This window comes from Pseudorca crassidens, chromosome 5 (genome assembly GCF_039906515.1).
Source record: "Pseudorca crassidens isolate mPseCra1 chromosome 5, mPseCra1.hap1, whole genome shotgun sequence".
Classification (NCBI taxonomy): Eukaryota; Metazoa; Chordata; class Mammalia; order Artiodactyla; family Delphinidae; genus Pseudorca; species Pseudorca crassidens.
The window spans coordinates 52,221,978-52,366,156 of NC_090300.1; the positions used below are offsets into that span (position 1 = coordinate 52,221,978).

A 144,179-nucleotide genomic window follows, 5' to 3' on the forward strand; every position below is an offset into this window, starting at 1 on the left:
CAAGCTTAACTATTAACGATCTGTAAATGGGTCATCGCATTCCTAACCTTAAGCATGACAAAAGAGTATGTATAATCCGTGAGTGTGCTTACAAGAAATGTTAGGAGAAATATCATATCTGCCAGGCTGGAGAGATTTGACTTTCAGTGGAAAGTTCATTAAGGTAAATCTTACTTTGTCCATTACCTTGCCTGCTATGTGATATAAATTCTTTGCCTACTAATCACAAATCTCAAGATCTGGGAAGTGGCGTTCCCTAGAACAGGCTATATATTTTTTATTGCCATCTTGAATCAAACTGATGTCGTTTATCATGAGAGGACTAATAAAAGTCACATTCTGTATTGAACCATCCCTGTATTTTATGGAACCGTCTGATAGAACCTTAATAAAGTTTTAAAACAATCCATGATAGATTTTGCAAGAAGCTCAGATCTGCCAGCACTCTCATGAACAGCCCAATTTGAAGCACTAATTTAGGCATGATTATCTGCAAAATGTTACTGGGGTTGTTGAATATTAAAAGACTAGCTGAAGGGACAGGAAGCTCAATTATTAAAAAATCCAGTTAAATTGCTATTTAGAGTAATTTAACAAACAAAATTGAATTTTGTTCTTATTTTCAAAGTACAGAAGTGTATTCATTTCCTCAAATATGTAGTTCATTGAAAATGCCAACTAGGTGATTCTGCATGAGGAGAAATAGTTGATTAAAAGAAAAAGCCCCCCAGGGGCTTCCCTGGTGGCACAGTGGTTAAGAATCTGCCTGCCAGTGCAGGGGACACAGGTTCAATCCCTGGTCCGGGAAGATCCCACATGCTGCGGAGCAACAAAGCCCGTGCTCTAGAGCCCGCAAGTCACAACTACTGAGCCTACGTGCCACAAATACTGAAGCCCGCATGCCTAGAGCCCGTGCTCCGCAACAAGAGAAGCCACCCTGATGAGAAGCCTGTGCACTGCAACGAAGAGTAGCCCTTGCTCGCCATAACTAGAGAAAGCCCGCGCGTGCGGCAACAAAGACCCAGTGCAGCCAAAAATAAATAAAATAAAAATAGGGCTTCCCTGATGGCGCAGTGGTTGAGAGTCCGCCTGCCGATGTAGGGGACATGGGTTCGTGCCCCGGTCAGGGAAGATCCCACATGCCGCGGAGTGGCTTGGCCCGTGAGCCATGGCCGCTGAGCCTGCACGTCCAGAGCCTGTACTCCGCAATGGGAGAGGCCACAACAGTGAGAGGCCCGCGTACCGCAAAAAAAAAAAAAAAAAAAAAAAATTTACAAAAAGTAAATAAATAAAATAAATAATTTTTTTTAAAAAAGAAAAAGACCCCTTAGCTTGTTAAAACTAACATGACACCATGCTCACACAATATTTGCCCAGTTAACTATACAAAACAAAAAGGCCAGCGTCTTTGCCCCACCTACTGTTCACAGAAAGGACCAACAATGAGCAAATTCAACACATGCATTGTCTTTTACATATAATTATCTTTTTATTGACTCCTCTATCTGGGGAGGATATCCTTTGGGCCTCAGACCTGTTTACAAAAGTATTCACTTACCTAGACTTGCCTGCCTTAATGAAAGATGTTAGCAGATTAAAACATAACATAATCATCAAAAAGAATGAGACAGTTACCTTTGTTGCAATGAAAAGTTCTCTACCTTGTATTTATCCTCGTGTGTATGTGTGCAAGTGTGTGTGTGTTAGACCTGGTATTGAAAATATCTGGATGAATTTATAACAAATTATTGAGAATATGGCTTCAGGGTCTGGGAGGATAAGAGAGGGTAGTCAAAAAGGGAGAAGTTTTATTTTCAATTGTTTCTCCTTTTACCGTTGGGGTTTTTTTGTTTTTTACCTTGAGCATGTAGTATTTTTTTAATGAAAACAAAACATTTTCAAAATTACACTATTCAGTTTCCTTAAACTTTACTGTATTTTATATCCAGTAAAAATATTCAAACAAAAATTGACAAAATATACACTAAATTCAAAACATGCAAACAATTTTTTTATTGCTATTAACTACAATGAAAGGAAATCCAAGCCATAGTTATTAGATGGCTAGGACTCAGTGGATTTAACAACAACACAAATACAGAAAGCAACAATATGCTTGCTATCAGTTATCCTTCTCTGCTGCACATGTTAGTGGAGCTTTAGCCAGCATTCATTCTTTATTGTACAACTTAGACATTAGACACCATTTTTGTATACTTTTGGCATTACGTTCAGCAGCATGTTCAGTTCTTAGTATGTCAGTTGAGCCATTAAAGTCATTTTGAATCAGTTATTAAGATTTGGAATTACAGAATTAGAATGAACAATAATAATATACTCTTGTTCATATTTCTTAGTTTTTAAATCACAAATGTCTAACTTTTGAATCTATTTATTTTAGAGTTCTACTCGTTTATCCAAAATTATTTTAAATTCCCAAAGATTATTAGACCAGATATAGGGCAAAGTTACAAACATATAATGTTTGAAATCATTTCTCCTCCGGCTTTCGTTGGCTGTCCTCATTGTTTCATCCCTAATGATTACCTAATCCTGGATGAGACAAGGAGGACAAAACGAGATAAATTAACATCCTGGGCTCCTGGGTACAGTTCAGTCAAAGGCAGTTTTACCTGCCCTGCAGAGACAATCTAGTTTCCTTGGAAGAATTACTTCTTTTACTCATAGAAAGCCGTGTGCTCCCCTGAAAGGTAATAATTACAAAAGCTGTTTTTCACTTTGATGTGTCTGTTTGCTTTTTTGGAAATAGTGCTTCTGCTATTATTGTAACTTGCATTTCAAACACTTGCTTATATAATATCTCTATATGCCAAGCAGCACCTGGACTTTCCAAATTATACAACACTTTGTGTATGACTCACTCCCACTTATGTCCATGGTATTCTCTAGGACCAAATCTGCAATATCTTTTTTTAAATTTTGTTGCTCGATTAATGCTAATTTTAGTTCACTATTTTCAATGTTAAGAGAGTCAGAAACACTCTCTTTCAGGTTAATGACACCCTTTCAGGATGATTTGGGGATTTATTTTCATATCTAGGTTGTTATTCTTTTTCTAAAGCTAGAGAAAAATAATTTAGGATCATTTTGGAAGATCCGTCAAATGATTTATCATTTGGAACTACTTACTCCAGGCATGATTTTTGTTTACATAAGTGAAAACATTACCCAAATTTTCTATGTATATCCTGATTTAATGACTGTATTCTTTTTAATGAAGGCAATTTATTAAGGACATTACTAAATACATATTTATTTTATAACATTTATTATTTAAATAAATTTATACATAAAAAATATTTTTGATTAACGTGTACCAAAACTTGGTTCAGGAAATATAATCTGTATTTTCTTCCTCTCTGGCAGGTAGGCCATATCAAATATGATTATAATAAAATAATTTTGGAGATTAATGGCATAAAAGACTCCCTTTTTACAGTGAGTTTAGTGAGATGGTGGGTTAAGCCACCCCAGGTAGCCACTGGGAGTTTCTTGGCCTGGTTGAGGGTCAAAATCTGTCCTTGTCCTGGCTGAGGTCTGGTGCACTGGTTGGCAATTGTGTACTCTACTTGAATATCAATGGAAAAAATTCTGGGTTCCATGGCTGGGTGGTACTTCAAGGGTAGTTGCAGTGATTCCAGGACTGCCCCTGTAGGTGGCTGCCAGGGACACTGGGCCAGGTGACTGTTGGGATTACAGTAAGATAATCATTACATTTAATGCCCAAACTAGGACACTTTGGAGAATAAAGGGTGGAGGCCTATTTAAATAATTAAAATGTTATAAGTATTGAAACATAAAAAAGCATCACATGCCATAAAATAAATATGTGTGATTTATAACATATAATAAATGAAAACACCAGAGTAGCAAGGACATTCATACTACTCTCTCTAAGCCCTGCGGCAGGACTTTTCAGCCTCCCACGAACGAGCCTATAATTTCTCAGGTTTTCCACTGACCCTGTCAACTGAGGGCCTGCTGTAGCAAAAGGACTATTGGAGCCAATCTTCTGTAGAATTTTAGAGAACAAGGTGACCATAGCTGATATGTGGGTTCCACCTCTATCTCTTGAAATTGTTGAAAGAATTAAATTGATTGGGATAATGTGTGGAAAATGCCTATGGTCCTGCCGATCTGAGTGCCCCAAAAATGTCAGCTTCCTTTTCCTTCTTTTCTCACCACTCGCCGCAAGCTCACACAAGATTCACACAGACTCACTTCACCTTATCTTTATTATAGTTAGTGGTTCACACATTTGTCTTTCTAGACTCAAAGCTCCTTGAGTACAGGTCCTTTTTCATACATCTTTTTATCTACCCAGGACTCAGCACACTGTGGGACCACAGAAAAGAAATGTTGGCTAATTGATGTTTCTGATGCTCCCCAAGGAAGGGCCTGCTTTTCTACCCATCCTGCTTAAAACAGGAGAAATAATGTATAGTAGAGGATGGCAATCCGCTGGGGTTTTGAGCTTGAGGGCACTAAGTGTTAAAGGCATGTGACTTTCTTTGATCAGATGGACACTGCCAGCTTCTCATCTATAATTTGGTTTCCTGAGTAGATCTACTCCCCAGGCACCCAGTTCACTGTGAAGAACAGTCTAGGTTTTTTAGCTACTAATAGATCCATAAATAGGAATTCATTTGAACCTATATGTCCTTGCTCTCCCAGGCCCTCGATGTGAACCAACACATTCAAACCTCTGAGTGAGCCATGCTGAGAGTCAGAACATGAAGCAGAAAGATCAGGGCCAGGCTCTCTGAGCCCAATCTGCTCATCCAAGTCTCCGGGATATTCTGACTCGGCACTCTTATACCCTTTCACAGGTTGAAATAACAGTGCCACCACGTGCTTTCACTCTTCAAGGGCATCATTAGTCCGTGCCAAATTTCATTTTTGTCTCTGGGTTTTCAGTTATTTGTGGGGTTTTTTTTTTGCCTAAATTTCTATAATAGTGTAAATAAACACATTGTTGAATAGCACTTTGTAATTCATATAATCTACTATCTAGGTAGAAGGTATTATTATTGCTATTTCCAGTTGTGAGGAAAATGGGGCTTAGAAAGATTAAAAGATTTGCTTGTGATCAGTAAATGGTAGAACCAGCCTTTTTATTTTTTTTCTCCAAATCAAATACTCTTTCCACGATGCCACCTGCCTCCATATACATATTGTGCAAAGATATTTCTAATCCCTCTAATGAAAACTTGAAGTTGAAAATGTGTTAGTTAATATCCTAGAAATGCTTCCTTTAATAAATATAATAAAAATTAGATAAGAATTTAGTGAAAGGATATTCCATTGCTTTACTTTATGTAATTATTGTCTATTTTTTATGCGTATGACTTAGATCCTAGGTTTATTGGACATTTTTAAATGCACATTCCAAAGTTCAAGTCTATTTAAAATTTTCTAGGCTGCTTTGATTTGTTTCTGGGTCATGATTGCTGTTTGCAGACATTCTGAATCTGGAATCATTGAAAGGTTTTATTAATGAATCCTTCTCAAGCTGTTCATCAGTGAAAATAGCACAAATGCATATGGATGTTAGTCTCTGGGTAGCAAAGTATGTCATCATGCCCAGAGTCCCAGAAGACCTGAGAAGTTTAGCAACACCTATACCCCTTTCTTAGGAGACCTGATTTAATGTTGTGTATTTTTTTTCTCCAAGCAGACATATGGGTGAAAGCTTGCCAGTGAAAGGAAGTAAGGGAACCATTGGACCTAGAACAGTGGATTAGAAACATTTTCATATTAGTCAAAGGCAAACAGAAATAACAATAGATTTTGATTACTGATTTTTTTTTTACCTTACCTGCTCCTTTGACTCTGTGTAGAGAGGAATCTTGACTTATGCTCTGGAGAGGAATAGTACCTTCTTTTCTTTATTTTTTCAATTTCCCTCTCTTTGCTTTCCTTCCTAATTTTTTCTTTTCCTTTGTAAAATATTCTTAAAACCATGGATCAAGATATATTTTGGGGCTTCCCTGGTGGCGCAGTGGTTGAGAGTCCGCCTGCGGATGCAGGGGACGCGGGTTCGTGCCCTGGTCCGGGAGGATCCCACATGCCGCGGAGCGGCTGGGCCCGTGAGCTATGGCTGCTGAGCCTGCGTGGCCTCTCCTGTTGCGAAAGGAGAGGCCACAACAGTGAGGGGCCCGCGTACCAGAAAAAAAAAAAAAAAAAAAAAGATATATTTTGCTATATCTCTTTTTTCTTAAATTATTCTTCCCTATTATAAAAAGGATATATGTTTCTTACAGAATATTTAGAAAATAGAGATTTTCAGAAAAGATTGTATGGTGAGTTTTCATATTACCCTCCTCATCCTCTCCAGAGATTTTGTAGTGGTAAATAGACTATACTTTTTAAATTAAGTAAGAATAGCCAAACTTAAAAAAAAAAAGGCAAACTTTTCCATATTAAAGAAAAAAAGACACAAAATCACAGGGTTGTTAATGGCTGTGGATGGAGTTGGCTAAAGTCAGACATTGGGGGCTCCAAGTCTGGGAACCGGCAAGACACCAAGAATTGGACTTAGAGACTGAAATAAGCAAATGGTGAGTGTATTAGTTTGTTAGGGCTGCCATAACAAATGACCACCAACTGGGAGGTTTAAACAACAGAAATTTATTGTGTCACCATTCTGATGGCTAGCAGTCTGAGATTTAAAGTGTCAGCAGGGCCATGCTGAAGGCATTAGGGAAGGATCTGTCCCAGGCCTCTCTCCTAATTGTCATACTTTGTTGGCAATATATGGTGTTCGTTGGCCTGTAGAAGCATCATGCTAATCTCTGCGTTCACCATCACAGGACACTCTGTGTACATGTCTGTCTTTTCACAAGGCATTCTTTTTGTGAAGACTGTAAATACTGGATTAGAGGCCAACCCTACTCCAGTATGATCTCACCTTAACTAATTACATCTGCAACAACCCTATTTCCAAATAAGATCACATTCTGGGGTACTGGGCGTTAGGGAGAAGCACAATTCAACCTATAACAGGAGAGTACCAAGGTCAGTCTCCTGGCAGGAAACCAGAAGCCAGGAAGGTATTTCCCTACCTCTGAAAGGAGGCTGACTAGAGCTGCTTGTTCAGAAACTGTGTCTGTGGTAGCCCCATTCCAGGAATGTACGTGCCCTAATGCAACACCAGCTCTGGAGGGTCCAGGTGTAGGTGACCCCAAAACTGATAGATGGAGAGGAATGAGCTCAGAGAGACAGCAAAGGAAGTAAAATGCTTTCATAAGAATTGAAGTTGCCAACCAAAATTCTAAAGCCCATGGGAAAAAAAATCAATGTTAAGGAAGAGAGCTAAAAAACTCAACAGTTAGTAGATGAATTTAGTTTCATCAACAAAAAATAATGTACCAGCCATAAATGGCTTTTAAATAAGTATGTTCAAGATCATCAGAAAGAAAAAGAAAGGAATACTTAAGCAGTGAAACAAAAGTTGGCAGATGTGAATCTGAAAAAGGGGTCATGAAATAAAACTCATAGAAACTGTGCATGTGTGTGTGTATCTTAAGAATTAAAAGTTAGTTCTGAAAGTTTCACTTAGCACATAGTCAAATGGTATGAAGAGATGAAAAATTTGAAAACAGAGTTAAGGTATATAGATGTTATATTGAGGTTTCAATATCTGTATATTAGGAGTCCTAGAAATAAGGGAGAAAGGGCAGAGAAGTAATATTTGAAGAGATAATGGCTGAAAAGTGTTTTTCCAGAATTAGAGAAATGTACGTATTTTCAGATTGGAAATGAACACTAACTATTGTAGAAGTAATTTAAATTCATACCTCTCTACATTATAGTGAAACTTCAGAACATCATGAATAAAGAGAAATTTCTAAAAGCAACAAGATAGAAAAGACAAATAGCTTAAAATGAGAGATGATTTGTCATAGTAGAATCTAAAAAAAAAAATGGAGCAAGATCTTCAAAATGGTGAAGAAAAAATATGCAGTAAATCTTCATTATTTGTGAATCCACCAACTCACTAAACTTTCCTTGTAACCCCCAAATCAATACTCCCAGTGCTTTCCCAATCATTTGAGGACATGCACAGAACAACTAAAAATTTGAGTCACCCAATGCATATGTTCCCACCTGAGGTCAAACAAAACAACACTGCCTTCTTGTTTAGCTTGCAACTGTAAACTTGTAAAAAAGTGTTCTTTTTGCAGTCTATTTAATGCCACATTTTTCATAAATTCGTGCTTTTAGTTGCTGATTTTGCTGTTCAAAATGGTCCCAAAATAGATATCGAATATGGTGTCTTTAGGCAGAAACACACATAAAACAATGTTATGTATTGATTGGTTGGTGAAAATGTTGTAAACAGAGGCTTGCAGAAAGCTAACCTAATATTCCCCCTTGGAACAATGATTAAATCTCCCCTAGGAATTAAAATCCAAAGAATCAAGTATATTCTTCTTATACTTGAACAAGGCATCACATTCTTAGCAAGAAACCAAAACAGAGTAACTTACCACATGGACACTCTATTAGCTTGACTGTATCACCTAATGTTTAAATAATTTTGGATTTATATTTATTTCCCACATTGTCATATATGTAACGAAGAGCCCATCTGTAAGAAACGTCTCATTTTTTCATTGACCTAGGGCGGGCATCACCTTTCTTGGGCATTAACTGTTGTTTAGAGATTTTCTTATACTTCAAATTTAAAAGAAATTACCTTAATAAAAAGCACTGGCTGTATTCCTTTTGGACTGTGTATGCCTTCGTTGGCATTTTTCTACTTCCAAACAGTATTAAGACTTCTGCAAAACCCAGAGAGAGGGCACTTGTTTAGCTGCTAACAAGAAGCAGCTGTTTTCCATGGGAGATCAATCATTATTTTCTGTATTTCTTATTTAATAACCTGGTTTTCAACATGTGTCATGTCCTGCTGAGGGGAGGTTCAGGGGGCCTGTCATGTAACAGAACTGGACACAGCTTGAGTTTTGAAACTGCAGACCTTCAACTGAAAAAAGGAGTCCAACATTTTCTTCTTTAATGATTTTGCTATTATAATAATAAAGGGTTTTACAGAGACAAATAGAATGTAGATGGAAGTCTATTGGGTAGAAATTTTGTATATGTGGGGATAGGGCAGACCTCAGGGAAATTCCTAAGTTCTCTGTGTTACTTCAAGCTTATTTGTTGTTGTTACTTCTATGTTCTCCTCAGGATAATACTTTCACCTTTATCAACACGTGCCGGAGCCCCAGTGGTCTCCACCTTATCAAAAGCAGAATAGGGAAGGATATGCTATCACTGATTTAATTCCTAGTATTACTAGAGGTAAACTCTCCCAGAGAATTCTATTTAATTTTTATCAGCTTGTCTTTGGTTAAAGGGATTTCAGCCATTCTGAAGTAGGAGAGAATTTGGATGAATCCTCCTGAAACCCCCTTAATAATAAGGAAAATAATAAAAATAATAGAAGCGAACATTTGTTGACTTTTCACTAGGTACCAGGCGGTATGCTATTGACTACTTTTATCCTTAAGACGTACCCATGGGTTAGGCCCTATTACAAAGCTGCATCTTTACAGATGATACAATCTCAGTGGCCTTAAGTTACCAGTAGCCTCAGCATCACCTGGGAAGTTGTTAGAAATGCATATTCTCAGCCCCCCACCCCCAGACCTAAAGAACCAGAAACTGAGGAGTTAAAACAGCAATCTGCTTTAGCAAATTCTCCGGGTAAGCTGGACGTCCTAAAGCTTGAGAACCACTGGCCTAAACATGTGCCTTTCCAATGGAACTTCTCACAGGGGTCTTTTTTTGCTTTGTGCTGAATAGCAGGGGCCTGTGCCACGTTCCGATCTGTGTCCTAGTGCCAACAAATGCGCCTGCATCATGAGAGGTATTCAGTCAATACACACTTTAGAGTTGTGGGTCAATCTGTAATGATTCATCCTAGGTAGCTCTGAGGGTGACAAGATGATTTGATAATTCACAAGCCTACTTTATCTAGATGTGTTTTCTCTTCTTACAGGTAGAAAGATCTGTAATTCCTTTCAAGCAAACATCAGGCTACTGAGACACCAGGGTCAGTGTGTAATGATGGGGTTTTCACTTGTAAATTGGAGTATTCTTCTTAAGACCTCGAGGCCTGAGCAGTGCACTTGATTCACTGTGTTTGTATTTTGACAGAGTGGGTGTCAGGAGTAGGGGAGAGGGCTTCTACTATATTCTATGTATTCAGGGAGTCACAAACAAGCAGAAAAGTTGTGAATACACAAAGCAGATAAGCATTAAAGCTTAAAATATGAATTTAAAGCAATAAGAGAATCCAAATTATAAAGCAAATCATAATTAATAAAAAAATTTATGCAGGTAGTCATGAAAGTTGTAGACTCTGGTGTTGTGCCCAGAGCACTAGAATAAGGAGCCTCATTTTGTCTGTAAAATGCCCTGCCTACCTCATCATTTTATTAAGAGAATCAAAAAGCATAACACACAGACCATTCTGCTGTAACATTCTGCTGTAACATGTAACATGCTGTTCCTAAAAACATTCACAGCCCTAAAAATAATGCAACTTTAAAAATAAGAAGGGCACAGCACTAAAAACAAATGCAACTTTATAACCTGAGCTCTATCTAAAACAACCAAAATTTTAAAAATACTACTGTGGTTTAAAAGACCACTTAAATTCCTAAAAAGGCAATCCTGCAATAAATATAGGATGTTACCTTAGAGAGAGAGAGAGAGAGAGTAGATAGATAAAAGGGGAGTACAAAACTGCCAAAGCTTTTAATTTATGAGGACAGATCAAAAAACACCATGTGCATGGGTAAGTGCTTTCAAGAGCAAGCAGGTGGCTAACCAAAGTTAAGAGGAAGAATATAGAATGAATGGGTATTGCTTATAGCACCATAGTCCACCACCACCCTTTCTGTGTTTCAGTTATGTAGTGTATATTTCACTCCTGGTACTTACTGGGACAAAACAGTAACATGCTGTAAAAAATTCAAATCTGAACCAATGCATTAAATTGATCTAATTCCATTATATACCTATATCTTATCAGCTAATTCTCCTTCTGAGAACACTTGTAACTAAACAGGCTGTATTTGAAAGTATTGCAAAGCACAGTATACAAGTAGCTAGTTTCACTGGCATTATTTTGTTTATAAAGAAAGGCCCAACATAACCAAAATCATCTGGGCAATCAAGGCATCTATGAATTTTTCATTAAATCTTTTACAACATGCAAATGGTAGGGTGCTGAATGACTTAAGGAATATTAGCCAAATGAACTACTTGTAGTCTTAGGATTCTATTCTGAGTGATTGGGATGTATCTGTGGATAAAGCAATCAGTTAATATACCACTGCTTATAAAAATTCTATCGTGATACCAAGATAATCTTGATATATCTAGGAATTAGGCATTTTGAATAACCAAGCTTTCTAGAGGTATGTTTATTCACAAAATCTTTTTAATTGGATGGAAAATTTTCTAAATTAAAATTAGAGGACGTGAAAATAATACATTGCAACAGTGATGACAGGAATGCCTTTTCTTGTTGCCATGGCCTCAGAAGTCAAGAAAGTAAGAAGGGGCTTCTCCGGGTTTCCCTGGTGGCGCAGTGGTTGAGAGTCCGCCTGCTGATGCAGGGGACGCGGGTTCGTGCCCCGGTCCGGGAGGATCCCACATGCCGCGGAGCGGTTGGGCCCGTTAGCCATGGCCGCTGGGCCTGCGCGTCCGGAGCCTGTGCTCCGCAACGGGAGAGGCCACAGCAGTGAGAGACCCGCGTACCGCAAAAAAAAGAAAAAAAGAAAGGGCTTCTCCATCCATTCCTTCATCTTGTCTGCTTTCCCCCACATTCAGGTCTTACTTTTAGACAACAAAGCTCATTAAAAATATAAATAGTACATTGGAATATTAAGGAGTAATTTTGAAAATATACTTACAACATGAGAAAATGATTCTGATACACTATTCAGTGAAAAAAAATCAGAGTACACATTTGTACAGCATGATTGAAATCTATATTGGAAAGAAAATATAGCAGATATAACTAGAGCCTCAAAAAGCTAGTGATGGGGTTTTGCCAGGTTAAAGACCAGATGATTGGCATGAGATGGGAGAACTTTGCCTAGCAGAAAAAAAAAGGGGAGGGGGTGGCAGAAAGAGCGTTTCCTGCAAGGATGCCTTGAAGAAAGATCCAAGGAAATGGAAGGATAACTTGGAGTTCACCCTAAGGGCCACTACCTGATAGATAGATGTATGTTCACAGAGATTGAAAAATAAATAAAGCAGAAATTAGACATGGATATAGCTAGAGATATAGGAGCTGAGAAAGAAATTCATAAAGATAGAAATACAGATCAGATATGTGAGACTAGAAATAAACACACTAAAATGTTAACATACTCTCTCCCAATAGTGGTTTTATGAGATATTTAATTTCCTTTTTAAAAATTCTTTTTTGTAATACCTACCTTTTGATGATGGTAATATGTTACTTTTAGAATCATAAAAATATTTTTTAAAGTTTATGCATGAGATAAGTGTGGGGGAGGAAAAAAATCTTTCTCTACCCTTTTAGGTTCTTTTGGCTGGTCTAAAACTTAAACTGCCATGAGAAAAATTAACAGGAAAAAATCAAATTTAATTGCATATGTACAGGGGGCTTCCTTGAGAATATGAGGCCCAAGGACAAGTTAGGCAATTGAGGCTTGTATGCCATCTGAGAGAAGGAGAAGGAGGTAGGGATTGGAGACTTCAAAGGGGAGGAAGGCAATTGACATGGAGATAGGAAAGCAAATGTTTGCTAAAAATATGTTTGCTGGGCTGTGCAGAGACATGGGACACAGAATGGACTTTGGTCTCCAGGCCCTGCAGACTTCCCCCTACCACACCTAGCCCATATTTTTTTGTAGATATCTCTGGTAACAGTGCTTTTTCTGTACCAGGCACTTTACCTAAGTTATTTTAGGCAGTTAAGAAGGAGGTAAAAATAAAGACTTCCTGAGCCTTTTGTTACTTAAAAAAGATCATCCGCAAATAATTCTCAAGCCAAAGAGACACGTTTTAGGGTGGCAAGTTTTGTTCCCCTACATAAGCTTGAGTAAGCATAGAGTAAGGCCCCATTTCCTTAGATGAAGAAGACAGTGTAAGCTCTAGGTTTTAAAATTCTAATTGCTACTTTTCTTGATGAAGAGAAGGTTCTACTATGTCACACTCTACAGGAATATTAGTGCTGGCTGATACACAATGACATGTATTAAACGAATTTTAGGCTATAAAACTTTTAGGTGTACCAGGCTGTTTATATTTTGCCTTTTATTATTAAAAATGCACATATGTATAGAGGCTGCTTAAGGGTAAAAGGTAGTAAATAACCTCTGGACAATAATTTCTCATGAGTCATTTCTTTAGATTTTATCCTGGAATCCAACCATTAATCTTGGTCTCCTTCACTTCTTTATTGTCTCATTGAGCTCATTGACATAGTTCAAAAGAGTAAGTAAATTTCAGAATGAGTAGTACCAACAACATCAGAAAGAGAATCTTAGTAAGCTAGAAACCATCCAAGAATTTATCAACTGGAGTTGTCTGTGTCTTTCATTTTATGGGAGAGATAGGAATAGAGGAGAAGGAAACTGAATTAACCCTTTCTGCTGTTCCTTAACATTTCAGAAAATGAGTATATAAAAAGACTCAATATTTCCATCCCTTAGGGGTGTTGTCAGGGTTTTTAGTAAAGTATTCTAAGAGGATAGGTAAGATCATCTTCTCTTATCTTGGATGAGATGCTGATGAGCATGCTAAACTGTATTCACTGTATTGCAAACTAATTTGCTTCTCTCTTTCTGTGTTTAGAAATGTTTTTAAGACCAGTTTCTACCTTACTCCTTTTATTCCCCGTATTAATTAAAAATAATTATGTTAAGGTCTTGAACATTGTGAGTTGGTATGAAGGAGTAAACAGTAGCTTTTTTTTTTTTTTTTTTTTTTTTGCGGTACGCGGCCCTCTCACTGTTGTGGCCTCTCCCGCTGCGGAGCACAGGCTCCGGACGCGCAGGCTCAGCGGCCATGGCTCACGGGCCCAGCCACTCCGCATCATGTGGGATCCTCCCGGACCGGGGCACGAACCCGCGTCCCCTGCATCGGCAGGTGGACTCCCAACCACTGCGCCACCAGGGAAGCCCAACAGTAGCTTTTTAATATTCAAGTTGCTCCTAATAGAAAGAAAAAGCTTTCAAAAATTGATAATAGAAAGATTCAGCATATTCCTTTTGAGCTGACATTTTGATAATGTATGATTTAAGTTGGAAAGATGTGCATTAAATTTCTGTGAAAATATTCATGAGAATATTAGACATACATTGTGATGTAAGAATATTTAAAAGTAATCTAAACTATTTTTCTGGGCTCAAAATGTGTTTCTGAATAATTAAATTTGTCAAGCCCTGTTATTAGATTTTTAATAAGGGAAAGAAAATGAAACCAAATATTAAAATTAACTTTCATATAATATATTTAAAATAAATCTTTAATATTCTAACTATATAATTTTTGTACTTGTACCAAATGTTATTACTTTTATTTTAAGAATTTTTTGAGAGAACCTTGAATGTATTGTGTTCAGAGTTGATTACAATTATAGTTCAACTTTTATAATTGGAGATTTATATAAAACACTTATCAGACATTTGCAGTAAGTCAAAATACTGTAATGGCAATTCCAATAAGGAAAAAATTATAGTCCTTTTCTCCTTGGAACATAAATTAATAACTAGAAATTGAGAAAACGTATCTTTCCCTTATATGGCTTTCCAATCAGTTTAAACAATTACATCTTTAGTTAAAAGTGCATTCACAGGGCTTCCCTGGTGGCGCAGTGGTTGAGAGTCCGCCTGCCGATGCAGGAGACACGGGTTTGTGCCCCGGTCTGGGAAGATCCCACATGCCGCGGAAAGACTAGGCCCGTGAGCCATGGCCGCTGAGCCTGCGCGTCCCGCAACGGGAGAGGCCACAACAGTGAGAGGCCCGTGTACCACAAAAAAAAAAAAAAAAAGTGCATTCACAACTCATAATTATTTTGGATTTCCTCTTCAAGAAAAGCCTTTTCTTAGGGAAGTTTTGACAACTTACACTTTAAGTTTCTTGATGTTGAGGGCTGAGTATTAATATTTTGTGTCTTCCACATAACCTCACACAGTGTGATTACTAGTAATTATCTCTTTCTTGATTCATTTAACCAGAAATTTATCTGCCATTATTATTTCCAAAAATGAATTTTAAAATAAAGTCTACAGTTTAGAATGTTTCTTAACTATGTCTATTAAAAATAATTTTTTTCTAGATGTTGTTTTATGTATCTCTTGGTTAAGAATTTATCCCTCTTTTGCTGTGTTTTATTTTCTTCAGTTATAACACCTATGGTTATCTAGGTTTCTAAACGCAGGCTTCCACCACTGATGACCTCGGCACTTACTTTCAAGTATCAGTAATTTTACTTACATTTAATAGTGATAAACATCTAGTCCTTATTACACTTTTATCTCTCTTTATTATAAACATACTTTGCTTTCACCCCATGACAGCAAATTCAGCAAATTCAATAATTTCCCCCCAAAGATTCCTTCTCAAAAATTAATAATAAAATGTCGTTTCACAGAAATATGTTAAATATTCACAAAAATATGAAGATAAAAATTATTTCCAACATTCACATTTCACCACATTTTTGAAATGTTTTTTCTGGTGAATTACTTTGTTTCAAATTTGATTTCTTGCCTGATTTTTAAGTAAACTGTCACAAGGTAGGTTCCCAGGAATCAGACTCTGAGGTGGAGATTAACGTGCATGAATTTTATTAGAAGGTACCCTAAGGATCAAAAAGTGTGGAAAGCAAGGAAGGGAAACAGGATTTGGCAGAAAGAAGAAAGTGGTGTGTGATGCAGTCACACAAAATATTCAGCGGAACTCATGGGAAGTTCTGACACTAGGATGGCCCTTCAGAATTGTGCTGACTGGGGGCCAAGGCCTGGGTTTTATACTCTGCAAATTCAATAATTTCCCCAGTCTTTGGATTTGGACTGCCCCCAAAAGGGGACATATCCTTGGATAAAGAGGCTGTCTTCAGCAGAGGTAGTTCCTGAAGAGGGATGGCAGCTGAAGGCTGTGTTCTGGTAGCACTCCTGGCACCTAGTGTGTAAATCCTTCATTCCTAAAGGGGGCTCTGGGTGGCATATCATAGCATCCAATACAGTAGTCTACCACGAGCAGAGCTGGACATGTTCACTGCATCTACATCAAGCTGTTTTGAGCTGAGCCGCTCTCACAGCCCTGGCACACGAACTCATTGAGCAGATGCTGCTTTCTTTTCCTGCCTCTTCACTTCCCTGACATTTTACCTTTCTTTGCATATTTAGAAGACCAGCTAGTGATGTGCTTTGTTTTCTCAGCTTTTGTGTATTAAAAATCAACACGAAGACTGCAGATAGATTTAACTGACAAGGAGTCTGTTATATTGTTCTCTATGTGCAGTTCTTCTAAAAGTGTTCAGTAGATCTTAATATAGTGTCTCTTTTGACCTTGTTTAATTTGAATGGACACTTTTAATTAGAGCCTGCAAAATTTCTAAATGTGCCATATGGTTTGCATGAAAGATTAAGAATAGAAAGAAGGGTAATTATTGTCTGTGGAATAGCTAAAAGAATATTCAACTAGCCAACTATCAAATGTGATTCAGATGTAAAAGAAACTGAAGGAACAGTGATCGGTTTTGAACTACATATGATAATTCTTTTCTGGCCTTTATATTTTCTATAGAATTTGTGGGTAAGACCTTAATACAAGTAGTGAATAGACACCCCCTAAAAACTTATATGTTTTATAATGATCAGATGTAACTTCTATTATGCGTTTGTAGCAGTTACTTACGAACATTAAACCTTGAAAGGAGCATTTGCTCTCAGATTATATCAAAATTCTGAAAAATGTGGATTAAATATTGATATTCTTTCCTTAAGTTCAGATTTTGAAATATGGGAAATAGGCTTTGCCTGTCAACCATCTTAAGTTACTGAGGAAGTTTAAAGAAACCCTAGACAAGGCTTAGTTATAGCTATGATATTAGATATAGAATATGTAATATATTCACTTTCTGATAAATAGAAATTGGCAGCCAGGTGCCACTGGTGATTTCAGTTACCAGTTTTGGAGACATAATGCATGTAATTTTTAAAATATAGAAGTGATTCATTCTGATTATAATATGTATAAATAGAAAAGAGAAAGTGCAATTCTCTCTTTAATAACCCTTTCTACCCTTTGTGCTTTCCCTTCTCTTTAGGTAGACTTAATCCCTGGTATCAGTTCTGCGTGCATCCTTAGTGGTCTTCTTCTAAGCATTATATGGCTCTGCATGAATATATCTGTGTATATATTCATAAATCCTAAGTATTTGCATAAATGCATATGCATATATATATATACATGTACACATATATATGTATACAGTCATATAATGCCATATATATTGTTGAGGAACTTTCTCTCTCTCCCACTCCTCTCTCTTATTTAGCATTATGACATCGACGTATTTTCACGCCAGCCCATTTAAATAGAACTTTTTATTTTAAAATTGTTGCATAGTATTCTATAGGGTTGATTTACCAGTTTTACTTAACCAGTTTAAAGCATGTAGATAAGTGTTCTTTGAAGCTATCTTCATTTGATTTATTACAGCTAATTTATTTTATTAAATAGATGGATAATTTTTCTTTCCTTCTAAGATCAAAGTAATATATTTTTCTCCATTTTTGATGCTTAAATTTTTCAAAACGTAAAATATTACATTGTTATTTATATATTTCTTAAGACTAGGATATTCATTATAAAATAAACTTACTATGTTTTAAAAAATACTTTTAAATCCTTCTTTTTCATATGTTTCGTTTCTCTGAAGCAGCCTCTTCTGTTCTTTTCCTTTTTTCTGAGAGTGTAGTAAGTTCCTCTATGACATTGTATAATATGTAATAACAAATGCCAGGTTCTTCAAAACTAGGCACAATCCTATAAATTAAAGTCTACCTCCAAATAAAGTTTGTATTTGGGGTTAAACTTCCCATTTTTGAGACATGCATTATAAAAACCTGACCTACTGGAGCCCATTCTTCCAATTTCTAATCAATGTCCATTCAACCAGAGCAATAACTGCTTCATAAGCTAAATTAGAGTGCCTTCTTACAGCTGATAATTCTTGGTACAGCCTCTTGAGCATCAAGTGCGAATTTCAAGGGAATCTGTCCCTAGACAAATTCAGCCTTATCAGCCTGAATCCAGACAGCTTTTGCTTCCCTTTGAATGCAACTCGCCTGTACTTTTCCATCTCTTTCATTTGTGCTGCCTTTGTGAATCCACAAAATCATGTTCAGAACACTAGTGGAAGAAAGAGCATAGGGGCCAGGACACATGCTTTCTTTACTAAAGCACTTCAGCCCCAACATGTTTGTCTTCCTTGTTCAATTCTCAGTGAGAACCTCATCTATGTCCTGTTTGCCTGCAGTCAGAAACTCTTAAATGATAAACCTGGAAATGTATTTTCCTTACACTGTCACATCAGGTGCTAATAGAGTTCTCCCTTTTAAAATCATATCCACGCTCTAAAATGAATGACTTAAATCTAAGTCCATACTGTGACATTTGTTGGAATATTTCTAACATTGTCAACTGTATCCTTGGCATCTGTGACTCTTTTGGATTGAAGATATGTCGCTTGATAAATAAGTTGTCCTATTAGATCTCTTTTATGTTAAGCAAGGTATCTTTTTTCAGTATGAGTACTTTTGTTTATATTCATGTATAGTATCATTAATTTATTAATAAATCTCTCTTAGACTATCTACTACGCCCAAGATACTACACTAAGTACTAGGGGTCATTTATTTATTTTTTTTTTTTTGCGGTACGCGGGCTTCTCACTGTTGTGGCCTCTCCCGTTGCGGAGCACAGGCTCCGGACGTGCAGGCTCAGCGGCCATGGCTTACGGTCTTAGTTGCTCTGCGGCATGTGGGATCTTCCCGGACCGGGGTACAAACCCATGTCCCCTGCATTGGCAGGCAGACTCTCAACCACTGCGCCACCAGGGAAGCCCTAGGAGTCATTTATTTTAGACCATATAAAAATAGTTATAGGCAGCATGGTATGAAGGAGAAAGAGCACTGGATGCAGCATCAGAGACTATGGGTTTGCATCCTCACTTTGACATTTAAATGCTGTCAGATTTGGGCCAAAGTACTCAACCTGTAATTTTTGGATGTGATAGCAGAAGTACAGTTCTGCCAATGCATCTAATTTACATGACTAAACTGAACATTTCACGTCTCAGTCAAAAGTATCTGCATTTGAATTACTTCATTGATTTTGAGATTCCTGAAGGACTTCTTAAATAAAAGAAGACAGGCACTGAAGAAATCTCTTGTAGGAAAAAGACAACATTAATCCCAATGGAGAATTCCAGTCTCTACTCTGAAAAACATGCATTACTTGTAGGCCCAGAAAATGAAATAATCCAACTTCTGGTATGTTCAGATCTTTACTGGGCATTCTGTTAAACTGCCGTTTGGTGAATGATAGGATGGAGAGGAGAAAATACCCAGGACTGGGAAGAGGTAGTCAAGAAAGGGAGAGAGAATCACTGAAGTGCCAGGACAGCAAATCTAAGGTAGGAGAGAGAACCGAGCAGGGAGCTGGTCAGTGCTATCCACATCTACAGAAAGGTCCAAAGTACTAGGTCCACGACTACTAGGCAATCTCAGGTAACCTTTGATCAGGCGGTTTTAGCAGTATGATGAGTGAGATGGCCTAACTGCCACAGGAGGTCAACGAAGCAGGGACAGTAACAGTTGGGCCTCTGGCTTTTGGAGTTGGAGGAGTAGCCAAATGGTAAAGACAGGGGTTGGAAAATGGAAGACACAGGGAAAAATAACCGATGACAAGGGAGAGAGGAAGAGTTAAGCTCAAGGCTATAACTGATGTTATGAAGCCTGAAGGATGGCAATGGAATCAGATTGAGGGCATCATGTAGAAAAACTGACTTTAGAACCCGTAAACAGAAGAGGAAGAGAAGTGGAAATAGGAGGCAGTTTGTCATAGAAAGAGGGAAGTCAAAGGGGTTCTCATCAACTAGCTCAGGGTTCACAATAGGATCAAAGGGGAGCAGCTCTTGGAAGCTGAGCAATGTGTGCAGGATGACCTACGTAGGTCCCAGGGTCCACTGCAAAAATGAAAGTGTGTAGTTATTGTTCAAAAAGGAAGGAAAAAGTGTTATTGTAGGTACTAAAATATAAGGCTTTTCTTTTTTTAAATAATCTCTCATCCTATCAGGGTGTTTATTGCTACCATGCTCCTCGGCGTGGGGATACTTGGTGAAGTGCAGATACTCACACAGGCCCCATTGTCCTGCCTTGCAACTAAGCATGTGTGTGCCTGAGAACCCACACAGTGCCCTGGTTGGGGGCCAGAAAGCCAATCTCTCCTGCCTACCTGCTTACAACCTTACCCAATGTGGATGGGCAAAGCCCAAGGGTTCTCTGTGCTTGGACATGCTCAGTACTGGATCAGGGCTGAGTGGGAGACTCAACCCTGCAAAGTCATCCTCCAGGTGTGCTCTGTGGCTGCCAGCCTGGAGTGTGGCCAGCTGCTGCTAAGTCTTGCCAAGATGTCATGGAGAATGTTCACCAAACACTAACCCTCTCCCAACCCATGGTCAGGCCCTCACTGAGGGGTGTGAGCAACAGAGAGTAGCAATGGTCACTGGGTACAGGTGGGGAAGGGCAGCCTGGAGGAACCATTCCAGAGAGAAGGGGAGTTGGTAGGAGATGAAAAGATGTGTGAGTTGAGGTTCCAAGTCCTTGGATCATGCCCTATTGTCCCACCCAACTTCACCTACAAAACACAAAGGCCAAGTTAAAGTATTAGATATTTCAAAATGGTGGACGTAGAACGTTAAACTCTAAACACTGGGCCCTTCTGAGCCCAATGCCCTTTGCCACTGTAAGTGTCACACGCCCTTGAAGCTGCCTCTGAGTATGTGTGTGTGCATGGGTGTGTGTGTGTGTGTCATATAAAAAGCTTAGAATATCCACTGTAGAATTCAATAGGGCAACAGCATGAGCAGAATTGTTTGTGAGAGTTCCTCAGTAATGCTAACTTTGGTTGCTGTCTTTGGTGGAAAAGTAGAGTAAGTAGATGGTAGAGCCATATCAGGATTTTCATGGACCCCAAGGCATTTTTGCCTTCATGGACGCTTTCAGTCACACAAAAAATTTTAATGTATACTTTATGATTGCAATGATATAAAAATTCTATCTTAAAATATTTTCTTCAACCTAAAAGGTTATAGTATTAAAACATTTATGTGGGCCTCTAAAAGTATTATGGGTCCCAGGCACTGTGCCTAACAGATAAGTTGACCCCTGGTAGATGGTGATTGTCATTCAGAACTGGCACACTCATATGGGATGGGATCAGGCAAAGGATTCCGGAGAGCCAGTGAGGACAGCCTGAGATCCTGGCTGGGTGGAGAGACATACAAGAAGTCCCTAGGGAATGAGGAATTTTTAGATGAGGGATTGGAGCCACAGCAAAAGGAGAGGGAAGTAGCCAAGAGGAATGGATTAATAAACAAATGAAAGTCTGGAGTCAGAGTGGGAAATAGTCTAGGTTCTATGGTGTTGAAACTTTCAAAAAATGAAAAGGTTCAGAGCTTTGGTCTAGATAAAGGCCAATCATGGGCCACGTAAGTGTTCATTTTTATGTTTAATTTTACTCCTTGTATACACACAAAATGAGTTTTCTCAGGGGAAGAAATCTTTGTAGATGACTCTTAAATTTTAAAAAGGAATATACCTAAATTTTATTCTCCTGGTTCCAGTTTATTTGGCTGTGATTAAAGTCAGAAATGAGAAAAGGCAATATTGTTTTGTTCCAGTTGGGGCTTTTAGATATAATCAGTGCACCAGTTATTGTGAACAGGAACTTCAGGGTTTAAATTCAGCACATTTCTACTTAATTTACAAGTGCTAATGTTTCTGAGATAATTTTAAGAAATATAATATCAGATTAGAGATGAGCTATTTTATAATAATGGAAGTCTCATTTAACTACAGGTTAAGTGACTACATTAAAAGGGAATACAATTATTTTAATGGATTTCTAATTAAATGCTTAAATCCTGGATTAACTAGAGGTGCCCTTTAATTTAAATTGATCTTTCTTGGAAATTTGGTTGAAAGCTGTTGGCAAAGAGAAAAAAAACTAAAAATAAAAAAAGATTTCATCTTTAGTGTGTAATACTTTATGATAAATTGTACGTGTTTTGGTAAACACCAGACAAGGAAAGCTGCAAAGAAAGTACAGGAGAATGTAACTTAATAATGGGTGAAAAACATAAACATATTTTTCCAAAAAGGAAGTATAACTTATAAACAAATGTAAGATGTTTATTCTCAAGAGCAAATTAAAGAAAGGTACCAATGTTACTAAATAAGTAAAGTAGCAAAATGTTGCATTGTTTTATTTGTACGATTGTGTTTATAATATTTTTTAATGTTTTAAAATAACTTTCTGTGATGGAAAAAATACATAATTCATTTTTTTCCTTCCAAATGTTTTATATGTGGTAATGTTACATAAATACAAAAGGACAAGGGGGAGGAGAAGAAATAGGAGGAGAAAGAAGTCATAAAAAAGATAAAACAGTGAGCTCTCTGCAGATGTACAATCAGAGTATGAATAGCCATTTGTTAAAAATGTTGAAGGGACTCCTACCGTGTGTAGGAGTTGGGAATAGTTTATCTTTTAAAGCCCTTTCGAATCCTACAATTGGATAAATAAGTTATTCCTAACATTTTAATTAAAAAGGTTACTAGAAAAGAAATAAAGGTGACCCTAGAAGTGGCACACACAGCTTAACTACCTGCACAAAAGTATAAAGCAAACTCAAGCTTTTGTAATGTAAAGAGCAGCTCAAGCGTCATATAGAAAAAGCAGTGCTTCTTTCCTAATATGAACAAAAGTCCATGGTGAGATTCTGTTTCGTCTGGATCACATGCCCTTCCTTGATCTAACCATGTGGTTAGGGAGACGGAATTCTCAGGGTGTCCCAGCTGGGGTCCTGGGCCCACCCTATAGTTTGATAGTGGTCATGGGACAGACAGGTGCCAACAGCCCTCACTCTGCCCCAGCCCCCAAGAAAGGAGCTCTGTAATCACGGAAAAGAGAAGAGAAAAAAGTTTTGTTCAGACAAAATCCTTACTAGAACCCCCCAAAGTCATAATATCAGTTTGCCACATACATTTTTTATCAGACTCCCATTCATGGTATGACTTGTGAGGTTTCTGGATGTATAAAATGGCCAGTTCCCTTTAGCTAGTTTGATAGTTGAGGCTGAGGTGTAGAGAGGAAGTCAACTAAAAGGGGTAGGGTTAATCAGAGGTAATAGAAAAGAGAGAGGCCAGTCTCTGAGCTCTGTTTCTGAGTCTTAATTCCTAGCTTCTGAATCCTCTTCTCACTCCATCAGCTGTCCCATGACCTAGAGCTGTCCAAGGCCCCGAAGCAGCCACTCTCCTAGTTTCTCTGCTGGCTGTCCCAGCTTGTGTGTCTCTCCTTCTCACTACCATTAAGGGATATTACTCTTTCCTTGAATCTCATATGTGGGGACAAAGCTAATCAAAATCCACCCTGAGAGGAGAATGCCACCCTCATATTCACTTTCCCAAGAAAGTTTTCCCATTTACTCGTACAATCACTGGGCAAGAAAAGGCTCCCCATCTATCATCTATCTATCATCTATCTATCTATCTATCTATCTATCTATCTATCTATCTATCTATCTACCTACCTATCTATCTACCTATCTATCTATCTACCTATCTATCATCTATCAACAGGACCCCAGTGTGTATTCTGTCCTGTGTCCCAACACCTGGGAAAACATGCACCTTTCAAGCAGTGACCTCTACAGTATCCAGAGCTCCAGGTGCCCCTCCCCACTATTCAAGACCCTTAGAGTTAGGTATTCAAAGGTCTTTGAATAATTTCTAGATCAACCCAGTTATCTCAATCAAGCAGGCAGTCAGCTAACCATTATTCATTACCTGCCTCTGATTTCCAAGCCCTGCTTTTGTCCTCCCCTTTCCCATGGCCCCTCTTCTCCCTCTCTAGATGTGTCTCCACTCACCATTCATTTAGGAAACACTTACTAAGCACCATCTAAATGCTAGCATTATGTTAGACCCCAAGGAAAAGAGGAGAAGCAGAACCAGTCACTGTCCAAAAGATGAAAATCTCTCAGAGGATCATACCTTTCATTCTCCTAGGGGGTGAACCTTGAGTTTGGCTAAACATTTCTTTTTCTCTAACCGAATGCCTAGGGTGAATGCCTTATCCATTCCTGGAAATAATATCCTTAGCTCTCAGCTTACAGAGAGTTTGGCTCTTTCTTGAAAACTGGAAGAGAATGAATGTATTTGGACTGTGAGTTGAACTGGATGTAGAGAAAAGTAGCTAAGCAAAATAAACTAGATGAATTTTAGTTCAGCTCAGTTTTACTGGCTTACTCACCTTCCTTTGCCATTTGTGTGTGATATGATGAAGTACAAAGATGATGTTGCATATCATTAAGTGTATGTCAAGTTGATGTTTGCAGTAGGCTCTGTGTACAAGCTTTGTTTTCATTGCTTGCAGCTCCCTCACATTAAGAGACTGTGATGACAATATTGTATCACAATATACCAGAGCCTCATCACAGTGTGATCCTCAGGGATGATATTGGGTCATGTTATAGATAAGCAGCAATATAATAGATCCAAGAAGGCATGACCTTGGAAGCTCTGTTTTCAATAAGAAGAAAGAATAGGTTATTCTGGGCTTGGAAAAAATTTTAAAAATAGTCATCCCCAAAGGCTAACTTGCCTTCCACATTCTGCACTGTAGCAGAAAGACTTTATAATTTCCAAATAGACCAGATTGTTTTTAGTCCTCATTTTTTTTGATTTTCAACAAAATTGATTTTGTTGTTCATTCCCTTTTAAAAAGTCTCTCCTCCTTGGGTACAAGGATTCCACACTGTCTGCTTCTTTCCACCTTCTCCCACTCCTCTTTCTCAGTCTTTTTTACTGAGCCTTCTTCCTCTAAATTAATCTATCCATTACTCATCTATTCATTTTTTTCACTTTTTTTTGGTCACGCCAGGTGGCATGTGGGAATCTTAGTTCCCTGACCAGGGATCAAACCTGCGCCCACCACAGTGGTAGCATGGAGTCTTAACCACCGGACCTCCAGGGAAGTTCCTTTTATTTTTCACTTTTTCAATAAATATTTGTTGTGCATACTATGGGTCAGGCACTGACTTAAGTACTGGAAATACAGTGATAAGCAAAATACACACCATCTCTGCCCTCAAGGAGCTAACATATAGTAAAATTGTTGGTTCCCTGGATTGGGTATTTTCGATGCTTTTTAAAATCTCATTGCAGGCACAGAAGTATGACATCTTTTCCTTCCTCCTTCCTGAGCTAACACAAAGGATCACCTTGTCAAATCAGGCCCAGGAAGATAAGAGATCTATCCAGTATTATGCTTTGCTAATAATTTCAAGGCTACAAGCAATCAACAGGCATAAGTGGAACAAGGAGAAAATAGGAACATCTTTGCGGCTGCTCGGGTCTTTCCACTCTGCAATGGACATGATTCTCTAACCCAGAGTAACAGATGCTCATGTGTGTGATTTATCTTCTGTATATAACAAGGACTGTGCAGGGTCTCAGATTCTACCCTACTTGTACATTAACCAGTTAGCCTGTAACTGTTTCATAGATGCTGACAGAAGACGTGAGACTCCTGGGTTAGAAACAAAGGACTTTATTACTCCTGGCAAAAGTAGTAGCCAGAGCTTCATTTGTTTGTGTCAATTCCCCATGTCCCCCCCAAATCCCATAGCAGTGACACAGTGGGCTCATTATAGATGCCTACACATCAATTGGTTGCATTAAAAAAGGAGACCACTGAGCTTGGGGAATCCACCACCTTTAGTTAGCGGAAACAAGCCTGTTTGTTTTCTCAGTGGAGATGTTAGCTCATCTCTCTGTGCAAACCCAGTCCTGAAAAATGACTTGGGTAAAGAGTGATCAGACATAAAATATGTAAGGATGCTCAGGGTCCAGTGTGGATTGCTACTCCCAGCATATACTTTCTCTTGGAATGCACTAATATGGTTTGAGACTCTCAATAATTTGAGAATTCCCTCTCTTATGTCTTTAAGTCAACCTTCTCTGTTGGTCCCTTCCCATCAATATTTAAACTAATGCAAATCTGGTCCACCTTGAAAACTCTCTCCCTCTACCACACTCTCCTGTCCAATTACAACCTCCTTTTCTTAATAGTCAAACTTATTACAATATGTGTCCTAACTTTCTGTCTCCCCTTCTTTGTCTCCAGCTTCTTCTTCAACCCCCCACACTGCATCTGGGATCAATTTGCTACTCTACTGAAACAGTCTTCTAAGTCTCAGCTTCCTCCTCTGTAGGCAGAAGTAATAGAAATATTCACTAAATAGGTCTGTTTTGAGTATGAAATGTGTTAATAAATGTGACGAGTTGAGAGCAGTGACTGGCACATTGTTCGTGCTCAGCAACTGTTAGGTAGATTGTTGTTATTAGCAACCTTTTATTTTTTTTTTTTGCGGCACGCAGGCCTCTCACTGTTGTCGCCTCTCCCGTTGCGGAGCACAGGCTCCGGACGCGCAGGCTCAGCGGCCATGGCTCACGGGCCCAGCCGCTCCGTGGCATGTGGGATCTTCCCGGACCGGGGCACGAACCCGCCTCCCCTGCATCGGCAGGCGGACTCTCAACCACTGCGCCACAGGGAAGCCCCAGTGGGCACTCTTTAGTTCCTATTTGACATCCCTGTGTTGACCACTTTTTCCTTCTTGAAACTCCCCCTCCTTCAGCTTCCATGATGCCAGACTCTCTTAATTTTCCTCTTACTTCTCTGGACAGCCTTCTTGGTCAGATTTGTGTGTTCTGTCTCAGGCTGTCTTAAATGGTGATATCCCTCAGAGTCCTCTGTTAATCTCCTTTCTCTTTTTTATCTACATGCTTTCACTTAATGATATTATCCACTCCTGTGCCTGAATTACTTTCTATATGGAGATCCCAACACGCTGTACCTTTTCATTTACTTTTTTAACAGATATTTTTAGGACATCTTCTATGTGCCAAACACTGGGATAGCTATTGTGAGTAAAACCGACAGGATTCCTGCTCTCATGCGACTTAGTCTTTAATAGGGAAAGCAGATATAAAACAAATAATCACACATACGATTCTACACCTATAGATGAGTTAATGGCTCCAAAGTAAAGGAAGACAGTCCTAAGAAAGTATAATACATCAATCTGACCTAGGGTAAAGGAGACATGCAGGGCTCCTTAAGGCAGTGGTGCTTGGGTGGACATCAACAGGATGCAAATGTACTCACTAGGTAAAGGAGGAGAGGAGGAAATAAAAGAGAGTACAAAGTATTCAAAGAACTTCAAGAAGATCAGTTTTGCTAAAACATCATAAGGGGAAAGGAAGAGCAAGATAGAATTAGACTCTCGCGCTATGACGGCCAGTGCAGAGCCACAGGGGCAGCACCCAGGAGTCAGGGTAGGAGTCGTGGTGACCAGCTGCAGGCATCTTCACTGCATCCTCCTGGGGAGGAAGACAGAAAGGGTCATTTGGAGCCGGCAATCTCCAACTTCCCAGGGGCCAACTGGAGTTTGGTGAAAGCTGGAAAGAATGTGCTCAAAGGGAAACCCGGGAAGAAGCAGCTCTTCACCTGAAAAATGTTCGCTTGGCCTCGGTTGTGAATTCTTTCGTTGAGGAAGAGAATTACCATTATGTCACTATTTTAATGAAAGGAGAGGTGGATGTGACTCATGGTTCAGAACCAAAGAATGTAGAGCCTGAGAAAAATGAAAGTTGGGAGTGGATTCCTTGGGAAGAATTTCCTCCCCTGGACCAGCTTTTCTGGGCACTACGTTGTTTAAAGGAACAAGGCTATGATCCATTTAAAGAAGATTTGGATCATCTGGTAGGATATAAAGGAAATCACCTACAGGTGAACAAGGAGACGCCATGATTTGTTTTTTTTTAATGGGTTAGCCATAAAGTTCATTCGGTTTTCCTGTGAGATGGCTCTAGTAGCGCTCAGTTGTCTTTAACTTCATTCGAAGCAATTTTGTTAGATTGTATTGTGACAGCTGTCATTATGAGTGTGCATTTAAAGAAACACTTATCAAAATTGGTGAATTTTTGTGTAGCCATTTTAATATTGAAGATGGAAGAAAAAAGCACCATTTTTGGCATATTATGCTTATTTCAAGAAAGGTAAAAATGCAACTGAAACGCAAAAAAAGATTTGTGCAGTGCATGGAGAAGGTGCTGTGACTGAGCAAACGTGTCAAAAGTGGTTTGCGAAGTTTCGTGCTGGAGATTTCTTGCTGGATGATGCTCCACGGTCAGGTAGACCAGTTGAAGTTGATAGCGATCAAATCGAGACATTGATTGAGAGCAATGGACATTATACCACTCGGGAGATAGCCAACATACTCCAAATACCCAAATCAACTGTTGAAAAGCATTTGCACCAGCTTGGTTATATGAATCGCTTTGATGTTTGGGTTCCACATAAGTGCAAAAAACCTTCTTGACCATATTTCTGCATGCGATTCTCTACTGAAACGTAATGAAAACGTTCCGTTTTTAAAACAAATTGTGAAGGGCAATGAAAAGTGGATACTGTACAATAATGTGGAATGGAAGAGATCGCGGGGCAAGTGAAATGAGCCACCACCGAGCACACCAAAGGCCGGTCTTCATCCAAAGAAGGTGATGCTGTGTGTATGGTGGGATTGGAAGGAGTCCTCTAAGTATACCCAACACGCTTTCAGCCAGTACTTGTGAAAAATTTTCAGGGATTGTGTTATGAATTGTATTTCAGACTCAGAAAATGTGATAAATGGTGATGTTGTGGTAATTCTGCTTTCCCTATTTCTCTGTGGTATTGACTGTGCTGTTTGTCGTTACCAGTGTGCATGGAGGAGAGTGCAGAATTTGTCTTAGTGTTTCAGTTCTAATAGAGAACCTAATTCAGGGGCGGGACATTCTGCAACAGTATTCCCATTGCAGAATTTAACACATTTGTTGATTTTCCTCTTTTATTTAAATCAAAAAAAATTTTGGTAATATATTGTGACAGTCCCTGCAACTAGAGCAAACAAGACAGGTCTTTAGGGTGTATTTCCCAGATTTCCAATTGAGAACCTAAAGCAAGGGAAGTGAGACAAACCATCCAGGATCTGTACCCCATCATTAACAGGCCCTGTCATTTTGGATCTCTCAGTTGATCTGAGATTCAGCTTCCTTATGTATAAAATGCTATTAGACTAGGGCAGTGGATCTCAAAGTGTGACCCAGGGAAGTCCTCAAGACCCTTTCAAGGATCCTCAGGGTTAAAGCTGTTTTTGTCGTATGAAGACTTCATTTGCTTTTTTCATTCTCATTCTTTCCTGAGTGTACGGAGGAGTTTGCATGTTGTGTGATACTGTAGCAGACTGAACACAAAGCAGATATGAGAGTCTAGCTCTCTTCTATTAAGCTAGACGTGAAAGAAATTGACAAAAATGTAAAACAATGCCACTCTTTTCACTGGTTCTTTTGTTTTTTCTTTAAAGAAAAATACCTATATTTTTTATAAAAATTATGTTAACATATAACGGTTTTTGTTATTTGTAAATAAATTAATAAAACAATTCTTTAAAAAAGAGAGCGAGAGAGAGAGAGAGAATTAGAGAAGGAAGAAGAGAACAGACCACACAAGGGCCTCCAGACCACGTTGGTGTTCAGTTTAATCCTAAGAGCAATGGGAAGGAATTGAAGGGTATAAAACAGAGACAGGAGTGAGGGAACGGGTGACATGATCAAATTTTTGTTTTTGAAACATCACTGTGGTGCAGCAGATATTAGAGGACCCAATGGTGGATGGCGGGAGGGAGGGGGGCTCTAGTTTGGATTTGAGTGGTGTCAGTGGACATGAGAAATGGACAAATTTGAGATGTTTTAGGAGATAATTTTGATATAGTAAAATTTGGTATTAGATCAAATGTGGGTGAAGGAAGGGAAAATATCAAGGATGACTCCTAAGTTTAGACTTGTGCAGGGAGATAGATGGTAGTTGAAAACTCCCCCCATATTTTTCTCCTGATTTTAGTCCACATACTCAGTTGCCTACTGTATATATCCCTAACTTCCAATATCACTTGCCCATCAAATCATGATGTCCAAGACTGAACTATTCTTCTAGTATCAAATGTTCCTCCTTCTGTGCTGTTGCAGTGAATGCGGTGAATGCCACAGCCAGCCAGCCAATCGTTCAGGTCAGTTGACCTTGACTCTTTCTTCTCCATCACATCCAGCTAATAACCAAATCATTTTGATTTTCTCTTCTTAAGCTCTTTTATATCTGCCCACATTTCTCTATTTCCACTGCTACTAGCTTAGGTCAAGTCCTCAACATCTTTTATCTGGATTTTGGCTGTAACTTGGCTTCCCTGCCTTCAGTCTCCCACTTCTCTAATCTCTCCTTTGCCCTGCTGGTGCCCATGGTCTATAAAGTAAAGCCATGTCTCCTTAGTATGGCAGAAAAGACTCTCCATAATCAGGCCCTAGCCACATCTTTAGCATAATAATTTTTTGCTTTAATCCTTACTCTACACAGACCAAATAAAGGAACCCTCACAGAGCAATTATGAGGAAACCATTCAAGAAGCCATCTTCAACCCCTCTAGCACTGTCAGATATGCTACAACTTAGCACAGGCAGTTTGATAAACCCATATATTTGTCATAAAAATGAACCAAAATTGTGACAAATCCTCAAATTCATTAGACTCTTGACAGAATATAATTGCTCCAATAATGTTACAAGCCTTGGTGAATATAGATTAAAACATTTTAGTGATTGGAAGACAATAAATCTTTTTGGAAAGTGTGTACTGAGTTTGAGCTGCACTGGGTAACTTCCTCCTGCACATCCACTTTACAGTATTCATGCCTCAGTTACGATGATTTCTTTTACAGTCAATAGAATCACATAAAATGCTTAAACCACAAAAGGGAGGGTATTGAATCACTTAACTGAGGAGGTCAGAGGTAGGAGGGCTTCAGGCATAGTCCATTCAGGGCTCCAATTCCTGTTTTCTGTTAGTCCTTCGGCTCTGTCCTCTTTGTTGGCTTTATCTTTAGTGCAGCTTCATTCATGGGGAAAAAAACGGCTACTGCATGATGGCTCATACACACATTACAATTTCCAGAGCAACAGGGCCTCTATGTCCCAGGGTTCCCAACCTATATGTTGAGCTTCCTGCTGATTGGATCACATCTGAACTAATTCATTCATTCCTGAAACGGTCATATGCTAATAAAGACATTACCTGGTCCAGTCACTGTGGCAGATGGAGGTAGGTTTATGCCAAGAAAAGTCCACCTCAGATTTGAGAGAGGAGTGGTGTTCATCAGTCCCATATAATCTACATGGTTTCTCTAAAATGACAGGGTTAAAATTCCCCAAAGGAAAACCTGATAGTTGTTGAGTATTAGTGAACAAGAAAAATGGCCAACCTATGAATATTCACTATAGACACAATTTAAATTTGTTCATGAGCAAACAAAAATTACTCTGTGCCCTGGAGTTTTTAAAGCAACTTGTGAAGGGTCAAAAACAAATATCCATAGTCTATTGCAAGGGTGAAGAGAGGGCAAGTGGAACAGAGCCCATTTCTAAGAAATCCCATTGATGAATATGGGTGGATAGAAGACTGAATTATGTGGATGGCTCTCAGACCCCACATTCATTCATTCATTCACAGAACATTTATGGAGTATCAACTCTATTCCAGAAAATGCTTAATATAACAGGATCCTTGACCTTAAGGAGTTCATCCGATCAGGAACTACAGAATTAAGATACAAGTGAAAAGTCAGCAGTATTGCATATCAGAGTGAAAGTATAATAGAACAGAGTGAAAGTAAAGCCACATCTAGAAAATCTAGTGGAGTCTTCAACACACCCTCTAATATTTCATTCAAATCTAACACTTCTATATTGTGGTCTTTAACGTAAAGCAATGCTTATTTCCAATCAACAGGTTTCCGAGAACAGAAACCTATATCGCCTATATGAAAAGGCAAATGGAAGAATAATTTATCTTACCCTGGCTGCACACTCTAAAAAAATAATATAAAACAACCTTGATTGTTTGGAAACAAAAGTGGATCTTTGTTGTCTCAGGGAGCTTTTATGTGCAAAATACACTTGATAATAGTGTGAATTCTTTTAAGCTATTATATTCTGTGATCATCTGGGAAAATAGTTTGGGGAATAAATACAGCAGAAATATTTAGAGAAAGGACATTAAAAAGGAAGAATAGCAGACATAGTTGATTCTTTTTTGACATTCTTGTACAGTATAAAAATCATCAAATCCTTGGTCCATATCACAGGGATAATGCTGAAAAAATTCTAATCACTTTATCATTATTCCCAGCAGTGTCCTGGAGCTCCAATTCTGAGGGCAGGGCTTTCTGTAAGCATCTAACATTAAGATATAACTGAGAGAAAAATTGGAGAAATGGTTTCTTCACATGAAGTATACTTCATAATAACATTTTAATGTAATATTGACATTTCTGGTTTTTAACTCTGTTGGGCAGAATCTTGATGGAAAAGAAAATCACTTGTGACGGCTTCAGCATGAGTGTCTAATATCATGGCAATTTAACCCGGTTTTATCCTATATCAGAGGTATTTCATCAGAAAAGAACTAAAATGTCCTTCACATTTTACAGAAGAAAGTCATTTCTCATAACAGATAATGCTAACATTGTCTTAAAAATATTAACTATTGTTGAGTGAATAGTGTGGGAAATATGGGTGGTTTCTTTTCAGAGGTTTTGGTAAATAATTTAATGTATGTATATATGTATGTATGTATGTATGTATATACACACACTATTTTGGTCAGAGTATTGATTTATCTATTTGAACTGAATTGGTCTGCTTTGGTCAAACAGCTGAGAAGTTGAGCCAGATCATGACATTTGTGATCCGTGTGACATTTGCAGTTGAACAGAGGACTCAGGCTCACTACTCAGAGTATGGTCCACAGACCACAGCTTCAGAATTGCCTTGGATCTATTAGAAATGCAAAATCCAGCCCCTCAGCCCCAGATCTACTGAATCAGCATCTGCGTTATAACAAGATCTCTAGGAGATTAAAACATTAACTACATAAGGGGATCTCAACTCTGGCTCCCCATTAAAATCACTAAAGGTGATTTTCAAATATTTGATTACCAAGTCTTACCCCAGACCAATTAAATCAGACGTTTTTAAGGACAGGACCAAGGCTTGGGTATTTCTAAATGCCCACCAAGTGATTCTAATGCACTGTCAGATTTGAGAATGGTAGGTTACACAATGCCCAAACAATCAGCAAATCCAGTGTATTCTGAAAGGACAAAAAAGAAGAAGAAAGTCAAACCAATTACTTTTCATTTGGTACCACTCTATAAATGATTGATTTTTTTAACTGTTAGTAAGTTTGCTTAACTACTGTGTGAACACAGCCTGTTGTGTCTCAACCTGCCCAGAAGTGTATTGTATTGTAAATCAAGAAGAGGAAGACTTTGCTATCTAAATTAATTAAAAGAAGATTTTAGGTTTGTTTTTCAACTTTACTTTCTTTTGCCAACCTTATTCACCAACCTGACAGGTCTAAATACTGAATCTCAGACACTGCACGTTTAAACCTCTGCACCTTTGGATTACCCATCCTTTTCTCCATGCACTCAATTCTCAGTTTTTACCTCAAACATTCCTTTATCACTGTAGCCCAAATGCATTTCCCCTTCCCTGAATTCCCACATTTCTCAGTATTTCTGTCGTTGCTTGTTTGATTTCTACATATACTCTCAAGCATTAGCAGTCTATTCCAATCTCTTATACATGAATAGGAAAGGAAAACATAAATCAGAGCATAGTACATGTGGCAGTTATTATTATCCCATCTTACAGATGAGGAAACTGAGTCTCAGAGAGGAAAAGTGACAGGTTAATAAGTTTCAACACTAAGATATTTTTCCCAAGACTATCTGACTCAGAGTACAGAGGAAGTTTGGTTTGCTTTTGTTTGTTAGTGTGTATGTGTTTTTAATAGATTATAGTACTTTAATTATAGTTCTGGAGAAGATTAAGAATATGAACACACTAAAACATACTGAAAGAATACTCATCCTTAAAATCAATGTCCACTCTAATCTTTGGAATGAACCCAATGATTTTTCTCTTTTACACTAACTTGGTTTCTTTTGCCAGAAAATTATTGGAGCTTGAAGGGAAGGGGAGGTGTTCTTATTATACTTCTTTTTCAAAATTACTTTTTAATACACAAGTAGTAACTGAATAACTTTCTTGTGAAAAATTAGAACATTATAGATGTGGATAACATTCCTTGTCCAACATACACATCCTGCACTCTACTCAGTCAGATACCTTCCTTCCCTCTTCAGAAGTAATCATTTTATCTGTGCACACTCTTTAAGACATTTTTAATGTATTTAAATACATATATATGGTATATTATAAAAAATTTTGATCTTGGCAAATGCTGATATATTGATTGTTTTGTTGATAAAAGCATATAACTCTTGGGAATTAAGAGTTTTATTTGTATGTCTAAAGTAAAAGACCTGGGAAGGATATATAATTCAGGGGTTGACAGAATTAAGATTCAAAATTATATCTCAACCCTGTGAATAATACCCTAAAGCTAGAAAGATAAAAATTTAGGTAGCATAACTATTAAAGCCCTGCACAAAGTACAAGTTACAAATGGAGAATTCTGATTTGATATTAGTTTATATGGAAAAAATTAGTGGTTTGTTTATCACAGACTCAAAATTTAATAAAAATTCTAACACTTTGAAAAGTCAGTAGTTCTTATCTCTGAAATAAGATTCCTTTTAAAATATCAGAATTACTCCAGAATATCTAATTTTAGAAGGAAAATACTAGACTGTGTAAAATGTGTTTAATATGGTAAACTAGTAATTTTAAAATGTGGGACTTATTTTGTGATTTATATTCTTCATATTTTTTCTTCTTCATAAAAAAAAAAAGAAGCCAAGTAAAAGAAAACTCTTGTGCTTCTCTCAGGTCACATGCCCTATTGTTACCTACAGTACAAAACAGTCATTAGGATTTCAGTGTGAAAAGGGCCTATGATGAAACATTGCAATAGTATTCCTTCCCAATATTGATGTCTTCTCGAGTAAGGATCTTGCCCTGTGGAATTAAATCTCACTCAATGTAAAGCTAATTATCTATTATGATAACATATTTTAGTGAAGAATATTCATACTCAACAGTCTTTGCCAGAATGTCTGGAACTGGGGACAGGGGAGTCAGGGACATTCTCTGCATGAGACACGTGCAGACTAAATCTTGACCTTTCTGTCTGATTTTTACTTTGGAACATGTCACAAAACAGATTCTCTGAACAGGAAAATTTAGAAGCTCTGATTATCTGAAAAATCACTGATTATCTGAAAAGCTTTCCCTGTGTTTGTGGATATCTTCTTGTTGTGATTTTAGATATATCAGAACTGATTGTATAGGGTACAAGGAAGTATAGGTTCTAAGAGATAAATTCGTTTTCCTTTCCAAAGGAAGACAAATATTATTCATTTATCATAAACTTGACTGATCGTAAGACATAGGTGACCATGAGTCTTGACCTCTTTTCATTTAGTCTAAATTAATGTAACTTCAAACATAAACATCCTAAGTATTTCAGAAAGTGGAGTCCTGAAAGATAAGGAAGAATCTGAGTTAATGGAGCAAATGTATCCATGTGTTTTTAAGAACTCCAAACCATGGCTTTATTTGAATTTATCTGTCTCTGCCCTGATGTCCACTATATCCCATGAGAAGGAGAGTCAAGGTATTAACTCTATTACTGACTTCATTCAGCAGCGTCAGAGCAGTAAAGGTGTTTATCTACTCGTGTGTGCTGCTCCAGATAGGGTAGCTCATTGTAATTCTCCCCTCCAGGTTCCCTTCCCTAAGGAAATATCTATATCTCAGATCTGTCTAATTAATCAGGATGTGAAGAATAGAAAATTGTGAGACAATCACTATGCTCATCGTTGCTGGGCTTTCAAAAGCTCAATAAAGTTTCAATCTACATTTTTTTGTTTATACTGTGGAGTAAAATGGATCAAACAGGCAAAGAACTGTGGCAACAGAGATGGTGCCTTTGTGCAATAAAACATATACTGTGTATCAAAGAAATATTGTGCCACTTCTCTGAAGCTGACATTGGAATGACATTGTAATCCTGACCATCTGTCTTCCTCCTCTAGATGTTGATGAATGTACGGTAGTGAGTGGAGGCTGCCAACAGCGCTGAATTAACACCCTGGGCACCTTCCATTGTGCATGTGATACGGGGTACAGTCTCCATGCTGATGAACGCACCTGCATAAGTGAGTAAACATTAGAACCAGCTTGAAGTTGTTTTCAGTGAAAATCGACCTGCCCACGTAGGGGCAGGAAGAAAACGTTTTTCTATTGTAAAAACATCTATAGAAGCTGACAATTTTCAAGTACAATTCTATCTCTTAGAATTTAAAAAAAGATATTTTGCTATTAAAAGACTGAAAGACAAAAAAGATGGGGAAGTAAATATAGAAATTAACATTCACAAGCAAAACTTGGATCCCCCCAAATGTGTGACTGTTCCTTAGGTATCATTTCTGCCACACGCAGTAAAGTATAAATTTGTTAATTACTGCTTATATACAACAAGTTCAGCACAGACTCACAATAAAGAGAGGAGGCTGGGCTGTTACAATCACTAGCTACAATGTTCACTCATTTCAAACCAGACTCAGAAGTGGACTCGTGATTATAACAGCAAAAATTATGACAGATTATATAATGAGTTTAGAGTTTCTCAAGAATAGTTAAAACTACACACATTAAATCTGAGGTTCCTATACACTTATTGTGTATCAAAATGTTCTTAGATATCAGTTTTGGGTGGTAAGATTATTATTGTTGTCTTTGTATGTTTCTGAATTTTATGAATTTCCTAAAATGAGTATGTACGCAGGAAAAAAACAGAAAAACTTTAAAAATACTGTGTTTCCTGTATGATTTATTAATGTTCTTTTTTTTAATTTATTTTTTTAACATCTTTATTGGAGTATAATTGCTTTACAGTGTTGTGTTAGTTTCTGCTGTATAACAAAGTGAATCAGCTATATGCATACGTATATCCCCATATCCCCTCCCTCTTGCGTCTCCCTCCCACCCTCCTTATCCCACCCCTCTAGGTGGTAGCAAAGCACTGAGCTGATCTCCCTGAAATGTTCTTTTTTAACTGAAGTAATTTACATAAAAATTTTTTTTTTATTGAATGATGCTCCTCAGATGGCATCCAGCACATTCTGATTTCACCTCCAGGTCCCTTTGAAAAATATCTTATACTGAAAGAATAGCACCTTATACAACACAATTTAATTGCTGGTTTAATTTATACAGGGTTTGTTAACTGGTCCATCTACTCAAAATTATTAGCATTTTATGAGTATTCTATAATTATGAAATTTGGGATAGAAATCAGCCAGTTTTGCTTAACTTCATAACATATACTGTCTCTTTTTCCTAACATAGGAAATGAGAGAAAGCCAGGTGAAACAGGTAAAGATGTCCTAGTCATAGATCTGATTTTTTTTTTTTTTTTTTTTTTGCGGTACGCGGGCCTCTCACTGTTGTGGCCTCTCCCGTCGTGGAGCACAGGCTCCGGACGCGCAGGCTCAGCGGCCATGGCTCACGGGCCCAGCCGCTCCGCGGCATGTGGGATCTTCCTGGACCGGGGCACGAACCCGTGTCCCCTGCATCGGCAGGCGGACTCTCAACCACTGCGCCACCAGGGAAGCCCATAGATCTGATTTTGATAGAAGAAAATGGAGGTTTTGAGAGCAAAGAAAGGACTTTTCCAAAGTTGGTGAAGATGCAGATAGAAGCCATATCGTAGTATCAGGGAACTCAGTATCTACAGCAGGCACCAGTGGTGGGACAGCAGCACATGCATATTTTTGTAATCTCCCAAATATCCCCTTCTTTTTGCAAAATTACTGCTTGTTGCGACAGGAATCCCTTTCCCATCCCCATCTCCATCCCCAACCTGTAAAGACTTCAGCTGGTAATATCCTTAAACTACCACTCTAACTTCTCTCAGTCACAAAATATTTAGGGGCAGGATTACCTATACATGCAAATATGGTATTTAGTGGTAAAGGTTGAGCTGGTGAATTTTTGTGTCTGATATAAAAATATTTTGCAAAGTAATGAATTTTATATATCTATGGTATCTGGTCTTTGCGATAAGGCAAAATAAACACTCTAGTGATCAACTAAAATTATATCTTCAGGTATAATTAATTTTCTAAACTCTGGAAGTTATTAACTATTTCTTAGTAAAATCATTAAGCTCTTTCCTTGTTCCTCACCACCATTGCTCTGGAATTTTCCAACTTTTGTTTCAATGACCTCAGGTCAAAGGTGGACTTGGATAAGAATATTATGGTTTATCATTTCTATTTCCATTCCTTAAAATCCATCCTGTACAGACACATGGACACTATGGCAATAGCATATTTGCAGCTGCGTAGGCTGATCCTCTCCTCGTACAGAATTTCAACATAGTGTACAAAAATTAAAAATTAAGCTAAAGAGAAATATGGATTTCATGATTGCAGTCATTTTAAAGCCTTTAACCCCTTGGATGTCATTCCACAGAAATACTGGACTCAAGAGTCCAGCAATTGACCTTTGTGGAAATGTTCATGCCTCTCTCACATGAATCTACTGGTTCTGGTTTCAAAGAATGGTCCTAAGAACCTCAGTTGACACAATTACAGCAGTCTTGTTAAAATGAACTCAAGAAGAATATAAGTATTTTGTATTTAAATACTAATAATGACGTGAGCTTGAGGATAAGAACTGTTTGTTTGCTTTGAAAGAAAGGGTGTACCGTAGAGAACTGAGTCTCACATTGGTTTGTATTTTGAGTAATATTGTAGCAAGGGTCAGATATTTTTAAAAGCAGGACAATTCAATTAGTCCACTTTCCCTTTGGTGTTTGTTACCTGGCAGGAAACTGAGAATGGTGGTTGATCTTACCAGGAAACTGTAGTAGACAGAAATTCTTCATGACCAGTCGCAGAAGAGAAGATGGAGTTATGGAATTTTATGATTCCGCTACTTTAGAGTCCTTGAAATTAACTGCCTCCATTTCTTCCTTCCTCTCGACCTTCTTTCCCTTCCTTTGCCCCATTCTGCCCATCAGTCATAGTCCTAAGCTAGTGTGACTTTTTGAGTTAGAGCCGCTGGTACTTTTTGCACTTTCTCTTAATCACAGCAGCAGTAAACTTCTTGTACCCCAAATCCTTACAGAGTTTAAGATGACTTCATTTCAAGAAAGGATCTCCTCTCTAAGAGCTGTGCACTTGTGGGGACATATGGCCAGCAGTTACTAGTCAGCCTCCACCAGAATGATAAAGTTACACAAAGTGGTGTTAAGAGAGGGGGTTCATAATATCCAGCTATAGTGTGCAGGCCACTTGGTTCCCCATAAAGTACTGCCTGGACTGCTGATAAAATGTGATCCCTGGGGATCTTGGCCTCAGTGACCCTCAGTTTGAGCCCCTGAATTTGTCTGCAAATTTTTGGAATGCATGTCACTTTACTGGTGGCAAGGGCCTATTACTTTTTTGAGATTTTTAAAGGTATCTATGACACTTCAAAATATCCCCCATATAATTTTGTCCTTATGATGGTGCTTCTTTAAAAGGTGTTTATGTGGGAGGATTTCATGATACTGTTATATCATGATACAGTCTCATGACACTGTCACATAGTCCGAGGCTAAGCTGGTCAATGACTGCTTCTCCCTACACCTTCCTTTATAATGGGATTCTGGACCAGAGGTCTGGGTCCTTGTCCTTGAGCAGCACGGTTACACCTGGTTGGTGAAGGGTCCAGACATAGCATAGGAAAGCAGTCAAAAATGAAATTTTGACCAGATTTGCTTTGCTCTCAGTGGTCTCCATTAACACAGATATTACCAAGTAATACATATACTTTTAAATTTCCCTTTACTTGGAAACCAACGGCTTTAAAAAAATGGAAACTAGAGTTTAGCCATCATCAGAAAGACAGAAATATTCATACTGGTCCACCATTGACTCTCGTCCATGGACCAGGAACAGTGGCACGGTGGAATCCAAGTTGGTGCGTGGCCTTCAGCAAATCACTTAATCTCTCTACAGTCTCTACAGTCTAGTTTCCTCATGTGAAACTGGACAAAATGACCTTAAAGTTACTGCATCTCTAAAGTGTTATAATATTATGGAGTTCCCCAAATTACTAATTTGTTACATATCATCTGCTAACCTGTATTTTTTAAAACGCAACTGGATTCTGTGGAATAATTATTTTGTAGAGCTCAGATTTTATTTGAAAATTATATAAAGAACTTAGACTTTAGAAAGTCCCACATAAAAACAGTGAGTGAGAATTTTATATCCAGTTTAATAAAAATGAGTTCATGACTTCAATGTTTTTAATGAAAGCAATAACTACACTTTGGTGCTTTTTTGAAAATACTGTTTTCTGTATCATAGAATCATATTTTGGAGGAATCCAGGGACTAATTCAGCCTAATCTACTTTAGAGATAAGAAGTCTGAGATCCAAAGAAATCAAGTAACTTTCACTCTGAACAAAAGAAGTTTTCAGGAGAATCTGGCTAATTTCACTTCTAACCAAATGCTTTAAAATAATTTCTGATAAATATTTTAAAAGACTAAGAAAAATCATAAAGGTACTGTGAAATGAAATTCTTATATTCTATTTTAATAAATAGAGCTGAGGGTTAAAATAATGTATTTTCATAATAGCTATTGATGAAAGAAATCTACCTTATATTATCACCCTATAAGTGCAAATTTATCACTTCTCTCTTACATTTCTATCATATTCTCCAACAAACCTGGCTACTCTCAGTTCTCCAAGTCAGCTATGCCCTTTTCCACTTCCACACCTTACCTTACTCAACCTAGACTTCTCTCTCACCAAGACTCCACCTGTCAAAAGTCTACTTACCATGTTCCATGTTCAATGTCCGTTGGCCTGTTAAACCTTCTCTGGTGACCCCAGCCAAAAGCATTCCTTCTTTTTCTTCTAATACCATATGATTTAGTGTTGCCTTAATGATACATTGTAACATATAGTTTTATATGTGTGCAATTGGGCTTCAGACCAAATGAAAGACACTAATGACCTTCTAATTATCAGCTTTCAGAGGAGTCTTTTCCATGCCTTTCTCAATGGCCTCTGACACTATTAACCACTCATTTTTCTAAATCTTCCTCTTGACTTCCTGACAGCACAATTTTCACCTTTGACTGCTGCCTCTCTGTACTTACATTCTTGTTACCCGGTTCTGACTTTCGATCATCTTCCTCTCTCCTTGCTATGGACTGAATTGTGTCCCCCAAATGTGCATGTTGAAGCCCCAAGTTCCAATGTGATGGTATTTGGAGGTGGAGTCTTTGGGAGATAATTAGGTTTAGATGAGCTCATGAGGGTGGAAGACCCTCATGACGGGTTCAGTGCCTGTATAAGAAGAGAGAGCAGAGAGCTTGCTGTCTCCACCATACCAGGATCTAGCTGAAAGGTGGCCATCTGAAGCCAGGAAGAGAGCTCTCACCAGAAAACAAACCCTACTAGAACCTTGACCTTAGACTTTCCAGCCTCCAGAACTGTGAGAAAATAAACTGATAAGGCCACCCAGACCAGGGTATTTTGTTACAGCAGCCCAAGCAGACTAATACACTCATCTCTTCTCCTTTATTCCCCCTTCTCTAGTCTATCTCCATTTTACTCTTCTACTTTTAGACAGAAGTCAATACCTATAAAATATCTGGCAAGTATTAGTTAAATGTTAGCTATTATTATAACAGAATGTAAAAAGATGTAAGGACTTTACCCAGATGGACTTGCTCGTTGGGGAAAAACTCAAACTTGCAGTATTTCTAGCTTTTGGACTTCGAACAAAATACAAAATTATCTTCTGAGAGCTTTGAATTGAAGATTTTCTCATTGTTGAGAGGCAGACTTTAGTAGATATGACTAAATATAAGTAATGATAATGTAGACTAAACTCCTTTTTTTTTTTTTTTTTAATTTTTTTTATTTTTTTGCGATACACGGACCTCTCACTGCCGCGGCCTCTCCCGTCGCGGAGCACACAGGCCCCGGACGCGCAGGCTCAGCGGCCACGGCCCACGGGCCCAGCCACTCCGCGGCACGCGGGATCCCCCCAGACCGGGGCACGAACACGCGCCCCCTGCATCGGCAGGCGGACTCCCAACCACCGCGCCACCAGGGAAGCCCTAAACTCCTTCTTTTGCCAGTGGCTATTTTGTAACAGCCAGGGGCTAGATACCAAAATAATTATATTACCCAAATTTTCTGTATTTAGCTGTGTCATTTGCATTTTAAGTAACTTGTAAGGTTTTAGCTATAATTTGGTATACCTCACAAAATCTTTGTCTTTCCATTTTTTTCTTTTTTATAACAACCTTGTGAAACATGCTCAGCTCAAATCTCCGTTCATAATCATGTCCTTCCTCTGCTATATTTGTTGAAATTCGCCTTCCCAGAGGGAAAAAGTAATTAAATGATTGAAAGTTTTAATGCTTGCATAGTTCTCTTACCTCTCTTTCATGCCTTCAGCACATAGGTTTATTAACATCTGTACTCACAAATAAACAAATGGAGTCACTGGTGTCTGCACAGGGAAACCTCAGATAAAAAGCATTTTAATTATTTTCATCTTTAACACAAGAATTCTTTATTTCCACTTGCTGGAAGTGGTCAGGCACTGCTTTTGTTCAATGGTTCCTTTTTATTCTCACTAAATGAGGTTGGGGGGAAGGAAGAAGAAAGGTTACCTGGAAGCTGTAAACCAAAGATTTTTCTGTGTGATGAAGTGTGCAACATAATAGAATCAGAGGTCATTTTTTAATTCTAAATAAACAGAAGTTAGGTGGCAAGAAGAGGGTAGATGTACAGCCTGGAAGCTTGATTAAATAGATATTCTTAGTAAAATTTTGAGCTTGGATAAATTTTCTTACATCAGATCTTTATGTTTCACGTTTTAAGATAATGCTAAACTTGGAAAAAAAGGATTGAGAAAACTATTAGATGTGGTGGTCTTCACACAATGGATTCTTTTGTTTTTGATCTCAGTGTTCTGATCAGTGATGTCTAAGTTTTATTTGATAAAAGGAGTGGAAGATCCTTTCTAGGGAATGCAAAGAGATTGCCCTCAAATTGGAGACGAAAGAAGTTAAAGACTTTCATTGTAACTACCTTTCAATTAATTGCATTATTTATGAAGACAAATTAGAAGCAGAATTCATTTCAGATGACAGCTGATGTCTTGAATAGGGCTATGTCAGGTTAAAAAAATTGTTTAGTTTGTCAGGTTGATGGCATCTCTCAGTCATTATCAAATTCATCGCCCTCGCAATATTAATCACTTTTGTGTGGTAGGTGATATATTTAATTCCTCAAAGTTGAATCTAAGGAACACTTCTCCTCTGCCGTCCTCGTTCCCTATATGTGGGCTTGAAAAAAAATCATGAACTTCCCAAGTTTTTATCCGTTTTGTTGATAATTAACCCAATTCAAAACCTATTTCCAAATCCAATGGATTTTAGGAATGCATTCAGAAATCTTTTTTTTTCTACAGTTTTTCTACAGTCTTCAGACTTGGGAAGGTAAGACTGACAGTTTTCGATAGAGTCAGACTAAGGTCTGAATTCTACTGCATCGAATAAGAGTTGTGTGATCTTGGTCCAGTTTCTTAATCTCTGATCTTCAGAGTTCATATCACTTTTATCTCTTTCTCTGTCTCTCTAACTGTATCTATACCTAATATAACCAGGATAATAATTCACAAAAATCAATATTATACATTGCACAAGGACACAAACCTTATAAAGAGGGATGTATTTAACACACTAGAATGGGGAATGGGGGAGACTGAGAGTGTATTCTGGGCTAAAAGTGAACAAATGAAACAAGAGTGGTCCTTCCAAGGACTGGGGAGTGATAAGAATTTTTCTTGAACTGAGCAGTGCGATAAACTTTACCTTCTGTATCCAACGTTAAAACAAAACAAAGTGATGAAATGTTAGCCCAGTGGTCTTCATCCTTGCCAGTTGCCTTTTCTTTTCTTCTTTCTCTCTATGTGGAAAGTAAATTCACAGGTCTTCCTTCAGAATAATCTCTAGGAATTTTTTATTTTTTTTTTGTTTTCTTTTTTTTTTTATCTAGGAATTTTTTCTAGCTATATTTGTAAAATATTTTTAAATGTAAGATTTTCATAACATATATCAAATAAATAATAAAACCCTACTTTTAAGCACTAAATAATTTTGCTGTCTTACGTTTCCCAAATAATTTCATAGTGCATTACAGAATACCCCCTGTATGGGATGAACAAAAATATGAAGAGATTAAAATAATACCTGGCACATAATCGAAGTTCAGTAAATCGTGGCTTGAATCAGTAATTTATAATTATTATGTATCTACCTTTATTATTTTCCCACAATCAGAGTACCTATTCAATGCACAAAGATACTGAGAATAGGAGATTCTGAATTGTGTGCAACTAAAAATACAGGAACTTCTCTTTAAATTATTTGTTTATGAAAATAGAGAATGGGATTTAGGATTGTGAGAAAAATATTGATAATCTGAAAACAGCATGTTTTGGGAAAAAAAAGTGCCAATTTTTCAGGGTAACAATATTAACTTTACCACATAGCTACCCTGTATAAAAGGTGTGTGACCTTGAGCTGTCACTTAGCTGTTCAAAACTCCATTTCTCCATATGTAGCGGGTAGTAAGGAAAAGTTACAGTGAAATCCTTAGTGCAGTGCCTGACACAGAGCGAGCAATCAATAAAAATTAGCTCATAATATTAATATTAGTTCTATACTTGCAGTTGGCTATAGGCACAGGACTAAATAAAATTACGGAGGGTCAGACACTATAGTTATAAACTTACTTTGGTGATCAGATGGCTTCCACTGGGCAGCTTTGTTGCTAGTTTTTTAGCAAACATACGTTCATTGATTCTTTTAACAACTCCCTGTTGCACTTCCTTTTTCTTTGCATTTTTGGAGCTTTAAAGCAATATTCACAACAATATTTTCACTGAATGGTAAAATATTCTCATTCTCATTTATCACTAGGTTGAAGATTTATATCTCCCTGTTTCCAAAAGCACTGGAGGCAGCAAGCTTTAGGCAGCTTATGCATTTTCACGGGGTCCAAAGTGCAAAAAGACGTGAAACATAAAATAGTACTACCTCCATCTAGAAGCAGCAGAAGGATTAAGTGCTTGCAAATACCAGATATGAGCATAACACTTAAATCCAAATCTAATATCCCAGTATAGTTTTCTAGCAGCTGACAAGAGCCACATGGTTTAAATCACGTTTGCATTTTCTAACAACAATAATCATAGAGACATTTTTTATTTTTTTATTTTTTTTTTTTTTTGCGGTACGCGGGCCTCTCACTGTTGTGGCCTCTCTCATTACGGAGCACAGGCTCCGGACGCGCAGGCTCAGCGGCCATGGCTCACGGGCCCAGCCACTCCGCGGCACGTGGGATCTTCCCAGACCGGGGCACGAACCCATGTCCCCTGCATCGGCAGGCGGACTCTCAACCACTGCGCCACCAGGGAGAGGCCACAACGGGAGGCTCCGCAACGGGAGAGGCCACAACAGTGAGAGGCCCGCATACCGCAAAAAACAAAAACAAGAAATCAAAACAAAAAAAAATTATTTTACCATCCTTAAAACCTTTTATTGTCTCTATATAGCTTTTAGAATTAACTCAAAATTCTTACTAGGGCTTACAAGATGCTTCAGGGTCTGACTCTTGGTTACTTCTGCTTACCTGCCGTGTTTCTACTCTGTACTTCATGCTCCAGGCTCAGACACACTGAAAAGCTGCAGTTCCTTACGTGTACCAGAGGTTTCCACACTCCTACACCTTTGTCTTACTGTTCCATCTGTCAGACACTCCCTGCTTCTGCACATGCTCGTTCCTGGATTTGAGTCCAAGTCAACATTTTCCCCTCTCTCCTCCTATGCTTTCCTCCCCGCCTCTCCTCACCTGACTTCTCCTCTCTTTGAAAGCAAAGGTTAGAATCACCTCCTCTGAGGAGACTTTCCAGATCTACTCCCATACTTATAATCCAAATTTGTCACCTGTTTTATAAGATTTGTAGATCGTTTATAGATTTAGAGCTTCTTTCAATGGTGGGACACCACATAAAGACACTCAGATAGATGAAAGGAAAAACCTTTGTTACTTACAGCTCCAAGTGAGAGAAGGGCACCACTCAGGGCTACACATTGGGTTACACCCAGGACAGGGTAACAAGCAAGCTGATAGGAGGTGGCTTATATATGGCAAGTGGGGTGGGGTTAGGCTAAACTCAGTCTTCCTGGGCATTAGGTACTCTGAATAATTCCACAACCCCAAGGGAGTTAGGTACCTGGGAACCTCTGGCAGTTGGGTCTGTGTGTATCTTAACTCTAGAATGTCTGATAAGGGAAGTATTCAGTAGTTGGGGTGGGAGCTTATTCTGTGTAGGGGAACTGAGGGTTCTGAGCCATGGCTTCAAAACCGAGTCAAAACAGCACTTGTGGAATATTACATCATACACCACATAGAGCCAAGGGCATGTCTCTAATAGAGCCTCTCACAATGGATTATAAAGTTTCTCTTCTTGTCTATCTCCCCCACTAGGCTTTAATCTCTTTTGTATCCTCAGGACCTAGCATGTGACTGAAATAAAGTGTTTACTTTTATTAAATGACCCTGTATTTGTTCAGGGTTTAAAATATAAAGATCCTTGTAATAAAGTAGGCTTTGTTTAAAAGTAGGGGCATGTTCCCCTTCTTATGATCTGTTTCTCTTTATTAGACAAGAAGAATTATATAATGCATGGCTTTGGCTCTTAGGAAACCCAGCACTACGTTGAAGGCTTAATTGCATAGACTCTTTTTTACCTATATTCCTAATTTAGTTTTCTCCACCCCACTTCATAACATGGTTCTTGTTTTGCTGCAGTAGTTATTTTTTGTACCTTTCCCCCTCTTTTTAAACCATAGCTTTAGTGGTTCTATTATAGATATGTTTTAGATCGTACACAGCCTCAAATCATCTTTGGAAGTAGATGGAATATAAATGGAATAAAACTAACCAAATTCAATCCTAGATTTATCACTTGGCTTCTTTTAAAGCATCATAGACCGTACTTTAAACCCCAGATTTAGAAAAGATATGAACCTGTCATTCAGTGGAATGGTTTGCCTATTTGTTCTCAGAAATCCCGGGTATCGTTGTCAATGCCAGAGCATGTCAGGAGAACAAAGACTGGCCTCCACACCATAAGGGTGGGAAGACTACCTAGGGCTTTGTAGAGCCTAGAGCCTGATACTGAGCAACCAGTTCATAAAGACAGGATATATGTATGATTATTAATGGGAGTCAAGGGCAAAGCTGTGATAAGAATGCAGGCTGTCATTTCCAATCATTCTCTTGTCACAGGACAAGGAGTAAGACACAAAACCTAAGGGAAAGGTCTGGGGTCACTATTCGGAAGTCAGGCTGCATACTGAGTCCTCAGTAGATAAATACATATTCTGAGCATATGAGTTCTGAAGGCGAGTGGAGGTGCTTCGTATAAGCACAGGCCCAAAGCAGGGTTAAAGTTTGAGCCAAAGAAGGAGACAGGCGGGAAAGGGCTTTGAACTCTGACACTGAAAGCATTTCAGAGACCGTCTCTTCAGTAGTCATAAGACAAGAACATAACCATCAACCTAACAACCAAGACCACATGACTCCTGCCCCTGCGCACTTGCTGGTTTGGGTGGATTAAGGCTACTGGGATATATGGGGCATCCCCAGGGAAAGGCAAGTCTCCTCGAGGCTCGGTCGTCTGGGTTGACATGTCGTCCACAAGCTCAGCAAGCCTAGTCTATGTACTCTCCCTTCAGACACATTAATTCACCCAGAGATCAAATTCTAGAAACTAAGTGATTACAATTTGGAAGTAATTCTGGCTATGTCTATTAGTAATAATAATGACAATGATTTAAAAAATCTCATCTCTAATCCTCACAACAACCTTAAGAGGGAGATATTATTACTCTCATTTTAAAGATAATGAAACCAGGGTTCACAGAGGTTAATAGGACAGCTTTGGAATCACAGGCTTGGGTTTACAGCCCTGTAGATGACTGGTCTGAAATCAATAAGCACCATGGGGTAGTGTGCTGAAATGTGCTTTATACTTTTTGAAGGGGAGAAAGGAGTTGAGTACGTCTGCCGTGTAACCTTTGCTAAGCTTCTCTCTTCCAGGCTGTATGGTATGGTAATTTAGTCTTATTTCATCCCATGCTTGGGAATTTAAGTAGATTCCCTGTGTTCCCCCTTGGAAGTAAAAGTTGGCTCCTTCTGTAGACTCCCGCACTGGTTGGTCTGGGCTGCGGTGGGCTGGCCTTCTGTCTGGGCAAGAATACCAGTCAGACACTTAAGCTTTCACAACAGAATGTCAACCTTGTCTCCCCAGTGTCTGGTGTCTAAATCTTATGGCTCTCACTTCAATCGACAATGTGGAGATTCTGCGCTACAGGCTTGTGTTAGAGGATTTGACTGTGAACTGAATGGGAGCCAGTATTCATCCAAATTTCCCTGAAGACATCTGATATACAGAGTGCACAGCAGAAAGATCACAAACCTTGGTGCCAAAAAGCTCTAAGTTAGAATCCCAGCTTTGCACCCACTAGCTGTGTGAATGCGGGCCTGTTGTCAAATGATAACAATGGCTAATATTTATGGAGTGTGTGCTATCTATTGGGGCCCAGTGTTAATCTTATATTCACTGTTTCATTTACGCTTCATAAAACCCTGAGAGGTAGGTGCTCTTGTTATCACTCTTTTAGCAATGTGAAGAATGAGACTTAGAAAGTTTAAGCAACTTGAGGAAAAACACTCTGCATGTAAGTGGTAGATATGGAATATGCCTTTGGGGCGTAGCTGATCCATTGAATCCAGTTACGTTAAAACAAACAAGCACATCTGTTCAAAAAAGGTGTTTGGATGCTTGGACTCTATTGTTAAAGCATTTTAAGGAAGGAAAAGACACCAGTTAAAATTTAAAGGGCTCACAGTGCAGTGCAGTGTGGAAAATGGGTTAGCCATGTGTAAATCAAGGAGAACCAGGAGGGATTATTGCCTTCTGGTTAGGCTGGTGAGAGATCTAGCACTTGGGACTGTCAGAGTTAAGACACCAGGAAGCTGCAGGGTTTTTTTCCTATGTATATTCAACCATATGAATTTTTTAAAAAATCTATCAAGACAAAAACCAAATTATTCTGCTGACTCTTTTTTTAAGACTCTTTTAAATTTTTATTTTGTATTGAAGTATAGTTGATTTACAGTGTTGCTTTAGTTTCAGGTGTACAGCAAAGGGATTTAGTTATACATATACATATATCTATTCTTTTTCAGATTCTTTTCCCTAATAATGTAGGTTATTAGAGTATTAGCCATATGAACTTTATTTTACAAAAAAATAGTGTCATAGAGACCATATACAATTTTGTAGTTTGAGTTTTCGCAGTTTTAAAATTAGTTTTATCAAAATCGGTGCAATCATTTGTATTATATACGTTCTAAGAACATAGGGTGTGCTTCAGACTCTAAAATTTTGCTGTATTATTCAATAACAACCTAATGGTTTGTAACAAAGTAAAAAGAAAGGTGTTCCAAGACTTATTCTTGTCTGACATTGTTTAAATTTTGATTTGAAGGTTTTATATTGTCTGGTTTCATATTTACTAGAAGCCTTCATCATCCTACCACCATCCCTACCAAATGAGATTCATAGATTATAAACCAATAGCAAGAAGAGTGCCTTTGCCTGTTCTGCTTTGCCATAATCTCAGTGCCCACATTCATTTATTTTAGAAGTGAATATAGTATATGGCTCAAACTTTTAGTAATTGCAGTAGAATGGTTGGATTGATTTTCTGCCTCTAACATTTTCTCTTTCATATGTTGGTAAAAATTTTATGATTTCAACATTTCTTCTGAATTCAAAGGAAAAGAATGCAAATTTATTATTATATCAAACCAATTAATTAGTATTCTTTTGTCTAGGGAGAATGCTCTGATTCCTACAACTCACATTGTAAAAATTCTTTAAGTTTGAAAACAGTCTAATTTCAACCTGGCCTTATTTCCAAAAGAAAGTGATTTAACAATCTTCTGTATTTCTCATTATAACTTTTATGCGAACCTGTGGTATAAGAACTATACTGTTTCATCTCTTAGTATTTCCACGAGACTAGTGATGGTTTCGCTAAGTGCCATATCACATACACATCAGAACAATGGATTAAAACTAGAAAGAAAAAATTGTGTGTTAGTCTCTGCAGCCCCACTCTGAATGTCGAAACAGACTGTCCTGCTTTGTCACACAGTTGATTAAACCCATGGCATGAGGAATTCAAACTTGTATAGAATCATCGAAATAGAAAATGTAAGATGTGGAAGAATAGCCTTCCTTCATTCCAATGACTGACATATTTGCTAACCCTTCTCCTTGTAGAATGCATAAATTAGTAAGTGCAGAATCTCAAATTCAGTAGGCTATATCCTACACTGGAAGCAAAAATTTTGAGATCAAGAATAATTGATATTCCATGTGACCCATTAAAACAGGTCTCATTTAATGCAGTACGGCTTAAAATTGTATCTCTTTCAAGTAGGCTAACCTGAATATAGGCACCCTTTTTTGCACTTTACAGCAAAACTGAGCAATTCCCTCAACCATCCCGATCAGAGGACCTTGAACTGAGAGCACATGTTTAATGATGCCTGGAATAGCTATTGATTAAACACTGACAATGTTCAGAGGAATTGAGAATCAAAAAGCCTCCCCATGGCCAGCTCCGCCAGGCTCACTTCTTAATAGATGGCAAAGGAGGATTCTAAATGAGATCTGCTGCCCTGCTCATCCTCAGAACTCCACAGGCAGTGGGATTAATTTCTGCTTCACAGTCCTTTGGAACTACCATGTCTGAAATGTCCAAAATGAATACAGATGTCCCTCCTTTTTTATTTCCTTGTTCCTCCTTTTTGAGGGAAAAAAAGTTCTCATATGAATTGAATGCATGGAATGATATTGCTTTAAATGTGGAATGAATGAAAATTCACCATTAATTAATAGATAAAGAATGGGACAAATCCTCGGATGATAATTCAGGCTGAATAATTCCCCAAATCAAGCAAGCAAACAACAAAAATGTTAAAAGAAAATAAAGAATAAGAGTAAATAAAAAGGAAAAAAAGGATTTGAAGCCAGAACTAATATTCACACTGCCATTGCTCTGTTGAGTTGGTTAGTATCCAGAGGCTTAGATATTTTTAGGATATTCTTTTGTCTGAGTGGGAGATTGTGACCCAGAACTGTGAAGTAAGGCTGTTTCTACACTTAAAAAAACACGATTTTCAATGGTGGAACCACCCAACTGTTTTACCTTCAACAAACATTGATGGAACACCTAGGGGGTGTCAGGCACATTGCTTGATGCTTTCCCTTTTAAAGTTATTTAATCCCCCCTACGATCCTGTGAAATACTCATTATAATCATTTTAAAGATGTGAAAACTGAAGCTTGGAGGAATTAACTAAATCTCCTATTATCAAACAATCAGTAAATAGGCATGACTAAAGTCACACTGCTAGAAATGATCAGAGCAAGGATTAAAATCCAGATAATTTGAATAATATTCTATTGAGCTAAATACCATATTATACCATCCTTAGTTTAATAATGCACATTTAATGAAATGTTCTGTGGGAAGCTCAGACTTTTTTTTTTTTTATTGTAGTTTGTTCTTTTGCTCCTTTTTTTTCTGATTTCCTAAGGATTACATCCTTAGGGTAAAACATTTTTGGAAGTACAAACAAGTATAAAAAGGGAGAGAATGAAGGAATCACAACCCCACCACTCGAAAACAGCTGTTGTTATTTGGACTTCTTTCATTTCAGTTTTTTCTCTTCATAATTTAGACCATGTTACCTTTTGTTATCTATTCATATAACAACATACATATTACACACACTCCCACACACACATACACACCTTCAGTAGACAGTAAGCTAAAACTATTTGTAAAGCTGACTTATTGTGGCAAATACCTTTTGATATTTATATAAACACACATATTATGGGATCTTTTATCTCTTCTTAAGAATGCGGACATTAATATTTATTTGCATATATTGTCTAGATATTTTTATTGTTTTCTAGGCAATATTTCAAGCAGGAGGATTAAAGAAGTTAAAGGAAAGCATATTTTAAAAAATTTTTAAAACCTATTATCAAAATGTTTTCAAATTTTCATATGATTTATTGATCCATTACCATTATATGATAGTTCCTGTCTTATTTTTACTGGCATCAAATTTTATTCTCCCTTTCAGTGTTTACTAATTTGATAAGTGAAACCACTCACATCCTTTTACTTCTTTTCAGATTCTAAAAGTATATGTGTCATTTGTATTTCCTTTTATGAGTTTGCTGCTGAGGTACGTTTTCTAAATTTTAATTGTGAATTTTGTACTTAAGAAATACAGATATAGATGTAGATATAGATATATGTACACACACATATATATTGCTTTATAAAGCAAGTATAATCGTCTGTCATACTTGTTACAAATATGTTATCATAACTTTTCTGAGCATAAAAGCAATATGTGTGTATCACAATTTAGAATATATATATGAAAAAAATGGAAAAGAGTAAAAAATCAACACCATCACTCAGAATTAAACATTGTCAATATTTTTGTTAAACTGGTGGAAATTTGGGTACTGAGGCCTGGAAAGATGATTGGGACAGAGCTAGAGACAAATCTAAAAGAGGTTCCTTGTACTTCCAGCACTTTTGCTGTCTGTCTATCTATGTATCTATCTATCTATATATGTATATATCTATTGTCTATATCTATCATCTATCTAGTTATCTATTATCAATCATCTAAGTGGTTTTAAGAGCTTTTGAACTAGGACTGTCTGTCTTCCTTTCTCAGAAGATGAGATTGTGTCTTAATTCTTTGAATTGTAACATAATGAAAGTCAGGACTCCAAGGGAAAGACTCATCAAAGGGTTCCAACTGTCTGTATTCCCTAATTCTAACAATACCACCCTTCATCGGCCCTAACATAGCTGCTACATGACAGTGGGATTCTTCTCAGGGCCCCGGAGCTAGTGCAGAAGAAATTCTTTGCAGAGGGGCTGCTAAACACTGAGGTTTTCTGGCAGGGACAACCAAGCAACTCTTCAGAGAAAAACTTCTGACCTTTAACATGGTTTTATTCAAGACAACAAATTAAGGGTCTGTGGCCACATTAATTCAATATATATTTAAAGTTTGGGACATTAGTGGATATTCATTTCCATGATATTATGTAAAAATGCATAATTTTAACAGCCTAAAAGCATTGATCTTAAAGAGGAAATTTTGAAGAGAACAATTAGACAAGCATGATTATTAGTCTTCAAAAGGGACCATTAAGATGGTGCAGAATTCCCTATCTTAAACTGTAGATTTGGAAAGCAGTTTCTTAAGAGAGGTATGTAAGCCTTGAGGAGGCAGTGTCCTCAGTCTGCTAATTTCAGCTATTTCCCACAAGGCAGAAAAATGACAAAGTGGAACAGTATTGAATGGGAGTTAACATACACTTCTTTTTCTTTCCCAACAGAAATGAAATCATTCTTTATATAACTTTCAGCAGCTCTTTTTAAAATGTAATATATACCCTCTTCTATGCTATTATATATTTGACAAAACCATTTAATGACTGCTATTCCTTTTTTACACTAAAGAATTTCTTTAATGATTTATCTGTTTGTGGACTTTTTTGTGTTCTCTCTCTCTGCTGCTGTAGTGAACACAGTCACTGATGAGCACACTTATAGCCAAATCTTGGACTATCTCCAGAATTATTTCCTTAGAATGAATCAAGCTACATAGAATGACTACCTCAGAAATGATGTTTATTGTCAACTCATCCTCCAGAAAATAACAATTTAAATTTCTATCAGCAGTATTTTAGGAAAACCTGCCCTTTTTTATTATGCCCAAATAAGACATATAGAATATCTTTTATTTTATCACGTTTCCCAACAGGATAGGTGTCGTTGACTGTGTTCCCTAAAAAATAGACTTCAAGATTTTTGTGCAAAAGATTTACTGGGAACAACACAAGTGAGAGGTTAGGGAAGCAGGATAAGACAGAGAGTGAAATTGAAGTGCAATGCAATTTCAACAAGGGTTCTGCCGACCTTTACAGAGAATTTGAGAGCTGGGGTGTCCCTTCAAAATTGTGCAGGCTTGAGGCAAGGGGATTGGGACTTGATACCCTTGTAACAACCTGCAGGCTGCCCTGGGAGGAGCATGACCTTGAATGAGGAGTTTCTCTTCAGCTGAGGGCAACTCTTCTGGAGAAAGACTTGGCTGTGAGCTGCGTGCTGCCAACAGGTCCAGCAGTTGAGGAATCAGTGTGGTTCAGCTGGGTAGTGTTGCCAGAGCTGCTACTGCAGACCATGCCTTGTGCCACTCAGATCTACTTGCTTTTGTAATTGCCTGCTTGCTAATTAGGGGGAACAGCTCCTCCAGTTTGCCTTCTTTTCCGGGAAAATTTGCAACAGTAAGGTTAGTGAAATGAACTACAATCCCTGCCACTGTAGCTGGTCTTGAAGCTGAAACTGATGCTCAACATCCTTTTTCTCATTACAGTTCTAGATTTTTCTCACCCTCCTTCTATTACCAAGTATCGTAGGTAGAGCTCTCTGGGAAACAGACTCTAAGATGTGCACACAGGACACTTATTGAAGAGAGCTCTTGGGGACAACACATGTGAGAGGTGAGGGAAGCAGAACTGAGTTAGGTGGATGAATGAATTGAGATGCAGTGCAACCAGCCTCAGGCAATCCTGTAGAAATGTCAGAGCTAGAATAGCTTTTCAGATTGGCCCCATCTTGGCACAAGGCGGCAGGACTTTGTACTCTAGAATTGGGCCAGTCATTAGATGAAGGCTGCTAGGGTACAGCATGTGACCTTGGCCAAGGTGTCTCTCTTCAGCTAATGACACTTCTGGAGAGGGACTCAGCTGAAATCTGTCAGTTGCCAACACCCCTAGCAGCTGAAGTAATGAGCATTTCAGTCCCAAAATGGAATCTGGGCAACACACTATGGTATCCGTTATAGTAGTTTAAAATGGCATCTCATTATTAATGTCATTTGTATTATTTGATATGTATTAACACATGCATTTTTTTTGAATTGCTTGCTTATTTCTTCCATTTTTCTATGTAGGTAATATATCATTGATTTGGGTTTTTTGGTCACATATGTTACAAATATTTTGTTTTTCAAGTTTTCAATTATTGTTTTTCAGTATATTCATGTTTAAATTTTATTTAGCACAATATATTTATATGTTTTCCTTTTGTGTTTCTTTCTTTCATTTGAGTTTTAAGAGCCTTTTATCCAGCTTATAAATAAATACAGATAATTTTATCTAGTAATTTCATAGCTTCATTTTGTTAGATTTAAATGTTTAATCCATTTAGAATTTATTGTGGTATATGGTGTAGGGCAAGGACTTAAATTATGTGTGTTTTCCAGACAGTTCAACAATTATTCCAGCACCATTTATGAGTGATACTTCTCATGTTCAATGATTTTCGGCTTTCTTGGTAATATATTAAGTATATTAAGTTCCTTTATAAACCAAGTTTTGTCTATCAGATATTATTTAGCATCATATCAATTAACCTGTTTATACTAATGTCAGAAACATATTGCCTAAATTATTATAGTTTTATACTATGGCTAATTACTCAGTTGAGCTAACCCACCAGAGGGAACAAGTTATTGACACAAGAGTAGATGATTATGGTCATCTTAGATACTGAAATTTTTACATTTTTATGCTTATATGGACACATCTATATTTCCTCACTTCTGACCGTTGGTCTATGCATTTTTTCATTTGACAAATATTTAAATGCATTTTGAAAATGTCACACTCTTGTCTTCTCTTTTTTTCCCTCTTCTTTTCCCTTACAGTCAATTTTTGAAAACTATTAGTTAGTTGCATGTTTCTTTTTAAATTTCCTGCATTTTCTGTTTCAGGCCTGAGCATATGATACAAAATAAATATTTATCAAGTGTTAAATGAATAAGATCATCATTCACTTTCTGCGTCAGCTTGGCTCTTGATTTCTCTATACTACAGATCATGTGTAGAATACTTTAACAATGTGCGAGGAAAATATTAAAAAAATGTTATGTTGAAATACACTGAAATAACATATAGATATGTAATTTTCTGTCCTTTGTTTTTGTTTTCTAAAAAGATGTCATTCAGGGCTTCCCTGGTGGCACAGTGGTTGAGAGTCCGCCTGCCGATGCAGGGGACACGGGTTCGTGCCCCGGTCCGGGAAGATCCCACATGCCGCGGAGCAGCTGGGCCCATGAGCCATGGCCGCTAAGCCTGCGCGTCCGGAACGTGTGCTCCGCAGCGGGAGAGGCCACAACAGTGAGAGGCCCACGTACCGCAAAAACAAACAAACAAACAAAAAAAAGGTGTCATTCATGAAACTTTGAATATTTAAGCTAGGTTTGGGGTTTCAGGGAAGTTATAGAGACTAAATTTGAAGGCCTCCAAACACGATTGAAAATTTTGGAATTCATAGGATGGAAAAGCTAGATGGTGATTGTTTTTTTTCATTTGTTTTTATTCATTCCACACATGTACTGAGTGAAGGACTGGCTACATAATATGCAGGGATGAGTACAGAACTAAAAAGGTGGGGTACCTTGTTCAAAAAGCATTAAGAATTTCAAGATGGTGATGGCAAAGCATTCAGGCAAGGGTGAAGTATGGGGCCCTTTTGAAGCAACATAGGCTTAACAGCCACAAAGATGGCCCATGACTGAATATAACCCACATATTGTTCTAAGCAGTGGGATTATAGTGGGGAGGAAACTGACACGGTTACTGCCTTTGTGGAACTCAGATGCAGTGTAGATGAAAACAGAAGAGTGTTAATTTATTTCTTTGAGTAGTTCTCTAGTATCTTCTCTAATTCAGAATTGGTTTTAGAAAATGACTACTTTACACTCATTCCCAATCCCCAACATAGTTTTTCAACTGGCAGGTCCTTGGATATAATTTTGCAGAATTTGTTAAATGACCACTGTGTGCAAGACACCCTACTATGAGCTAGGTGAAGATAAAATAAAATTAGAAACTTATTTTTATCATTAACAATTTCACTCCCAATAAAGCAGTATAAAGGCCCTTTGCAGAGGGTTTTTTTCATATCTACAGTGGGTATATATGTACTATGAATTGTAGCAGCAGCTGGAAATTTTCTTCTCATTACTCTGACTCCCTGAAAGGATATTGTCCTCCAAATGTGAGAAGTTCTGTCACTAAGGAAGAAATACATCTTATTAGAATGAGAATGTTGTAGATAATGATTGTGTGGTTTCTCTTGAGTTTGGCACTAATATATATATGATGATTTTCTTCAGAGGAGGGGGGTGATATCCAACTATATTAGCCAAAGAACCTCAGGAGCAGGTAGGAAATAGACAGAAATAGATTTTCTTCAGCAATTGATTCCTCAGCATGCTATTTATGCCCAAACAAGCACAGGATTTTTTGACATCTGTTTTACTTTGTTTCTTGCCTCTTCCAGCATTCAAGCTGTCAGCTCTTGCTCTGTTAGCAATGGGGGCTATGAGCCATAGTGTATTCAGATCACTGATGAACACTACCGGCCTTGGAGCCTTTCACACCACCAGCTAAAATGAGACGGCAGACACTGTGAGAGGAAGTCATAGTGAACGCATATTACCTACTGCAAAGGAACAGCGTGTTGAGAGCAATAAAACTTCTTCCAGCCTTATGTGCCATTTTGCAAGGCTGTGTGTTTGAAACAATCATTTTTTCCCCTGCAATCTACTTCACACATTGCTTTCCATAAACAGCTGTTGCCTTAATTCTTTCTGGAACCATTTGTGGCCTTAGGTTCACAGTCACTGAGTTTTAAGGCAGGGCAGCCAGCTATAGCAATATGATTCACGGTGATGAAATGTGACGATTCAAGAATTTAAGGTGATGTTAAGTATCCCATTGAGTTTATAAGAATCGCAAACAAAGATTTCTGGAAAACGTGGAAATGCACAGACTAAGAAGGATGGGTGAGGGTTTTTATTCTCCACTGTGTATTTTGTTACTAGTACATCAAGAAGAAATGGTCTGCAGACCCAAGACAGAAAGCTATGTATATTCACAGTAATGTTTTTGATAAAAAGCAAGTCTTCTCTCTTTTATTTTTATTTAATTAATTAAAATTCTCTGAAAAGTCTCCACATGCTAACTTCAACTCATTCAGTAGGGGTGTTAAGGGGAGGCTTGAGCCTTCCTCCTATAATTTTTATCCATTTCCCAGTTGTACCCCAAAATGATAAGTATTTTTTAATATGGGCAATATATTTTTCTCAGTCCTACGTAAAATGTAAATAAGCCATCCTTTAATTTTTTGGATATTTTTATTAATCTCTAGCATAAATTCTATTTATAAACGGTGTGCTTGCTTTTATGAAAATGAAGCCTCAAGACTGCATTCTCTTCCAAACAGGGTGTTTTTTTTTTCCCCAAGATCTTTCGGTATCGAAATTCTGGAATCATTTCTTATTCCCTAGATGGTTCCAACTTTTTTTTTTTCCAAATTAGGTCTTTGGGGGTTTTTCTTTTCCTAAGCATCCCAATGTTTTCTCCCCTTCTAGTCTCCTAGTCAACATTATCCCCAACCTGGCCACCAAGCTCTTCTTACTAACCTCCCTTGGGATTTAGTGCTGTATCACTGCTCCTCTGTCCCCAAGCCTTCTCACTGTCAGAGATATGAGCTCCCTTCAGTCTACATATCCTAGGGGTTCCTTAATTAGAGATCTTTCTCAGATCACTTGAAGTTATGCAAAAGAATGACAGCTTTTCATGAACCCTAGAATTCACTTTCCTAAGCAAAAGACTAGAGGGCAATTGGGATCAAGTTTACAACGCTGCACAGCGGGTAGGGTAAGGCAGAGACCCCCATTATACACTGAAAGAAAAAATACCCTACCTATTTTAACACCACTGACAAAAAATGATCTTTGTAATTGAAATTATGCATATTTTATCTGAGCAACTATATACATTTTGAGTTGTGAATTATTCTGCTGAAGTTATTCTGTATAACCAAAGGAAAGCAACAGAGGCCATTTTGCTGGGCATCAACAGAGGTGGGTGTGAATTTACAAGTGCAAGTTCATAGTCTTATGGTGGCTAATGTTCCAACACCTATAAAATCAACAGTTTGCCGGCAATAAATAAGTAACAACTGGCAATTTTGGATAGAAGTGGGAAGAAGAAAATGAATATATTAAGGTTTCTTGCCTTTAGAATTATGTGGGTGAACTAAAACTTGATATATTATATAGTGTAGACAAACTTCCCACGACCGTGGTTTTGTTATACTTGGGATAAAATCAGGATACAGAGGCATTTTCTTCTAGTATCCTGGTACACTTAGGAAGAAATTCCAGTCATCCCCCAAAAATCTGCCTTCCAGCAACTACTGACATTAGCAAATACTCTGCATAATTAAGTTCTTTGTTGACATAAGCAGATTCTCTGCCTACAGTCATCTAATCCTAATCCAACAAAAGATGGGAAGACTTTATTTGTTCAACAAACATTTATGGATCACTTCCTTTTTGTTTGGCAGTTTGCATGAGAGTGATTTTTCTGCCCCTAGGAAGGTGATTATAAATTTGATTGAAAGGCTAGTTCAGCTGTAAACTGAAGTTTGGTAGTAACACCTCTTTTCCTGGAGGTAGCTCATGGAATACTGAATAACACAGGACAGGGAAGTGGGGCCCTTTTCCAACCACTGACTTAGACTGTCTCAACATAGTTTAGTTACTTTATTCAAGTTAATGTTTGGGACTTTGCTGTCACACATATTTTTTCTATCAAAAGCTATTGGGATTATTTAAATCATATTCACTTATGTTTCCAGTTATGAAGTCACGTGGTTGGAATTTCATTGATTTAATCACGTTGATTTGTACCATTTTTAATAAAAGCTCGAAATCATGCAACTGTGCCAAAGGAGTTGACTTTAGAAAATGTAAAGACCTATGGGATGATTCATGGTTCACCTATATTTTTATCCAGAACCCACAGATAATCGTGTGGCAGTTGGAAGGACATTTGCAGTGCTCACAGACACAGGGCTGTGATTTTGCTGACTACGTGTCACTGTCCAAGGCAGTAAAGAGAAAGCAACAGGAATGTGACATGTATATACGTACATATGTATATATATATATGTATGTATGTGTGTATATATGTGTGTGCATATATATATATATATACACATATATATGTTATGACATCTTAGATACCAGCAGTGATTTTTACCAAACAACTTGGCATCATAAAAGGAGTACTGAAAAAAATCAAAGTTAAAAGTACATAAGGAAAACCAACACTAAAGTTGTATAGCCACCATTTGGAATGATTGAAGATCCTTCCACCCTTGTATCCCACTGCCATTTACCACGGGGGTGGATTTGCTCAGATCTTGAAATGACACCTAAAACTGAACTGAAAATAAAAATAATCCCAAAGAAAGCATAAAGAGGGATTGAATTTAATCAGGGCTTTACATATTTAAGTCAAGGTAAAATCACTCTATTTCCAGATCATTATAAACAATTATTTTCTACTTCAGTGGTAGTGATCTTGATGTTGAAATTGCACCTTTTGTGTTTTCAGCAGACATTGACTTTTTGGTCCTACTGTCATCAACCTCAAGTCCCCCTCCACACCTCTCCTCTCCCTGTGGTCTTTTTGGTGTCATTAGCATCTCTTGCCTCAGGAATTACCGACATACTAAAACCAGCAACTTCTACTGAGGTCCTCTTAACTTTGTCATGGATCAGTATATGCCATGCAATTTATTTTATTTTTATTGCTTTACACTTTCTATTATAAAAGCAATACAAGTTCATTGAAGGAAACCAAAAAAAAATGGATAATAAAATAACACAAAAGAAAAATAGTAGAAACTGCCCATTCCATGATAGAGAAGTAACAATTTTTATGTATTGGTGTATATATTCTCAAGTATTTTATTTGTATAAGTAAATGACATAAGATTATACTGTACCTTCCATTATACAATTTGCCTTATTAAAATATTTTAAAACATTATTTAGTGTAATAAATTTAATTACAAAAATTTAACAAAAATTTAATTTTTCCATATGATGTTTAATGACTGCACTATAATAATAGCTTATATTTACTTAGAATTACCTTTGGGTCAGACACCACTGAAAAGTACATTTATATTCATTGTCTCATTTAAATTCACAGCAACTGTATGAAGTAGGCACTGTTACTATCCCCACTGTACAAAAGAGGAAATAAAGCACAGTAGAAGTTGAGTAATTGGCCCAAGATTTCATAGCGTGAAAGTGACAGAAGCAGGATTTGAACCCAGGAACTGGAACTCTGGAACCCAAGATTTTTCCAGCTGACTGTACTATGCATAGCATACCATTGTTTTTATAACTGCAGCCCAATATCCTGATGTAGGATAATTAGATTTGCACATTTTAATTATTTTAAAGAAAATTGCAGTAAATATTCTTACAGATAAATCTTTGCTCCCAATATGATAATTTCCTTAAGATAAATTCCAGTGGTTAAAATTGTTAGGGCTCAGAGGTTATTTGCACAATTCATGACATCAAATTTTTATGCAAACTTAAATCTTAGGGCACCTCAGCCTTACACACATAGACTGAAAACCGGAAGCAACAGAACACTAAATTCAAATCCTGTTTTGGTTTCTAGAAAATCACATCACCACTGTGTATCTTGCGGGAAACAAGCCTAATAATTCTGTTCTGACCTTATGAAATATTTTGGAAGTCTAAAAGATGATTTGTATAAATTCACATTTGACAAAATCTTTAAGACTCAGGTGCCTTGAATATATAATAGGCTTTCAGTAAGGGTTAATGACTGATTAGTCCACATCTGCAAAGTGTCCTGTGTTTCCTATTTTAGTGGTATTTGACCTAAGGAAATGTTTGCCTGAATCCTTTGAATTACAGAGATCATCTAGAAGCTGAATAAATGATTATTGGAGCATTGAGGTTAAATGGTTTTCATTGACCTATTGTACCTTTTGCAAATACATCAAGGAATTATATCTACCATTGCTTTCACAGAAGTTCCAAGTGTGTCTGTTTTCAATATTGGTATGTCTAGAAATGCCTTTATACATAGAAATTATTGATGACAGTTATTAAGCTATAGTAACACTTTGGAAATTATTTGAAATTTTTGTATTTTAACATTTTCCGAACCAAAAATTAAAATGAAAGGTCTGGTATCTGTAAATATATTTGAACATTTGACTTTCCTTGAAAAATGTAGTATCCCAATTTGTAAATCAGTATTCCAACATTCCTCCTGCATCATTAAGAGGAAAACTCTTGTGAAATAATTTCCAGCTTTAGGAAAAGCTAAGCAATGAAGATCCATTTGCATTGTTCTTATCACTTTTGAAATGATCCTATGTTATTGAATTCTCTTCAATCACTCCTGCACATGTCTTATCTCAATCACCCACCCAACAAGTGCCCCCCTTAAAAAACTTGCTCACAACTCTGGGGATGTTTTCCCTAGCCAGCACTCCAACTCGGTCCTTGGGGTTGGTGCTACACACATACTCAGTTTCAAATAACTGATCCCCAATTGCCACTGCTGCCATTGCTCTCAACTTCCTGCATTCCTATACTTATGCATTGTGGATTAGATTCAAGTTTCTCAAAACTATTTTTTTCTCATTGGTAACATCTGGTTATTAAAGAAGCAGTATGACCTAGTGATATAAAGGACTATGGGATCAGATGGATCTGGAATGGAATCCCAGCTCCCTCATTCACTGTGAAGATGCGCTGTTAATTTAAACTCATTAGTATTTCCTCATCTGTGATTTGGGCATAATAATCATACATATGTCATAAGATTGTGAATGAAGGTTAAATAAGTAATGCATGTAAAGAGCTTAGTAAGTTTCCTTACAAAAATTATTGTTAGAACCCTAAAGCAGAGAGGAGTACATTTTCAGCTACAGGGTTACATAGCTGTTTCTTGATAGAGTCAGGACTGGAATTCAGTTATTGATGACACCAAATCTTGTTCTCATACCACATATACTTTATCCAGTGCAACCTTCCAGGAGCCTCACTTTGCTGGTTCCCAATCCTTGATTACTGAGTTTTAGGAATCAATTTCTGCACACTCTCAAATTTTTCTTTAATGCCATTTCTCCCATCTCCCAGGATCAAAAGGCCCATTCCCCCACTGGCTGTTCTGTCTTCTGTATTTATCATTGTTGTCCAACTTTAATTGTCTTCTCATCACTTATCTTCTGGGTACACCACCCTTTATAACCAATCTTTGTAAGCATCCCATCTCTATAGCTATCACGAGAGAGCCCAGACCTCTTCTCCTCTAGTATAGTGTAGAAGTTAAACAAGTTTCTGAATCCAGCCTCCTGAGTTTGAAGCCCTCCTTTTTCCACAAATCCCAGTTCTGTCACTCTTTAGCTTTGGAATCTTGAATACAGTTTCTGCCTCAGTTTCTTTATCTATAAAATGGATATTTAAATTGTACCTGCTTCATTGAGTTCTTATGAAGATTAAATGAATGAATGCACTTAAAGCACTTACAAGAGTTCCTGGAACATATTAAGCGTATATTATCGATAATTTTAATAATTATTAGTCTGTAATTATAATAAGTATTATTATTTGTTAAAGATTTCCAAATGTAGCTCAGAGCTATTATCTCTTCAGTTCTTCTCCTTGTTCCCTACTACCATTCAATAAATACTTTTCCTTATCTTACTTGAATGATGTATTGAACAAATATGTGAGAAGTGCCTGAAACTGTACTTAGCACCAGGAAAGCACTCATAACATGCTAGCCCTTTCTTTTGACTCTCAGCCCTCAGCAGTTTTGACCCAACTTGCACTTGACTTCCATCTTGAAAGTCTCTTCCCTTAGATTTTGAGACCCTATTCTTACCTGGTCTTGTTCTTTTTCTAATACTTGATCTTCTCTTTCTACATCTTTTCCCATTTGTACATATTTGTTCATCTCCCTGCATAGTGTCAGTTCTTATTTATCTTTCTCTCCTAGGATCTGACACTTAGTAAGAATTCAGTACATCTTTGCTGATTTTAGTATTTGTCTTGATTCTTTTAACTCCCTACATAAGGATTTTTTATTTCCTCAACTTCAGTCAGGTTTAGCTATTCACAAACCTGAATACACTCTGGATTTCATATCACTCACAGTTGTTTTACTTTAAATGTATTAAATTCCAAAACTCTCTTTCTGATGTTAGCTTATTAGTCTTTTGTCCATTTCAATTCCTCTCTTTTATATTTACACTTATAATGCCTAACATTTGAACAATATTCCAGATACTGTATTAGTTGATTTACATACATTATTTCACTTGATATTTACAACAATACCATGAAGTAGCTGTTATTATGCTTGTTTTACAGTTAAGGGGCTAAAAGCTCCTAGAAGTCAAAAGACTGTTCCAAGGTCACAGAGCTAGTGACCTTGGCAGTCAGGTTACAAATTCATGTCTTTTTTATCTTTCCTCTATGCCATTTTGAAAGTTTAACCTGTTAAATATCAATGTGAATATTCTAGACAATAATTATTATAGCAATTCTGAGGAAGAATAGAATTTTTAATAATATAAAATACTTAACTTTAAAAAGTGTTTGTTTTCTGTCCATTGGTTTTCTCATTGCATCTATCAATGCTGTATAAAGCAGATAGTCTCCAGAGTGCCTCAGAGAAGGTGGCATTTGACCACCAGACCTCTTGTCGGAGCTGGCTGCAATTGTGTTAGAAACTGCTCTTCAGCTGGGCTGGACTGCAGTTAGGAAACATGATCATCGATGGTGAACTGACACTGCTGGGATGTGAAGCAGACATGAATGTTAAGCAATAGTGTCCACAATTTGCAACCCAGGAACTGCCAAATTGACAGCTAGACTAAACTATAGCAGCCTAGGAAGATGTGGTTAGTTTCTCCATTCAATCAATACAAAGTCTTAGACTGTACTTTGATGAATACAACCTCCCTGTCCTATAAACCAGGATGCTGTCTATTATGAATCTCAGTTAGATTCTTAGCCAGCATTTCACGTCTGAGCACCCTTGTAAGCCTCATAATGGCCCTAACTCTAGTTGGATGGGATTAGCCTTTCAAGTGAACATGCAGTTCATTAAGCATGTAGGAGCTCCAACGGCAGCCACACTTCTCTCCATGAACTAAATAGATTTCTTGCATTTTATCTAGGACTAGATGAAAAGGATCCATAATGCTGTGCTAGAAATAAATCTTGACTCTCTGAGGGACTTTAACAGTTCTAGTGAGTGTAGGAAATGAATAATATTAGTAATGAGCAAAACTTAAAAAGAAAATCTAAAGGTTTGGGGGGTTTTCTGCCTCTTTTTCAAGAGCATGGAATGAATGATTGTTTTATCTCATTTTTGCTTTGAGGATTTCTTTCCTTCAGGCTTGGGATAGTCATTTGGTATTTCACCAGATAGAAAATCTGCTTATCTTCTTCACCATTCTCTCACATGTTGCTTTGTCATTCATTTCCTTCCTGCAAGGGACATTTCCAACTTCCTATTATATACCAGGCACTGAAGTTGGAAGTGAAGAGTTCTTTGATACAAAAATCAAAGGTCCCTGCCCTCAAGAAGCTCATGGTCTGGTGGGGGAGACAAATGCATGAAGAGTACACAGTAGTAAAGTTGTACATCATATATTATAGGAACCCCAGTACATGTCATGTAAACCAGCCTAAAGGGCTTCAGAAAAAGCTTTTAAGAGATGATATCTAAGTTAAGCTTTGAAAGAAGAGTAAGAATTGGTCCAGAGAACAATGCCAAGGTCACAGAAGTCCTCTACCTAGAATTGCTGCACATGTAGAGACCCCATATATTTAAAATATCAACAATTAAGGAAGCTGTTGGGATTTTAGAGGGGATATTTTATTGCCATATAGCCAAGTAATTTTCATTAGGAATATATTTCTTGGATCAGAACACATTCCCTGGTAAAATGCCGATAAACCCTCATATATGAAGATATATATGTACTGTTTTGACAGTACAATGGCTTGCTGTAGGGAGGTTATATGCAGCCATTTCTGGACCGGTAACCCTCATAGTTGGAGACCTTGGGCATAAAGAAGGCATTAAGGGCAATAAGAGATTAAAGTAAATTTAGAGAAGTTCCCAGAGGTAGTTGTCAATGAGAAGAACATATCAAAGATAACTGCAATATGCTTTATAATCTTACATCTGGTGGAATTGACTTCTCACTTTTCAGAGTTAAGAAAAGTTACCTCTCCCATTGTCTTAAGCAGGGGTCCCCAACCCCCAGGCTGCAGACTGGTACTGGTCCGCAGCCCGTTAGGAACCGGGCCACACAGCAGGAGGTGAGTGGCAGGCGAGTGAGTGAAGCTTCATCTGCTGCCTCCCATCGCTCCCCATCACTCGCCTTACCGCCTGAACCGTCTCCCCCAACTTCCATGGAAAAATTGTCTTCCACGATACCAGCCCCTGGTGCCAAAAAGGTTGGGGACTGCTGGTCTTAAAAGCTGGTGGTAGAGGTTATGGAGTAAAGAAAGTAAGTTTCTGGTATAAACATGGCTGTGTAGGTCAACATCTTTTTCTTAACCTGTGACAAAGCATACAGAAAAAAAATGAAGAAAACAAGCAAAACCGAAAAGGTCCAGCAAATTTTACTTTTGTGAAATTGTGGGGCAGATTGAATCTACAGACTCGAATGTAAGAGTTTTTAGAGAGTTGATACTGGGCAGGAGCAACACAAGGAGAAAAAGGATGAGAAAATGTAAGAAAAGAAGGAAGGCGATAATAAAGATTTGTATAGAAACTGATGAAATAGAGAATAGAAAAACAGGAGAGAAAATTAATTAAAACCAAAAGTTGGTTCTTTGAAAATGTCGATAAAATCGACAAACATTTAGCTAGACTGAAAAAGGAAAGATGACTCAAATAACTAAAATCATTAATGAAAGAGGGACATCACTACTGACCCTAAGGAAATTTAAAAAGAAAATAGGATATACTACGAACAACTGTGTCACAACAGATTAGATAACTTAGATGAACACATTCCTAGAATGACAGCAACTACTGAAACTGACTTCTAAAGAAATAGGAAATCTGGTTAGACATTTAATAAGTAAAGCTAGACTTATCATGGTGATCATTTCATACTGTATTTAAATGTTGAATCACTATGGTATACACCTGAAACTGACATAATACTGTTCCTTAACTATATTTAAATTGTAAAAAAAGGTTAAAAAAAAAAAGTAAATAAAATAGTGTAGTATTTGTGTGTGACCTACACACATCCTCCTGGGGAAAACAAAAAAAAGAGAGAGAGAGAGGGATAGAATTAGTAATTTAAAAACTTCCCAGGGCTTCCCTGGTGGCACAGTGGTTGAGAGTCCGCCTGCCGATTCAGGGTACACGGGTTCGTGCCCCGGTCTGGGAAGATCCCACATGCCGCGGAACGGCTTGGCCCGTGAGCCATGGCCACTGAGCCTGTGCCTCCGGACCCTGTGCTCCGCTACGGGAGAGGACACAACAGTGAGAGGCCCACGTACCGCCAAAAAAAAAAAAAAAAAAACCTTCCCAAAAGAAAAGTTTAAACTGAGATGGTTTCAGTGGTAAATAATACCAAACATTTAAAGAAAAATTAATACAGATTATTCACAAATTATCCCAAAATATAGAAGAGGAGAGAACAATTCCCAGATCATTCCATGGGGCCAGTATTACCCTGATACTAAAATCAGACAAGGATTTCACAAAAAAGAAAACTACAGACCAATATCTCTTATGCATGTAGATGTAAAAATCCTCAGCAAAATATTAGTAAACCAAATCCAACAATTTATAAAACTGATTATACACTATGATCAAGTAGGATGTATCTCAGGAAATCAAGATGGGTTCAACATCTGAAAATCAATTAATGTGATATACCATATCAAAACCCACCTGATCATCTCAATAGATGCAAGAAAAAAATCTTGACAAAATCCAACTCCCTTCCATGATAAAAGAACGTAACAAACTAGAAATAGAAGAGAACTTCCTCAACCTAATAAATGGAACCTATGAGAAACACACAGTAACTTTACACTAAATAGTGAAGTGCTAAAAGCTTTCCCCCTATAATCAGGAATGAGGCAAGGATATCTATTCATGCCACTTCCATTCAACATGGTACTGCAAGTTCTAGCCAGAGCAAAAAGGCAAGAAAATAGAAGACATCCAGACTAGAAAGGAAGAAATAAGATATCTCTGTTCACAGATGACAGGATCTTGTAACAGAAAATTTTAAGGAATCCACCTAAAAAAACTATTAGAATTAACAAGGAAATCCAACTAAGTTGTGGGATTAAAGATCAAACTATAAAAATCAATTGGATTTCTATACACTAGCAATGAAAAATCTGGAAGTAAAGTTAAGAAATGATTCTAGCTATTATAACATCGAATAAAATACATAGGAACAAATTTAACAAAAGAAGTGCCAAAATTATATAATGAAAACTGCAAAACATTGTTGAAATAAGTTAGATACTAAAATAAATGGAAAGACATCTCGCGTTCATGGATCAGATAACTTAATGTTGTTCAAATGGCAATACTCCCCCAAATTGATCGACAAATTCAATTCAATCTCTCCCTACATAAAAGCAAGAAGTAGAACAATGTATATTGTATCTGTGATAGATAGATAGATATTTGTATCGCTTATATTTTCATAAAGTCTGGAAGGATTTACAAGAAATTAACAAAAGCATGCAAGCATTAATGTACTGCCAGCTTGCATTTTGTGGTAGTTGTTACATTGAAACTGGGTGAATGTGGGAGCAAGGTAGCTTTATTCATTGTTCTGCTTTTTATATTCTGTGCATTATTTTAAAAAAGGAAATGGGGAACATACAGGAGTAGGAATTCCCACCCCAGCAGCTTGTAATGTAGCCAAGGCTGATTTACAGAGTCAGACCAGGATCACTTAGCTCATCAATTCAACAAATAAGCTCTGTGTGGAGGTACTCCTTATAGGACGTGTGGCTTCACATTACTTTGGACTTCCAGAGAATATGACTAAGACTAAGATGAGAGCAAGTGAGGGGAAAAGGAGATCAGAAGGAGGTCACTCACTAATTCCAGTGGGATCTGAACTTCTTTATTTCATCTCCATGGCAGCGGTAGCTAAGACTCTCCCATGTTGCTCCAGTTGGCCTTTTCTTGGCACCGTGGTTGCTTATCCAAAGGCAGAGGAGATCTAGAGGAGGTGAAAGGTTTATCTGAGGATAATTGCTGCTCAAAGGAGTAGAAAAGGTGGGGACAGAAGGAGAAAAAATGAAAAGGTGTGTGGAGGAGTTCCTGCTGATTCTATTTAACTTTGGGTACAAGAGGGCAGCAGATGGACTTTTGAGAAGAGTAAAATTAGCCAGTTCTTTGACCTCGATCCATGTTTGAATTTGTTCAGAGTTTGGAGCTCAGATCACAAAATGGGAAACATTTTGTTGGATTAGCGGCATCTGAAAGTGGGAAAGACTTTCCAGAGGCCTTACCATCTTTATGTAAGAAATCCTCCTGTCCCAGTTCTCTTTTACCTTTCTCCACACTTCTGCTTTGTACATCTTTCTGAAGTTAATGAATTGAAAACTATCACTGCTTAATTGCTTCTAGCGATGGACCCCTGCATGGGTGGAAATGGATGTGCTCACATCTGTCAGAGTCAGCATGGCGTGGCCAGGAGTGCCTGTCACCCAGGGTACCAGCTGTCTGAATACAAAAAGGCCTGTGCAGGTTGGAAGTTGAAACTGATAGATTAATTGGGTAATTGTTTGAAATTCTGTGGTAATTCAGTTTTGATTAGTCAGAACAGCTAGGAGAAAGGTGTTTTCATTTATGCTTAAAAAAGAACATTTATATTCTTATTTGATCATTCTGAAAGGTATTTTTATGAAACTGTAAAAACTCAGTGAAATTTTTAGTTACAAAAAATGATCTGGTGTAGTTTCAGAATTAATTCTTTTTGTTTTCTGTTTTTCGTTCTGAAGTGAATTCCAGAATTAATATTTCAAAACCTTCCATAACCTCACAGGGAGTTTTTTATTATAGGCTACAGAAGGTGGGGATAACCTTTGAAAAGCAACTATGTGCAAATGAGTGCTCTCAGAAGTTAGGAATAATTAAAACCAAAAAGAAAGAAACTCTATAACTACAAGGTTACTTATTTCTGTTTCCTAGAAATAGCAAAACAGACACACTTCAATTCAAAGATGAAAGTGATAAATTACTTCGTGACCAGCACTGATAAATGAAGTCATTCCTGTGGGACTGTCTTTGTTTTAATAACTTCTGAGAAATCACAGAATCCTTCATTTTTATCACAGCGTTTCTATGAAATGAGAAACAGTTTATTTGCATTAATTAAGAAAATACAAAATGTTTCCTGACTTATGGGACTGATAAACACTTTAAGAAATTGAAAAAGAATTAGACATAAAAATTAGTGTGAAGTTAGTTTTTTTTTTCTTTAAGCCAAAACCAAGATAAAGTTTTCTGTGGATTATGTTAACATACTTTTCTGACAGAGAACATTTCTGCTTTGGTCCTCTGTTTGCATAGCACCTACCTTGCTGAGTTTCTGACACAGAATAGGATCTTATTAAAATTTGTGGAAAATTGACAAATGTATACGTATATAGATATATACATATATCCATACTTATCTATATAATATCTTTTTCAAATTTTTATTTTAATAATATCTGGTACATTATTCCTAAAAAGTCTGTCCCCAAAGTTACTGCCTATGTAGGGTTTTATAAATACCTTAGAAAAATGAGTATTTCTCTTAAGAGTCCTGGTGGGGGGTGGCATGCAGGACCGTACAAGGAGGAGGTTCTATTTGGGAAAATAATGGTGAGACCTATCCATTTAAAGGGGGGGCCTGCAGAAACTACGTGGACCACAAAATGATGTTATACTGAATAGACTTGGCCATCAGTGTCAGGAGAGAGAGAGGGCACCATTGTTTAAATGGCATTGCCCTGTAACAATCATATGTACAATATACACCATGGATTGCTACATATGAAGACTCCAAATCTGCCTTGTGTATGGCCACTTGTACTGTCTTAAATCAGAGAGATACCATTTTTGGTTAAGAATTTGATATATATTCATGAAGACAAATTACAATGACTTCTGCCTATATTATTAGAGGATAGAAAAGGTCTATTTTTTTGTTTGTCTTCTCTTTCTTCAAATTAATAGATACTAGTAGGTTCTAATAGGTAGAAAGAAGTGTTTGAGAACATAAGACCTACAGTAGAGTTCATGTCATTCGCAGTTGGTTTATTTGCAAATATGGAACCTATGTGGTATTTTACTGTTACGTTTGATGTTGGGGGTTGAGAGGCAGGGGATGCTTTAGTGCATTTTTATAGTTTACAAATAAACCTTAATTCCAGCTCTGAAGACACAGCTCCTGTGTATCTCTTTCTGCAGATGTAAACGAGTGTGCTGAAGGGCTTGCTTCCTGCCGCGATCGCTGTGTGAACACAGTGGAATCTTTCACTTGTGCCTGCCACCCTGGTTTTGAGTTGGGAGCTGATGGAAAACAGTGTTCAAGTAAGTGGCAATAATCGCAGCCCAGGAAATGTGTGGCGTTTTACAAGTATTAAACAAGAGTAACAAACAAAAGAACTACACTGAATGTCTTGCCGAAGTGGAAGCTCCTGAGAATGTTTTCCCCTGGGGTAGGCTGGGTGTGGGAGCTTCGAAGACCAACCCCCTCATTTTAATTTGACAAAACAGGGGCCCAGAGTCAACAGAAAATGGTCGGTATCATGATCCACAGTGTAGACCACAAGGACTAAGTCTCAGGTCTTCTGACTCGGGGCTGTCTTGGACCCATGGCTCTCCTTTGTGAAGAGTCTGTCTTCCTTCACCACCTCTGCTGTGCAATATTTATTGAACACTAATAATTCCAGTGTAAAACTCAGGGAAAAGGAACTAGCAGGAGTGAAGGAACCAGCAGCACAAGGGGCGGCTCTAGATTGTAATAGCATGTCTCATTTTCCATCTCAGTTCCAAAGATGCCCTTTCCAGTTCTCCACGTCTTAGTAAACCATCCATTCCGGGCGGAAGTCAAAAATTCAGTTATGCAAATGAGTAAGTGACAGAACTGGGACTTGAACTAGGGTCTTTAGGCTCCAAATATACTATCCTTTTAACTTTGTTATGTGTTTGTATACATCATATGTCTCTTGATCAGTTTTTTTTTTTTTTTGCATTACGCCAGCCTCTCACTGTTGTGGCCTCTCCCGTTGCGGAGCACAGGCTCCGAACGCGCAGGCTCAGCGGCCATGGCTCACGGGCCCAGCCGCTCCGCGGCATGTGGGATCTTCCCAGACCGGGGCACGAACCCGTGTCCCCTGCATCGGCAGGCGGACTCTCAACCACTGCGCCACCAGGGAAGCCCTCTTGATCAGTTTTAATTAAGGAAGAATAATAAGGCTAATGATAAACAGAATAAATTATGTAATGTTTTTACCTAAGCTCTCTCATGAAGAGACATTCTTAAGGGCACTAAGTTTTTCATTCTCTTCCAGTGCATAAAACTCTAATTCTTTAATGCCTGGGTTGCCGGTGTAGCCTTAAGCTCTGTTGGTATATTTCTACTGCTTAAAGACAGGGCAGTTTTGCTGCAGTGATATTTGTCTTTTAAAGAGCAAACTAAATAACATGGGAGAGAAGAATTAACTACTAATTAGGATATAACTTCTTTCGAAGTGAATCTTTCTCTCAATGCCCTGAGGAGTCCTTTCAGGCAGAGAGAAATGTGGATGGGTTTTTCTTTCTTATTAATATCTTGGCTTTTTAATGTGGCCAGAGGTTTAGGAGGTGAGTACATTTTACAGATGCCTGAAATAAAATCCCTTGCAATCTGACTGGTGAGTTCTCAGTTATCATGAAAGAGGGGGTCATTATTGCTAATGAGTCATGAGGTATAGGCTTTCTGTGAAAGTTACTTGGGAAAGCAATTTGCCCTAGAGTTGAATACATTTGGTAGAAGTGTATTTTTACATTTATTTCCCTCATGTGAATATTTGGCTAAGTTCTTTGTGTAGCTCTCACCAGACCTCAATATTTACTAACTGACATACAAAACTTTCTTGGTGAAAACTGGTATTTTGAGTGCTTTAAAACTTGTAGGTGGGGTAAATGTTTTCAGAACATGGTAATATTTAGCAGTGAGGAACTTCCCTGGTGGCGCAGTGGTTAGGAATCTGCCTGCCAATGCAGGGGACATGGGTTCGAGCCCTGGTCCGGGAAGATCCCACATGCTGCAGAGAAACTGAGCCAGTGTGCCACAACTGCTAAGCCCGCACTCTAGAGCCCACGAGCCACAAATAGTGAGCCTGTGTGCCAGAACTAGTGAGCCCGCGTGCCACAACTACTGAAGCCCACATGCCTGGAGCCCATGCTCCGCAACAAGAGAAGTCACCGCATTGAGAAGGCCCTTGCACTGCAACAAAGAGCAGCCCCAGCTCTCTGCAACTAGAGAAAGCCCGCGCAAAGCAAAGAAGACCCAACACAGCCCAAAATAAATAAATAAATAAATTTAAAAAAAGAAAAAAACAATGAATTACGTGTTCTTCATGTAACAGTATATTTTAGGCAAATATTGTTTTAACTTTTTCCTAGGACAACAATATTTTGTATTTATATCATTTCTTCTCAGAGGCTCTCAAAATACTGTATAGCACAAACATCGAATCCTCAAAGTGTGCTATGAATGAACTATCACTATCTTGTGATTAGAAATTAGAAAATTCTGGATCTAGCATGGTTAAATAAAACTGTCCCCAAACTACCAAGCAGTATATAGTGAACCTAAGTTCCATATGTATTTAATGCATATTTAATATATTGAGTAAATAATGATTATTTGCTATCTATGAGAAACCACGGGGATCAGATTTTAAAGTTTTTTTAAAGCATATTTTTAGGTATGATAGTTAAACAGTGTTATCTGTATCAAGAACGCAGACTCTCAGCTTACTTCTAGTGGTCAGTTCTAGATGAGTATGCGCATGTCTGAGTCCCGTATAGTTTAGCTCTTTATGAGGTTACAGTAATGTCATTTATATGTAAAGTACCTCCGGCAGTCTTACAGCTGCATTGATCACAGGGAAATGAGAATAGGAGCCAAACTTTGAAATATGTCTCCCTACAGAGTATATGCTAACATACTGTGAAAACTATCAGTTCCCTTAATTATTTCAGCCTTTCCTTTAGCTCTCTTATTTTGCTGTGTCCTAAACTAGCTGTTTCTAAACCCAAAGGCATTCTTATTTTCAACAATAAATTCATTAGCATAATCTTTTTTTTGTTTATTCAATCATTCAAAACCTATTTGTTTTTTAATTTTAGCACTTTTTTTTAACATCTTTATTGGAGTATAATTGCTTTACAATGGTGTGTTAGTTTCTGCTGTATAACAAAGTGAATCGGCTATACATACGCATATATCCACATATCCCCTCCTTCTCGGGTCTCCCTCCCACCCTCCCTATCCCATCCCTCTAGGTGGTCACAAAGCACTGAGCTGATCTCCCTGTGCTATGTGGCTGCTTCCCACTAGCTATCTATTTTACATTTGGTAGTGTATATATGTCCATGCCACTCTCTCACTTCATCCCAGTTTACCCTTCCCCCCCCGCCGTGTCCTCAAGTCCATTCTCTACTCTCAAAACCAATTTTTGAACATCTGTTACGAGCTGGGTAATACAAGATGATGAAGGTACAGAGGAATGAGCACAATGACAGGGATGTGCACTGGGCGCCCTGGACACATGGCTGCTGCCTAGCGTAGACTGGAAGCTGGGACCAGGGAGCATGATTTCTGTACATGTAACTATACAGCAACATAGCAGATACCTTGGCAGTTTGAATGGTGATACAGGCTCTCAAGGAATACCACAATCCTAAGTGCCCTTGTCCTGTTCTTTCCCATCTTTCTTCTTTCAAAGGATTCAGGAGTTAAGAATGGAAGGAAATGAACCAATGTAGTCGCTCTCATTTAGAGGTGTGTCCAAGCAACACAAATGAAGAAGAGTAGAGGCCAATGGTGAAAATAGCAGAGTATCTAATTCCATACTTTTAACAATGATGCAAAGCATTCTTTTATTTTTCATTTTCTCACTTAGAAAATGATTGATTATAATACCTGTGTGCTCAGGAAAATTGACATCTATGTACTGAGCTGGATGCCCCCCAAAGTGCCCCAAAGTAGTGGCATGTACCATTATCAGCAAATTAGTGCTCAAAGTAAGAGAATGTTTATGTAATAAGTGACTTTTGTATACATCAAAGCTGATTAGCATATGAACATGATACCAGTTACATATAATCAGCTAATTCATTGGTTTTTTTTCATAGTTTTGTTCCAAAGCCATTTTTAACAGTATTTTCATGTACTCACAGCCTAAAAAAAGGGCAGATATTAACATACCATTAGTTTGAGAACAGATATGTCAGCTGTATTTGCTTTCTGATCATTGATTCAATACACATATTTTTTACATTCTGAAAATACTGAAAATTCCCAGACGTAAGTGTCCTTTAGGATACGTTTAATAACCATTGGTGGACTCATTACCTTTCTGCCACACTCTGTCAGTTTGACATTATTTATAGGTTTATAAGCTTTTTGATATGGTCTAGATATTTACAATGCTTAATAGTCCTCAGACTTTTACTTTTATATGCTTAGAGTGTTGACAGATTTCCAATAAAGTTAGTCATCTCCCAACAGAGAGAGTGTACCCATTGTTGCCATATATTCAGATTTCTCTGTTATTATGCTAATAATTCTCTTTTGCTTGTTTTGGAAAGGGATTGAATTGGAAATTGTCAATAGCTGTGAAAAGAATAATGGTGGTTGTTCCTGTCACTGTGAACATGCAGTTGGTGAGCCCTGTTGCTCCTGTAACCATGGACACCGGCTTGATTCTGATGAGAAAACATGCATAGGTAATGTATGGTAAATGCCATCTTCCTTCAGAGGTTGCCCTGGATTCATTTAGCCCTTTCTTCTCTAATACTTAGTGCTCTAATGTAGCCACATCTCTCAAACTGCAAGAAGTAAAGTGAACAGTGTCTTTGGCTACTGGACAAATGTAAAAGAAATACTAATTGACAGAAGACATCATTGTGTTTAGATATTTACTTTGAAGTTAAAGGAGATTTAAAACTTATTAGCAATATATATGGACTTAACAGTTTTATTTCTGGAAAATATTCTAAGGCCTATCTAACCATTTAATGTAATTTGTAATTCAAACAAAAATGCCACCATGCACGCTAATTCTCTCCACCACAAGCAGAAGCAATCATGTTCTTTGGTTTTCAACTTGGTGATAATTTGGATGTCACCTTTGACATGGCAGGTAGCTACGGTCCAAAAGAAAACTTTAAAAGATGTTATTCTTTGGAAGTCCCAGCTCAAAACTATTTTTAATGGATAACTTTTTCTACATATTATCAGAACTTATATCATTTGAGACAATGAGAAGAATAAATTCCACCCCAGCCTTGCTTCATAATGAAATGTTTAATCTAGAACTTCTGAGAAAAAGGAATATCTACTAAAAATAGGAAGAGTGAGCATCAAACTAAATTACTATGTGCTCTGGGTCTGAGAGCACCTACAAGCCCCTAAAACAATATGCCATCATTCGAGAATTATGATACCATATTTGCTTGTTTTCTTTTGTGATACTTTATATCACCTTTCTTAAAAATTATGATGTGAGTACTAAAAAAAATCTTTGACCATTTCATGCTACAGTATGATTTGAGGCAAACTGAAGTACCAAAAGAGAAGAGGTGAATTTCAAAAGCCTAAGTCATTGAGATTTTTTAGTTTGGCACTAATGTGACAGAGTGAACTTCAAGGGATTTTAAAGTATTCTGGTTTCATAAATTATTTAACCAAAACAATGTCATTACTTGTTATTTCTTGATCGAACATCACCTTCTGCATTTTTCTCAGTGTCTATAGTGATTAACTTAATGAAACCAGTTGATTGCCTTGCTTCTTTTTTGTAATGAAAATTATGCTTATAATTTTCTACCTTGCTAACATTTGTATCTCTGGAAAAAAAAAAAGGGCTTCCTTTCTTCTTTGCTTCCTCGCTCCCTCCCTCCCTTCCTTCTTTCCTTCCTACCTTCTTTTATTGACTGTTGGGTAAGGGAAACTGGAATTTCGCTAAACCTTTTGTTTGCAACTTATAGTTTGATATCTTTCCTTATTCTTTGAAAAGTACAGTTCAGTAAATTTCTTATTTACAGCCAGAAAAAATAGCATCTTCCAGGGTCAAAATGTAGAAAATTGCATATTTATGACATTTCAGCAGTCAACATGACAACATTGTTTTGTTTACGGCTCAAGTTTATTTCATTTTCCAACAATAAATAACACTCATTCCTAAAGACCAAATATTCACTAGAGTAAAGGCAATGATTTGTTTGGAGTGTGCATATACATACTCGGCTTATTTGCCTGAGAACAGATTAAGGCCATGGATGCTTTGTAAAACATTCATGCATGAGGGAAATTAAACAATTTTCTTTTTAGTGTATTTTAGGATCCACTTTCCTTTTACATAACTTTCCTTTTACACAACGTTCCTTTTACAAATAAATGTGTTCTAGTCTGCAAATGGTCAGTCTTGCCCAAATGCAAAAATGTATTAGGGCTAAAACCTAGAGATGTTTTAACGCAATTTGAAAGACAACTATACAAAATACAAGTGTCTGACCAGCAGTAAGTTCACTAAATTTAACAATTGGTAGTTATCAGAAAAAAAATTTATTCTAATCTTTGGAGCTTTATTCAGTGACCATGTGTGGGGGGTAGATACAGAAGGTCAAGTTTTTTCAAGGTTTACGTTTGATGCTTTTCTGAAGTCATAGTTGAAATGTTTAATTGTTTCACCTGACTGCAATTAATGCTGTAGTTTTGATTAGGGCTAAATTTTTAAGTACAGGTGAATTTCTCTGCGATGCTGCAATATTTGGTGTATTGGCCAATGTAAATAGGAAAAATATGATCATCAGAGAGGAAGAAAAATAAAAAATAAGCAAGCAAAGATATTACCAAATAAGATCTGGAAAGGAATCAAGACATTTAGGAAAACAGGTGATATAAGGGTTGAAGGGACAGGGCATTTTAAGAAAGGAAGAATGGGGTTTCAGATGAGTTCTATACATGAGACAGAAATAACCCCAGAGGAATGATAATAGAAGAAGAATCCAAAATGGGTCATAAAATGATAGATCGAGGAATTCATTTTTCCAGTTATGTGATGCAATTGTGCTCCTTACTGGTTGAGAACAGGGAATCATGAGACGTATATGTTTAGAGGCTCTGGTGATATCTGAGAAGACTTTTAAAAAAATCTTGAAATAAGAAAATCCAAAAAACATAATGTTTTAGATAAAATTAAACTGAATTTTTTAAAGGTTTTTTTTGTCCTCTATATTCATGCTATATAATACAAAGGGTAAATGAAGTTTTAATATAAGAAAGGAAAAAAATATCATCTAGAGTTTTGTGAGTAGCACTGCTTGTGACATTTTGCAGGAGAAAGAATGTTTTGTGTCCAAATGACCTTCATTTGGATATTTTATGGTGACCCCTAACCTTAGCTGATTGATTGCATTTTCTTTCCTTCCTTTCTCTTGTCTGCATTTTCTTACATTGGTACCCTTTCCAAGGTTAATTGAGACACTGACCTTTTATATCTGGGGCCGCTCATGTAGTTATGGAGCAATGGGATTTTGTAAACTCAGCACTGACAGGCCACCCAACTTAACAATTCAACAAAGGGGGTAGAATTGAACTAAGGACCTATAGTCAAAAACCCTGACCACACAATTCCCAGGTGTCTAGCCTGGTGAAAGCAGTGGGTAAAGAGTCTGTTGCTACCCTTTAGCCAATTATATTATAAATGATCCCCTCAAAACTCAGGATAAATCGATTAGCCTTTGGCTGAAAGGTTTCAATTTGACATCTTCTGGTGCATTTTTATTTTCTGCAGGGCAAATAAAGGAAGACACATGCCAGATTGTAGAATCCTAGAATAACAGTGCTGAAGGAGACTTAAAGATCATCATTTAGAAAGCTGTTTATCTGCTAGGACACTCCAGGGTAATAGTGTCACCAATTATAATAAAAACTCATCCCAGTCAAAGCATCATCGAAAAGTTCAAGCAAATGCCCTGAAATATTCTGTAATTTAACACATAATATTTAAAATGATTGTCTGCCCTCTCTCTAAATTGCCTTTATCCACTTCTCTTCCCAGTCACGTGACTTCTTTTTGCTTGGGAACGTTCTTTCATCTGAAGTTCCAGAAGAACAAACACATGGGGGCCTAAGACTGCCTCCTCTTTGCAGCTATTAAATGTCCATTAAGTGGAATTTTTTGGCTCTTCTTCTCAAGCTGTTTTTTTGTTGTCGTTCTTCAAGTTCTCTGTTTGTTCAGTTAGATTGCTGTTTAAACTGGAAAAATAGCAGAGATCTCTTACCCTGTGCTTATAAATGCATTTGGAGATTACTTACAGCCTTTTCAAATAAATACCAGGCATAGAAGCATGTCAGAAACGTACACCCAAATGCGGCCTCATTTGTTTTGTGTTATAGTCTCTTCAATATCTGTACTCAGTAACCTGAGAAATAGAAAATGGTTAGTAAATCAGTTTTAATTTCGAAGTGAGGCTTATCAGCACCTTCAAAGGTCAGTTAAATTCCTGCCCTTAAGTAACAGAAATGTCCTTTCCCCCTTTAGACCTTGATGAATGTGAGAGTGGAGAAGCCTGCTGGGCCCAGCTCTGCATCAGCTACTTAGGAGGCTCTGAATGCAGTTGTCAGGGAGGCTTTCGGATCAGTTCTGTTGCTTGTGGATGTGATGGTGAGTTCCTGAGCTCTAACGTGAAATCCCTGATGTGATGGGGCCATCAATGGAGGGGGAATATCTGAGGCAGAGGGTTAGGGTGGGAAAGGGAAGGCTTTGACACTAAAGAGACTTGGATCTCTCTGTGCCTTAACCATGTTCTATTATACGAACTTGGGTGCTCTGAGCCTCAGATCCTCATCAGTAAAGTGAAGACAATAATGGGATTACTGGGGAAATTAAGAAAAGTAATATATGTAAAGTGCCTGCTACTGTGATTGACATCGAGAAATCACTCAACTAAAAGTAGCTATTATTATTATAATAATAATCATCGGCCCATAATCCCTTTTACCTAATTTAATATATATATAGGCAAGTGAGAGATTCCAGCAAGCCATAGCACACTGCCACAGGAATTGCTCTTGGCAAGCTTGACTGGAGTCAGAGGTGATTACTGAGTGTCCTTCTAACTTTAAGGGCAATAGCAAAAGGATTGCCGGTTCACGAGCCACAGTCCAAATCTGTATCAGAATCCTTTATATATCTGATATCAATCTAGATAATGCAAGTTTTAAGGTGAGTCATTTTATAATTTTCTAACTTATTTGTTGAAATTGATTCACTTACCTTTTAGATGACTTCTAGCTGATAGGTGTATTTTTATATGATAGGAGAGTTTGAATTCAGTGAGTAGAGTTAATTCACTTTTTTATACCATTAAGAAGGGCTCATGTAAGTCATCGCTGTAAATTACTTTAACGAGTTTACCTTAAATATATAATCTTTAAATTTTCATTTGTGATTATTATTACCATTATTTTGAACCTTACTTTTCTTCTTGAAATCAAAGTTCGAAGATTGTTATCTATTTCAATAATAGTCAGATTATATAAGAAGACTTTAATGCCTCAGAGAAAATAGTGTTTCTTGGATTAAAGAAATAAATTCTTGTATTCTGTTGAGGATGATAGTTGTGTTTCTTCATATAGGTGCCAAGCTCCCCAGCCTTGCAGTATAGATAACAGCAAAGAACATACAACTATGATATCTATATATTCTAAACACAGTAGAGCATATTACCACTTACACCTCCCATCCAATTAACAGGGCCAAAAAAAATTGAATTTCATGTACCATCTGTTCTTAAGCAAAGTGAGCCAAGAGATGATTGTGAATATACATACTTGGGTACACACATCCAAATGGAAAAGGTATCCACAATCTGAGGCCAGACCTGGAAACTCAGCTTCATAAATGAACTTTTAGTATATTGAACACATTGATCAAAGTCTGGGCTCAGATGTGGACATAACACCAGTAAGTCATATGAGATTAAGGCCTAGCCTTCATCCATCTCTAAAATTCTCCACAAACTGTGCACAGAATTATGCGTGGAATAAAGGCTTCACCATAGATATTGAATAATTCAAGAGTGAATGAACGTTCTGCAAAATGGTACACAGCCTAAGACCATGTAAGTTTTAAATTCTTCCTCAAATCTCATGAACAAGCTCTCAGAAAGACCTTGTCTATGTAGGTAAACTATGGTAAACTTGGAAATGAGTGAAGGAAAAGTAATTGGCAGGATATATTTGAGGAAGAATTGGGGCTATGCTTTCTATATAGCAATACATTGTTATTGGTTAATAAAGGTGACAGATATGCCCATGAGTTCATACGGTCTATTTTATCTCTCAACGCCTAAGAGCAAACACTTTAAATTTTCCCAGATGTGGATGAATGTCTGGATCTCAGTATCATCTGTGACCAACTACGTATCAACTCTGTGGAAAACTATGAGTATACTTGTGAGGAAGGCTGCAGAATTGGAAGTGATGGAAAAACTTGCATCTCTAAGTTGCTGTGGAGAGTTTTATCAAATCTCTTCTAACCGACTTCAACCCTTGTCTTGTTCTTTGGGAGCACGGAGACCATATATTCTTTAACTCAACCTGTCCTCCCCTTTCTCTCTTCACAGACTGAGATCTTTCTTTTCCTTTTGTTCTCTTGCGGCAGTTTCAACTCTGTGCTTGCTGCTTCTCACCTTCATTTACAATAGGCGGTTTGAAATGGCTTTCTCAAAGAGTTTTACCTTTCAGCTGCCCCCTGCCTTGACTGTCTAGTTCAGACTCTCTCATTTTTCCCATCAACCCTTGCTCAGTTTTTCCTTCTTTTAACCAGCATGTGGAATCCAGGTCTTTCCCTGTGCGGTCTGAGCTTTAGATGATGATGAGCTAAAGGAAGAAGAAGAGGAATTAGATATTGTGAAGTTTCCACGTCTTCTATTCAAGAGCCCACCTCAACTGCTTCATTATGTGGCCACCTCTCTGCCTCTCACCCACGAAGGTGGAGAAGATGAGCTGGAAAAGGGGAAAGATATTCGAGGAGAACTGACTGCTTTGCACAGAGTTGGTGCATAAAAGCATGTATCTCATTAAAGTCACCTCTTTTCTCCATTTTTAGATAGTTCACATAAATCTTTCATAGACAATTTCATTATCAATGTTTAATGCCATCAAGTGTTTTAACATGATATTAGCAAGAAAAATGGGACCAAAATTACTTATTCAAAGCTCCCTATGAAATTCATCATCTTTTGTCTTTCTTCCCTTTAGCACAAAAAAAGGTTGCTATGTAGGTATGTGTGGACCAAGGGTTGCAGGGGGGTGGGCGCTATTGAAAATGTGATACAGTGAAATGGAGCTGAAAAATAGCTTTGAATTAGCGTAATGGAGAGAAGGATTGGGACCTTTTAGTTCTAACAGTTTAAACTCTACTAGAAGTCATTTTGGTATAGTTCAAATTTACCTTAAATAGCCTTAAAATCTAGACCCTTTCTAAATTTTAAAATGCAGAGAACCAATGGTTCAATATGCTCAAGTGGACCAAGAAAAAATATCTTTACAAATGGGAGCAGTTTTTCTTATATATCCATGCAACGGAACTCAAGCATCAAATCGCTTCTGATCAGAATAAATTAGCATAACCTCTTTCAGAAGTAACAGTTTGCAGCCAGTCTGCTGCTTCTTTTTCTTTTCTTTGTAAGACAGAGCTGCTCTTTTTGTTCTCCCTCTATTCCTTGTATTTTAAGAGCATCAAAGCTTAATGATTTCTTTAGAAGACATTCAGTAAAATAGCAGATTTGTTTATACGCTATGGTCAATGATAATAATATCAATAAATGCATCTGCATAATGATAGAAATGCTTTAATGTTACTGCATTAGACTCCTGATACTCTGGCTACTCAAAGTCAGAATAGAAATAGTTCAGGACTACCAAGACAGTCAGAACTTGAGTGGCCAAGATCTAGAGAAAAGAGAAGCTCAGACAAGTGAGATGGACAATCTGTGCTCCTTTTCTCCTTGAGCCATTTGCTAATGTATGGGCTATGCAGACAGAGAAGCCAGGAAGTCTACCGACAGCTGCAAAGAGAGTAAGGAGCTAAGCACAGTTATCAGCAGTATCATGCATGGTGCTAGAGAGGTAGAAGTTGGAGTTGAGGATCTGCCAAGGTGGAGAAGCCTTGCTAAACATGACAGGCTTTCAACTGGGACATCTGAAAGACCCCATCTAGAAACAGGGGCAAATCTTAAAATGGAATGAGCCTTAAAAAAACAACTGAGATAAAGTCTATCCATCCTTATTCAGATTAAGGTAATTTCCCTCAAGAATGGAACAGATAAACACATTATGGTACATTTATACAATAGAATACTATATAGCCATAAAAAATCAACTAGTGAACACACAATATGTGTGAGTCTCATAAACATTATATAGAATGAAGGAAGCTTGATACCAAAGAGTACCTACTTTACAATTCCAGTTATATAAAGTTCAAAAATAAGGGGAAATAATCCATGGTGCTATAAATCAGAATAGAGCTTAATTTGTAAGGCTAATGATTAAGAATCATCAAGTCACCTTTCAGTTTTTGGGGTGCTGGTAATATTCTATATCTTCATCTGGGAGGCATTTACATGGGGTTGTTTACACTGTGGGAGAAAAAAGTATGAAGTGTACACTTGAGTTCTGTGCACTTCTCTGCATGTATATTAAATCTCAGTAAAAAGGCTTACTTGGGGAAAAAAAAAAAAAAAACTTTGCATAAAACAGCCTGGAAGGAAAAACACTGAAGTGCCAGGACCATTGATTATTTTTGTGTTCAGAAATTAATGGTAATTTCTTTTCATTTTTTACTTTCTTCAATATCCTAAATATTCTTTAGGGACTACTTCCAAGCTCTATTTTAAAAGGTATCTCTTTGCTATTGTCTTTTACTGGGACTCTTTAGGAAATGTGCTCAAGGATCATGTTTATTTGTTTTTTGGGACATGAAGGGTTTCATCTTTATTTTCAGTGATGTAGACAGTATGGGTCCACTAAGATGATATTGCATTCCGGTCTGTTTAGATTCATACCTTCGGACACGATTGCACGTTGAGCTGTGAGGACTGCATGAATGGAGGCTGGTGCCAGGAAGGAAAGAGTGGATGCTCCTTCCCAGCTGGCTGGGGAGACATTCTTTGTAATGAAAGTAAGTGATTCCTTGGAGCATGGGTAAGAGAGTGATGAATTTTCCTTTACTGCTGGTAAACTGTTGGTCATGAGCTCTTTACATATGTTCTCCCCAAAATGTTTTAACAAGGTTAACAATTGATATGGGTGAGAAACCAATTTATTTGTTGTGCACAAAGAATGTCTGTGAAGCACTGAGGTTTCAAACTGAACATGTGATTAAAATGGGAGATTTTGTGTTCCCTGGGAAACTTGATGTGCTGTCTCTTGTTCATCCATGGAACGTAAAAGTTTATAAAGGATCCTAATATTCTAGGCCTATAAAAATCCCTCCATTTAAATAAATCATTAGGCCCTGGCAAGCTACTCCCAAAGAAGAAAGAAAAATGAAAGGATTTGCGTTACGAAGTGCAGTTAAGGGAACTGCTCGACTGTTCGCTGCCTCTTTTTTGTTTGTGTTTTCTTTTTCTTTTAAACAATATGTAAGTACAGCCAATGACACTTGTAAGTTTTTTATATGTCTCTCATGAGAAAATGTCAATGATTTGAAAAATAATACCTCTAATAAATTTTTTCCTTTATATTTTAAATGGAGGTATATTTGCAGATACTAAAACTGACAAGTAATAAAAACAGAATATATTGACTCTTTTTATTTCCTTTTTCTCTTTTTAAATTTCCCTTATAAATTTTTTAATAAAAGAGTTCTCTTGGTCTTTGTGAATGGCTTGGAAGATGATATGAGCAGAATTTCTTTTGAAGCCCCTGCATGGGGGAAGAAAAAGCACAAATATTGTTTCTATTATGAGATGGATGCAAAACTTGAATTATAACATAGTGAAGTGGTTCCCCCAGAATTACTAGTTGGAGTGTGGAGGCTCTTCCTGAAGCATCCCTCTGATCATGTCTCCCTGCTGCTCAGAAAGCTTCAGGAGTGTCCCATTTCCTGATACATAAAGCTTTATGCTTCTAATCTAGTTACCGGCAACCATCTAATATCAGGCCCTCATAAATCCTTTTCTCTTTTTATCCACAACTCTTTGACCAGCTTATCATTTCCAGCAAGCTAAACCACTCACTACTTAATGCTTTGCACTTTTCAGCTTTGTGCCTTTTGCTAAACTGACATCTTTGTCTATTGCCATTTAGTGCCTGAAGCTTTATTTGATGGCCCCAGTCCAATCACAGCTATTTATATTTTCTGTGGATTTAAAGCCTCTCTCTCTACTTTTCTCTCTCTCTCTCTCTCTCCCTCTCTCCATTGAATTAGAGTTAGCTATGCTTCTGTTCCATTTCCTTACTAGTCTGGAAGCTTATTGGCCAGGTCCTATTCACATTTTTCCAAATTGGAGGGACCTGTGCATGAATGGATAAAACTTTGTATTGAGACTTCCAGCTATATGGACCTGCTGCTTGACATAGTCAACTGTATAAAACCGGGATCAAATAATCTTACTGCATGACTATTAGGAAGTAAATATTTTCCCTATATTATAAAATTTTTTGGTAAATGTGCATCTTCCAAACCCTTGATCCCTAGCATGTCAGCATGAGAGATGAAACTAAAAATTTATTGCAAATGCATCAGAGTAAAACGTCTGACGCAAAATTAATATAGAAATGTTGAAAATGAACTTCCTGATAAAATGAAGATAACATGACCCCTTCTTTGGCTTTGGAAAACCTTGAGATTCTCTACGTGTTCACATGGTCCAGGAAAGGGCAGTCTGTCCCTGAAAACAGAAGCTTATGTCTTCTTTGCATTTCCTGTCTTTCTTTCATTCTTCTTCTACAAAAATTAAAACAGAACAATCCAAATTGGAAAAAAAAAAAGTGCTCAGTAATTCTTTAACAAAAAGGGAGAGCAAGAACACTTTCTTTAAAATCCCTATAGGGGCTTCCCTGGTGGCGCAGTGGTTAAGAATCCGCCTGCCAATGCAGGGGACATGGGTTCGAGCCCTGGTCCGGGAAGATCCCACATGCCACGGAGCAACTAAGCCCGTGCGCCACAACTACTTAGGCCTGGCACCACAACTACTGAAGCCCGCGCACCTAGAACCCGTGCTCCGCAACAAGAGAAGCCACTGCAATGAGAAGCCCGCGCACTGCAACAAACAGTAGCCCCAGCTGGCTGCAACTAGAGAAAGCGTGCGCACAGCATCAAAGACCCAAAGCAGCCAAAAATAAATAAGTAAATAAATAAATTTATAAAAAAAAAATCCCTATAAACTGTAATAAATGGAAGTGACCAATCATTCATCACTAGTATTTCTAAGAGTACCAGCTCTTCAAATGCAGCAAGAGACATTTTAAAAAAAAAATCTGCAAGGATCTGGAAAGTTGGTTTTCCCACGGAGTAGATCTTCTAGCCCAATGTCTTTATTGGTCTATAACGAAAACATCTACTTGGATGTTTTAGGAATTTCTCCAAGTAGTTACAATGAAACAATTAAAAAATTACCACATATTAATCTTAACAGCACATTTTAGAACTCCATTTCTTTTGAAGAGATTTCATATTGACTGTCTCATTTGTTATTGTGAGACTCTATCCAGTGGAAAGAGAAGATAGGAGTATTTTCATATGATAAATGAATGGACTATATATTATATGGAAGGGAAGATTCATGACTTCTTCCAAATCATCCAGCTATGTTTTAGCGCATGTTTGTTTTAAACTTTTCTTCTCCAGGATAATTGCTCTGTTTGATGTTAATGAAGTATTTAGCAAATCCCTGTGCACCGTGATATCATACTCTTTTAGTGGGGGACTACCAGATGATAGTGTTGGTATGCCAATATTGATGCCTTGCTATAACCCAGATACTGTGCAAGCTATTTAAACTTGCCTAGCTTCATTTTCCAGGTATATTTTTATATATATATTTTATATATTTTAAAATATATATTTATATATTTTTTAAAATGTGCCATCTATAGTTGCTGTAAGAATTCAAAGACTTACTACGTGTAAATTAACAATGCAGGTCTCAACCAGTATTTGTTGCCGGTTTCTTTCTCTCTTACTCCTTTTGTTTTTGTCTTTCCTTTTCATGGTAACCTCGAGCTTGAAAGCAAAGAAAAGAAGCCAAGTTTCCATATTAGCAGCATCTGGAAAGGTGTGGGTGGGTAGATGGCAGAGGTGATATAAATGTAGTTTTACAATATTTAGCCAATTATGATAAAATGTCAATTTAAATGGTTACTAACCTTATCTCAACAGCTCTATTTACTCAAGTTAAGCTTAAAGTCATAGACATTTCCCCCACTTTATTTATTTTTAATGGAATACTAAGCACTTCCCCCCAAAACAACAAACCAAAGAAAACAGTTCTTTTCTTGACTTTGTCAATCTTTGTGCAGAATACCTTGGAACCCTCAAGACAGTCTTAGTTGCCTTCATTTCCAGTTAAAAATCCATGGCTTTTTTTCCTACATTTTCTTCCCATTTTCCAAAATAGAAGATGCAGTTTGTTTCTCACTAAGGTCAGTAACATATATAGAGCAAAAATGTTTAAGTAGTTCTGAAAATGTGAAGGCTAGAGTTTAAGGAACAAGGTAAATTTTGCATGTAAAACTTGTTAGCAGTTCTTCAGTCAGCATTTTAACTAGCTGTATCAGTAATTCCCCCAGCAATGATGATGCCATCCAAACTGGGAACAGGCCAGAGACTCTTCCTGAGTCTGCAAGTTACAGAGATTTTAATTACTGAGAATACATTCTAATAGAAAGACAAGCTTTTATTCTCTAACCATTTGTATCACAATGAGTATATTACACTGTATATCCACCTTCTCCATTTTCTTCATAGCTCGTTCCCCAGAGACCAGTGGGAAAGAGTATGACGGCATCTGTGATTGTCAGAACGGAGGCACGTGTGATCCTCTGAGCTGGCAGTGCGAGTGCCCCTCATGGGTTCATGGGAAAACCTGTGAAGACGGTAGGAATGGCTGGTCATATGAGAGAGCTCTTTAAGTTCTTGATGTTTCTAATAGGAAATAAACAAAATGAAAGCTGCATCTCTACTTTTCAAGGTGGTCTTTTCTTTTTTTTTTAATATGGTTTTTATTCTTCAATTTGTTAATATGGTGTATCACATTGATTGATTTGTGTATATTGAAGAATCCTTGCATCCCTGGGATAAATCCCACTTGATCATGGTGTATGATCCTTTTAATGTGTTGTTGGATTCTGTTTGCTAGTATTTGGTTGAGGATTTTTGCATCTATATTCATCAGTGATATTGGTCTGTAATTTACTTTTTTGGAGTATCTTTGTCTGGTTTTGGTATCAGGGTGATGGTGGCCTCATAGAATGAGTTCGGGAGTGTTCCTTCCTCTGCAATTTTTTGGAAGAGTTTGAGGAGGATGCGTGTTAGCTCTTCTCTAAATGTTTGATAGAATTCAGCTGTAAAGCCATCTGGTCTTGGACTTTTGTTTGTTGGAAGATTTTTAATCACAGTTTCAATTTCATTACTTTTGATTGGTCTGTTCATATTTTCTATTTCTTCCTGTTTCAGTCTTGGAAGGTTATACCTTTCTAAAAATTTGTCCATTTCTTCCAGGTTGTCCATTTTATTGGCATAGAGTTGCTTGTAGTAGTCTCTTAAGATGCTTTGTATTTCTGTGGTGTCTGTTTTAACTTCTCCTTTTTCATCTCTAATTTTATGGATTTGAGTCCTCTCCCTCTTGATAAGTCTGGCTAATGGGTTATCAATTTTGTTTATCCTCTCAAAGAACCTGCTTTTAGTTGTATTGATCTTTACTATTGTTTTCTTTGTTTCTATTTCATTTATTTCTCCTCTGATCTTTATGACTTCTTCCCTTCTGCTAACTTTGGGTTTTGTTTGTTCTTGTTTCTCTAGTTCCTTTAGGTGTAAGGTTAGATTGTTTATTTGAGATTTTTCTTGTCTCTTGAGGTAGGCTTGTATTGCTATAAACTTCCCTCTTAGAACTGCTTTTGCTGCATCCCATAGGTTTTCGGTCATCGTGTTTTCATTGTCATTTGTTTCTAGGTATTTTTTGATTTCTTCAGTGATCTCTTGGTTATTTAGTAACATATTGCTTAGCCTCCATGTGTTGTGTTTTTTATGGTTTTTTTCCCTGTAATTCATTTTTAATTTCATAGTGTTGTGGTCAGAAAAGATACTTGATATGATTTCAATTTTCTTAAATTTACTGAGGCTTGATTTGTGACCCGAGATGTGATCTATCCTGGAGAATGTTCTGTGTGCACTTGAGAAGAAAGTGTAATCTGCTGTTTTTGGATGTAATGTCCTATAAATATCAATTAAATCTACCTGGTCTATTGTGTCATTTAAAGCTTGTGTTTCCTTATTAATTTTCTGTTTGGATGATCTGTCCATTTGTGTAAGTGAGGTGTTAAAGTCCCCCACTATTATTGTGTCACTGTCGATTTCCTCTTTTATAGCTGTTAGCAGTTGCCTTATATATTGAGGTGCTCCTATGTTGGGTGCATATATATTTATAATTGTTATATCTTCTTGGATCAATCCCTTGGTCATTATGTAGTGTCCTTCCTTGTCTCTTGTAACATTCTTTATTTTAAAGTCTATTTTATCTGATATGAGTATTGCTACTCCAGCTTTCTTTTGATTTCCAATTGCATGGAATATCTTTTTCCATCTCCTCACTTTCAGTCTGTATGTGTCCCTAGGTCTGAAGTGGGTCTCCTGTAGACAGCATATATATGGGTCTTGTTTTTGTATCCATTCAGCAAGCCTGTGTCTTTTGGTTGGAGCATTTAATCCATTCACGTTGAAGGTAATTATCGATATGTATGTTCCTATGACCATTTTCTTAATTTTCGGGGGTTTGTTTTTGTAGGTCCTTTTCTTCTGTTGTGTTTCCCACTTAGAGAAGTTCCTTTATCATTTGTTGTAGAGCTGGTTTGGTGGTGCTGAATTCTCTTAGCTTTCGCTTGTCTGTAAAGCTTTTGATTTCTCCATTGAATCTGAATGAGATCCTTGCTGGATAGAGTAATCTTGGTTGTACGTTCTTTCCTTTCATCACTTTAAGCATATCATGCCACTCCCTTCTGGCTTGTAGCGTTTCTGCTGAGAAATCAGCTGTTAACCTTATGGGAGTTCCCTTGAATGTTATTTGTTGTTTTTCCCTTGCTGCTTTCAATAATTTTTCTTTGTCTTTAATTTTTGCCAGTTTGATTACTATGTGTCTCGGCATGTTTCTCCTTGGGTTTATCCTGTATGAGACTCGCTGCACTTCCTAGACTTGGGTGGCTATTTCCTTTCCCATGTTAGGGAAGTTTTTGACTATAAGTTCTTCAAATATTTTCTCGGGTACTTTCTCTCTCTCTTCTCCTTCTGGGACCCCTATAATGCAAATGTTGTTGCATTTAATGTTGTCCCAGAGGTCTCTTAGGCTGTCTTCTTTTCTTTTCATTCTTTTTTCTTTATTCTGTTCTACAGCAGTGAATTCCACCATTCTGTCTTCCAGGTCACTTATCCATTCTTCTGCCTCAGTTATTCTGCTATTGATTCCTTCTAGTGTATTTTTCATTTCAGTTATTGTATTGTTCATCTCTATTTGTTTGTTCTTTAATTCATCTAGGTGTTTGTTCTTTAATTCTTCTAGGTCTTTGGTAAACATTTCTTGCATTTTCTCGATCTTTGCCTCCATTCTTTTTCCGAGGTCCTGGATCATCTTCACTATCATTATTCTGAATTCTTTTTCTGGAAGGTTGCCTATCTCCACTTCATTTAATTGTTTTTCTGGGGTTTTATCTTGTTCCTTCATCTGGTACATAGCCTTCTGCCTTTCCATCTTGTCTATCTTTCTGTGAATGCAGTTTTTGTTCCACAGGCTGCAGGATTGTAGTTCTTCTTCAAGGTGGTTTTTCTAAATAAGTAAAGGGCTGTGTCTGTATATACAAGAGCACAATTGCTTTGACTGATGAATGTGTAACAGAAAAAAATAACTGATACTTAAATCACCAACTGTGATCTAAGCAGGATGAATCCGGATACAGAGAAAGCCTTTCTCATTTGCTGAGCAAAATGTTGAGTTCGTGGGCAGAGGTTTACACATAGGGCCTGAGTGAATTGATTTGCTCTGCATAATAAAAGAATGAAGAAAATGAATCTCTTTGGGCAAATCATGGAGGAAGTGAGATAAAAATCAGAGAAGAAAAGGAGAGGAGAGAAAGAGGAAAAGAGAGGAGAAATGATGGTTGAAAAACTTACAAAATACCAATCCAATGAGTGCTGCCTGTGGATTTTTCATGGAAATCAGTCAAGAGACCACATTTTCTACATGAGTGGATAAAACACAAAAAAGAAACTGCTTGTACAGTCCCAGGAGTTGAAGGCAGAGAGTCGATGAAGATATAAGTCTTCAGGGATTGCCAGAAAGCATGGGGAGTTTATTAGGTTCTCACAGGTCGTAAAACTGGGGAGATGGAAACCAAGTTTAGTTTGCTCTCAAAGTGGTGCAGGAAGACACCTCTAGTTGTTTATCCCCCGAACGATATTCATTCATTTATTCAAAAAATATATATTAAGTGCTTTCAAGGCACTGTGCCAGGTTTTATGATATGGTAACAAAACAAAAATAAAAAAGCTCCTGGTCCTTCTTCGTGGAACTTACAGTCTTGTTCAAAGCAGACATCGGTTACAAATGTTGGTAGGTATTTCAAATTAAATATTAATGTGTGCTTGGAGGTCAGACCATGAGAACCATACAGACTGTGTGAGCCAGGGAACAACTTCTAGAGGAGTGACCCTTAAGCAGAAGCCTGCAAAAGGAGGAGACATGAGACAAGGGAAGAGAGAGTGAGCCACGTGTTGCCCAGCTCTGAAGTGGGAAAGAGTGAGGTATATTAGAGGCACCTAAGGAAGGCCAGCTGATGGAGCAGAAGTCAATGAGATATTAGTGCAACATGAGGTCAGCCAGTGCAGGGGCTCATCAGTCTTGTTACGTTTGGAGTTTTTAACCCAACAGCAATGGCAAGTCATTGCAGAATTTTTTGGCAGTGGATATAAAATCACAGGGTTGGTTTTTAAAAGAGCTCTCTAGCCTTGGTCCAATCAGATTGGAAATGTCTTACCTTTTGCAAGCTCCTTATCTTATGTAACAACCGCTCTAGTGAGGTTTGCATGTGGGTTAATATTCACTTCCTTTGTCTTTCTACCCTTTAGGATGCCCAAAAGGATTCTTTGGGAAGAGTTGCAAAAGGAAATGTAACTGTGCCAGCAATGGCCATTGCCACAGGGTGTATGGTGCCTGTATGTGTGAGCCAGGGCGCTATGGGAAGTTTTGTCACCTGAGTAAGTCACAGGCCCCAAATTTTCTCTCTGTGTGTAAGCAAGGAAGCTCAGAAAAATACTGAAAATACTTTAGTGTCAACATAAAGGAAAACACCCAACATAAGAGCTGTGAGCTTAAGTTTTATTCAGGGTCTTGCTGAAGACTAGAGCCTAGGAGACAGCACCTCAGTTTGCTCTGAGGAAACTGCTCCAAAGAGGTAGGGGAGAAGCCAGTTTATTTATATATATTTCTATCCTCCCATACACATCTCATTTAATTTTAGGGTTGACTTAACTGACACCACACCTGTTATATGATATTATACATTATCCTTTACTTACGTAAAATAAAATGCCTTATATATTATTAAAGAGGAAGTGCAGTAATATGAAATAGCCCATACATTTTTAAAATGTTATTGCCAAGTTATGTAAATCTGCATCTCTGTAAATGACATTTTAAGGTAATTAAAAAAAATAAACACTCTTTCTACTAATATATATATATATATATATATATATATATATATATATATATATATATATATATATATATATACACACACACACACATGTTGGTAAAAGAATCTGGGTTCTTTGAAATTTTTGCCGAGATATGCACCTAACCATCTAAGGGCCTGTTTATCCAAAGCACAGAGTGCCTCATCCTGTTTTTCATCCTGGATTCCCCTCAGGGTACACTATTCGTGCAGTGGGTTAGGACTTAACCCTTGTAGAACTGGGTGGTAAGCAGCACATCTCTGTTCTTCTTTGTTCATATTAGACAAAAGAGAAGAGTAAAACATATAACATATTTTATATGGTCATATCATATAAATATATATGAGACAATTTATGCTCTAATCTTTATTTAGCCTCCTTATATTATAGAATCTATATTTTGATGAATAAAAGAAAAATATTTCTGGAGTCTTTCCTTTTTATTTCCTAGTTAGGTTTACCTTGATTATTGAGAGAGGGTTGTTAATATTGGACATTCCACACTTTGTGAAAGTTGAATATCGAAGGCCCAGTACAGGTGTCTTTTATTTCTGGGTTCTAGTACAAAACAATATCATTCCCTAAAATGTCTAAAACGTATTATTCATTTTGCATTTTGGCCAGCAATCACATTCTACAAAGATGTGAGAAAACACAATCACTAATAAATGTTTCAGCTCATCGGTAACTTTTAAGTTGTCTCCCAATGGGACAGCTCTGGACACCTACCGACCATCCCATCTTGAAGCTGTGTGCAAGTACCAGTGAGCCTCAAACAGTCTGTACCTCGCTCCCCCACCTATTCCATATGCCTGCCTCTGAAAATCCTTCCTGAGTGAACCTCAGTAATACTATGACCCTTTTTTAATAACAGAGACCTTCTAGAGTCTTATATTGTATTTTTAGTTGAATGTCCATGGACCTTATCTACTTAAGAAAAGGCATGCTCCTTAAGAACAGAGAGTAAATTGTGAATTCTCCAATAACAGAGCCAGTGAAGGCATCACAGAAAACTGAGCCTGAGTCATGAGGAAAGGCTTGGACAAGCAAAGGGAAGAGAAGGGGAGAAGACATGGGTAAATGAGAAAATGGAGATGCCAATGGTATGTTCCAGAGCATCAGATACTTCCTGGAACATGCCAAGGGAAGAAAACTCACCTAGAAACAAAGATAGCATGACTTCTGTTATTGTTCCTCTAGGGTAACAAGACACTCCCCATTTTTTAGTAATAACTTTTGAATATTTTATAAGCTAATACCAGATGGTTTGGCAAAAACATTTAAGTCATAATTTATCTGCTCAAAAATTTAAAAAGCAGATGGTGGTTGTGGCAGTGGTGGTTAGCATTTGGAATGTGACCCTCTTTAGAAAATCATACATATTCCAGTTCTTCAGGACTCTTATTGCTCAGACTTGAGGCTTCATTTATTAATGCCACTTGCCTGGCTCTAAGAAGCTTGAATTTGCAACCCTATATTAGTTTTCTAGAGCTGTCGCAATGAAGTACCACAAATTGAGTGCCTTAAACAACAGAAACGCATTGCCTCACAGTTCTGGAGGCTGGTAGTCTGGGATCAAGGTGCTGGCAGATCCTGCTCCCTCTGCAGGTGCTAGGGAAGGATCTGTTCAAGCCTCTTCCCTAGCTTCCTATAGTTCTTTGGCTTGTGACAGCAGAACTCCAACATTCTCATGGCATTCTCCCTGTGTGAGTGCCTCTGTGTCCGAATTTCTCCTATTTATAAGGATACCAGTCATATTGGATTATAAGCCCATCCCACTTCAGTATGACCACATCTTAAGTGATTACATCAGCAAAGACACGATTTCCAAATGAGGTCACATTCTGAGGTACTGGAGGTAAGTACTTCAACATATGCATTTTGGAGGATACATTTCAATGCATAGCAAATCCTGAGAAGACACTGGATTGCTAAAAAATGTTACTTCTTCCACTTTTTCTTTTTTTTTGTAAATATATTTCTCCAGTTCTATGTTCTTAATGTACCCAACTGTCACATTTAAGTATTCCATGGTGTCCAAGTTGTCCCCTGAACCACTGTTCTACAAGCTGAACCAGAAAGAGTAAGTAGGGCATGGAAGCCAGTCTAAGGAGGTGAGTGCTCTAGAATGAGCACGAGGTCCACATCAAGTAAGACAATAGCTCTGAGAGACCCTGGGGGCTTGGTGGGTCTGGGAAAGGTCTCAACACTAAGAAGATGCAGGAAGGATGATGGAGGTATCATATAATTTATCATCCAAATAGGATACTATTAACAGTGAAAAGGAGCCCTGTTAATAATTCTGTTCTGCTTTAAGGGGTAACTCTGTCCCTGGCAACTAAGACAAAGACCACCCTCCATGGCGGCATTGTAACCACCACTTCAAATTAGCTCTGCTAATAATAGCAAATATTAGCAGATGCTAATAATTTCCATCCATCAGGGAGTCAAGTTGTTTATTTTTGTTCTCTCCAAGCAGCTGTCCACAGCAAAGCCTATATAGGTATATAATATAATTATTTTGATCCTGGAGGGCACTTGAAGTATCTTTTATTTGAGTCCTGTAGACACTTGTAATGGGGGAGCAAAAATTGTCAGAGTTATATTTTGAAAAGGGAATTGAATTACTATAACTCCTCAAAGAGAGAACTAAGATACGGTATGTTTTCCTGAATGCAAAGGTGAGACTTTCTCAAATTAGAATTCCTGTGCTGACTAGCATCCCTAAAACTCAAAGTCATGGGGAAAATAGTGAAGGAAAGGCGAGCACCATTTGCCAAAGATGTGGCCAAGATAATGCTGCCGTCAGGATGAAAGTTTCGTGTCATCTACACGATGTAAAATTATTTCGGATTACCGTATAATGAAAGGGAATGAAAACAATGGCAAGCTTTCCCATCAATGCTTGTCCATCATCGCCGTGCTGCGGCAGGATGAATACAGGGCCTGGCAGGCCTTAGCAGTCCTTGGAGAATATTAAATACAGGCACCAATGGAGCGCATTGAGAAGCAATTTCTCTCCCGGAAGCCCTAAAGCCTTTTAAGTAGTTCAGGCTTCACTGTTCACATCCAGTTGCCAAAAAGCAAATGAATTGCCTGATTTGAAAGACATTTGTTTCCCTAATTTTTTGGCAGTCAGGATGATCCCCTTGTTTTACCCATAATCAGGCCCCACAGAACTACATGACTGTGCACTAACAATGTGAAAGAAACAAAGCATGGTTTTCAGGTGACCGGGTTGCCTCAATCTGCTTGCAGACTGTCCCAAGGGAGCCTGTGGAGCTGGCTGTTCTTCAGGATGTCAGTGTGTGGAGGAGAACACCCTGGAATGCAGTGCCAAAAATGGCAGTTGCACCTGCAAATCTGGTTACCAAGGCAACAGATGACAGAAAGGTACTATCTGACTATAAATTTTCTTTCTTCTCTAATAACAATGCTCAGCTTTTGTTTAGCACCATACGATCGTTAATTCGTTAATCCACCAGAGTCCTCAGGAGAGCAGTAAACTTTATTAATCCCCTATGTGCAGGTGAGGAAACTGAGACATGGGGCAATAAAGTCATTTAACCTTGTTTTCCTAGCCTCTGATGTTAGCTGTCCCCTTGCTCACTTGAGCCAGGGAAGAAAGATCACATTGCAGAGAATCTTATCCTAAGGAGATGAGAGCTGGCCAATCACTTCTTTGAGCTTAGCTAATCAAGTAAGGGCTGCTAGCTTCCAGAGTTAAAGAATCATTTTCTTTATATCTAAAGATAGACTATTCAAATAAATACAAGAGAAACCATAGAAAATTTTTGGAAAATTTAAATATGGCTATCAGTGTGGTCCTTTCTCAAATTTCTAAACAATTTCTTTATAAATCTGTAAAAGTTTATGTGCAGCATAATTCCAATGATAAGTAACATGTATAGATATATATGTGTGTGTAGGTGCATATAAAATTTGGAAAAAGGTATTCCAAGATGTTAGTAATGGCTCTCTCTGGTTCACGGACTCACGGAATGCTTCTCCCAATGCATCTACATGGCTCTCTCGTTTTCTCAAAAACTTGTATTTTACCTTTTCACTGAATCTTGTCAGTACAAACCTACTTAAAATTGCAACTTGCCAAGTCTCCTTGAACTTTTGCATTTTTCCAAAGTGCTTACCATATACTCTCATTATTATTATTATGCCTAATATTTATTGCCTGCCCTTCCTCCTAGAAGCTAAGCTCCAACAAGGGGAGGATAGCTATTCATTTTTTTCACCAAAGTATCCCCAAACTCCCAAAACAATCAGGACATATAGAAGTTACTCAATAAGTATTTTATTAAATGAATATATAAATGTGAATCATCAATTTTTATTCTTTATTCATTTTTCTCATACATTCTGAATTGAGCACATGTTACTGTATTATTTAGGGGAAATTATCACAGCATTTTTTTTTCTCTTCAATACACAGCAGAACTGAACATATAACAAATACAATTATCATAACCAATGGCAAGTGAACTTTTTGCCTTTGAAGTGATCCAAAGCGATCTTGTTTAAAATCAGGAGAGAGGGACTTCCCTGGCAGTATAGTGGTTAGGACTCCACGCTTCCACTGAAGGGGGTGCAGGTTCAATCCCAAGTTGGGGAACTAAGATCCCACATGTCAATAAATAAATAGGTAAATTAAATCAGGGGGAGATAATAGGGTTGTAAGGAAGCTGTCATACTGTTGGGTCCACTTACAAAGGCAGGGACTGGGGTGGGAGGTTGTCCTTGGCTCTCGTGTATTACGTGTTCCTCCATGCATTGTCATCTTCAAAGGGTCTGCATGGCTTGTTCAAGCTGACTGAAAGGGAGTAAGGGTCTTCCAGGTTGCCTGTGGCTGTGGAACTGGCTATGGAACTAGAGTATGTGAACAGCAATGTTCATCAAGATTTTGTAGAGATTAGGGCTATATATGTAGCTGGATTGTGACTTTCTAGGCAATGGGGAAGAGAAGTTGGGGAAACAGAAGGCTGACATTACACGAATGCCTTTAATAGGGTATGAGTGTGCGTCCCATTCCAATATCTAAGCCTCCTTCTGCTTCAACTGGTTTTTAAACCTAGAGTCAGCCCCTTATTCATTCGCCCCCTAGAGAAGTCGTGCCCTAGAAGTCAACACATGGGAGACAATACCATATACACACACCTGGGTAAATTTAATTTACTCTGATAACATTTTCTCAAGCAACTGCTGAATATACTATATCGGAAAATGCTTCTGAGATTCCCACTGTGAAGGAAAATGAGTTGAAAGTATATGTAAATCAGCAAACTAGAGGTCACCATCATCTCAGGAAAACATATTATTTTTCAGTCAGATAACTTTGTCCAATTCTGATATTTTTGTGTAACCACAAAATGAAATTATGACTCAGACTGGAGCGGGTGAACGGGATCGCCATGATTGGCAGCTGAAATCAAGGCTAAAAATGCTTTCTAAGTGTCGTTGCATGATGAAAATCAGGACTGTTGTTCTTCTTTCTGTTTTTTAAAAGAGTGAACTAGCCCAAGTGCTCCTAGAGCCAGACGTATCTTTAAAAATCTTGACTCCAGACCTGTGTCTAGATTGCAGATGAATAGTTAATTAAAGACTGCAAATTGTTTCAATGGCACTAATGAACAGTGCTCTCCACAATCAGCACCAGGCCTTGTTTAGCCCATCGGGGATGACTTTTAAGAGCAGAAGAGCTGGTTTCTATACTAATCTGTGAAATAGCAAAAAAGGGAGAGAGAGAGAGAGAGAGAGAGAAAAAAAAAAAGGTGTCTTTGCCTTGTTTTGATTAATTTGTTGCCTGGGGTATTTTGGACCCCAGCGGCAGGCAGACCTGAATGTAGAGGACTCTGGCCCAGCAAGCCTCTTGAGTCCATCTAAGGAGGCTTGTTCAACCTTTGTGTCACCATAAAAAGGACAGATTTTTGTTACAGTAGTTCCACACTGATGGCCTTGAAATTTTGAACACCAGTGGGTCTCTAAGAGTGGGTTAATTGACTTGAAAAGTGCTGAGTACTTAGTACTGCAACATAAGCTGGGTGTAGTGGCTGAGAGCAACAGTTTCACAAGTCAGATCTGGATTCGAATACTGACTTTGCTACTTATTAGCTGTGTGACCCAGAATAAGTCACTTAGCTCCTCCAAGCCTCAGTTTCTTATATAAATGGAGATAAAGTTGCTTATGTCGTATAGTGACTTTTATGGATATGTGAGCTAATTTATGTAAAGTGCTTGTCACAGAGGAAGTGATCAACAGACAGTAGCCAGAAATTGTATGAACATCCCAGAAAATTTAATAATTCTGTTATTCAAAGATTCTGCTTAGGACAAGAAGATACTTAACAGCCCAATGTGGTTTGATGTAACTTTCTGTAATTGTCACATGTTTAGGAAAGTTTCACTGTTTTCCCTGTGTTGAAAGCATGCTTTCCTCCAGGTTTCTAATTCCAGTGATTTCAATGGAGGCTGAAACCTCAGTGGTCCCTGTAGCATCAGCCATCCTTTTCTAGTTCAAAGGGCATCCAGTGAAGCAGCACAGTTCCTGTTTCTCCACCTTATACATTGCCCGCTCTTATAAAACACACAAATTACAAACCTCTTGGGTGATTATTCTGGCTTATGAAATAAGCAAAGACTGGGAGAACAGGATTCAGGTAAACATTTGGGGACAGCTTCCCAAGCACTACACCTCCCAAGCTTCCTTTACAAATTACATCTCATTTCAGATTTTGTGTGTGCAACTGCCTCCAAAGATATGTATCGAAATTGCTTCCATTGTTACATCTGCAAAACCACATTTTCAGCAAAAAGCCAACCTCTGTATCTGTGTTTCCAAAGTGACAAGATATGGCATCGTGCTGATTTCTTCAGGGAATAGTTTTGAAAGTGCTATAAATCCTTAGAGGCTACTCTCTTTCTTTCTTTGCAACTCATACACACTCACCCGCACACACACACACACTTTTCCAACTCACTTAGGCAACAGCAGAAATCTGGGACCACCTTGAGATTTATTACAAGTCTTAGCTCCTTTCTTTCTCTCTCATTTTATAAGCCTGCCCTAACGGCCTCTGGGGACCAGATCGTCCGTTCTCCTGTGGACCCTGTGAGAATGAAGGTCAGTGCAACAAAAAAACTGGAAACTTTGAGTGTCTTCCTGGCTACACGGGAAAAACCTGTACCATATGAAAGTCATTAACTAGACAAGATGACCAACAAAGTTATTAAAATTGTTAGCTTTATAAATGCTTTTTAAAAACTGCTCTATGAGCTATGATAGAAGAGTATATGTTTAAATTACCTATTGTATAACAAACATCCCAATACTTGGTAACAAATCCTGTCAACAACAATTTATTATTTTTTTGATTCTGTGGATTGATAAGATAGTTCTCCTTCTGGTCTCACCTGGAATCACTAGTGGCTGCTTCTAGCAAGTAGATTAGCTGGGAACTGGGCTTGACTAGGCTTCTTAATCAGGGGAATCTGGCCTTTTCTATACATAGCACTTCCACAAGGTTAGCTTGGGCTTCCTCATTGCATGGCAGTCTCAAGACAGCAATCCAAGAAAGAGCATCCCAAAAGTGGGAAAGCAGAAGGTACAATGCATCAAAAAGCCTACCTTCAGAAGCTACACATAGTTACTTCTGCCACATGTTATTGGTTAAGTCATAAGGACATACAGATTCAAGGGGAGGAGAAAGAGATTCTACCTCCTGATGGATGAGAGGAGTAGCAAAATCTCGTGGCAAAAGACCTGCAAGCTGGGAGATATTGTTGCAGCCATCTTTGGAACCAATCTATCATAACATTACTATTTAAAGTTATACTGAAAGGCACTTTAAGAATCTGCTAGACTGTATTTATCATTCTTGTCAGAGAGAGAGCAGATTTTAGACTGATAAAAAGTGATTAGTTAAACTCAATCTGCTTCAAAGAGCCAGTAGAACTACTTCCTTGCTATCTCTTTTTCTGCTTGTGATTCTTACCCTGACTGTATTGCATTCTCTACTCCATCCACGTTGAAACCGGGTAACCTGAGAACTTGAGGATAGCTGTGGGCTGGATGGTAATGATGGTATTTTTACATTAGTATTTCCAATGTGTCTGATAAAGGTTAGCAAAAGTCTATTGTTTGGATTATCTATGATGTTATGAGGTGCGAACAGTGATCTGAATTAGCTTCCAGTGCTTAGAACTTTCTATAAACCAACAAGCAAATAAAACCAGAAACTTAAACATAAATATAAAAAGTAACACCAGGATAGTATTTAGCACTTAGCCAATCATCTGATCATTTGGGAGAATGCATTACTGCTCCTAAGGATAACCCTCAATCAAGACTGATAGGACAAGGTCGTTGCCTGATGATTTTTCTGGATATAACTAGATCAGTATATACTTTAGGACTGTCATTCTGGCACTGTTGACAGGCCTTTCAACAGTATAAAAGTTTGCTGGTGCAGCAATTGGCTATCCCTAACCTACTTGTTTGCTTTAAAAAAAAAAAGCTTAAAGGTAAGAATTTACATATTCAAAAGGTAGTTACTTGCTATTTCCACAGTGAAGTGACATTTTCTCTTGTCTAACTCAATTTTAATGGAATAATTATTAAGCAGATAGTGATATATCTGTTCCAATTGTCAGGTGATATAAATACACTATTTAGAAACAAGTGGAGAGATAAACTACTCATTCTTTAAAACATTAATTTTAATAGTTATGTTACAACTCTTCCATTCTAAGATTTCAAAACCCAGGAGAATATATCATGATAATCCTGAGTGATTCGGGGTGACAATTCTAATTTTATTGTCAGTCTGCTACATGAGATAATGTATTGGATTGGATAGGCAAAAATATTCCCCATCTTCTAGTACCGTTCAACTTTAGTATTACATGCTATCATCTGATTTCACAAACAAAGGTACAAACACAAATTATATAATCATCATAATAGGATATTTAGGAAAATAAATGGAACCAAAGGATAGGACTCATTAAAAATGCTTCATGTATACTCAACAAGGAATGTGTGTGCTATTTAAAAAGGGGCTTATGTTTGAAGGAAAGTATACAACATTTTCCTAAATACCCTGTAAATGGTGCTTATGGAATTTTAAAACTTATTTATTCTGCATAATGAACTTAAAAATACTTATAGGCTATACAAAGTAATATGTTTTAGAAAGCAGGACAGATGAAAAAGCTATTTCTAAAGATACTGGCTTTATATAAATTCCAATTTTTGGAAGTTATAAATACAAATACTTGGGCAAAATAATTCTTTTTTAAAAAGGGTTTTATTTGACTGTGTGAAAACTCTCTAGATTATGGTAGATTGTATTTTTTTCTTTCTGCTTCCTAGACAGTATCGGGGTTGGGGGCAGCTGTGGCTGCATGGGCACTCATACCCTTGCTGAGAATGTATCGTCTCTGAGAAAGTTTAGCCTCATATATCAGGCCTTTTACCAAATCATCTCAGAAGTGATCCCAACTTTTTCTTGATCCCAGAATTGTTTATAATAGTCAAAGTACAAAATAAAAATACCCTGAATATCCACCAGAAGGAGAAAGAGTAAACAAATCATTATAACACATCAGTGGACTATTCTGAGGCCATTAAGATTCATGTTTTGGAAGAATGTGTAATGTCAGGAGAATTGACATTAAATTGACATTAAAAGTTGTATATAGAGAATGCTCCAAATTTGTAAAAACCTGTATGCATGTATGTATGTGGAAAATTGTAGTAGAAAGGACAGCAGTTGTTAACAGTGGCCATATCTAGACAGCGGGACTATTAGTGAATATTTTTCTCCTTTCTACATTCCTGTCGTTCCCATATGTACTACTTTACTATTTTTCCCCTTTACAAGGGAGAAAATACATCATCTTCAGACCAATCAGTTACTAAATATCTAAGTAAGATAGCTGTCTGTTCCTAAAGTATTGTCTGGTGATCTTAACTGTTCCCATACAGTGAAGATGTTTTTTCTTCAGTCTAATTGATCTTGTTGCTCTTTTAATTTCAGACTGTTTTCTCCTGTTTCAGATGAGGTGGATATTGAGCATAGCTTGGCAGCACTACTAAAATGCTTTAAAAAAAAGTGATAAATGAAAGAACATAGTAATGTTTCCTCTGGACACTTCATTTCCCTTTTTCCAGAAATCTTATTTTCTATCCCTCAGTCATTGTTATTACTTCTCTGAATTCTGCCATGTTTTTATGAGTGTTTACAAAATAGCCCCCTTCACTATTGAAGGAGAGAAAACTAGAGAGAATAGGGGAGAAGACGTTGGGAGGGAGATACCAATTCCAAATACAACTTTGCTTTAAACATTATATGATCAAACATCATGAAATGATGAATCATCATGAGGTGATGATGGTCAAACATCATCAAACGTCATGAAAACCCTAATGAACACAAGTGTGAACCTTCTGTAGATAAAAACTGGTAAATGTTTAACAACTTATTCTCTGAAATAAAAACCCTGGTTTGTATAATTTGACGATTTCCCCTGCAATACTCCCACAGGGGAAATTTCAAGCAACCAATGTGGTGTCAACTGGCACACAAAATTCCTGAAAATTTAACAAGTTGCAGTTTAACCATTGGCTTTCCAAGCTGGTAGTAACAGCTCCAGTGTACAACTGGCTGGCAAATAATTGTACTCTGAACACTCTTAGGAATCTGAATGATTTCTTAACACTTACTTTTTCTTTTGATATTAAGAGTTGATAACTTTGCAGGTGTTGATTTTACTTTCCTGTTTCTAAACAGGTGACTAATTTGACCTTTTGGGTTGAATTAAATTAACCAACAAATCAAAAAACAAAAATTTCTGTCTCAGACTAGTCTATTTTATTTTTGAAAGAAAAATCAATTGTTCAGCTTAATTGATTCAGGAGTCAAAAAATAGGGACTTCCCTGGTGGTCCAGTGGTTAGGAATCAGTCTTGCAATGCAGGGGACGCTGGTTCGACCCTTGGTGGTGGAGCTGGGATCCCACATGCCACGGGGCAGCTAAGCCTGGCACCACAACGGAAGAGCCGGCGTGCCCCAGCTGTGGAGCCCGCGGGCTCTGGAGCCCTCATGCCACAACTAGAGAAGCCCACACACTGCAACGGGGAGCCTGCATGCCGCAATGAAAGATCCCACATGCCACAACTAAGACCTCATGCAGCCAATCAGTAAATAAATAAAAATATTTATAAATAAATAAACACAAAAAAGTTGCGTTGCTATGTGTGTAGACACATACCCCCTTTCTCTAAAGTTCACGTAGCTGGAGTATTGACTCAGATCTCAAGGGACCCAATGAGCCCTCAAACAACCACTACGCTGTTTTCCAACTTCCTGTAACACACCTACCCTAAACCAGGGTTAGAATTTCCTTTATGACATACTGTTATAAAAAGAGAAAAAGGCAATTATCTAAGGCAGAAAAAAAAAGAGTACTTGTAATGTAAAATAAGATAAAGCAAACAAAAAACTATTAGTAGAACAATTTTGAGTGTTAAGCATCACCAAGCACAAAGAGGTGAGGGGCAATAATATGCTTCGAACCTCTCTGAGGCAATCCTCAATTTGATTTTTAAAGTTGCTGTAAAATAAATTGATTTAAATAATACATCTCCCATGCTTCCCAGCAGTGAGATGCATATCCTTTACCAATCTGATTCTCAGCAGGCGGTCCAGCCTGATGAAGCATCAGCAAAATGTCAGCTCCCACAGAGAAGTGCGACAAGAGGCGACACTAAAGCAGTGAAAGGCCTTTCAAAAAGCTATTGTGCAAATTCAGTTTTAAAATCGGGATGTGGTTGAGGACTGATGGTTATGTCATTACCAATTCATTCATCTCCCCATCTTCTGCAGGAATGGAACGGAGTCATGGCTTAACACTGAGGAGTGGTGGGTCTAGGAACTGTTCTTTCCCCTATTCTTATCAAGTTCCATAATGTCCCAGTTAGATCTTTTTTAAAAAAGTTAATCCTGTTATTACTTTATAACCCTCAACAAATTACTGATGCCTTACAAAATTCCATAGTTTAAGCTCATCATAATTTTGACTACTCTCACCTGTACCCCACATACCTTCATCATTCTCCCACGCACCATGTGCTTTTGAAACATGGTGCTATTGTTCATTCCTCTTCCCTTAAATCCATTTTTTCTTCCTTCATTTTTGTTGCCTGTTAAAATTCTTCAGGGATTTTTATTTTTCAGTGTATGTAAACAAACAAAAACACTAAATCCCTTCCTTCTGTAGTATTGCCCGTTGTAGTGTATTATAATTGTCTGTTTACACATGATTAAAACTATCATTCATTTTTGTATTCCCCAGCTCTTGATTTACAAGGGATGCTCATTAAAAATTTGCTAGATTCAATTAAAGAACATTCTTGACAACTTCGTAGAGCAGTTTGGGATTAAAGTTTCATAGAAATAATCCACCAAGTCAAAAAAAGACATGAGAAACAGAGTTTATGCTACTGAAAAATATTCAGTAGTCTACACTAAACCAGGTTAAATTGCTAGGACTTTTAAGATGACAGCAGTGGTACAAGGAGAAGAAGGGAGGTTTTTGCTAGAGCCCAGCACCACAGCTTTGTTGATGCTCAGTTTCTGAAAGAACTTTTCAGAAGAAGTTTTTCAAAGGTTTTGATGACTAACATCAAACACCAATGAAGTTTTTTACAGTTCTTTAGCTTCTCAAGAGTCTGGATTTATTTTTTTCTGTCCTCACCTCCAATATATTCAATCCTTTCTTCTGAATATAACAGAGCCACATTAGAATAGTGAATAAATGTCTCTGGTTTTTAGTTTTTGTAAAAAAAGGAAAGGATTTAACTAGATAATATGTAATATCTATGTAATAATATATAATCCAATGTGTAGTAACACAAGATGATAATTATAGGTATACGCTGTATAATGATAATAAATTAAAACAAAGCTCATGTTAATTGAGTGCCCATTCTGTGTTCACTGTGCTACGTGTTTTTCATCAATTCACTCACCTAACCCTCTGAACAACTAATTGTGTCTGGTACTCTTACTATTCCCATTTTATGAATGAGGAAGCTGACTCTAGGCAGAACTAAGTAACTTGTCAGGGCTCATATAATTAGCAACTGAGGACTAGATAATCAGTGAAGTTCATACAAACACTAGATATCTCTAAAGTGAGACTGTAGTTATCAATATTAAGTAGTAGAGCTGCCTGCTTATAAAAATTTAAAGAAAATAGAGAAAAATTAGATTCCATAGAAAAACCTAAGTAGTCAGGAAGTTTCATTAAGCTTGTTCTTTTTTTGGCTTCGCATTTGTAGGTTGCAAAAAGAGTGACTGACATAGCCAAGAGCACTGTTGAAATGTAAAGAGCCATAACAGCCTACGCTCAGTTTAATGATGGAGGGAGGATGCTTTTTGTTTGTCTGTAGGCAGCTTGTCCAACCTATTTCCACAGCTTAAGCTGCCTGCTGCCCCACATTAGTAATGATAGCTCTCAATGGGACCGTGATACCAGCCAGTGTACCTGCCTGTCCAGCTGGACTGAGCCTGCTGGCAGATGCTGTAAATCAGAAGCTGATTACAAGTCCTGTTCATCATCTAACATAAATAATAACCCAAAGAATTTTTCTTTACATTATGCTCTTGCTGAGTGGTCTCAGTGCTTTTCGTTTTCATAGGGCTGCCCAAACTCAACCATGTTTAACATTCTCTTTGCGTGTTGGTAAATATAGCTGGCTAGCTGCCTACCATAATCCATGATTGCTCTTGCTGCTTTCTTCCAGAGGCCTAAATTGAATATCTGGCAGAGCACAAAATAAATTCTTATTTCTACACAGTGAGTTATCCAGAAGTTCTGCATTCCAGTACACACACCTTTCATATAGATACACACAGACCCTTTGTGCATTATTAGTTTGTTTCATGATCCACTGTGTTTTGGAATTTTCTATCTACAATGGCTGAATATTTAGTTTTACTTGTTGGACATGTATTCGTTCTAGTACTATAATTCCTTAGTACTTAAATAGAAGGGTCAGTATGACATACAGAATACTTTATGTTCTAATTTGTTTTTTGATAGGACTGTGTCCAGTTATCATTGTTTCCTTCACAAGCAAAGACCTTGTAAGTCCTGTCCTTCTATCTTTCTCCACTTGCAATAGGTATGTACTTATTTTGCCTTAGTTTCCTCATCTGTCAAATGTGACTAACAAAGGACCCAGCTTACTAGATTCTTATGAGGATTAAATAGGTTAATACATATTATACCTTTGGAAGGGCATTTAGCACATAGTTACACCGGTAAATTATAAGCTAAAACCCTCTCTCCTTAAAGAAAATCTCTACCAGTCTTTGAAAATTAGTCTGTAGCACTTGTTATATACCCTCAAAGTGACCGAACATGTACAAATCACAAAACTAGATTAGCACTTCCTCAGGAAGACCTGAATAAATTGTCTAGCACACAGTGACTTGAGGTTTCTTCTGCAAATCTGAGGCAACAACAACAAAAACATTCCATTTTGTGTCCTGCTGTCTAGTCAATATTTTTTTAATCCTCATGATAACCTTGTGGGATAGGGACTATTATTATCCTTTCTTCCAGGTAGGGAGAGTGAGGCACAGAGAAGCAAAGTAATTTGCCTAAGGCCACATGGTTAGTAAGTGAGGATGTTAGGATTGGAACTCAAGTCACAGGTTTTAGTGAATAGGTATGGAAAATGAAAGATGACTGAAGTTTAAAAATTATTGATGTATATAGTTTGAGACATGCTGAGCGGAATGTACGTGAACAATACTCTGTTGGAAAGTCAGATCCTAAGAACTCAAAGGAAAGATCAGAGCTGGTAGTGCAGAGGTGAGAACCATCAACATAGAGATGGATTGGATGAGATAACTGAGGAGAAGATGCTAAAGGGGAAAGCCAAGAAAACTGTGAGCAGAAACTCGCTAAATTCCTTACATTTAGGGGGATCTAGAGAAAGAGAAACCAGTGAACAAGATTTACTTAGAGCAGATGTTACAAACTGGCAGCCTTAGAGCTGAATTTGACTTGCAGATGTATTCTGAATGGCAGGCAAATTCCTTTTAAAATATGTGATTCAATATTTTAAAAATCAGATGTAGGAACTCTGGACCCATCTTCCTGTGTGGGAACAAATGGCTCTGTTTAATTAGCTCATACCTCTTTATGGGGGGCGGGGTGCAGGCACTCTCCCATTGGTCCTAATTCCACCACCCCATGGGGATTCACCCGCAGGGACTCCACCTGCTTTCTCCTGGGGGTTGCCTTTCTGGCTCTCGGGGACCTGCGTTTGTGACTCCTGCTTTTAAAAGATGGAAAAAGGTGGAAAGGAAATAGGAGAACTCAGAGATATAATTCCAGAGAAAGATGACTCTCAAGAAGAAAAGGATAATCACTGTCTCATATGCTGTTTAAAAAGGAAAAGAAAAACCTAGGGGGCAAGCACAGGATTTGTGATTTAGGACTTGGTAGTTTTGGGGGGGAAAAAACGTGAAATACAATTTGGATTAAAAATGAATGGTAAATGAGGAAATTAAAATAGCACCTGTGGACTACCTTCCCAGAAAGCTCAACAATAAAGGAAATAAATATTTAGACCATTTTGTTCTCTGTCAACAGAATGTTTAAAATTTTCTGGCCTCTTCAAGATGCATAATCCCTCCCAGTCATCAACATACATCATTTTCCTGTTGATGAATCTTACTCATTCTCGATCCCTCTCACTCTTGAAGGTCAGGTCCAGTGTAGTCATGATAGAAAGGATTCAGAATCCCTGAGAGTTATTAATGTTAAAATGAAATCAAATACCTGGAAATTTGCTCTCATGTGAAACTCGCAAAGAATATATTTAAATATCTGTGCTGATGGGTACTTGGAGAAATATGTAACTTTTTAAACTCATTGAATTTTTCTATTGTCAAGTTTTAACTTCTTCTCCCTCTTTCTCCCTCTCTCTCGCATACACAATATTTATATCATGTATCCTGAGACACAATTTTTTTGACACTTTAACATCTCTAAAATTAAGGAGTGTCTTACAAACTGATAGCACAGCAATATATAATTATATTGTAACTTTCTAACATTGTCTATTTTCTAGGAACACGTTGAAGTCAAGTGTCTGTTACTACATTATGAATAATTTCCATCTCCTGGGCCCAAAAGGAGATAGAATATGGAGGGAAAAATCAAATGTAATATGTGTATTAATTTTCAAGCAGTTTGAAGTGCCTCAATTTTAAATGCCTGCTGGATCATAATAGTTATTTCCAAGTTGGAATAAATAACCGCCTTTTGGCTTCAGAGACAATAGTAATGCTCAGGCTGAGATATCTGAGTTTGCTTTTATTCTATAATAAAAATGACAGGCCCAAGAAACTAGAAAAAAATCCTTCTGCTATTTTAAGATACTGTCGATCTCACTAACTGTGTTCTTGTGCCATCATTAATCAATTGTCTGAATGTAGAGAAGAAAGGGAAGGAGGCCTGCAGACCACTTAATGTGTCTCACTTTAGCATAGTAGCAAAGAGCTCAGCTTCCTGGATGCCTGCCTTTGTGAGAGTCTCCACATAATTCATCTGTTTTGCAAGCTCAGTCTGAAACTTTGCAAACCTTGAGGAAGAAATTCTGTAATATCACTGAAATTGCCTATGTATTCCCACAAGGATAATGTGTGTTAGCTATTACTAGGGAACTATATTTCATTATATTATAGAATCTGAAATACTGCCATTGTATATTTCAACTGTATGTTGCTAAATTTTCATTTAAATTTAAGAAAACACAAAACGATAGTGCCAGTCATACCCATATATAGTAAACATAGAAGTGTGCCTTTCTGCAGAGAATGTCTATAACTTAAACTATGTGATCCAGCAGTCTGACGTACTTTAATAATCATATCATGATAAAAGTTGTTCAATTTTATGCTTTACAAAGCATTTTTCACCTCTATTATCTTGTTCAAAATTGGAAATTTATCTAAGGGGAAACAATGGTGTCTACCTTAATATTACAGTACTGTTGAAATGGTAAAGATGCCAATTCCAGTTATATTTAGTGTCTTAAATTATTATTGCTATCAATCTTGAATTATATGTTCTTTATGGTATCTAATATGAAGTCTTAATAGTGCACTGTCTTGGATCTTATATTCTTTTTTCTCTTCTATTTTAGTTCTTTGAAAATGAAAGGTAAGACAACTCTGGTTGAAAATATATGAAAAGATAGATGACAAATAGTTTTAGGAGTGCCGTGCAAATGTTTGCAAAAGCCAGCCTGTGTAAAGTGGCACATTCCACACACTTAGTATTCAAGTACATTATCCACCTGACAAGATAGTAAAATATCCTACTCATTTGTTCAGGGCTAATTTTTCAAATTTTAATAATTTTATTAGTCCCTAGCAAGGCCTTTTAAAACTTTGCAAAGAATATTAATAACTCATTAAAGATTAATTACATGTCAGCTTTGAGGTCAAAGAGTTTGAATGGTTTTTAGTTATCTGAAATAAAATGCATCTGCTCTGAAAAGGACATAGTATAAAACTCTCTGCCTTCTCCACCAACCTAAAGTTCTTATTTATTAAAACACATACACATAGACTTTAACTCAAGCGTGTTTGACAACAATTAAATGAGAAAATTATGGCCATATGCATACTAGTCAAGAAATTTGGTACAGAGGAATGTCCTCTAAGGAAGACAGGTTACCTCTGGAACCTTTTGTAACTAAGTTTGCTAACTGGAGGACCAGTCAGAGATATGACAGTTATGATGAAGTCTTCCTTGCGGTCTAAAATCTGTGTCTTGTTTTCATGGAGTGTAACTGGAGCAAAAGTTTGGGAATATAAGTGACCAATGAAAAATAGATATCTAAATGGAGAATAGAGGAATTCTGAGATATAAGGTAATCGAAAAGGGAGATGGGGAAGAGAAGAAAGGTCTTAGAGGAGTCTGAATTGTTCCAACTTTGCTGTTTTCATAGAGCCAGCAAAAAATGACAAATGTGAAAGGCAGCAAAAAAAAAAAAGCATTAAAATTGTTCTAATCAAAACTATTTATTTAAATCATTAATGTATTTGGAAGGTGACTTCTGGTGAATTATATATCATTTTCTTTTCATTTTCCCCATTTTTTAAATTGGAATAACAATAATACCTTTGGTGAGGGATTCTGTGAGGACCAGTGTTATTATAAAAAATCAGCTACACGGTCCTCACATGTAGAACCTCAATAATTAGTAACTCTTATTACGACAGTTAATTTTTTAAGTATCCAGATATTGTCTTCCAAGAACTTTAAATTAAAAAAATAATAATCTGGTGAACTGTGCTATGTTATTTAGCATGATTATGCAAATTTCTATACTCAGTTTCACTACCAATTCGGGGAAAATGATAGTTTCTCTGACTTTCAAAGGGTGTATTTCTCTCATTGTAGGTGCTTGTAAGTCCATCCTCAAACCTTCCTGGTTTCCTTTCTTTATAAAATATGCTTTGGGGAAATTATATTCCTTCTTGGACTTCTGTAACTTAAACGAAAGACTCTGCCAGTCAGCACCACCAGTTTTCCCTTGGTCCTGGCATGCAGAACACGAATTGGTTTCCAAGGCAAAGCATTCAATAATCTGTATGCAAAGTAGTATTTTTACACAGCTCTGAATGTCATATCCAAATGTAAAGCTGCCTGTTGCCTCCAGTGTGAAATTCACTCTCCTTTAAATGTTGTGTTTCTTTGCAACTAGTGATGCTGGTATTTGCAGACTGGGCCATGAAACACATGTGATAGTGGTTAAAAGTAGTAATAACTGTGACCTCTCCCACTGTTGCTTCTGTCTTCATGAAGAGGGTTTCATGTGGCAGCTACCCCTGGGCCAAAGCAGGAAATCTGCAAGAGTCAAGGAAATAGAAATGTTTATTTATTTTTTTTGTCTTGATACTTTACAGTCCCTTCCAAGTTGTAGATTTTTTCAATATGTTGTGATCACCAGTGTTTTTAGAGAGCCCATGTTTAAAATTATACGGTTTCTTTTATCATTTGAATTCAAATATGTAGTAGATTGGATACTGGGTTATTTTCAGATGTCTTTGCCTGGGAACGGTCTGCTCAGCAATTAGAGTTTGGTTTTTCGGAAGAAGAATATTAGGATGTTTGTCTTTGCTCAATTACAGAGGAGCACCCTGGGACCAATGTCCCAGTTGGTACCTGTCTATGATGATTTAAAGATACTAGTCATTTTCTGAATACATTTCATCTTGAGCTTTTGAGGTTGATTTCAGTTCAAAGTGCCAATTGAGGATGAAAAGGTTACTAGAGAGTTTGCCTATTCATGATGCAACTCACTTTTCATCTGGGTCCCCAGTCACCCCATGCCTAGATCACTTTTAATCTTCCCACTGCCTTCCTGTACTGGCTGCCGCTCCTTTGAACTACCTTTTCTAATGCAGAGGGTCAATGACAAGAGACTAGTGTCTCTGTGGTTAGAAGCAGACCTCCCATTTAGGTAAAGCACTTTGTCAGAAATCTGGATTTTTAAAGCCATTAATTGTAGTAATTGTGTGAGGTACTTTGAACTGTACCTCACATGAGATAGCAAAAATGATAATAGTGGCTATAATCTAGAGTCAGAAAAGGAATGTAAAAACTTCTTTAGAGAGGGAATTTCTTCACTATAATGTCGGGCAAGATTATATAGCTACTGCTCTATAACACATCGCCTTAAATTTAATGACACAAAACAATATTTATTATTTCTCAAGAGCCCATGGATAGACTGGGCAGTCATGCTGTCCAGGCCAGACTCAGCTGGACTCTCTCATGCGTCTGTGGGCAGCTGGCAGGTCAGCCATGTCTGGCTGGTCCAAGGTGGCTTCTTAGGTCTAATCTCAGAACTGGTGCACCATCACTTCTGCTGCAGTCAGGTGGCCAAAGCAAGTCACAAGGCCAGCCAAGATCCAAGGGACGGGGAAGTCATCTCCACCACTGGAAGGGAGGAGCTGAAAGTCACATTGCAAAGGGCAGGGGTTCAGGGCTGGGAGGGAGAACTGGGGACGTTTTTACAATCAGTCTACCACAATTGCTTTCTCGGATTATGAGGGGGCAGTATTGAGAGCCCCTCATATACTGCATCTCACCAACTCTTTTACTCATGATAATCTCCATAGGTCAAAATTGAGGTGTGAGGTTTTGAATTATCTCTAGCCCTCAATGAAGTTAGCATTTGAGAAAAATATCTAGATAGCTCTATATTGTTGTTTTGTGCTGGTTAATACCATTCTACAACATTTGGTTTAACACAGATATAATTTCTCTATTTAATGGAGTTTTGATTTTGTTTATTCTGAAAGTGTTTCTTCTTTTTTTTTTCATATATCTGGGCATATATATGTATATGTGTCTATATGTGTGTATGTACATATATGTGCTTTTATACACACGTATACATACACACACACACATTCTGCCAGCATGCCAGTGTCCCTGTTATTCTTTTGCCCTTCGAGGCACCACCTTGACTTCTGATTACCCTAAAGTTCACTGCCCAGAAGGGGAGATGTTACCTGCTTCACTGGGCCCAAATAGTTACTCTATAGAGAGTGAAGATGTTAATAAGCATGTTTATACATGCCTTCACGTGATAGTTCTAATCAAAAAATCCACAGGGCTCAGCAATAGGGGGCTTAAAATCTGGCCCATAATTTTGCACCTGGGATAGCTGCATTTATAACCTTCTTTCAGCTGTAGTGTCATCATCCCCATTAAGAATTTAATGAGCACTAACAGGCCTGGCTAATGTACAGAACAAAGAGGCAGGCACATCGCCCCACCCAGCAAGCTGTTGCTTGATTACAGAGTCGCTGGTGGGCATGAGGACCTGGGACGTCCCCATTTTCACTTATTTCATAAATCTAGACACACACCTCACTTTGGGGCTCATAGTATTAAGAGGAGACTACAGAGGAAAAATAAACCCCATTTGGTAAAATAAGTGATATGCCTGCTTCTGTAACCACCTGTGGTTTATTACTGCTATATGCTATTTCCAGCAGTACTTATAACAGTGATCATAAGGGACCTTTAAAGACTTGCTGATGCCTCTTGGGCAGTTTCAGAATAATACAGTTTATAAATAATTCTGCCTACCTATCTTATAACTTCAGGATTCCTTTTGCCTTGCTTTGTTTGTTATGAGTGTATTTGCATGAAAACAGGTTATTTGGATATTTGTCCTCTGAGAGCTTTTGCTTATGCTTCCCTCCAAGTCAGAATCACATGTTCTCCATGCTACAGTCACATCCACGGCCAAGTGCAGATTTATGAACTGTAGTGAGGGACACAAGTAGGAAGAGATACGCTTCTAAGAAAACACTGTGATCTTACTGAAAATTGTTTTGTTTTTCTAACTTTTTTTGTGGTGGGTTTTATCTGAGGATTCAAAGTTGGACTGAGATTTAAGTGTGTGTGTGTGTGTAAGGGGTTGTGTGAGAATGACATTTTATTGTACATCTGGTGCATATAGTTTATAGATGTCACCTTTCTGTGTGTAACAGAATCAGTAAAGTATATGTAACTCTTTTTAGTTCATATCATTTTTATTCTCCAAAGACATTTAAAATACAAGCTTCTATATTCAAGCTTTATTTTTTGTCTACCCTCATTTTGAGGGAAGTTAGAAAAAAGTATCAAAAACCATGCGTGTGCAGTTAAAACTATGGTTTCTATTTAGAATTTAGAAATGTGAGTATGTACCAAGGTGTGCAAAAAACACCTGTACAATTTTATTTCACATTTTACAAAGTGTTTCACTGGAATGTCTGTTAAAAATACAGATTAATGGCTCTTTGTCAGTCCTGCTGAATCAGACTCTCTGGGAATAGAGATGGTGTATCTCCAGTTTTAAGTCAATGCCCTAGATATTTCTTTTTTTTTTTTTTACATCTTTTTTGGAGTATAATTGCTTTACAATGGTGTGTCAGTTTCTGCTTTATAACAAAGTGAATCAGTTATACATATACATATGATCTCCCTATGCTATGCGGCTGCTTGCCACTAGCTATCTATTTTAGGTTTGGTAGTGTATATATGTCCATGCCACTCTCTCACTTTGTCCCAGCTTACCCTTCCCCCTCCCCGTAACCTCAAGTCCATTCTCTAGTAGGTCTGCATCTTTATTCCCGTCTTGCCCCTAGGTTCTTCTGACCATTTTCTTTCTTTTTTTTTTTTTTAGATTCCATATATATGTGTTAGCATACGGTATTTGTTTTTCTCTTTCTGACTTACTTCACTCTGTATGACAGTCTCTAGGTCCATCCACCTCACTACAAATAACTCAGTTTCATTCCTTTTTATGACTGAGTAATATTCCATTGTATATATGTGCCACATCTTCTTTATCCATTCATCTGTCGATGGACACTTAGGTTGCTTCCATGTCCTGGCTATTGTAAATAGAGCTGCAATGAACATTTTGGTATGTGACTCTTTTTGAATTATGCTTTTCTCAGGGTATATGCTCAGTAGTGGGATTGCTGGGTCATATGGTAGTTCTATTTTTAGTTTTTTAAGGAACCTCTATACTGTTCTCCATAGTGGCTGTATCAGTTTACATTCTCACCAACAGTGCAAGAGGGTTCCCTTTTCTCCACACCCTCTCCAGCATTTATTGTTTCTAGATTTTTTGATGATGGCCATTCTGACTGGTGTGAGATGATATCTCATTGTAGTTTTGATTTGCATTTCTCTAATGATTAGTGATGTTGAGCATTCTTTCATGTGTTTGTTGGCAGTCTGTATCTCTTCTTTGTAGAAATGTCTATTTAGGTCTTCTGCCCATTTTTGGATTGGGTTGTTTGTTTTTTTGATATTGAGCTGCTTGTAAATTTTGGAGATTAATCCTTTGTCAGTTGCTTCATTTGCAAATATTTTCTCCTATTCTGAGAGTTGTCTTTTCATCTTGTTTATGGTTTCCTTCGCTGTGCAAAAGCTTTTAAATTTCGTGAGGTCCCATTTGTTTATTTTTGTTTTTATTTCCCTTTCTCTAGGAGGTGGGTCAAAAAAGATCTTGCTGTGATTTATGTCATAGAGTGTTCTGCCTATGTTTTCCTCTAAGAGTTTGATGGTGTCTGGCCTTACATTTAGGTCTCTAATCCATTTTCAGTTTATTTTTGTGTATGGTGTTAGGGAATGTTCAAATTTCATTCTTTTACATGTAGCTGTCCAGTTTTCCCAGCACCACTTATTGAAGAGGCTGTCTTTTCTCCACTGTATATTCTTGCCTCCTTTATCAAAGATAAGGTGACCATATGTGCGTGGGTTTATCTCTGAGCTTTCTATCCTGTTCCATTGATCTATATTTCTGTTGTTGTGCCAGTACCATACTGTCTTGATTACTGTAGCTTTGTAGTATAGTCTGAAGTCAGCGAGCCTGATTCCTCCAGCTCTGTTTTTCGTTCTCAAGATTGCTTTGGCTATTTGGGGTCTTCTGTGTTTCCATACAAATTGTGAAATTTTTGCTCTAGTTCTGTGGAAAATGCCAGTGGTAGTTTGATAGGGGTTGCATTGAATCTGTAGATTGCTTTGGGTAGTAGAGCCATTTTCACAATGTTGATTCTTCCAATCGAAGAACATGGTATATCTCTCCATCTATTTGTATCATCTTTAATTTCTTTCATCAGTGTCTTATACTTTTCTGCATACAGGTCTTTTGTCTCCTTAGGTAGGTTTATTCCTAGGTATTTTATTCTGTTTGTCGCAGTGGTAAATGGGAGTGTTTTCTTAATTTCTCTTTCAGATTTTTCATCATTAGTGTATAGGAATGCAAGAGATTTCTGTGCATTAATTTTGTATCCTGCTACTTTACCAAATTCATTAATTAGCTCTAGTAGTTTTCTGGTAGCATCTTTAGGATTCTCTATGTACAGTATCATGTCATCTGCAAACAGTGACAGCTTTACTTCTTCTTTTCTGATTTGGATTCCTTTTATTTCTTTTTCTTCTCTGATTGCTGTGGCTAAAACTTCCAAAACTATGTTGAATAATAGTGATGACAGTGATTGCCCTAGATATTTCTTATGCATATTAAAGTTTGAGAAACACTGCTAAGCTTATCCCAGAATTAAATTTAATTACTAGAAAACTATATACTCGGACTTAATAATTTAATTCCCTAGAGAATTTCTTCATGGTACAATGATTCACTCTTTTGTGCTTGGTTTTTACTGAGAATCAGTATAAGAAATGACAGCACGTAAAGTGATTCTGTACTTTTAAGAAACTATCATGAAACAGTAGTTCATTATGTTGTTCAAAGATCCTCATCCAGAAATTCACATGACACATCCTCCCTCCTCTAACCTAACTAAACCGTGTAATTATAACATACATATAGAAAAGTGAATGAATCATAAGCTTTCAGGGTGATAGATTTTTCAAAATGAACACATCCATGTCACCAATACTCAGATTAGGGGATAAAACATTGTCAATATTCCTAGAAGCCCCCTTATGCCTCATGAAAGAGTAACTATTCTGACTTCTATCACTATAGATTCATTTTACCAGCTGGCTTTTGATCTATATGCAAATGAAATCATGATATATGTACTCTTGAGTATCTTGTTTCATTTGCTAAACATATTTGTGAGATTCATCTCTAATGTTGGATATAGTTGTAGTTTACTCATTCTTATTGCTGTTTAGTATTTCATTTTATGAGTATTCCATGATTTTCAATTTTATTCTAATGATGGATGTATTAGTTATCTATTTCTGCATACGGGTTACCCATAATTTGCAGCCAACTTGCCCCTTAAAAGAACAAAGATTATCTTACACTGTTTCTGAGGATCAGGAACCTGGGAGTGATGCTGCTGGGGGACTCTGACTCAGAGTCTCTTAGGAGATTGTGTTTAAGCTGGCAGCCAGGTTCAGTCTTTGAAGAATTGACTAAGGCAAACTGCTTCCAAGTTCACTTACGTGTCCGTTGGCAAAAGGCTTCAGTTTCTCATCATATAGGTCTCTTCATAGAGTTTCTCCTGATATGGTGGTTGGCTTCCCCAAGAGAGTGGTGAGAATGAGGGGGGGTGGGGAGAAAAGAAAGAAAGGAGAAGAGGTGGGGGAGGGGAGGAGAAAGTCCAGAAGAGAAGCTGTAATCTTTGATAACTGAATCTCAGAAGTGACAAGCCATCACTTCTGCCATACTCTATTGGTCACACAGACTAACTGTTTCAGTGTGAGAGGGGACGACAAAAGAATGTGAATACCAGGAGGAGGTAGGGACATTACAGACCATCTCAGAGGCTGGCTACCACAGTGGTTATTGGAGTAGTTTTCCACTTTTGGCTAAATAGTACTACTCTGAACATTCCTTTACATATATTTTGTCAGTATATTATGCATTTCTCTTAGGTATATACCTAGTAGTGGAATTCCTGCGTCAGACAGATACCAACAAAGAGTTTTCCCAAGTGCTTATAAAGTATTATACTTTTATAAGCAATATTCTAGTTGCTTCATCCTTGATAACACTTGATATTGTGTGTATTTTTCACTTTAGCCATTCTAGGGGTGTGTTTAATGGTATCTCATTGTGATTTTAATTTGCACTCCCCTGATAATTAATGATATGTATTCCTTTTTCATATGTTTATTGTGATTGGGGTTTTCTCTTTTGTGAAATCCTATTCTCTGTTATGGCTGATTTTTAAGTGGGTTGCCTGCATTTTAGTATTGGTCTGTAGAAGTTCTTTCTATATCCTCTATAGACCCTCGTAATCTATATGTATTACAAATACCTTCTCCCACATTGTGGTGGCATACAGTTGCACTCTGTTAATACTAATATCCTTCAATGAGCAGAGGTTCTTAATTTTAATATGGTTGAATTTTTCATCACTTTTTCTTTTTTCTTTGTGTTTAACTTTTTGAGACTTGTTTACTAATTCTTTGGCTACTCAAGCTTATGTATATATTTGCTTATGTTTTTTCCTAAAAGCTTTGTTGTCTTAACTTTCAAATTTAAATCTACAATCCATCTAGCAATATATAAAGAATAATACACCTTGCCCAAGGGGGTTTGTAACAGGTATTCAAAGGTAGTTTTACAGTTGAAAATCAATCTGTGCAGTGCACCATAGTATTAGGGAAAAAATAGGACACAATTATATATGTTAATAGATGCAGAAAAGTATGTGAAAAATTCAACACTCATTAAAATGAAACACATACCCATACACATAGATATATATTCACACACATATTCTTAGCAAATGAGAAAAAGAACTTCCTAAGTCTGAGGTTTTTTTAAATCTATAAAAATAAATACAGCAAACATACTTTGTGGTAAAATACTAAAACTATCCTCTTAAAGATTAGAAATACAAGATAAGAATGCTACTGTCACCACTTTTTAAAAATATTGCACTTGAGACCTCATTCAGTGTAGTAAGTCTAGAAAAAGACTTACTGGAAAGAAAATCTTAAAACTGCCATTATTCCTGGATGACATGATTATATATCTAAGAAACCTCATAGAAAACTGCATACTGTTAGAACTAATAAGTAACTTTAGCAAGGTCACCTGGATACTATATCAATGAACAGACTAATTGTATTTCTGTATCCAAGGAACAAACAGATAAAAAATGAATATTTTAAAAGATTCAATTTATAATTTCATTAGAGAATATCAAATATAAAAAATAAATTATATGCAGGCTATATAATACATCTAACTTAAAACTACAAAATATTATTGAGAGAAATTTTAAAGGAGCTTAGTAATGGAGGCATATACCATGGCCATGGATTGGAAGATTCAACCCAAAGTGATTGATAGTGTTAACTCAAACAGAATCAAAATTCCTTCAGTTATTTTTGAAATTGGGAAGCTGGTTCTAAAATGTATTTGGAAAAGTAAAGATCTAAGAAGAACCAAGACAATCTTGAAGAATAAGAACAGAGCTAGAGAACTTGCCTTACTAGGAAAAGCTATAGTAATTAAGATAATGTAGTACTGCTTCAGATATAGATGAATAGATAATGGAACACAATAAAAGTTCAGAAAAATGACCCTCTCATACTGAATCAATTGATTTATGACAAAAATCACCCTATAGTACAGTGGGCATATACTGGCCTTTTCAATAAATTGCATTGTGTCCCTTCAGTATTCATACAGGAATTAAAAAAAAAAAAGAATCTTCACTCCTACCTCACACCACACACCCAAGCCAAAACATTTTAAGTTTAATATTACAAAGATATGTGTCTTTTCTTAAAAGAAATAGTATTTTTAATCAGAGAACTATATTTTTATTTGTTCATTTGTTTTTGCTTTAGTTAGCTAGAAACTCCTAGATAAAGTATGTCTGATTACAGTAATTTTCTTTAATCTAAGGTTTCTGTCTCTTTTATTGCATCGTTCTTGTTCTTTCATCCTTGCTTTAATGATTCTATTTTATGGGTCCTTCCTTTTTGTGCAAGTTACTTTAAGTCCATTTTTTTGAAATAGGGTATAAATAATAAATAAAACAGTCAATGAGGCAAGTTAAACTTCTTTTGAAATTTTGAAGCCTGATTGAATTGTCAAAAAGAAGGATAGCTCATATAGTGCTCCTAGTAATTGCGCTTTGATAAAATTATAACTGTCCGATATTGTATTGCCAATACATATTATGCATATAAATATTACATGGAATATTCTTTAAAAGTTAACATATGTGTCAGTATTAAAAATAAGTAGCATTTACATGGAGAAAGAATCTGCTTTTTATAAACTGCCTAGAATATATGCTTGAACCAAATAATAGATCACTTTTTCCTCTTTAGTCATCATAATGGAAGAGTAAGGAGGGGAGAAGGAATAACTGTTTTGAAAGTAGGAAGTGTAATGACTGATGTCTTTCTACCCCTGTTAATGATTAAGAACACAGGCTTTACAGCTATCAAACCAACCTGCGTAGGAATCCCAGCACTGCCTCTTAGTGACTGTGTAATCCATGGATGAGTTACTTTTCTTAAGCCTCAGGTTCTTTATATCCAGAGTGCAGGTAATAATATCAACCTCATACAAGCTTGGCTCTCTGTATGGCTGAATGTATGCATGAGACCAATTGTTTTGCAGAGTGTAATTTTCCGAATCTTAATATCCATCCTCATTTAAGTGGATGATCTTGATCTTGAGATTCTGGAAGAGAATAAAAATTGGAAACCTATGTGAAACAAGCTAGCTGAATATGGAGTAGCTCAACTAGGAGAGCAGGTTAAAAACCCAGATGATGTGGGGCAAATAAGAAATTCTGAACACTGTGTGCAGCCCATCAGTTGCAATGAGGCCTCAGGGAGTTGTAACATCTGAAACTGTAGATGCTGTTGCTGTACTGTGAAGCACTACAGCACTGGTGGGCTCTCTGAATGCCCATTCCACCCAGTACACGTGGCAATAAAGTGCAGCACATGGTACCCACATCAGAGCAATAGCTACATCTTCAAAGTAATATTTTAATGACTTCTGTAGCCTGTATTTGGGAAGACTATTTTAGACCTTGTGTTTTGTCTTTTTCTAGATTAATGCACCTTCCCCTTCAGCTCCCTGCATTTGGGGAAATCTCTTTCACAGTGTATTTCCCGGTGAGTATTTTATCTATTTCAGAATGCCCTGAGGGAACCTTTGATCCAAAATGTAAGGGCAGCAGCAAAAACCAGAATCAGGGTGTCTGTGGTGGTGGGAGAAGTTTGCACGTGTTCAGGAGGATGGATAAGGGCAGTTTGTGGAAAAGGTAATGTTTCCTTCTTTCCCATGTCAGTCTGGTTGCTGATTTTTTTTTAGGTTCCATCATCTTTGGCAAAGACGGACTTTTGTCACAAAACTGGAACTGAACCCTGTGTTGCTTGGGAAGTTTGTAGGATCTTTGTTCCCTTCTGTTGACACCCATATCTATTGACATTTGCAATGGTGTTATTTAAATTTTTCATTGCTCAGGTGACCAGAGCACCATATCAAGATGCAAATAAGGGAACATTTTTTATATTTAATATTAAGTCAGCCTTTCCTCCTCCTCCTACCATTTCTACTGACAGTACAGAATATTTTGTTATAGGACAGGGAGTGAAATAGCGGATTATGTCTTTCACTTCAACAGGACCCTGTTCTAAGAATTCTGTACACCTTATATTGGGTTATATAGATTATAAAGTACAGATTAATAGCCAACCAACCAAATTACAATGCACCAAAGACTTAATGCCATCGTAAAACCTCACCATGGAAAGCAAAACTCTGAGTAGACACTTTAGTAAACAAATCTAGAAAAAGTTCAATTTTACTTGCTTGTAAGAAATTATGAGCATGCAAATATCTAAAATTAAGCAATGCTAGAGAAAAAAATAAATTCACTTTTCAACAATGATTAAAGTCTAGAGTGAATTTGCTATCACACAGTAATTTGCTAAACTGAAGCAGGATTTATTTTGGATTGAGTTTGTTACATAGCTCACGCATGAAATGATCTGTTGCTTGTTCTCCTGAAGCTGTTTTCACACTCAGAAACAGGAGTGTGTGTGTGTGGGGGGGAATGTATTCTGTCTGAGGCATTGTAAAAATATTGAAACCTCCGACTGAGGTATTTTGTAGAGGTATCCGACTACAACTTGTCATTGACACTTTACGGGCCAATAATCATTAAGCCCAAATCGCAGATGTTTAGCTTTCAGAATTATTTCTTACTGTAGACTTGGGTTCCAAAACCTGATTCAGGCACCTTGAGACCATCACTCATGTGATTATACTGCCATCGTGTGGTTTCAGAGATCCCTTTCAATTTTGAAAAAACATCAAAAGAAACGGTCTCTGACAAATTATCCAAGTATTGTCTCTGTTTTACTTGTCTGTTTGTTTTTCCTCTGTCACAATACCACGTATAGTCCATGCATGACCACAGGTAGTAGGACAGGGGGATGGCAACAGAGAAGTGGCAGTATAGGTAAGATTCTAATAATCCTGCAAAATTTGCCAGGGATTCAGCTTCTGCCCAGTGAATGCATCAAGATGTTTGTAAAGCTATGCCGCCTTTATTGACCTTTTCTGCGTAAATGTGGCATTTACTATGTCCAGGAAAAATCTGAAAAATTCCCTACAGTTATCTATAGGCAAGTGGATCTCAAACTGAGGTCCTCAAAACAGCAGCATCAGCTTCCCTGGAGAACTGGGTGGAAATTCAAATTCTTCGGCTCCATCCTGTACTGAATCAGAAACTACAGAGGTGGGGCTCAGAAATCTGTTTTTAACAAGCTTTCTAGGTGATTCTGATGCTTGCTAAAGTTTGAGAACCACTGCTATAGACAATTGTAACTGTGGATTACACATATTTCCCTAGATAGAGCTAATTTAGCAGCACCTTCTCCTGGCCCCTGAAAAATTCCGAAGGAAGATGCGAGAGAAGGGCCCTAGGATTTCCTATGAATATATTCACCCAGCACCCCAATGCCGCCCTGGGAAGGAAGATGCAGAGCATCTCTGTGAGGTCTTCATTCTCATCAGCTGGTATGTCAACTTCTCTATAACTGAAGAAGATGCTAGAGTCAATCAGGAACAAATCTTTCAGTCTTTGGGGATTATTGGAGATACTGGAGCGTTCGTCTGAGTGGATATTGTATATAAGTCCACTTTTTCAGACATTAAAAATACAGTTTTAATAGACAGCTAGTGGGAAGCAGCCGCATAGCACAGGGAGATCAGCTCGGTGCTTTGTGACCACCTAGAGGGGTGGGATAGGGAGGGTGGGAGGGAGGGAGACACAAGAGGGAAGAGATATGGGAACATATGTATATGTATAACTGATTCACTTTGTGATAAAGCAGAAACTAACACACCATTGTAAAGCAATTATACTCCAATAAAGATGTAAAAAAAAAAATACAGTTTTAAGAAGGGAAGCTAAAAATTTGAAAGGACCCCAGTCTCTAAGAAATGCTAAGGAATATTGGGATGGCATGCGGATTTCTTGCCCTGTCATAGCAGCTTCCCAACTCCACTGGCTGTGGCCATGCAGGAAGGTTGGCTCTGGGCTGCTAAGACTTCTGACCGTTTCAAGAAAAACCAAAAATAAGAATTTTTATGTGAAATATTCTAATTTTAAGTGTGAGTTCCATTTTAAGTGAATGTCTAATTTAAAAAAGTGAAAACATATTTACCTTTATGATTCAGTCTACTGACCTCCCAGATTATGATCTCTGGGATACACGGGTAAGGAAAACTGTAGATGTCAACCTCAACACATGTTTATGACCACATTCATATCTCATACTTAAGTGATATGTGTCCATGTGTTTTCTTCTCTGTATGTGTGAATACATATATACAAAGCATGAAAAGCCAGTGTCTCAACACGTGAGGGAAATACTCTATTCAGCAGTGAAGTAGCTTCAAACTGAATAAAGGTCAGTAATCTGAAAGAGCCCTGAATTCAAAAAATACATGCTTTGAGAGGAAAATAAATGCTAATTCTACTAATGCAAAGTATGCTTTGACAACATTTTAAAATTTTATAAATTTCACAGCATACCTAGAATAAAAGTAATGAGTATATACAGATTACTTGTAGTGTGACTTATTTTTAGGACATATAAAGTACTTCAAAAATATAAAGCCATGAATAAATTTAGGCACTCATCTGGAGACAAAAATCATGTTTTAATTATATATGCATATATACACACATATGTTATCCCTGGCTCTGAAAGGAGTACTTAATAAGTGGCTTCTGAACAAATAGAAGTTTAAGTATTGGTTCAGGTATTATCAAGTGAATTTTCTTTACCAGGCAGACTCTCTCCTGCTCTGACCCTCACTGTGGTCACTGCATCCAAGATTCAGAGAATGCTGCCTTACTTATTTCACTGCAACTTGTAGACTTTCTGAAAGACTTTAAGGTAAAACCAACTTTAGATAGACTCTGCTTTTCTTTGTAGTTTCTTTCCAAATCTAGTAAAATTCCAGTGGCTCCACTTCTGACAGTATCTTTTAGATTGTCTGATAGGAGAACTAGTTCTAGAGTAGGTTATGATATTCATTCTGAGGTGAAGATCATTGTAGTCACTGGAGGCCGATGCCTGATATACTCCTACCCTTTTGTATAACAACAGGCTCTCTTGGGGAGCTAGTTCTTTAGATGTGTTGCCAGATTTAATGAAGATTCCCTCACTGAGGTCTCTTGCCTTGTAGTGGACCATGGTGCCTAGGATTCGGGCCATGGGAATCATTTACTTCTTCTCATGGATTTTTGGGTTTCAAGAGTATCTCCTAAAATGTACATATTCTTGGGAGGGATGAAAACATGATGTTTTCCGCATCCACTCAGCGAATATTATTGGGAATTTGTCATTGGAACTGGAGGGAGCCGTGTGGATATGTTAAAGACTTCTACATGGTTCCTGACCAGAAGCACAGAAACCAGGAAGAAAAACAAATAATTGTACAACGGTATACTTAAGGTGTAAAAAATGCTTGTAATTCACTGAGAAAACAAATAAACAAACAAAAAAATCTGCCCCAAAGGATCTATAATGGTTGGACAGGTAGTTAATATTTGAACTGGGTTTCACAAGATTAATAGGCACTTACCTGGTGAAGGAGGAGGAGATACAATGTGAAGAAATGCTGGTCATTTCTTGTGACTCGAGTGTTTGTCAACCATTGGATCTTTGAAGCATAGCACAGGGTCCCTATAGTGAATCCAATTGTTATTTTTTGCATGCAGGAGTAAATGAGTGGAAGAATGATTAGTATTGGGTTGGCCAAAAAGTTCATTCTGGTTTGAGATGGTAGGGAAAAACCCGAACGAACTTTTTGGCAAACCCAATATGTTTGTAGGGCATTGTGAGTAGTGGAAGAAATAAGGTAAAACTAGAAAAATTGGTTAGGCACAGAGACCATGAAGGCAACACTAAAGAATCTAAATTTTATTCTGTAGTTTAGTTTCATGTCTTTGTCAAGATCCACTTGCATCATGATCTGTTCAGCTACTTTTTAATTATGCAGATTCCTGGCTCTTATCACAGATCGAGTGAATCAGAAACTCTTGAAGACTGAGCAAAGAAATCTCTTGAACTCTGTGAAAACTACTGCTAGAAGCAATGTCCAATTCTTAAAACATTATTTTTAAACTATTTTGATTGTTCAACATCTTAAGAGAATCTGTCAAAAGCTATGGAAATTCTCTCCAGAAAAATATATAGGCACATTCATTTTTACTAACAATTCCAGAGAGATTATGAAACCCCTGAGATTAACTCATGGGCTCAAGTTAATAACTCCTGAAACCAAGCGGGCTAACAACTAACTGAGAGAAAGTCAGATGAGAATCATCGTTACCAGAAGTTACAGTGATGGAGGGCTTTTAGATGCAGTTGAAACATACAGACAAACCCTTGCTTTTTAACAATTTTGTCTAAGACCAACCTGATTTCCTTCTGTCCATATTTACTATAAAAGAGACATGTTCACATTTAAAAGGAGAAGAATTTATGCTGGGAGCCAGGAAGCTTCTTGATCATTTCCATCTGAAGTAAAGCATTTAATGAAAAATTGGAATGTTTCAAAAGGAAAACCAAAAGTATTTATTGAGCATTTAGAAACTGATATGTTGGTTTTCCCTGTTTCAAATAACAAACAAATTTGCTGGCATTCTAGAAAGTGTATGAGCTAACTGTTTATATACGTAAAGCTTCACGTATTTAGATCATATCTAAAAATCTTGGTCTCTTTCTGATAATCTAATATTTGGGAACCGCAGTACAGTTCTATTTCCTTCAAAATTGAGAGCTATATCTGCAAAAAACAACTAAAATGGTCTATTGCTGGAGATATGTCACATGGAACAAGATAAAGTCTATGAAAACAGCCTTTTAGAAAAGTCATGGCTGAACTCTAATGACCTAGATTATTTAATGCAAACATCGTGTGCATTCTTGGAGATTTAGGGCAGCCCTCCCTGTAGTCAACTAAAACAAGCCGGTTTATGTAAAACCAACATGGAAACAGTTCAGAGGCACAACTTGCTATTCTGTGTACCTGGAGCAGAATCACTGAACTTCATCCAAACCTGGAGCAGAGTCAGAAAAACGGGTGAGGGAGAGAGTGTGGTGGGATGTATGGAAAGGATTTATAAAGTGGGGAGTCTTATACAGAGTTAAGGAGTTAATAATATATTGTTAACAACATATAATATTATTCTGTAAGCTTTTAATTCTTTGGTTAACAAAGAACATCATACTGTGCTTCTCAACCTACCATTTGTTTTCTCACTTAACATTCTTTTGGAAGTTAGTGTGTATTGATGTATGTTGACTGGGTCCCTTTCTTCTGAGTGCTTAAAAGGCTACAGTTATTTGAACATGCCACAACTTTGTTCTCCATTCTCCTCAAGGAGACATATAGGTTGTCTTGGATTCTTTGCCATTACCAAGTGTTTCAAGAATGCTTCTGTGGGTGTCTCCTTGTGTGCACACGTGGAGGGTTTGTACTAAGTGTGGATTTGCTGGGTCACGGGATATTCTATCTGCAACTTTGTTTCATAATGCCAAACTGCTCTCCAGGGCAGGGCTACTGGTTATGTGAGAGGTGCAAGTGCATTATTTTGTTGTCTAACTTGTGTCAGACTTTTCAAGGAAATATCTTTATTTGCGTTTCTCTAATTACTGGTGAGGGTTGGCATCTTCTGATGCATTGTCTCTTCAAGGGTACTCTTCTGTGAATTGTTGCTTAATGTCCTATGCCCACGTTTCTATGGGCCAAGCACTAATCTAGGCTCCTGGGATATACCCGTGAACGAAACAAAAAGCACTGCCCTCTTAGAGCTTACATCCTAGCAAGGAGAGAACAGATAATAAACAATAAAAGTAAAAACAAGTGCATTTTGTTGCAGGATAAGACGATAAGTGCTCCTGGAAAAAGTCAAAGTAAAACAGGTAAAGTAAAAGGGCTTTGGAATGCAGGGTAGGCAAAACAGTTTAGAGTAGTAAAGAGTGATCAAGGGAGACCTCGGGGAGAAGACAAGGTTTGAGTCCATTGAGAAAGTTAAGGAACAGTTAAGAAGCCAGTGTGTCAGGAATGGAGAGACAAATGGAAAAACACTGTAGAGATGAAATCAGACAAGTAGAGGGAAAGGATTGTTATATAGGGCCTCGTGGGTCATTGTAAGACACTGGCTTTTAGTTGAATAAAATGGGGGATCCGTTGAAAGGCTTTGCACAGAGGAATGACATGACCTGCCTTGTTATAAAAGGAGCGCTCACATTAAACTTTCAAATGCTTACATACTATAGTTTCTACCTAATGAGGAACTTGGCTAAATCTTTTCTTCCTATGGGAACAATTTGATTAAAGATCAACTAAGATTGGGAAAGGTTGAAATGGATTACTCCTTGCGCTTGGATGAACAACTAAGGTTTAGGACTTGGACAAGCAGCGGCTGAGTTCTAACTGTGACTTTACACTTTTCGTTCCGGCAGCTCTGGCCTGTTGCCTTTGACCTAGGTTCCTTATAGCTTACCCATTTGTCACTCAGGGGTAAATTTACTATTGTTGCCAACCCTATGCCAGGCCCTGGACCAGCCGTTGTTAAGCACTATCTCTAATATCTGGCAGGACAGCGTATTGTCATATTCACTGTCACCTTTGCAGAGCTAGACTAGAAGCCAAATCTGTCCAACCCCAAGTCCCTTATTGTCTTATTACACTCTGATGTCTGCTGTGTGTGGCAGGGCAGTTATAGGATTTCTCTTAACTGGATGACAATGGGTATTAAAACAAGGTGGCACTGAATGATGCATAAGGCTACATTAAGACTTTTAAAAAAAATAATGATTTTAATGTGTATAATTTCTGAAGTATTCATCTCCTTTGAAGCTGGTATATAACAAGAGCTAGTTGTCTCTTTTCTGTTTGTTTTGATATTCACAATGAAACAAATTTGGGGAATGAATTTTAGATCTCCAAAAAGATTTATCCTAGTTCTTTGGGAAAGTAGAAGTTTCAATCTAATATGCTAATCTGATATGCTAAGGTATTATCAAAACCCAGCCTAAGTGACTATTTCAAAGTGTCCTAACAGATTTAAATTTTTGAAAGAAAAATAGTTTCTGCCCCAGTGGATTGTGAACAACAAACAATGTCTTATTTTCTTCTACCTGAGTGAGAATACTCCATAGGCTGACAGGTCTATTCTCCTCAAATACATTTGTGAATTTTTGTGCTTCGCATGACAGAACACAGATAGTCCCAGCCCCAAATGGGTTGTATCCATTTGCAAATGAAGGCAGCCACTTATGTCTCCAATTCAGGATTGTTCAAAGGCAGACTTAGCCAAGGATGCTTATGTTATATTTTCCATAACCATGCAAAGGCCATATAAGAGTTGTTTTTTTTTTTTTCTGAGCCTAGAAGTCTATGGTAATACATATTGTCTTTAGGTACATTTTATTTTTAAACAAACTTCAAAAGAGACAGGTCAGAATAAATAATTTCAATGTCAGATTGTAGTAAATTCCTAGGCATATCATCATTTACTGCAAATAAAGGTTCATGACTGAAATAGGGAACGTTGGATGGATGTGAAGTCAACTACCCAGTCACTAAATAGTGACATGAAGCAGTACTGCTCATGCCAGGTTTACCTTCCATCTTTGTCTGGAAGAGTTCTTTCAAGTTCACCTCAGTTGGGTGGACTTGGAATCTGGAGATTAAGATGGTATGCATGTGTGTGACTGTCTCCAGTTGGAATAACATTTTCTTCTTGCAGATCATTCTTTATAACACGAAAAAGCAAAACAAAGCACACAAAACAAAGTTTGTTTAAAATTATATCAGATTATCTATGTTGGAAAATCTACCCCTATAAATTCATATATTAAAATGCAAAATCAGAAGATCAAGATGATCTCCCAATACATTTTCCCTCAGGATAGCCACAGCTTGAGAAAGAAAAACAATTAGCAACCTTTATTACTTGTCTAGAAAAAAAATTGCCTCTTCAGGAATGTTACCTCTATTTGCTAGTCTGTTCTAACCAGATTTCCCTTTCTCGCATGGGAAATTTAACTGGAAATATTAGTGGCCTGTTCTTGCTTGATAACATTTCTGCATAAGCATTTAAAAGGCAAGGTTCCTATGCGAAGTAGTCTGATAAAAGACTTTCTTTGCAATGGCAAAAACACCAATTTACTTGTTCAAAATGATAAAGAGTTAAGGCCAGAGTTCATAACCTGAACTTATCCTGTGACACTCCCTCCTCCTTTCACTTGATGAAAACATGGTCGTGTGAAGTGAATTCTGAAACTGAATCCACTGAACACACTCAGCATTTGGTAACCGATTTGTACTGTGACATTCAAACATCTGCCGTGGCCGTTGCAATGTAAATAGGAAATTCTAAATGTGATTTGAATTGCCCTTTGGGGAGTTTTACACTGAGAGACGGTACATTTCCAAGGTAGCCAATACTTAATATGGAGCAAGCCCAGTGGTCGGGTTGGAGACTGTTCTGCTTCAGAGCACAAGTTGACAGGAAACTCTGCACGCCTTCAACTGGACCGAGGGAATTTGGCGGTTGACGTAGCCATACATATTTTTGAAATAGTTTCTCTTGTTAGAAATGTTTTACATTAGCCCGTGAAAATAAGTACCTTCATTATTCACATACAGTGATTCAGTTTTGAGGTGACAGCTGCCTACATAGATCCTAGTTTACAGACTGGCATAAGCAGCGACTGGTTTTTAATTAGCAATAAGCTTTTTGTAATTATTAGAAGTCAGCCTTTCCTGTGATTGAAGTATCTATGCTAGCATATATGCTCTCATAGTAAACAGAAGGGCTCAGACCTTTCCCATGAAATGCAACTGAGTACGTAGGTACTGCTGTGTGGCCCATTGAAAATGCATCATCAATTCAGATTTTATTGGGATGTTGCCAAGACTTTTTAAGCAAGAATTAAATTCAAGGGCATTGAATTTTGTATATTTTTGATATTACCTGATGTAAAATTCTAGTTGTGTCTACCCATAAATAAATTCAGCTGTTGAGGTTTCTTTACAATGTGGGATTAAGTGAAGAGAAGTACATTGCTAAAATTCTCCACTAGAGGGAGACAGCTCCCTCCTTCCTTGTGCGTCTGGGTCAGGGCTCAAAAAAAGGGTAAATATTATTATGTTATTTTTTCCCCCTCACGTTCGTTGTTTCATATATAAAATAATAACACAAAACATATATAAATATACGATAGGTAAAAATATTTTTAAAAAATAATGGTGCAGAATTGTGTAGAGTAAAAAGCTTCCCTGCCAGTTTACAATTTTCCCCTCCAAGCCCCACCAGTTGTTTTTTTTTTAACGTGAATGTGATTGCACTAAACATTAATTTTATGTCTTGCTTATCTGTTTTATTTATAAACTATGTATTGTAGGCATCTTTTCCTGTCAGTTCACACAGATCTACCTTTTCTTCCATATGGTTCCAGAATATTCTATCCTAGGCCCCTAAAAAGATTTGTTTAATAAATCCCCTATAGATGGACATTTGGATTGTTTTCAGTATTTTGGTATTAAAAAAATGCTGTGGTAAACATTCTTTCATTTATTTCTTTGCATGGATGTGAGAGTTTCTCTGTGAGTTAAATTTCCTAGCTACATAATAGTAAGGCTTATTTATTTAAAACTTTAATAAATATCGCAAAGAGTGTCTATCTCCAGAAAAAAAAAACCCTGTGATTTTGAGATTTAAACTCACACTATGTGTGAAACTGCCTTTTAGCCCTGACCCTGGCAAACACTGCCTATGTCAAACCTTATAATCTTTGCCAATCTATTAAAGGAAAAATAATATCTTGGTCTAGGTCCATGATAACTAACTTCCATGAATAAATTAAATTTAAACTTGAAAAAGTTGTGAAAATTTGCTTTACATGTTTTATCAGAAGATGGACATAGGATGACCATTTGTTAATGGTTCCAGAAAAAAACATCATTGGGCAAACTGACCTGACTTCCATAAACTAGTGGTAATAAAACCAGTCCTAGGTCCAAATATTTAAAAATTTCCACAAGACTTTTATATCATTTGACAAAAAATATTATAAAAAATCTGTAAAGGAAGGTGGGTGGGTATTATTATTTTTAACATCCAGGTGAGAATGAATCTTTTTAATGATCACTATTATGATCTCCAGCATAAGAACTTCAGTAATGAATCTTGAATCTAAAAGTGAATCTTACTTCACCTTCTAAGCCTGTTTCTCCCTTTCTCCTTAGAGACTGTCTATCACAATTTGCCCATTCTTTTCTCTCCATTCTAAACTACAGCACCCACCCTTTCCTCTTCGTTTTTAGCAAAGAACAAAATGCCCAGAATTTAAATGTCAAGTATTTTTTTCCTAACAAATATTTTTGTTACTAGGTTAAACATACACCCAAGTAGCAGGTTAAAAATAATTACAACACAACTTGGCTAGTTTGTTGTACCATTTTTGTTCATTTTCCTCTGACAGAAACCCAATACCTTTCATGATAGCTATATATATCCTACCTGACCCAAAAATATCCCATCAAGGGACAAGCCCACCTTGGAAAATTGCAAAGCAGTCAAGGCTTGTCCCTTTCCCTCCCCACTCCCCATCCCCGCCCTATCCCACATTTCACCCCTTTCCTCCTTCCACCCTCCACCTAGCTGTGTTTAGCTTTATCCCAGTAATGTATACCAGAAGGGAGATATTTGAACTTCAATGTTAGTTGACTGTATCTTCCAGGGTGTGGAGAGTACATATAAATGAAGAACTTTCAGGGCTTCCCTGGTGGCGCAGTGGTTGAGAGTCCGCCTGCCGATCTAGGGGACACGGGTTCGTGCCCCGGTCCGGGAAGATCCCACAGGCCGTGGAGCGCCTAGGCCCGTGAGCCGTGGCCGCTGAGCCTGCGCGTCCGGAGCCTGTGCTCCGCAATGGGAGAGGCCACAAGAGGGAGCGGCCCGCGTACAGAAAAAAAAAAAAAAAAAAAGAACATTCGGAGACTCAAAGGAGAGCTTTCCTTAAGGGCATAATTAGGAATAGAGAGCAGGGGATGTAGTTTTAAGCACAGAATATGTCCTAGGAGGTTTCTGTGCCTATTTATGTGGGGCATCTCTGAGTCTATGTAAATGCGAAATTCCAATTGTAGAAAAATAGAATGGTAAAGAACCACTAGATGTACTGGGGTATCATTATTTCTTTCAATCTAATAGTTTGCTCTAGTATGTATGTGTGTTTGTCAGGGGTGTGTGTGTTTGGTTTGGTTTTGATCACCCATACTCCAAGCTTTATAATAGAAGGTGTTAAACCACATGCCAGCCCTCCTGGGTATGGGAATTTTGTTGGACTCTGGCTGATGCTAATTGAGGAAATAGCCCCCTCCTCCCCGCCCCCTTCGCCAACCAGATAAGAATCAGTGTGACTTAAGTTATCTCAATGGTTTCTTATTTTGAGGTCTCTAAATTTTTAGGTTGTTCTATATGTTCCATTTTTAGTAATTAATGAATATATTTGAAATAAAGGAGATAAATTGAGGCAGAAGTGTAATTATTGGCTGCCAGTTTATGAACTTGAGAAATACGGCTGTGCTAGAGAAGGAAAATACGTAAGAATAAGGAAAAATGAGTTAGTTACCTACATGGATATGGTTTTTGTGAGAAATAAGTTATGTGTATGGGGTAAATTCCTGAGTGTGAATGTTATTGTAAAAAAATAAAAATTTAATAAAAATTCATTTATACAAACCAGAAAGAGATTTGTGTAGAATTAACTGGAATTTATTTCTGCCTTGTACTGTAATTTTCTGTGTTGAAAATGTGATTTTAGATTATAAAGCTCGAGCTAGGCAGTAATTTCTTATCAGCTGTGTAAAATAACCTTTGGACTGAATATTTTTCAATTGTTGTATATTCTGTATAACAGATACTATGCATAAAATTCTCCATGCTCTGTGTTAGAGAGGTAATGAATAATTTGACAGAGGGTGAAATGCTTTTCAATATGATTGGGAAAACTATTTTAAAAATATTAAAAAGTTTTCCAGTGGTTGAAAAGTTTATGTCCAGAAGCCTAGAAACAGAGTTGGTTCATTTGACAGGCACTGGAGTAGTACACAGAAACAGGAACTATATTTTAGAAAGGAAGGGAGAGGAGAGGAGAGGAGAGGAGGGTAGGCGAGGGGAGGGGAGGGGAGGGGAGGGAAAGGAAGGGAAAGAAGAAAGGAGGGAGGGAGGAAGGAAAGAAGGAAGGGAGGGAAAAGTTGATTTATTTTCCATCTTCAGCTGTCCAGATGGACTTTTGGAGGTTGAATTGTCACCAGGTGTGTCACACTGTGCAGTCCATCTCCGGGATATCCTTCCCTCTCCCTGGCTGGTTTGGAGTCAGAGGTGAAAATGGAGGTGGACTGAGCAGTTCTACCCCATGCCCTGTACACACATGCACCTTTTTTTGTCCAATAGATTCCTATAGTTTAAAATGAATAAAATTCTGGTTAATGAACATACATCTAAATATGGTGTGTTTCATATACTCTATTCTAGTGTTGACTTGCAACCACTTTAAAAACATGATCCTCAAATTGCAGTTTTAGGAAAGATGCTGTATATTTCCAACCCTTGAAGATGATATAAGCTTAACTCCATAATATGAACACAGCTGATCAGCTCAATTAATTCAAAAGGAAAAAAACCCAGACCAGTTAGTGTAGGCAAAATAACTGGGTGAATAATTGAACTTTTCATGTTTCAACCAGCACTTTTGACAGCAGGTTGATGAGGTCACACAGTAAGAGATACATGAATGCATTAGTATCCTTAGGTGTGCATGTGTCTCGCTGGTATCCTTAGGTGCATGCACACACTGTTAGCATCCTCAGGTGCACGTGGATGTCACTTTCTATTAAGTTGCATTCTCCAGAGACCCAAAGAAATGCTCATGTGTTTCTAAGTAACTAGCTTGTGCCAGTGTTTAAAACCTTCAGATGTCACAAGAGCTTACACGTTGGCAAACTATTAAAAGGAGAAATGTCTCTAGTGTTTCTGGGATAGATCACCTTTTGTTGGAAACACTGAATTACAGCGCATTTTGGGACGAACCTCTGAAGTGCTTATTTGCTGTTTGTGTGGAAAAGTGCATTTTTCTAGACTAATTTTCAAAAAGATTTTGTTTGGAAAAATCAGTACTTTTATGGAGATATCAAGACTAGTAATATTGAATTGTCATACATTTCTGGACTGGTAGACAGAGTTCTCTCTCCTCCCAGATCTGAAGCAGAAAGTAAATAAGAACTATAACCTTCTAAAATATTAAGATCAACATTATATCATCAATATTAGACATTTTCCAACATCTAATCTTCATTTATTTTGGTTTTAAGCTAAACTTGAAGACTGGATTTTATAAGTATTTTTAAAAATCATATACACATTTTAGTTTTTACCTAGCTAAAACTCACTGGAAAAAGAAGAGCTGGTGTCATATACCAAAAACAATAATGATCTGTTATTATTTAAACTTCCAAGTCTTTCTTTCCCTAAGTTGTGGATCCACACTGCCTCAATTCAGTTCAACCAACATTTCATAGAATTGCAGTTTAATTCATGACATGATGAGATTTAACATGCTCGCAAAATTCTCACTTGATGATCATGTTTGGCCTGGCCTTAGCTCTCCCGTAACCTCACTACACTTCCTTCACTTACCAAAAATTGTCTTATCTGGAACAAATATTTTCCCTTGTCTCCCCATAGTAGCCTTTTCATTCCCTCTCCTCTACCCTTATCTTGCTCTAAATCCTGCAAGTAAGCCAATTAAAACAATATAATCTAATCTGATTTGGTTGTCCCAAGGAAATTAAGACAACATTATCCATGTCTCTGAATAGTTCCTCTCTTGTCTCACTCATGCTCTTAGAAAAACTTCAGTCCCAAGAACTGTGCAGTTAGCAAGCTCTCAGAATGACCCTACTTATTCATCAAACTATTTGAAATCATGGCAAAGTTTGTTCCTCCATATTTTATTAAACTCAATTAAGTAATGGAATCTTTTGTCATCAGTCTCAACTTCATCTTCCATGGAAAACCCACTGCACTTTACAGTTCATGAGATGCCAACCATTCATTTCTCTGTTGAAGGTAATTTGATCTATGTCTTGCTCTAGTTAAGATGCTCATGTCTTCCAGCATTTTTGACTTGGAGTTAGAGGCTAAGGTCAAGTTAACAATGGTAATCTGTCTCTCTGCAAGCAAACAATGAATCATCATTTGGATTTTAAGACTATGGTAAGCTTTAACTTGGCAGCCTGGTTCAAAGGTTGTCAGCAGAATGTATGAAAGTGGCCTGCATCTGGAACCTCTGCTCACAGATGTCAAGGATTCCCTAACAAGGCCACCAATATAGTCGTGAATAATTGGTAAGAAGGAGGGGTGGTTAAAGAAGCATCAGGCCCATGCCCTATGTAGACTGGATTGATTTGATCTAGACTTAATAATATTAAAAGCTCTTCTAGTCATTCCCAGGGCACAAATAAAAATGCTTTCAAATTATTAAGAAAGACTGTGACCTATTCAGGACAATATGTAAGGAAAGAGTGATAACATGAAGTAGTTCATTTCAGTCCCTGACTTTGGACCAAGGAAACTGCCATTTGAAAGGGAAAGAGCTTCGTGGAGAGTTGCAATATTTTATTACTAATTGAATTGACTTTTGTTTTGGAGAGTTGGCAGGTGAAGTAGCTGAAGCCGAGATGAACAGTTCATAAAAGTTAGGGGCCAGTTTCTTTCAATTATCTTGTTGTTCTTATTCTTAAGGAATTCACACAAACTGGTGACTTTGAAATAAAGAAAACTTTGAGATCTAGTCGATTTTGAGTTTTTCCTAAACAAATGCAGTGCCTGCTACATAGTAAGCATTGAATTAATATTTGCTGATTGAATGAATGACGCCTTAGTGGTTGTTTATGAGTGAATATTTATATCTGTCTTTAAAATACCGGCATGAAGAAAAGGCATATGCTTTTAAGCCATGGCCTAAAAGCAATGATTTTTATGATTTGAACTGATGAGAATCTACTTACTCTATTAAAGTTATTTGATTTTATTGTATTATGCAAAATAACATTAACCGTTTCTCCTGTGTTTCTGTTCCCGATGCTTTATTTTTCTATAGTGATAAAGGGGGAATAATATTCAGGAAAGACATCTATTTGCCAGATAAGGGTTTGAGCTGATCACTAATATAGAAGTTTCATTAGTATATGTGACTATCATTTGTTCACTTTCATTGACCTTAATACTGACATGAAGAAAATTTTCATTAAGGATTCATTTTACACGGATACCACAAATTAACACTCTAGGATAATGGTCAAAGAGCAGTTACCTCTCTTCTGGTAGCAAATCTGAAAAAAGAAAAGAATTACTATTAATTATGCTGTTCCTGGATTCTATAAACTTATCTTGGGTATGCACTGAAGGGAATATTAACACAGTTGAGCAGAAGCAGAAAGACTTGGGGATTTGGGATTCCAGGGTTTCTTGCCTAGTATATAAGCACCTCCTATACCTCGTCTGCCCTCTTTGTCTAATCACCATATTGCTCATCGTCCAATCTGTGAGTTCTAAGCAGAAAATACTGAAAGTTTCCCTTAGCATTTCAAAGTAGAATTCTTTTTTTTTTTTTTTTTTTTTGCGGTACGCGGGCCTCTCACTGTTGTGGCCTCTCCCGTTGTGGAGCACAGGCTCCGGACGCGCAGGCTCAGCGGCCATGGCTCACGGGCCCAGCCGCTCCGCGGCATGTGGGATCCTCCCGGACCGGGGCACGAACCCACGTCCCCTGAATCGGCAGGCGGACTCTCAACCACTGGGCCACCAGGGAAGCTCTCAAAGTAGAATTCTTGCCTCTGGTATGATTGGTGCTATCCTCTAACTCAGTGGATTGGATATGGGTGTCCTTCTTTCTAGGTACTACCCCTATCCTTTAAATTCAATGGATCTTGTGGAAAGCAGTGATTGGTGACATAGCATCTCAAACTTAATATCTAATTGTTTCATAGAGAAGCAGAAAATTATGGGATCTAATCTTACTTATCAGTTTCTATGGTTTTGAATATAGCATAGCCAACTTATTGTAAACTAATACTGAATTAGAATGTACCAGATTTCCATCATTGTAGGTGTTTTACTGATCATTTTCATAATAAAAAATATTTGAAATGTAAAACTAAATAGAGCTATGGAAATAACAGAAACCAATGTGGCCCTCAGAGAGGTGACTTTCCCAGAGTAACATGGGTAAGAATGAATAACTCCCAATGTCCAGTCCAGGTCTCCTCTCTCTGTACTATCCTGGTTCTGTGAAATGAGGTGACAATATAGATCTCAGGTCCTTTCTTAAGGGCCCATAAACCAGTAGGGTAAGTTCTTGTCTCCCAGTTAGTGTAGTTACTCCTGGGAAGAAGTATGAAGTCATGTTTAAGAAAATGATACTGAATCACAAATGCTGACTCAGGCTGTGCAAGCTCTGAGCAAACGACTTCACATTAGTTTCCTTAGTTTCTTCTGTAAAATGAAAATAATAACAGACATTCCCTTACAGTGTTGTTTTGGTTATCAAATGAGATAATACAAGGATGGGGCTTAGAACAGATCTGGGCTTAGAACAGACCTGGCACACAGTAGGTACTCAGAAAATGTCAGCCCCCTAATCATGAGCCTTTCCTCAGTTCTCCAAGTCATTCATTCCCCATAACTTGCTCTCTGGTCATTCTTACCTTCTCTTATTTCTGCAAACTTTTGTCCTCTCTCTGCTTGAATTCTTACATTCTGAACATCTGCTGGAGGTCAAGAGTCTCCTAACCACAGTTTTAACCATGCTACTTATTTTCACCTTTTAGTAACTGAATAAAACATAAAAGAAGATTGAAAAATAGGCATGAATAAATTAGCCCTTGGTTTTCAGAATGGATATATTTCTTCTGGAGGTATTAATATAATCCATCAGTTTTAAACTGAAGTGTTAAAGTTCTAGAATTGTTACATATTGTTTGGCTTTTATCTGGAACACTGATGAAGAGGAAATGTTGTTACTAGATAGTTATTAGTACTGTCCACACATCTGGAGGATGGCAACCACCAGGTTCCACAAAAGGGGCAGCAGCCATCATGAGTGCCCTAGTGAGATACCATGCTGAGCCTGGCACATAAGGTATCCATTGCAAAAAGGAACATTGCCACTTGACTTCAACACTGAAACACTCCGAACATTTCCTTAAGGATTGTGCTGTATGTGAGCATATATTCAGAAAACAAGCCTAAAAGAAATGAGCCAGGAGGAACTTGCTTTCGGGACCTATCCCAGCCCCATTGTCTTAGGCTCATTTCCCTTTTCTGATCCACATACTGTTTTCCAGTCCTGAGCTGCTGGATTATCCACACTCTGTAGCTCTTACAGTGCCCCTGCCCTGTCTGCCTGCCCTCTCCAACTAGTGCTTTAATTGCCAAGGTAAACTGAAAAGGCCTGTTATCAAAAACATAAGAATGGCTGCATACTGATTCAGATTTGCTTAGTTGCTATGACCTTCTGCAGTCAATATCTTAATATTTTCTAGCCCATTTGCAACTGGAATATGAGCATATTAGGCCATTTTGGAAGAGAGATGCCATATGGCAAAAACAAGCAAACAAACAACGACAAACAATGAAAGAAATATTTAGGGACCAAGAGAGTATTCCCTCTGATCTTTTATACAATCTGTTATCTGGTCCTATCCATTCCACCTTAAGGAAAATCTCTTGGTACAACCTTTTATCTCCATCCTTTTCCAGATCTCCAGTTCAGGTTCTTGTCTCTGACTAAGATGCCTGCAATGGCCCCCAACTGGACTCCCAACCTCCAATCCAATATGCACACTGTCGTCAGTCTGACCATGATGTTTTTATGGCAGCCTGCAAGCACCAGATTAAAGCTTCAGTGTGATATTAAAAATGGTTCACTTTTAAGGACAAGCACAACTCTTCAACATCATTCTTGTTCCCAAACCTTGTCCTCTAGCCATGAAGAAAATGTGTCTCTCACTTTCAATAAAAGACTTTACTCATTCATTCTCTTCCTTCTGACTGATGAATTTCTACTCTTCTAGACCCAGTTCTAATGCTACCTTTCTGAAGACACCCTGATTCCCTCCTGATAGGATTAACTATTCTTTTCTTTTAGATTCCTTAGCCTTTTTTTTTTTTTGTGGTATGCGGGCCTCTCACTGCTGTGGCCTCTCCCTTTGCGGAGCACAGGCTCCGGACGCGCAGGCTCAGCGGCCATGGCTCACGGGCCCAGCCACTCTGCGGCATGTGGGATCATCCCGGACCGGGGCACGAACCCGTGTTGCCTGCATCGGCAGGCGGACTCTCAACCACTGCGCCACCACGGAAGCCCCACCTTAGCCTTTTTTATGTGTCTCTATTCACAGCACTTGTCAGAATGTTCTGTATCAATTTTTCACATCTTCCTGAATCAGTCTCTTGGATTCTCAAAAACAATACTAGCCTTATTTATTTTATATCATCAGCGCCAAGCACAGGACCTTGTGAATAATGTAAATGTTGAATAAATGTTTAATAAGCAAATGAATGTATAATAAGCATGCCATGCAGGGAGCCAGTGTTCTGTTTTTGTATAGGATCAGCCTTGCACAGTTATGCGTATTGGAGTAGAGAAGCATTCCTTCCTTCTTGTTTTCTTTTCTTCACCAAGTATTTATTGAGCAACTTCTGTGTTCTAGGTTCTATGGGAGGCGTCAGGCATATTAAAAATAATAAAACATTGCCTCTTCCCTACAGGTGCTCTCAATTTTAATATGAAGGAAAAACAGCAAAGTAATAATATGAGTTGGGTACCAATTGCTTAACAGGAGCCCCTTTCATGTTTATAACTGGACTGTGGAGATGTCTTCTACTCTGCTCTCTGAGGGCCAGCATTTGAGATGAGTCTTGAGTGCACGTGGTCACCTCCATATTGTGCCCGACACCTAAGCACGTGCAGAAGGTCTTGGGAGAACCTCTTCAAAGTATATCAGTAGCTCCTAGAGAATGGTGTCTGATGTGGAGAATGAAGAGGTCATTGATCAAAGGGTCAGGACCCCTTAGTTCTAGTTTTAGCTCTGCTACTAATTAGTCATGACCTTGGGCAAGTGATCCAATCTGTTGGATATCTTGTCTGTAAATTGAGGGTGTTGGTCTATACTCTAGGTCAGTGGCTCTCAACCAGGAGTTTATCATAGGATTTTAAAAATATATGTATTCAGTCCCTACCAAAGAGTCACTTAAACCTCCCAAGCTAAGGCCAGGCCATGTGTATTTAGCAAAATAACTTGCTGGTGATTCTGACAGGCTTTGACTGAGCTATATCTGCTCTCGATGATATCTTGATATCTGAGGTCTCTGGGCCTCTGTCTGGCAGGTCCCCACCCTGACCGAGACACGGAGACTCTAGGCCCACTCCAGTCTTTCTCCTTAATAGGCTGTGAGAACCAGGAACATTGTTTCCAAAAACAATCAGATCAGTAGCTGACATCATAGGTCTTCCTGAAAGAGAGGAAAGAGATGCAGAGCAGAGATAAGACAAAAAAAATCCCCAAATGCTTGTAGGATGTTGGCATCACAGCCGGCTCTCTGCAGCTTCTTGAACTTTAAGATGGACCCAGTCATTCTGATGCCCTCACTCCCATATATTTATTCTCTGACTGAGGCATAAAGATCCGAGTGAGCTAATGCATCAACCCATGAAAAATGAACAATTAAAACAATGAAGTTGTCAGTTCTTTTACCAGATTGCGAATAAATAACCTGCCTGTCAGGCTGGCTGCTCTGCTGGACCATTAGTTTAATACAAAGACATTCTGAGAAACGGGTGGATGACAGCTGATCTATCACCGGGCCTTTGATAAAGACTTGAGCAAAATATGCTGTCACAAAACACCTAAGGTCAATCCCAATGTGTGAGAAGCAAAGTATTAGATGAAATTTGAATACACCTCTCTGCCCATCACGAAAGCTATAGGTTTAAAAAAAAACAAATCTGGTGAGATGGTGGGTACTTGTTTTGACAGTCCAAAACACTTTTCTGCTTATGCTTAGCTGTCAGGGACTCTGTGCTGATGTAGGAGGCCTTGGAGTTTCTAACCATCACAGTGATCTTGGGACTGCACCATGTATCTTCTTACTAGGCCGGACAGGGTCTTCCCATGAGAAGTTACTCTAAGCCATGTCGAATGCTAACACAGTCATGAATTTCCAAACAAAAAGTCAATTCATGGCATTTTCTTATGTGTATGGTTTGAATTCTGTGTGCTAGCTCAGAAAATGTTTGCCAGCCAGATATATCACCCAGGTAAAATAATTACATAAGACAGTAGACAAGACAATTAAACAAAGACAAATTCATTACCTTCTCTAGTTGAGATCTCATCTATCTTTACATTTTAGTGGGAAAAGTAAAGATAGGAATGACCTCTCACAAGTCACTTTGAAGAAGATAATTGTTATTTCTTAGAAGCAAAAAGTACTATTAGAAAGTTTACCCTATAGTAAAGCTAGGTGAGAGGCAGTGTTTATGAGATTTTCAGTTAACCAACTTGTCTCTAACTGATTTGTCTCATCTTGAATTTAGCAAAGCTGACTCCTCAGTTTTTAATAAAAATCATTCAAATGCCCAAGAAGCAAACAAATCAAAAATACAATATTTCCCCTTCCAAAATCTTTTGGGTATTCATCTCTATTCAAGTCATATCTTCATGGTCAAAGTGATGTAAGTTCTACCTAAATCCAAAAATAGGAACTATCAGTTCCATCTTATTTTGGAGTACATTCACTGGTTAATTCAAAGGGTAAAATCTAGCTTCAATATGGAGAAACAATTTAAATCTACAGAGAAGCTACAGAGAAGCCATGATTTCAACTAGAAAGAGGCATCAACTCTATTACTTCAAACTGGTTTGACCAGTTCTTCCAGGGAACTGGGTGGCTAACTAGTAAACAAGGTGAACAAGAAAATGTCAATATAAAACTCTCCAGGCTGATTTTCCTTCCTACTAAGTCAAACCACAACTTGGCCTCTTGTCCAACTTTGTAATCTCTTCA

The 144,179-nt window shown here is 37.6% G+C and overlaps 1 protein-coding gene and 1 pseudogene across 1 annotated transcript; both read left to right on the forward strand.

Moving 5' to 3' along the window:
* Positions 1–27,665: 27,665 nt before the first annotated feature.
* LOC137224886 (nucleotide triphosphate diphosphatase NUDT15 pseudogene) lies at positions 27,666–28,185 on the forward strand (annotated as a pseudogene).
* Positions 28,186–31,517: 3,332 nt separating this feature from the next.
* Positions 31,518–92,886, forward strand: LOC137224260 (EGF-like and EMI domain-containing protein 1). Its single transcript, XM_067737143.1, is given in 10 exon segments — positions 31,518–31,563; positions 36,527–36,649; positions 70,344–70,463; positions 72,174–72,296; positions 76,569–76,706; positions 80,528–80,650; positions 82,853–83,047; positions 83,419–83,426; positions 85,051–85,174; positions 92,855–92,886. Coding segments are annotated over 10 exon segments (1,032 nt in total).
* The last annotated feature ends 51,293 nt before the right edge of the window (positions 92,887–144,179 follow it).